This window comes from Lathamus discolor, chromosome 2 (assembly GCF_037157495.1).
Source record: "Lathamus discolor isolate bLatDis1 chromosome 2, bLatDis1.hap1, whole genome shotgun sequence".
In the NCBI taxonomy this organism is placed as follows: domain Eukaryota; kingdom Metazoa; phylum Chordata; class Aves; order Psittaciformes; family Psittacidae; genus Lathamus; species Lathamus discolor.
In genome coordinates, this window is record NC_088885.1 from 27,625,820 (window position 1) to 27,769,998 (window position 144,179).

The 144,179-nt window shown below is 40.1% G+C and overlaps 3 protein-coding genes and 1 long non-coding RNA gene across 4 annotated transcripts in view; 3 read left to right on the forward strand and 1 right to left on the reverse strand.

Annotated features, from left to right (window-relative positions):
* The window catches only part of TMEM106B (transmembrane protein 106B), a 14,254-nt gene extending 5,981 nt beyond the window's left edge, over window positions 1-8,273 (forward strand). Inside the window, exons 3-8 of the mRNA XM_065666224.1 lie at window positions 988-1,051; window positions 2,275-2,434; window positions 3,284-3,424; window positions 3,521-3,570; window positions 5,801-5,854; window positions 6,434-8,273. Coding sequence (XP_065522296.1) covers window positions 988-1,051; window positions 2,275-2,434; window positions 3,284-3,424; window positions 3,521-3,570; window positions 5,801-5,854; window positions 6,434-6,572 — 608 coding nt within the window. The 3' untranslated portion in view covers window positions 6,573-8,273. The remainder of the gene's footprint in view (window positions 1-987; window positions 1,052-2,274; window positions 2,435-3,283; window positions 3,425-3,520; window positions 3,571-5,800; window positions 5,855-6,433) is intronic.
* A 22,082-nt stretch (window positions 8,274-30,355) lies between these two features.
* LOC136009145 (uncharacterized) lies at window positions 30,356-34,249 on the forward strand. The gene is made up of 3 exons (XR_010610358.1): window positions 30,356-30,440; window positions 31,108-31,247; window positions 34,073-34,249. It is a non-coding gene; the product is annotated as an uncharacterized LOC136009145 (long non-coding RNA).
* A 13,027-nt stretch (window positions 34,250-47,276) lies between these two features.
* On the forward strand, window positions 47,277-54,511 carry LOC136007840 (von Willebrand factor D and EGF domain-containing protein-like). Its single transcript, XM_065666225.1, has 5 exons — window positions 47,277-47,602; window positions 50,587-50,682; window positions 51,833-51,937; window positions 52,357-52,452; window positions 54,084-54,511. The coding sequence occupies exons 1-5, from the start codon at window positions 47,359-47,361 to the stop codon at window positions 54,191-54,193; spliced, it is 651 nt and encodes a 216-aa protein (XP_065522297.1). The 5' UTR covers window positions 47,277-47,358; the 3' UTR covers window positions 54,194-54,511.
* A 6,893-nt stretch (window positions 54,512-61,404) lies between these two features.
* On the reverse strand, window positions 61,405-94,637 carry VWDE (von Willebrand factor D and EGF domains). Its single transcript, XM_065666226.1, has 29 exons — window positions 94,592-94,637; window positions 91,513-91,744; window positions 89,410-89,475; window positions 88,358-88,617; window positions 87,279-87,368; window positions 85,847-85,991; window positions 84,952-85,166; window positions 84,553-84,626; window positions 82,310-82,583; window positions 80,714-80,922; window positions 79,317-80,302; window positions 77,287-77,423; window positions 74,238-74,393; window positions 73,575-73,679; window positions 73,137-73,251; window positions 71,226-71,476; window positions 70,892-71,111; window positions 70,148-70,285; window positions 69,710-69,772; window positions 67,546-68,223; window positions 67,140-67,235; window positions 66,958-67,053; window positions 66,052-66,147; window positions 64,636-64,731; window positions 64,244-64,339; window positions 63,655-63,750; window positions 63,467-63,562; window positions 62,147-62,242; window positions 61,405-61,590 (listed from the first exon to the last, which is right to left on the reverse strand). The coding sequence occupies exons 1-29, from the start codon at window positions 94,634-94,636 to the stop codon at window positions 61,430-61,432; spliced, it is 5,388 nt and encodes a 1,795-aa protein (XP_065522298.1). The 5' UTR covers window position 94,637; the 3' UTR covers window positions 61,405-61,429.
* Between the last annotated feature and the right edge of the window lie 49,542 nt (window positions 94,638-144,179).

The window sequence follows — 144,179 nt, forward strand, 5'->3', positions numbered from 1 at the left end:
CTTGGTTTTCTTGAATTTTATAAGGTTGGCATCGTCCCACTTCACAAGCGTGTCAAGGTCCCTCTCTCTGTATGGCATTCCTTCCCTCCAGAGTATCGGCCGAACCACACAGCTTGGTGTCATCAGCAAACTTGCTGATGCACTCAATCCCACTGTCATGTCACTGACAAGGATGTTGAACAGGATCAGTCCCAACATCTTTGATTTGAGGCCTTTTTTCTTCAATGAATGAATCTCAGTTCCATGTTCTTGTACAACAAATAGAAAAAGCTATTCAGGCAGATGTAGTCCATGTATTTTCGACAACTCATCTGTGCTTCTGTTCTTAATTTCTGCTGTTGAGATAGCCCCCTCTTAAAAATGCTGTCTCATGAAGTACCTAGTTGCTTGGAGAAATTCCAGTAGATACTTTCAGATCCTTTTTGACTTCCAGGGTGCTGCAGCTCAGTCCCATGAAAAATGGCTGTGTATACCAGTGATTTCCAGAATGCAGTGTATGTATTGCTTATGTTACCAAAGACACCCAAATTGATACTTCTTTCTTTTAAACAAACTTGACCTCTGCTTTTCAGAAAAGTACATGCAGAATGCCTTCTACATCTGTTCCTGCTGCCTGAGCTTCTGAGTGTTTTGTCCTGTGACTTTATATGGTATGGCATAGAGAGCTGGAAGCTGTTATTCTTGAGGAAATGGTGCCAGAGACGTGCTGCCTCCTGTGCATGTATGCAGCACAGGGACAGAATTTGTTGCAGTTTTGGTTTTTGTGGACTTGGTGGTTTTTTTTCTTCCATCTTGCGTAAGCCATGCTCTATTTTGGAAAGTAACATAATACAGTAGTATTCTACTTGGGTCATTGTTTGGAATGTAAATATTTATCTTTAGTGTTTATTCTTTGGTGCCATTAAGTCCTAATGGACACTCTGAAGTAGCTGCAACAACACTTATTCTTTGCTTGTTTAAATTCTGAAAGAGTGTTTTTGTTTCCAGGACAGGAAAATCAGCTGGTAGCATTAATTCCATACAGTGATCAGAGACTGAGGCCAAGGAGAACGTAAGTCAATAGTTAGCTGTGATACATGAATCTAAAGTTAACTCTTCTGGTTCAAATTCAGCAAATTAAAAAAAGGAGTGATAAGAAGAATTAAGCAAAAAGTTGTTGGAATGTTTATTTGCCTGCAGTACTAAAAGAACCCTGCTCGTGAGTACTATCAGCCTTAACTTCTAACCCTTGGAGAGTTATTTATTAACGGGTATGCATACTCCTATGAGTATGTCTTACAAAGCTAAGTATGCTGTGTTATCTCTTCATGTAGATACTTCATCTGAATGTCTACAATAGTTAAGTATTCATCAGTCTTTGTAGCATCTTAATTATCTGAGCAGATACATCTTCAGTGTTTAAAGTCTTGAGTAAATTGATAATTTCCTTGATAACTACAAAATAAGTCATCTGGAAATTAATTTGTAAAGCTCTGAGCAGCTAGCAAAATAAAAAAAATTATCATTCCCACACAGCATATTTAATGTTTTTTTTACAGGCTCTACTTAAAGGTTTAATTGAAGTGCTCAGGGCTTCTTGTTCGAACACTTTCTATTTGTTTAGGGGTTTTTTACTTCTAATATTTGTGTGTTTCTGTTGTAAACAGGAATGATTGCCAGTAACTTGTAATATTGTCCTGGATAATATATCTGATGCTCTACTCGTACAAATTTGAGACCTGTTACTTGTAGTGCTCTAATTTTGTGAAAACCAGAGCTGCAGTGGAGCCTTTTCCTTAATTTTTTTTTTTTTAATTACACAAACACACCTTCAACACTAGGTTAATTATGAATTTCCTGTTCCTTAGCAGGAGTCTGACAGTTTCCTGGCAGTCTTATATGTCAAAGAATCACATATAAGATGTATAAGAGCTTTGTTTGTAAGAGTCCTGCAGAATGGCAACAGTTCTGCTATAAACAAATCCTAAGAGGAAGTGCTTATGTTTCAAAGTATGTAAATATTTGCCCTTCTGTTTTCCTCCAAGTTACAAATGTTGGGATAACCACATGTTTTGAAACTTGATTCCTGATGTATATGCAAAAGGAACATCTTGGAGACATAGATGTGAAGTGCAGCATAATGGGGTTTTTCCCCTCTTGAGCACTAGTGGAAGTTAGAGATAGGGAGCATGACTAGTCAATACAACTAATTCAATCTATCACTTAAAAGAAAATAAAATGAAATTATTGTTTAATATGCTTTTGACTCTAAAATGTCTTCTTTTTTCCCTCCAGAAAGCTCTATGTGACTGCTTCTGTAACTGTATGTTTACTACTTTCTGGGCTGGCTGTATTCTTCTTGTTTCCTCGCTCAATCGACGTTGAATACATTGGTGTGAAGTCAGTTTACGTCAGTTATGAACGGAGTAGTCGTATAATATATCTCAATATCACGGTAAGTCTAGCTGTCTGTTTGGATGTTTGTAATGGGTAAGTGCAACAAGAAATACTACTGCAACAGTTTAATATGCATAGAAATTGTGGTCTAGCTGGTAAGCCTAGTAAGTACCTTAAGAAATACAAGCAGATATAATGACCAGCTGAAAGAATGTAACTGGACCTGCTGTGGCTGGCTCCTGTAGCTATAGCTAATAGAGCTGAGTTGCAAGCTACCACTGGGTCTTCTATTTTCATGGGAACAGTGAATTTGAAGTTCTCTGAATTATTTTTGGAATATAAGTGAAATGTAATGTGTGTATGTGGGGATGTTACTAAGTGCTGTCCAGGTACTGTGCATCTGTCAAAACTGGTTTTGAGGGAAATTCGTTTTTTATTCACCTTAAGACTCTAAAGTTATTTTTTTCTATATGTTTCTTGACTTCTTGGTAATGCAGTCAATATAGAAAACCTAAAGACACTTGGTAAAGTTCCTCATTTTAAATAAAGCAAGGCAGCCATGGGAGAAGATGGTCCTGTGATAGCTAAATTTCCTGGAAGCAGTAGTTGAGGATAGGAAGAAATGTGTTCTTTGCAGTGGAGAGTAGTCACCAGGGAAGTTGTACAGAAGTTTGTGCAGCTCAAGATTTTAACAAAAAAACCCCAAAAAGAGGTTAAGTGGTTATGTCCTGTGTCCTGTGTGTTACCGTGTTCCCCTGTGCCTCCAACCCCCAGTCTAGAAGGTAAGAATATACTTGCACAATTTCAGGTATTACTGTCTCAAGCGCAAACTTCAAAATGTGGGCATATCAAGACACACAGAATGGATAGCTGTTAGGGTTTTATGTTTGGTTTGTTTGTTTTTCAGAGCACACTAAATATAACGAATAACAACTATTATTCTGTTGAAGTGGCAAATATCACAGCTCAAGTTCAGTTTTCAAAAACAGTTATTGGCAAAGCACGGCTAAACAACATCACCAACATTGGTCCTCTGGATATGAAACAGGTAAATGGGATAGGCTTTCAAAGTTGAATACATGTTAATCTTCATATATAAATACTCATTGGTTTTTTGTTGATTTTTTGTTCTTTTTTTTTTTAGATTGACTATATGGTGCCCACAGTTATACAAGATGAAATGAGCTATATGTTGTAAGTATACTCGTTTCTGAATATCACATGGGTCTCATTAAAAATTACAATGGTGTTAAACCAAATTTTTTTCAAAGTCAGCAGAAATATATTCATGGAGATGTGTCATTTTCTTTGTGTGAGTTTAATAGTAGTTGAAAAGTAGTTAAAACATGGTTATTTCAATAGTTGCACATAGTGCCTTGCAGTACCTGGCTCTCAGCACTCTGAATGGTATCTCTTATCTCAGTGTGTTAGGCCTTGGAAAAAACTAGGACATGCTGTTTTGGAGGGCAGAAATGCAAGTGTGTTCCTCTCACAAGTTTTCTAGTAACTTTCACACTAATATCTGTGATGGCAGGGGGAATTTGTATTTAATTCTTTTCAAATTAAAGGCAAGTTTGTATTTCTTTTTGTCAGACCATGTGTGCAGTGGTAATTAGTGTTTATGGCCTGTCTTTTATCTGGTTTTATTCAGAGCTTCTGAAGTTCATTTGACCGACAGACTGTTAGCTCAAGTATATCTTGCTAACAAAACCAAATGTTAGTTCTCTCACACTGAAGTGCAGACTAAACAGAAACAGTTAACTATTGAGACTTCAGGTCTGTGTGCAGTTCCAGTGGATCCCAGCCCCTCTGTAGGGGAGAACACCTTACAGCTTTTGAAGTAGAATAAATTGAAATAGGTATGAAATAGCAAACTGGGCACTAACTTTAAATAAGCAGGAAGTGTACTTCTGTCACTCTTAAAAACATGTAAGTTAGCTTTGTGTAAACGCTGACTCTTTCAAATTTGCTCATCCTTTGGATGCATGGGGAATAGATAAATGTGGCCTTTGTAGAACTCCTGCTAATACTTATCTAATCATGCTTTTGATGCAGCAGTGCGTTTAAATTTATCATGGTAGATACTGTGACCTTAATTTCAGTAATGCTGTTGAGAGTCTGTTCCCAAAACTAGCTGCAACTTTTACCTGAAAGGTGACTAACCTTAGGAAAACCTGAGTGAGTTGGATATGTAGAGAGGCATGAACAGGCAAGAGCCTATGGCCTGCATTGAATGGATCTCGGGCTCTTCTGTTATAGCTGCAGCCTTGATAGTAGTGTGGAACAAGGATGTGCTTGTTGGTTCAGCTCAGAGGTGGATGGTGAATTCTTGGAACAGAAGCAGAGAAACTGTCATGTGTCAGTGCCAGTAGTCTTCCCTGGAGACAGCAAATGAGCTTCCTTTGTTTGAGCACCCAACTGATGCAGCTTCACCTGGTCTTAGTGGGGTTTTGTATTTTTTCACTGTTTGGGTTTTTTCTCCACACAAAAATACTAACCTTTCCAGTGATTGCTGTGGTAGAATCTTTCTAACACAGTCAGTATTAGTATTAGTATTGTGGGTTATAGCATCAGGGGTTGTGCAGTATCACACTTCAGTGTTTCCCCAGCTAGTCAATTTAGGTCTTAGTTAGGCATTAACTAGTGAGTTGTTTGGATCCTGGAGCATACATGTCCCTTAAAATCAGCTTAGGGTGAATACAGGAAATCTTGGAGTCCTGAAGTATCTGCATAGAATCATCTGGATTCAGCAGACCTGTATGATGAAATCAGCACCATACAAGGCATTTCCACGCATTTATTTTGGAGAGCTGGCTCAATGTAGAGTTCAACTTCTGTGTAGTTTCCTAGCTACTGTTTTCTGGTTTGTGCTGTGGTGTGTTTTGGAGTTGGGATTTTTCATTTGGTTTTTTTGGTTTGTGGCTTTAGGTTGTGGGGTTTTGTTTTGTTTTGTTTTGTTTTTTTTTAATTTAGAGTATCAAGAAGTCAGCCTGCTTGGAAAAAAAGTGTGTTGGTGCTGTACCTCTGCTTATCAGCTGGTATGTGCTGTTGGGTATGAGCTGGCTTTGTATTATGTCACAAGTTGTCTGTATACTTCAAGTTGTCTGTAACTTCAGTTAGATTCTGAAAGATGGAGTGAACTGTGTTTCACAGGACACTTGTGCTGGCAAGCATTACATGTAAGCAAGCACATGGGAGAGCAGACCATGTGAAAGCAACACTATGCGTATAAAAGTAAACCTGGGTGAACATACAGTCACTGGTGGTGTTTTTCAACAAGTGTTTTTGTTGTCATTGCCAGCAACTCTGTAGTCTCTATATACATAGGTAGCAGAATTTCCAGTTGAAGACATGGTTCTTACTTTTCAGATAATTACCTGTAAAAGCTTGATGCAAATCTAACAATTGTTTTTCTTTTTTGCAGTGACTTCTGTACTTTAGCATATATCAAAGTGCATAACATAGTAGTGATGATGCAGTAAGTATGGGAATTTTGTTGGAAACAATTTTAAAAACCATGTAATTCTAATGGAAATATTACTCAAATACATAATTCTGGCACCTCTGCATCTTAGAAAATGAAATCATCTTGCTTTCTGTTGTAGTAGGTTCATAGTTCTTGAAACTGAACTGTGTCTTTGGACAGGTTCTGGTGGTGTAAAGACACTTGAATAGACAGAGTTGTTATTACTGTATCTGCTCTGCAGCTTGGCCGTAGCCATGGCTGTACTAAGGTCTCAGATACTTTGAAATTAGTTTGTGTATCAGCCACTCTTCAAAAGTTGTTGAGATCTTCATGAAGCATTACCATCTTCCAGGAGGGGAAAGGGTAGGAAGTCTGTGCTCAGAGAACTAAATGTCCTTCATTGAGAAAATCTATTGTGGTAAACTGGTAAGCTAGTATTGGTTTTAAGTTTATTTAAAACTTACTTTTTTCCGAAACGTTTTCCTTAAAAACCCTAATAATGTAAAAATGTTGACCATTAAAATAGGAAACTCAAGCCTTTTACAGAAAACTTTCTTCTGTTTTGTCTCTTTTTTTTTTTTTTTTTTTAAGAGTGACAGTGACATCCTCTTACTTTGGCCACTCTGAGCAGACATCCCAAGAGAGATACCAGTATGTGGACTGTGGAGGAAACACAACCTACCAGCTGGGCCAGTCAGAATATTTAAATGTACTTCAGCCTCCGCAGTAAAAGCACCTGTTGGTTAGTGTGGAATGACTGCTGATCCTTGCAGAGATCCTTTGAGTAGGACTGGTACTACCTGAAGGGGAGGATGTATGCATGTGAAGCATAGCGAACATGATGACCTGTTCACTTTAGATGCCAGGAGGGAAAAGGTGCAAAATGTACATAGATGCACTTGTTAAATGTTGTGTTTTCCCCTTCTGTTTGCTTTCTGTTACTGTAAGCACTTCTGTCATGTGGTGGGAGGGAGAAGGGGAATATCAAATTCTTGAATTGAATTGGGACCTTTCCTTACAGTGTGGTACATCAACTTAGAGTAATCATGTGTATGTCTGTGTTTAGGTGAAATGTGTCACTAATGAGCATTTTAGAAAAATTGATACTCATAAATTTTAAGTTCATACTTAAGTTCTTGATATTCGACTATTGAAACTGGCAGTATTACTACTTAAGTAACAAGATTACTTTGAGGTATCTGGCTGTTAGATTTCTGTTAGTAACCCAATGGTGATAGTTCTTTATTTTGGGGTTCTGCTTTTTCTTTGCTATACATGATTAGAGGTGACATGCAGTCTGTGAAAGCCAGGAAAGCTCTCTTGGATGACACTATACTTGAATGTGCAACTTCCAGAATCTGGCATCATTTCATTTGTATTCCCTCCTGCTACCTCTGGGATTGTTGGTGTTAAAGTTGAGTTTAAAAACAAAACAAAACCCAACCCCCCAGAGTCATTACCGACAAAGGAAAAATTCCAGACTGTAGTACATGAATGAGTGAAGACTTAGTGTCTTTCTACTTTGATTTTTAGTAAACTTCTGAGTTTCAGCTGTTGATTAAAAATCAAGAATGTACAGTTGGAACTAGGGGGCATACTGTTTGAGCACAGGTTTGGGCAGCTTGTAAATTTTCCTAAGTTTTATTGGTTTAATATACTATATATTTAAGCTACTTGTAAGTGTTAGTATTTTGGGGTGTGCATATTTAGTGCACAGGCTCAGCAGGCAATGCAGTAGCCACCTGAATCTCCAGAGCACTCAAAATTCACATCAAAGTTCTGTAAGGGAGAGTAAAGCAATTCTTTCTGTAAATGTAAATGCTGATGTAATCATGAGACTGACTTAAAACAAAGCTATGGAATAATTTCAGTAGGATAGTTTGCACAATGAGAAATTCTGGGGTTATTATCAAATGTGGTGGTTGTAAATATGGGGTCCAAAGTTGCTTGACTTCTTAAGACTGGCTCTTGTAAGAGTCAGGTACAAAACTTTTTAATTAACTAGATCAGAATTGTTTTATTTCTAAATCAGATCAGATGCAGCTGTAAGAAGGTACTATTGAGACTGTTGCATTGTAATGAATAATTTTTTTTAGTAGATGTTGTGGTTTTTATGCTGCCCATCTCCTGGAAATAAGCTATATAAGATGAATTATCAGTAAACACTATGGAAAAACGCTGCTGAATAACTTCTTGCTACTAAAAATCTGTTATGCTTCAGTACTTCAGTGAAGGCACATGTCTTTATTACTCTTTTTCTTTCTTCTTCATTGGCCTTTCTTTGGTGGACCTAATTGGGTGGGTGGGGAAAAGAATTTTGATGATGTAAGACTGATTTAAAAGAAATTAGGTAACATACAAAAAACCCCTCCTCTGTTTGAATTGCTTTGAGCACTTACTCTGAATGTCTATTAAAGATTTTGGAACCCAACCTGTCAGTTTCATATAATTATTAATAACATGAAGATGCCAGCTTTTGGTGTTGGAGAAGTGGAACTGGAATGTCAATTCTGATTACTTACTGTAGTTATGTTCTGAAAACTATTGTTGAATCTGTGTACTTAAAAGGAAACATTCCTTATTACAGCTTATAGCCATAAAGGAAAGTAGTTCACTACTGGCTCTACTCTTCCTAGAGTATAGATGAGGTTCAGTCTTGTGGCTGATAAAAATGCATGCAGAACCTTGTCTGCTAGTCTGAAAAGATACAGGTGATAACTAAAGACCAGGATAGTGGGGAACTGGCTAGAAACAGAGAGGTAAACACTTCTGTTATCTGCTGTAAAAAGATATGCTTATAATGAAGATTAGGGAAAGAATTCTGATTTAGATCATGTCAGATCTGAAGATAGCCAGTAAGTGATATGGTTTTGGGGGTTGTTTTTTGTCTCTTGGCCTAAGTATTTGCACCTAGAGTTTTTTTTGTTTGCGGGTGTTTTTTGGGGGGGTTTGGTGGGTTGTTTTTGTTTGTTCAGTTGGTTGTTTTTTTAATGGAAAAACAAGAAAACAGGTTTAGGCAGATACTTTAATTTTCAACAATTTTTTCTTCAAAGGATAAGAGGTAATCCAAAGTAACTGGAATGGCACAATGATAAAAGTCTTTGGTGACAGTAATGAATGCTGCTAGAACAAGCATGGTGGGGGGAGGTTACACTATTTATGCAGTGTTCATATTCAAACTGGTCTTTGAAAGTTTGGCAGACATGCTGAACAAAATACATAAATCTGTGGCTCTTATGTTGCATTAAATCATTGGTATTGGCTAATTTAAAATAAAGAATTATGAGTTACTCTTCCCATGTAGGGGAAGATACTGTCAATGTCTGTCATCTGGGATATCTAATGGATACAAACTTTAACACCATCAGTTTGTGGTAGACATCCTGAATGTGACTGAGCTCTTATGTTAAAGGGTAGGTAAAGATCTTATTGATGAATCCTCAAATTAAGTCAGTTACAGGAGAATCAAAGGCTGAAGGTTCTGCATATGCTTGTATGTCCTTGAAAATGCGTCAGCATGTTACTAACCAAACAAGACAAGTATTTGAATTTGACTGATTTTAATAATAACATCTCATCAGGTAAGCATCTTTTTGAGTAATTAACTTAGGCTTAATTTTTTCTGTAACTGAGCTTGGAAACATGCTAAGGAAGTAACAGAAGTCAGTATTAACTTGTGTAACTTTGTAAATCAGCTATGAGAATAGGTCCAAGTGACAGACCTGTAATTTTATCACATCTATTTATCTTGATTTTAAAATTAAAAAGGCAAGCCTTTCAGCTGCCTCTAAATCAGGAAGTACAGATTCTCTCCAGAAGGTCAGCTTGACGAATCATAATTTTGGTTTGTTTTCCTGTGTATAAGATGGTTTCTGAAGGACTTCTGAAGCCATTTGTATTTCACTTGTAACTTCCCTGTAACCTTATAAAATACATGCATACTGCCATTGTAGTGTTGTGTTCCAAGGGATTTATTTCTAGTATATTTCTTTCTGTTTGAATTTCCCTACTAAAACCTTGCACTTTAAAGTGGAAGCTCTGTTACTTGTATCTTAAAATAGTGGTCCAGAAGTTGCTGTGTAATGGTACCATTGAAAACCAAAATTTAATGTATTCTCTATAGAGTAACTGTAAAACTTCAAAATTATGACTTAAGGTAACTTAATATTGAACACGTAAATGTGTAAAAATGGCCATTCTCCATGCCCTGGAGAACAAAATCATTTTACATTTTAAATATGATGCTTTAAATATGAATGAATGAATAAAAGGCACCAAACAAAAGATCTAACCACCAAGTACCACTTGGAGAGATGTAAAGGCAGGTTCTGTTACTAAAAGATATAGTACCTGACACTTTTGAATTCCTGGTGTGGGAGAGAGCTCATTCGTGATTTGTTTCATCATCTTTGATAGAGGATAATTACTTAATCTTGTGTGAAGACAAGCACAAGTGTCTTGTGTGGTATAGCTCTGAAGTTTTTAATGCACTTCTGATGTCTGCATGACCTTGATATTAACATTGTGGTGTTTATATTTTGCAGCCTTATGTTGGCCGACTTAAGTACATGCCTTAGTTGTCTTTGCCCTGGATTGTCCTTGAAATTCTAAAAGTGAATAAATGTTTTCATGGCAGTATATTGCAGACATGGCTGGGCTTTTCAGCGTGTGGTATATAAAGCTAACTATTTCAGCTCAGAATATAAAGTCCTTGAATTGAACTGTTAGCGTCTTTTAACCATCTGACTGAAGTGCTGTGCCTCCTTTATGAGGGTACTTAGAGTACTGTGAGTATGAGAGGGATATCTAGATTCAGAAAATCTTAAAAGAAAAATAGTGTTGTTAGGCAGCATTTAAGGCCTTTTTCGTTTGTTTGGTTTTTGGTGGTGATTTAGTTGTGGTTTTGCTTTTCTTCCCACCCCTTGGACCTCTAGTGGGCTCTCTGTTCCCAAACAGCATCTTCTGAAACAGGTGACTTGTTTCAGAGTTGGGCAGCTACATGAAGCTTAACATCCATTGGAATGGACTTTAAGAGATAAGTAACATTAGCAGTCATACGTCTAAGAACTAATTTTTTTACTTGCCTAACAAGTGCCACAACCCTTGCAATGCTTCCAGGTTTACTGTTAACTCTGAAAGGGAAGAATAAGTAATGTAAGTGTGACCAATGAACTTCAATAATGGACTACTTGCAACCAGCAAAATATTTGTTAGTGCTTGCTGTGATCATGCCAAAAAAATCTAGACTTCTTTTTTTGGGGGGTGAAGTAATAAAACTCAAGTCAAAACCCACACAAAATGTGTTGAAAACGGTAATTTGGGTATGGCAAAAACATCCAGTGTTTTTCTACTTGAGAAGTCACCTTCATGCTTTTACCTTTAGCTGGAGAATTCTAATCGTTACCAGAAGGGTAGTTTGGGGTAGTTGGTTCTGCTGCCCTACAGCTTTTGCCATATTGCTTTTCTGCCCCTAGGCAGGCCTGTTGGACAGGAACAGTTGTCTGCCAAGGAATCTATACAAATTCAAGCTAGTGTTGGGTCCCCAGTGCAGTGTGAGACTGTTTGGTGGCAGTAACATACTAATCTTCATACTGTCTTCTTCCACCAACCATCGTATGGGTCTTATCACCTGGATGCATACCATTTTTTGGTACTGAAACTGCTTTTGCTTTGATGAGGAGGGGTACTTAGTGCCAGTCATGCAAGTAGATTATGGTGCCTGAATATTTTGGGTCTGACTGTCAGTGATTTAGTTTGGGTTTTTTGTTTAAGGAAGCAAACTTAACCACTGTTAACATCCACTGCACAGAGTGTCCATATAATTGCTTGAGATATGTATAGAAATACTAATGAGTTATAACTATTTTTGTAATTTAATTGTAAACTGTTGTGTAACACATCATCTCTCAACTTAAGCATGATAAACTCCAGAAGTCAAGGGGCATTTGGGAATGACTTGTAGGATACAAGCTATCTTAATATAAGCTAACTGGGACAAGGGATCTTGTTATTTAGAGGTTCAAAATCTGGAGTTGACTTCATAATGAATATATATTTCTAGACATGGTTGACTCAAAGAATGATATTAAATTTTCTATCAAAAAAAGCTTGGGTTGTGGTTTGTTTTTTCTTTTTTGTGTTGTGGGGTTTGGTGGTGGGTTTTTTTTTTTTTTTTTGGCATTCCATGATGTGAAAACTTTGCACTTTTTTTTTTTTTATACTATTCTTTTTGTGTTAAGTCTGTAATAAACTCCAGTATCTGAAAGCTAAGCACCACCTGTGAGTAAATGTCTGTTGTCTGACTGGACTACTACAGTAACTGAATTAAAAACCCAGGCTGGTTGACCCCAGCCAGCAGGTGAGACAGCCACCACCTTTCTAGTTGCTCATACACTCTTCCCTCTGGTGGGATGATGGGTCAGGATACAGACAATTTAACAGGGGAAGCAAAGCTGTGTGCTCAAGCACGGCAAAATATGAAGTTTATTTCCTGTCAGCTGGCAGTTGTTTACTACAGGAAGACAAATGCCATAATGCTGAACTCCATCCTCCTTTCCCTGAGCTTTTATTGCTGAGCATGATCCCATATGGAGTATCCCTTTGGTCAGCTAGGGGCCTAGCCCCTTGACCATCCCCAGCCTATTCACTGCAGAGTTGTGGGAGTAAAAGAGGAGGAAACAATAAGAAAGGAGACCTAGGTGCTGTGTGAGCACTGCTTAGCATTAGCCGAAACACCAGTGCATTATCAGTGCAACAGACCCAAGAGACCTGGTAATGTCAGAAACCTCTGCAGCATTTCAAAGCTCTCCCTGGCTGGCTGTGGGTTGCTTTCCTTTTCCTTCTCAGTTTCATACAGCTGTCTATGTAACAATGACTGAGCATGTCCTTGGGATGTGTTCTTATGCTAATGTGTTAACCTGAGAGGACTTCGTGTGCACTAGTGATGAATGGCACTAGTTGCCTTCCAGTGTGAAGATGATGTCTACCTGGCAACTTAAGGAATACTAAATTGCACAGTTAATTTCGCTACAAGTCTCTTGGTGTCACATGAGGTAAAGATCCATCTACATCCTTGTTTTGATTTTTGGGGTTGTTTTTTTTTCCTTTTCCAGGAATCCCTGCCTCTCATGCCTGAGTGTTGAGATTCCTCACTTGTGGTTCCTGTGTATGGGTAGCAGTTGCCACACAGTTTAATGAGCTGTCATGGGCGCTGTGGAGCTGTCCCTGCTCTGTAATGGAGCTGCTCTTTCATAAGCCAATGAATCACCTAATAAAGTAAAAATAGAACTTGATTAAGGAGCTTCAGCATCACTGTAATGTAACATCTCGCTGACTGCCGTTATGGGTGCCTGAAAGGCAATGATGTGTATCATTTCTGAGAGATTTTTAGGAAGTAATACTTCTAGCAGCCCTAGCCAATATAGTTGAGGTTGAGAAATAAATGTTGTTTGCCTTTGTCTGACTTTTCTTCTGACGACCACACCACAAGACCGGTACTGGTAAGAGGAGTGATGAAAGGGTTACCTCAACGGATGGCAGTGTTTAGAAAAAGAACAGGTAAAGACCTACTGGTGTGCCTTTAATGAGTTTAATGAGGCTTATGTTCTGCTGGAGTGTATCTGCTTTTTTAAATATGTCTTCAGTAGTTTAGGTTTGGGGAATGTTGGTGATTGTATTCAATTGTTGGTAGATTGAATTCACCCGTCATTAACTTGTGCACAAATTTGACGTTCAATGTATTTAAATTTGACATAGTTAGTGCAACTATTTCACTTTCTCTGCTGACACTGGCCTTGTGAAAATTTTCATCAGATAGATACACAAGGAAATGTTAAAATAAGCCTTAGAAGCCCAAACTATTGCAGATGATGGATTCTAAAACTCCTGCCATCCAGAACCACTTCTGTTTGATGGCAATCCAGAGATGGAGCAGAGTTGCTATTTCCACACCATTTTTAATGTGCTATGTGACCGGATGTCTCTGACTTCCCTCTGAAAGTTTCATGGTCAGGAGTGTATCCAGACTTTCTACCACCCTCTGTACCATGCCAGGATCCAGCTTCTTCAGTACTGATAAATATTCTTGGGGGTCTGGACTGAAGTGCTGACTTACAGACTTTAGGAGAGCCAGCAGATTTAAACCGCTGATTCCTGGAAGCAAATGGAGCTGTTCTGTGGTTATAACCCTGCGTCTTGCTCCTGCAGATGGTTACGATGCTTGCCTTTAGTTTGCTCTCACTAAAAATGCAAAAGGCCAGAAGGAAACTGTGACTTAGAAAAAATAAATGTGCTAATTTTTTGTTGCATGCAGACAACTACACTGCTTGACATGCTAATACTTGAAAAATCCTATTTAAACTGAAGGCTGGGTTCACAAGCAAGGGAGGAATTCAATTTCCTTCTCAAAAGAGCAGTGGAAATGCTGAATACAACTCAAGGTTACCTAGTAACCTTGAAGAGACCAGCTAAACCCAGGGCTCTTGGTTTAAAAAACAGAACTAACTCCCTGTCCCCCAAGAGACCCACCTCCCCCCAAAAACCCCTGTTCTTCCCTGTTACTGCCAGTTGATTCTTAGATTTAACTGATTGCTACTTACAGTCGGAGGCTACCCAGTTTTTATTCTGGTGCAGCTTAGTCTTTATTTTTGGATATGGAGCCCCACTCTGTGTTGCTGGTGTACAGTGCTGCTTTCCCTCAAGAGGTGGTGCCAGGAGTCTGCAGCATGTGCAGGTGGCAGCAGCCACCCCAGCAAGGTGGATGCACCTCAGGGGATGCTTGAGGAGCTGAAGAGTGTTCCTCGAGGAAGGGAACTGTGTGAAAAGGTTATTTCTGCCTCCCAGGCCTTCACCACCCTCCCTGTCCCAGTGTTTCAGTGCAGCGGGGAGCAAAAATAACCTTCCAGAAAAGAGCAGGGCTGTCCCAGTTAAGCTGTTTGGATGAAATGGAGGTTTAACCTAAGAAATCCAATGTATGACTTCCATTCTGAATGTATCAAATAGTCCTGTTTGGAGGTCTGTTTGGGATTTGAAGATGTGAGAGACCTGAATATGTATTAGCTGAGTAGCAGTGAGAACGCAGTGTTGATGCTGACATGTTTAATTCAGTGAAAGGTGTTCGAACAACCCTTGCTTGTCTCTGTGTAGCTGCTCTGGGCTTACCAAACTCAAAACCTGTTTTTTGAAATCTAAACTTTGCTTTCTTGCTGTGGACTCTGTCCCGGGAGCACGTAGGATATTGTTGAAGCAGCTCAAAGACCTCCGTCAGACAAAGATCACTGTGCCCTTAACATGGCAACGTGATGGCTTTAAATGCACATTGTGTTACACAGTACTAATGTGGGAAAAAACCCTTTACATTGTGCAAATGCACCAGTGAGTTGTGGATGTGAAACACTGCCTGGCAGTGTTCAGGGCCAGGTTGTATGGGGCTTGGAGCAACCTGGTCCACTGGTAGGTGTTCCTGCCCATGGCAGTGTATTCAAAGTATATTCAAAATCTTCAAAGTTCTCAAATGCTACTGCAAATAGCCTGGTGGGGGAGCAGAAGGTGCAGGAGAGAGGGTGTCTCCTCTACAGGTTGGGGGAAAAAAACGAGGCGGGGCGGGGGAAGAGGCATAATTGTTAATAATTCCCATTGCATGGCTCCCAAAGTATAGAGGTAATGACTGCCCTGAGAACACATACCAGGTCAGTTTCATGATCAATAATTCTATCCTATTACAAGCCCCGTTATCATAAAGTATAACAAAACGAGCACCTTAGCCCAGGCTCCAAAGCCAGTAAATACTACCACAGCAAATACCGGCTGTAAGTAAGGTACGACATGCTGAAACTGTGACATCAAGAGCAACAATTTTGAAAGCCAATAAATCAGCATTGTGACGAGTGACTGTTAATCTAAAACAATGAATGCTTATCACAAATACGATTAGATGCACTCTGGTCAGATCTGTCATTATCTCAACCCCATGTTGGGTACCACAGAGAACTGTTGTGGTTTAAGCCCAGCCGGCAACCCAGAACCACATAGCCACTTGCTCACTGCCCCCACCTTTCCTCCCCCCACTCCTGGAAGGATGGGGAGGAGAATCAAAAGAATGTAACTCCCATGGGATGAGAAACGAGCAGCCCAGTAACTAAGGTATAGCACAAACCACTGCTGCTACCACCAATGATAATAATGACAAGGGAAATAACAAGGGGAGAGAATATGAAAATCAAACGGGAAAGGGAAAAAGCAATAAACACAAGTGCTGCACAATACAATTGCTCACCACCCACCAACCAATACCCAGCCTGACCTGAGCAGCTATCTGGGCCTTGGTGTGCTGTGGTATGGAATACCCCTTTGGCCAGTTTGGGTCAGGTGTTTTGTCTCTGCTTCCTCCTGGCTTCTTGTGCCCCTCCTCACTGGCAAAGCATGAGAGACTGAAAAGTCCTTGATCAGAGCAAGTGCTACTGAGCAACAACTCAAAACATCCGTGTGTTATCAGCATTATTCTCAGACTAAGGCCAAAACACAGCACTGCACCAGCTACAAAGAAGGAGAAAAATAACTTACATCTGAGCCCAGGACACTGTGCGACAGCCTTATCTACCCAAATTACTGTATGCATGAATAATGTGAATTTGGAATTTCATGGAATTATAATGTATATGTTAAATTCTACACAATTATATGTATATAATTAAGGCATATAAGCTATAAACTGCCTCTTTTTGGTGTGCATGATAGGCAGAACGATCCCCCATGCTCCCAGTACGGATGATAATAAAGTAATGTCAGCTTTCTAACCTGTCATTCTGGTTAGGGAGTTTATTTCCTGGATTTTGTTGACAAAACCAAGGAATTCCTGAATTCATTCAGGGTCTCAAATTGTGACCTTTAAAAAGCAAACTGCCTTATTTCGAAAATATGGATATTCATACCCCTTTGCTACAGAGACATAACAATATAATATTTTCAAGGTATTATATCAGACCAGTCAGTCTCACTTCTGCGCCTGGCAAAATCTTGGAGCAGATTCTCCTGGAAGGCATGCTAAGGCACATGAAAAACAAGAAGGTGCTTGGTGACAGCCAGCATGGCTTCACTAAGGGGAAATCCTGCCTGACCAATTTGGTGGCCTTCTATGATGGGGCTACAGAATTGATGGATAAGGGTAAAGCAGTTGATGTCATCTACCTGGACTTGTGCAAAGCGTTTGACACTGTCCCACACAACATCTTTGTCTCTAAATTGGAGAGACATCAATTTGATGGATGGACCACTTGGTGGCTAAAGAACTGGCTGGGCGGCCGCACACAAAGAGTCGTGGTCAATGGCTCAATGTCCGGCTGGAGACCAGTAACGAGTGGTGTCCCTCAGGGGTCGGTGTTGGGACCGGTCTTGTTTAACATCTTCGTCGCTGACATGGACAGTGGGATTGAGTGCGCCCTCAGCAAGTTTGCCGATGACACCAAGCTGTGTGGTCCGGTTGATATGCTGGAGGGAAGGGATGCCATCCAGAGGGACCTTGACACGCTTGTGAGGTGGGCTGATGCCAACCTGATGAAGTTCAACCACGACAAGTGCAAGGTCCTACACCTGGGTCAGAGTAATCCCAGGCACAGCTACAGACTGGGCAGAGAAGAGATTCAGAGCAGCCCTGCAGAGAAGGACTTGGGGGTGCTGGTCGATGAGAAAATGAACATGAGCCGGCAGTGTGCGCTCGCAGCCCAGAAAGCCAACCATATCCTGGGCTGCATCAAAAGGAGCGTGACCAGCAGGTCGAAGGAGGTGATCCTGCCCCTCTACTCTGCTCTTGTGAGACCTCACCTGGAGTACTGTGTGCAGTTCTGGCATCCTAAAAATAAGAAGGAAATGGAGCTGTTGGAGCAAGTTCAGAGGAGGACCATGAGGACGATGAGAGGTGCTCCAGCCCCTTTATACAAAGACAGGCTGAGGATGTTGGGGCTGTTCAGTCTGGAGAAGAGAAGGCTGCGTGGAGACCTCATAGCAGCCTTCCAGTACCTGAAGGGGGCCTATAGGGATGCTGGGGAGGGACTCTTCGTCAGGGATTGTAGTGACAGGACAAGGGGTAACGGGTTAAAACTTAAACAGGGGAAGTTTAGATTGGATATAAGGAAGAAGTTCTTTCCTGTTAGGGTGGTGAGGCACTGGAATCGGTTGTCCAGGGAAGTTGTGAGTGCTCCATCCCTGGCGGTGTTCAAGGCCAGGTTGGACAGAGCCTTGTGTGGGATGGTTTAGTGTGAGGTGTCCCTGCCCATGGCAGGGGTGTTGGAACTAGATGATCTTGAGGTCCTTTCCAACCCTAACTATTCTATGATTCTATGATTCTATGTAAGTTAATCATCACTATTAATGCAAATCACATTTGGAAAAGCAATTTTCCTATGGTATGAACAGTGTATCCGGAGTGGCACCTATTTTTTATAGACACTTCTCTTGTAGTAAAATGTGTATCTGGTCAATAAAAATGTCCTGGGGTGACTGAGTTATTCCTTAATAGCTGGGGGAAAGGAAATTCACTGGAAGGGGGCAAATGTTTACAATACATGCAGTGAGCAGATTCATTGGTATTCCATGTCCATGCTCCTCCATAGTTTTTTAGTCTATAGGGCATTGAAGGACATCTGTGATGTTGAAGAACACATCTGCAGTGACCATGCAGCAGGCAAACTGGTCTAGGATGTTAGGTTTACATGGAAGGCATTTTACTTGATTGTTTTTTATTTTTCTGGTCTCCTGAGCTATTTGAGTGATAGATACTGTTAGCAGTATTACCTTACAGGGCAATCAGTATAGCCTTGATGTGACAATGTAATGTTCTCATAATGTGCTTCATTAAATACATTCTTCGATATAACATACCTATTTTATTTTGGGAAAGTCATTTAGGCAGCCTTTGCATGCTACTAATACTCTGATACGGAAACACGAGTGGGTGGAATCTCACGCAATGCTACTTCTGGATAATACCGGCAGTGCAAGCATATACAATTAACAATTAGCAATCCAGAGTTTCTATGCCTTTGTTTTCAGGAAAATTGGGATCTAGGTTCGCAGCTGGTATGCTGAAACTACAGCAGATGCAGTCATGTTGCCAGACATCGTGGCCATGACCTCTGGTGGATTGCTGTAGTGCAGCCGTGCAGGGGGTTTTCTGCTGGTTTTGTTTCCCAGGCCTGATCATTTGAACTAATTACCAAAGAGCCTCACAAATGAATGTACCCAGGTTCCTGAGGTTTGGGTTCCTGTGGGAGAGCATGTTGCAAATGATGCTGTTGCCTTGCAGCAGCAGTGGTCACTCCATTAGAATGGCTGATTGATAGTGGAAGGTGTGGAAAGCACAGAGGTATGCCAGGAGACAGGCTGCATCTGTACAGAATCTGACCCAAATCTCATTTGAAGTGTCAAGAAGATCAATTACTTTATTATGGAGGAATATGAGATGATTGGTGTTTTAGCCCGGCTATGTGTGTACGTGCCTGCACATGTGCACACGTTTTCCCATGTGGGCTACTGATCCATTGCATTTGCAGTCTCTCATTTAAGCCTCTGAATACTGCACTGAAAACTCATGGTAATAAAATTTAATGTTGGCATAGAGGCATAGAGTTGTTCATAAAGGATGGCTTGGGGTCTCCATTTGAAAGTAAAACAATACTTTTCATTTTTCTCTGCAACTATACTTTAGCTAAAGTAAACAAATCCTGCTCTGAAAAACATCCATTCAGACTGCACAATTGCTAAATAGCAATGTCATCAGGGAAGCTTAGAGCTGACTTTACAATTGATGGAGGTATAGAAGTCACGGAAGATCTTTATTTCTACTGTTTACCACTGGTCATATAGTGCTGCAACTTTAACTTGAGATCAGAGAGCACTTTCACTGGATAACATCAAGTATCCTGGGGAAAAAAAACCCATGAAAATGACAAATAATGAATCCTTGTCTAACTAACAAAACATTGTCATAATTCATGCAAGATCTGAACATGCAGGTACATACAATGTTATCAAAATGTTAAGATTTTATAAATAAAATCCCCTCTCAAACGGCAAACTAGCTCCCTTGGAGTTGATGTGATACATTGCTTAATAAGAGCTTTGTTGAATCTTTTAGGAAAACAAAATATCAGTTGTTTAAAAACAAATAACGTATACATGTATATCTAACATAAATTATGTATATATATATTTGTATATAATTTCTGATAATACATATAATATAGATTAATTTTATATATATATGTGTGTGTGTGTATATCTGTATACCCAATATCCCAATAGAAGCTACCAGGAAGGAAGAACACGTGTTACTTCTGCTAGTACTTTACACTGAAATGCTGACTCTATATTTGGTATAATGATAAAGTGGACCAGTTTTTAAATATCCCCTGGAAAACTAACGAGATTTGCATCTGCGCAGTACTTTCCAAAATGAAGACATTAATTTGGAAGATGAATGAATGCAAATCTGATCCAGCTTCTGGCTTCTGTTCTTTATTCTTGGACAGGAATATTACTTCTTATTTAAGAGACTTAAATTCTTTATTTCTCCATTTGGCAGGTGCTGATAGGAAACAGTGCAACCTAGAGAAATTAAACTGTGCACAATATCACTCCCAATGAACTGACTAAAAACAACCCCAAAACTAAAATGAGCTCCTGCGTAACAGCACTAGCATCAAGTAGGTGTCAGAGGGAGGAATTGAAAGGTAAGTGTAAAAATCCATCTCAAGCATTGTTTAGCAGAACAACTCATCTAATTCTCAGTTCATCTTTTCTTTTTTTTTCTTTTTTCATAGAAAGAGGAATCTTGTAGCAGCTTTTTTTTTTTTTAGCCCTGTTGGTGTTTTCCTTTTTCAACTTGATCATTAAATTAGAAGTATAAACCAAGTGATTTTACGTCCTGCTAATGAAATATTAAATGTGCCATGTGTAAGAAAAGCAGTCATTCAAATGCAGCAAGAAGTAAAGTGTAACTAATAGAATTTTAGTAGAATTTCAAGTAGTTGGATAGAGAGATACACAACTCTGCCACGGTGTGGGAAAGGATGATTCATCCCCTGCATCCCTAATTCTATTAAAAAGTAATATAAGATAATCAGAATACCAAGGAAGCAGTGTCACGTACCTTAAAAATGTATTTTGGAAGTTCAGAGATTAAATCACTCCCAAACTGTTATGATTTTATCTTAAAATTGTTTTATTTCTTTTTTTTAGCTGAGTCCTTCCAAATGCATTAAGTGCTGCTTTATGAGTATAGTACAAAACTTAAAGTCCAAAACAATTTTCCAGAGATATATCTGACTTTTGTCATTGTAATATCTTGATCTTTCTTTTATAGGCTTATTTATCTTCACATTTTCTCCTGCAGACATTTACAGATTACTGCTCAAATGCCTAAGTCTTAGCATTAAATTATCTGTGCTGGCTGAAATTTGGTATTAATGGAAAAAAAGAAGTATTTTTTTTTTAAATCAAGATTAAAAGTAGGAAATTTCCAGGAGCAATATTCTGATTAAAATCTAATTTGGAAACTTAAACTACAAAAATGCTATCAGTAATGTATTTTATTTGCCTGTAGGATCCCATAGGCAGCTTCAGTCCCTGTTGTGGTTCGTGAGAAGGGGATCTGGCTTACAAAAAGACACCAGAGTTTCTAGGGAATCTCTTAGGTATTGCTGACACCAGGTTTTGGGGGACCTAAAGTTGATTAAATCAGGATGAGAGGCATTTGAATTTGGCAAAGCCTTCAATATGAGACCAGTCACCACAGTTGGTTTGTCTGCTAGAAACAAAAACAGACCATGAGACTAGACATGAAATTTCTGCATGGGAAAAGTGATGGTATCAGCACTACTGGTGTTCTGACAGTCTTCATCCATAGTGTTCTGTTTCTCTTCAGTAAGAGTGCACTGTAATTTTGACCTCTAGCACATGAAGAGGTGTGTATATGTGTACATAGAGGCATATATAAACACACATTTGACCTATTAAACACTGAAAGCCCATGACAGAAGACATCAATGAGTTTAAGGATTATTATGGGTTTTGCTGATAAACAGGCTATTAGGCTTTAATATTGCCTTGTTTAATCTGTATTTTTGCAGATGAATTATTAGATAATGACTATCTCTGCCTTCTTTGTAATATACTGATGGTCTTAGCAGATTTTCATGAGACATGTGAGACTCATTTGTTAACAGTCCCAGGAGGGATGTCATGATGATAAATAATGACTGTATCATCCAGTGTTGTCTCTAGAGTGACATTCCCTCTGGAACAGGGTGATTGCAGAAAAAATGGCTAATGGCCCAAAGTGAATCGACACACAGACCAAAGTCCTCGTATGACAGTGTATCAAGCTAAAGGCAGCCTCTGTTTATTGAGATACATCACCTCTCCTCTGTGTGTTGTTATCCAAAAATTTCCTGACATCGTTTATTCAGTAACCTTTCCCACTTTCCTCTGACCTTATTCCTGGCTACAGATGGTGCAGCATCCATTCATAATGTGTGATGGAAGTGTCTGGCTTGTAGGCTGTGTATGAAAGCATACTAAACAAACCACACTCATGCCTACAGGCCATAATCCTGGGCATGTCAAGTGGCGATGCTGAAAATACAGTTTCTAGTTTAACCATCATTTGAGATGCATTGAAAGGGAATAGTAAAGTTAACATCTGCATACATAGGTAGCCCATGTATTTTCTTGGGATACCCAGAATGAAACTGACTGTGTGTCCACAAAAGAAATGCACCTTATGGCCTTGCAGGCCTTACACTGCCATAGGCAGGTAGATTGGTTTAGTGCCTAACTCATAAAGATGAAGGATTTGCTAGTTTCAGATGATCTGAAACGGCTGCCCAGGCAAGGCAGTTGGAGTGGGACGGTGAAGGAGGAAGGAACAAACTTTAGAAGCTTACAGGTTCTTGGAATTAATTACTTTATATCCGCAAAGCACATTGACAGACTTGAAGGAAAAAGGTTAAAATAGAGATGTTCCTCCCTACAGGTTTTAACCTTGCATTTCACCTCTGTGTGGAGGTGGTTTTCAAAAGAGCCAGCTTGTGATTAATTTTCTCACATTCACTTATTGTCATTTCCAGAAAAAGATAATTGCATGTTTTGCTGGCAGGAGATTGCTTAAAACATTGTTTTCCATCTTGTCTGTTTCCATTTATTCTCCTGAATACATGTGCCTATGTTCAGAATACACAATTCATACATAGGGTTGTAGAGGGATCTGCAGCAACAAACATGAATAATAATACAAGGTCAATAATATTAATGAAAAAATTGCGAGCAAAACATATTCCTGCACCTCTGGCAAATCTACAGTGTTCAGTCAGAAGCATCCTTTTTGTGTTGCTTTCTGCAAAAACCAAGTGAAACTGTGAATGGAGAATTAAATGTTGATTGCTCTGCTACAAATTAGCTATGGACTAGGTGCAAGCCTGGATATAGTCAGCAGAAGACTTTCACTGAGAGAGGATTTTGCAACAGACTTTACTGGAATCCAGGAAATTATTGCTTGTTAAAACTCTAGTTATTTACTTTGATAAAATTTTAATGATAACTTTTATTAAACTAAGAGTTTTGTGAGGTCTATGGGTTTGGTTTGTTTTTTTTTTTTTTTTTTTTTGAGATCTTCGGTCAAAAGTTATGTTAAAGTCTTATTGAAGGTTTTTAATATAATTTAAGTAAGAACAAAGTTGTTTTTTTTCCTTTTAAAGCTACAATGAATGTTGTAACTAGATAAATATGCTCATTTAAACTTTTGATTTGGGCAGTCATCATCCTGTTAATGATTTTGATGTGGTCTTGAAAGGCTGGCATCTCTAGAGGTATGGCAACATTTGCTTTCTGTTCAGGAGTGGCACAGAGCTGGAACTGGGGAGGAGTGAGACAGGAGATGCTGCTTTATGCAAACAATACCTAGGGGGTTTAATGTAATGTGAAATGCTGTCTGGACACTGACTGATTTCCTGTGGTCACATACGGGGGGTGACAGTCCTGTTGGATAACTGGAAAACAGCCCTTAGCTTTGCAGTTGTTTGAAGGACCTGCTCATCTGGTGAACTTGGTCAAGTTCACCACTGGAAATGTAGTGACTGAAGGCAGGACGGCAATACCAGTGTTTCAGAGTGTCCATTCAATTTCAGGTGCAGTCAGCACCATGAGGTGTGTGTTGAGATGCCTCTTGCACTGCTTTGTGCCTTCTCTCTGAATGCCCATGGCTTTTTGAATGCTTCTGCCTTTCCCAGCAGGTGCTCTGAACGTCGCTTCACAGAAGTGGGGTGCTAGGCGAGTGTGCTCACTTACACCCTGTGTGCATCCCGCAGCAAAGTCACTTCAGCCTTTCCTCAGGAGACTGCTGTCACTCAGTGTGACAAACCCCGCTTGGCAGGACCCCTCAGGTTGGGGATTTTGTGTCCATAGGCAGAAATTGTTTGTTTATTTAATCTTAATTCCATCCCTGCATTCAAGGCAGTGGCTTTGTGCCTGTGTTTACTTGCTCTTATATGCATGCTCACATCCTCGTACCTTTGGGTCATTGTACATTTAGGTGGAAAAATACGTCTGTGTAATACACTGTTAATATTTAATCCGACTCACTAGTAAGATTTCTACCAAATTCGTGTTCAGAAAACTGAATAGATTGAAAAAAAAAAAGGCAACCATCATAAATGCGGTTATTTTGTAAAGTCTCAAGTGAATTAGCTTTCTGCGCTGTTAGATATGATGAAGAAAATACTGTAGAGAGCATGTTCTTTGTCATGTATCTGCATTTTCACAAATTGCAAAGTTGTGGGGGCTCATACTGCAGATACAATTCCCACTCTGTTTTGTACTGTTAAACAACATACACTTGCATGAGTTAGTGTCCCGTCATAAATTCAAGCCCTTGAGCAAATTCTGACAAATTGTAAATGTAATTTAATTACATGAGGGGAAAGAAACAAAGACATTTCTTATGCTAAGAGTTTGCAGAGCAACGTAGGTTCCACCCCTCATTGGGCTAGTTTTACGCAGTGCACCAACTGCAGCCAGCTTTACTGAACCAGGTCCTAGAGTTCTTTGTGTATACAGATGTCAATGGGTTTTTTTCCCAGGTCTCTTGCTGGAAAAGTCACTTTTCCTGCTGTTACGCCTTCAACGCCATGATTAAACTGTGAATTAACATTGCAGAAGACTGTCTATAGTCTTTGGTTCCTGACTGTACAGGTGCTGTTTGCAGAAAGTCTCCTCTGAACTGTTAAACTGGGGGGAGCATGTTAAATCCACCCATTTCAACAATGTTTTGTGTGAACTTTAAGGCACTTTTGTACAGTTGACAGATGGCAAAAATCGAAGGTGAGGATTTTCCCGTTAAATAAGTTTGTATGTCATGAGAGCGACAACATTGACAGAACTGAGGATTTCCTCTTTCTCAGCTTCATCTTCTGTCTCTCAGGCCACAGACATCTTCAAACCCCAAAGTCTTGGCCACGAGTTCATCACACAGGCTAATGATCCACACTTGTCAGCGCTCTCTGGAGACTGTTTTGTCTGCAGCTTCACTGGCTGCCGTGGTTTCTGCTGGAGTCACATGGTGGATCCTGCTCACAGCCTGCTGCTTGGATGACGGGCTCTGCCCAACGTATCTTTTCTCTGCAAAAGGCCTAGCAGAGAGATCAGCCCATCCCTGGACTCCCCCCAGGGGACCTTGCTTCCCGCTGGAGTGTTAACAACTGCGGAGGGCTGTGTCCAGCTCCCGAGTTCCTCCTGATGGGAAACTGTCTAGACAACGGTGTTTATCCTTTCACAGGAAGGCATTTACCTTGCTGCTGGTCTGCACCCTAATGACTGTACTTCTTTCATCTTCTCCACTGCTGTAGCCCAGAATACTATAAACTCTAATGGCTAAAACAGATCATTGCAGTGCTGGTCTTAGTGTTCGTTCTTCAGATTAAAGGATGTGGTTTTGACAAGACATCTCCTGAACAAACCACTTTTCTTTTTCCTTAATCAGCAGTCTGTGCCCCTATCCTCTTCATCTGTTCTAACTCTCATGGCAGAAATGTTTGGACCCATAATTTCAGAAGCATAGGCTCTTACAGGATTATCTATGGCAGTGAATAATTTGGAACTTATTTCTTAGAAGGGTGCTGGTTTATGAAACTAGGTACCCATAATTTTCCTTCCCTTTAAACTTTTATAGCACAGTCAGAAGCTTCCTCTTAGTTGCTATTTTATTAAGCTGTAATTACTCTGTCAGATAAATCAGCAATAAATCACCAAATCCTTTTGATTAGATATTTAGCAGTAGGACCAGATCTATGTGGATTCCTCAGTGTCCCATAAAAGGTGCATCCTTCCTGCAATGGTTTTGGGGTTTTTTTGCAACACTTGCAAGGGCCTGATATCTCAACTGACTTAATTTCTATGTCTGGTTGGTGGTGTTTAATGTGCTCAAAGGCATTAGGCAGGTTGAGGTCAGACAGATAGACTGAGCATATTTTTGAACTTTGTTTCTCTAGAACCAAGCTAAAAGCCAATATCCCTGTTTCATTAAGACTGCTTCACCCACAGATGTGATTCACATGATTTTGATTTGGAGAAGCCTTGCAGAGCTCCTTTGTAAATGAGCTTCTGCATGATGCAGGAGTCAAATGAGTCCCATTTGAATGTGTGAAACCTGACAATCGCTCTGCACTGTGCCCTGCAGCTGCAGGACATAGTAAGGAAGGGCACATGAACAAACAAACTTATTCATGAGATATGTAGACAACTTTCATTAGAGCTTGTGCAACTTTAATGAGCTGGATTTGGATCTAGTTTCTGAAACTGGCTTCACTGCTGAGTCACTGTGTGTTGGTGGCAGGGGATGGTATGAATAAGCCTAGCACCGGGGTTCTGTGTCCTGCTCCACCAGTAACTCAAGACTAACCTCAGCAAAGTCATTTGCTCTCTCTATATTCCAGTCTCACACACCTGAGAAAGGGAGGAATGAAGATGAACCCCCCTTTTCTGGTGCTGGGGCACTTGGGAAGGGCCTTATATGAATGCAATGTATGGCTAATCTTTCTTCTCCAATGTCCTCATTAACTTGCCACTTATGGGAACTGCTGAATTTTGTTCTCTTGGTGACTTTTTTTGGAGCTACAGAGCCCAGGTGTCATTAACAACATCATGTAAGTGAGCAGTCATGAGCAAAGTTAAAGTTAACTGCATCTGTGTTTGTCACTGCAGTGTGCAAGTATCCACATCATAGAGATGTACCAATTTCAGTTCTTGGATGAGGAGGAGATGGCTCGTGTTTTGCCAGTCTGGGGGAAGAAGGTGGAAGGCAGAGGTTCAACAACTGGCAGGAACTGAAATCTTTGCCTTTGAGGCAGGTTACCAGTTGTGTGGAAGAGATAGAAACTGCGATGGTGCCAGGGGCAGAGGACCCAGCTCGCTGGCTCATGGCACTGGGCACCTCAGCAGAGCCACACCGAGATGTCCTCTGCTTTTCCTTTCTTTTTCCCAGCTCAGTTGCCATCAAACTTGTGTCACTGCTGGCCGGTGCTGCAGTGCTTGTAGCCTCCATTCCCATCTTGATCCTGTGGAGTCCTAATGTGCTCATCACCCCCGGCCTTTGTGACTGCTCAGTTTATGGTGTTGCTCTGTATAGGTGAATTGGAGCTGTAGGCACTTTGTCAGCTTTTGGCTTCACCTGGCTTCCTGGCTTCCTGAGAGTGGGAAGGAAAATTATGTACCTGGCCACTTTTACATATTCTGTAAGATAATTATAGCTTGTGAGAGGGAGGAAGCAAATGGTCCTCAACTTCTGAAGTGCTCTTGCCTCTCAGAAGCACTCTTATGAAACGTTTTTGTCTGTATTTTTTATCATTTAGCCAGATGTGCGACTGTTGTGGAGAGGCTTCATTCATTACTTCACTTTAGCAAGGAGTCTAATTTCTGGTTTCATCTGAAGACCATTTCAGACTCGGGCTTTTTGGGAAGAGGAAATGGAAGTGGGTTCAAGAGCCCTTTGTCTCGTGAACCCCTTCTTCCCACTCAGGAAAACGTGTTCGTGCCACAGACAGATAAAAACTACAAGGGTTCATTCAGGAATGTAGCATCCATTTAATTGATCTATTCACAATCACAAAATCAAAGACAGGATTTATTAGGCTTTGACATATGGATTGAGTATGCTCCTTTTGTTTCTAGATGACGTTTTCTTCCTCTCAAATTTAGCTAAAAATGTAATAGCCCCTCAGTTCAATGCAGATTCACAAGCCTCCTTTGTCACTTCTTGGACAACCATTGACTCTTTGTGAAGCCCAACAAGGAATCACAGTCTCAATGGATAGTCCCACTATGCTGTGGAGTAAGACAAAAAAAAGGAATATCATGAATTACTTATAAAGTTCACTGAGATACAGCCACTGAGAAGAAGAGTAATGACTAGCTTCTAGGCTGAACTCTTCCAGTTGTTTTTTTCTTTAATTCATGTATACTTTCATTACAGAGCCGCAAAGGTGTAAATGGGCTGAAAGTGTTTCCTGTATTCATAGAGTGATGGAAAAGCTATCAAGTAACGTGGGACAAGCAAATTTTTCATGTCGTCATGTCTGATTTTTAAGTTCAGAAATACCAGCTTCTTCAGAAGAACAAACCTACAGTTTCCCTTAAACATAAAAGATCTTGCCTGCTTCTTTCTCACTGTGCAAGCCACAGCTGCTGGACCTGTTTTGTATCATTGTAATGAAGGTGAATATCCACCAGAAGCAGGTTAATCAGGTCTCATATTAAAAAGGAAGCACTAAGCAGATTCTTTGAAATGTGGGGGTGAGATTCAAGGAAACGTGGGCTAAGGTGGCCTTAAGGCATAGCTGTGCTTTTCCAAATCTGTACTGCGCTAGCGGCTGAAGCAGTCCCAAAGGAAGCATAAGCAGGCTTCTAAAATGCTCACTTGCTGTCACCCACTGTCACTTGGACACTGCTGTAGGCTTACAAAGACTGCTTCTGCAGCGTCAGGAGCTGCTGGATGTGCTGGTAGCCATAAACAGTCAAACCACACAGCACAAACAGAAAGATTATTAACCTATTTATTTTAAATTCAACCAGACATACAAAATCCCCATTTCACCAGTTTACATGTGTATCATTTTCTTGCATATCTTTTAAGACAGCTGAGTTCTCTCAGGCTAAGACAGCTGCTTACGGGGGTTAGGTTAAGGTGCAGACCTGTGGGCTAATAAGCCCTTTGCAGAGCACCCTCCTGCTCTGCCAGAGAGCTATTGGAAAGGGCTCAAGGTGTTTCTCCCCAGTTTTGCTCCTACCCTGCAGCAGCCTCATTTCCCCCAGTGCATTTCCTTCATCTGGTGAGATCACCACATGTAACCATGTCAAAGCCTTATCAAAGCCACAGGGGCAGTAAATTGAAATGATAGCGGCAGGCAACATAAATCCTGTTCTTCTGCAAGTAACACTGGGAAATTCAGTTCCTAATCTCACTTTCATGTTTGCATGGCTCTTCCACTATATCATGCCCAAAGAGCATTAATAAGGACAAGGGGTGTGTTGCAGTCTGCACTGGCTTGCTGGTTGCGTCCTATTGTGCACTGGGATACACGAGCCCTCTCCTGCACAGGCGAGAAGCTGTACCCATTTCACACACACTGTCGATGTTCAGGGTTAATGTCTTAATTCCTTCTGGCCTACTAGATGGCAGAGAAGTGCTCCACTCACAAGGGGCAGTTCTCAACCTCCTTCCTATTAGCATACCCTGTTACCATCAGTACCATGCACAAAAATGGTACATTTTCCTATCAAAATATTGTGTTGAAGTGTTGAAGGCTGTTTGCAACAGAGCTGTGCCAGTGAGTTTTTAATTCTTGCATTCCTTCATGCCCAGCCCTGAACCTTTTGTTTAATTAACAGTATATCTTTTAGAAACAGGAACAATTGTTGCAGGCAGATACCTTGTCTTTAAAGGCTACATGTATACCACCTGTGTAACTAAAGAGTGGCTTTGCCTAAGACCGGTTTCAAGGCCCATGTCAGTGTAAAATCAGATTTGTCTTTGTTCTACCTGCAAAAAGGACTCCAGAAGAGTTTTCTCACAAGAAGGTATTCAAGACCTAAAAAAAAAAAAATCAAGGTAAACGTAAGGTGCAAATTTTTACTCATGATGTTAATCAACAGCTGGAATAATTTGCCAAGAGAAAACCAGATTTTTCCATCCCTTGCAGCATTATAGATAGGAACTCCTTCAGGAAATAGGAGAACTTACCATTGTAGCTTTAAAATGATTTAACCTTTCCATCTGATCCTCTTTGTTTAATATGACTTGTAATTAGCTTCTGTGGGCTTCAGTCAGAGGTGCCTGTTCAGAAGTACTTGCCAACAACTATTCCTTTGGTATGCATACATGGAAATGCTCAAAGCCCTGGGACTCACTCTGGGTATAAGTGAGGCCAAGCCACTCACTTACAGATCAGGAGGGCGAATTTTGTTCTATAGGACATACTCGTCATGCGTTAAAAGCAAAGGCAGGTTTTGCTGTGCTTGCTTCAGAGGAGTTGTATAGCTTTATCCTGGAAAGAGTGAGGTAAGTGCTGTTGATAGGTTTGTTGTTGATGATGGTTGTTCTACACTGTGTCAGAGGTGATACTATGTTTTCTTTCTTAACACTGAGCAGGACTGAACTCAAGTTGAGGTCTAGAACATTTTCTCTTGAGATTCTGTTGTAACAAGAAAAGATTTTAAAATGTATCAATTTTTTTCACTATCTGCATTAAGTCATAGGCTCCTAAGTGGAAGTATTAGCCTGACTTTGTTACCTGTGAGACTGAGGCTGATGTTCTCCGAGTTGCTGAGCCACAGAAAGTATAGTTAGAGCTCTACATTGCTTTACATTGCTTTCTATGTGAATTGGTTATACATGGGAGCCCCCAGGGGCACACAATTCGGAGGGACATTTGCTGCCTCCAGAATGTATTGAGATTGCTTGTTTTTTTCAGCTATCTTTGTTATAAAAAGTTGTCACAATGTTTAGGTTTATTTTCTCATTTCTGTACTTCTTAGTGCTATTGAACCTGCTGGAGAGACAGATTTGTTTAATTTTTTAATGATTATCATTTACACTGATGACTTTCCAAAAAAAAGAAAACCCCGATAAAAAACCAAAATGCATAAGACTATTGACTAATGTTGTGAGTAGTAATTTGTGTCCTTTTGTAAAGGTTACAGCTGTATCTGTGTTGCTTACATGTTAGGCTGCAGACTGGAAACCTGATTTTAGGAGCAAAGCAGAAGCGGAGTATGTGTTACTGCGAGGACAGACTGGAAATTAAAAAGCTGTGACAGACAGTCCAAGGGTGCTTTCCTCCTGCTTCTACTGTCAAGTTAATAGGCGGTAAATCACAGGTTCTTCATTCATCCACAAGCTTTCTTGTTGATGTCTTCTTTTTCCCAAATCATTTCAAACCATGGAAGTCCTCTCAAAGATGTCATCGTAATAAAAACCCTGTATTTTGAATGTTTTCCCTACTATCTAGTCAGAAATAGACCAGACACAAGTAGAATATTTCCAGCCAAAAGAGCATGACAGAAGAATATTGCCTGCAATGATATTAAAGCAAATATCTGTATGGATGCAACACTTCAAACAAATTATTCTAAACAGTTCGTTATTCATCTATTTGTAGCACTCTGCTCTCACACTTCCTCTCATCATTAACCTTTCAACTTTAATATTGTGTAAGACACTTTGCCATCTGATTGCTGGGCAGTTCTTCCTTGACATAATGTGGAGTTAGTACTTCACACATCTACCAAAATATTGTGCCTGTGTATTTAAGATGGAAATACAATATCATTTGACATATAATTAAACTTCTGGTTGCTATTCCATTGGAATAAAAGGCTCTTTTGTTCAGAGATGGATCACAATTGGGAATTTCCTCTGTTTCCAAATCCTAACATGGTGACATACTGAATAACAGTGAATCTGCTTGGTGTAGGTCGTAGGGCAGATATCCCTGTGGTGCATTAGGAGATGCTAGGGCTGTAAATCTACATCTAGATTAGGATATTAAAAGTATCCAGGTCTATTTGTTGGTAAAGAGACCAATAGGCATGAGGTACCCTGCCCATGTAAACTCTCTCACCTTACTAAACAACATGGCTGGGCACAAACTCCCTGCTGGGAACGGCCCTCAAGGCATTCAAACTCTGTAAGTGTACTTAGAGATGGCCCAGGAGAGTGCTGGCTGCTACAACCAAGAGCAGGGCAGATCATGTGAACACTTTGCCAACACAGAATTTGCCAGTTTCCTGGTAATAGCCCCTGGCACTGCAGAACTGCATGTTTAGTGTGATTTCCATGCTAGTTTCACACCAGTCCTTCCTATTTAGCTGTAGACTTAGTTCACCACATCCAAAATTAATCTCGTCTGACAAATCATAGAATCATAGAATAGTTAGGGTTGGAAAAGACCTCAAGATCATCTAGTTCCAACCCCCCTGCCATGGACAGGGACACCTCACACTAAACCATCCCACACAAGGCTTCATCCAACCTGGCCTTGAACACTGCCAGGGATGGAGCACTCACAGCCTCCCTGGGCAACCGATTCCTGTGTCTCACCACCCTAACAGGAAAGAATTTCTTCCTTATATCCAATTTAAACTTCATCTGTTTAAGTTTTAACCCGTTACCCCTTGTCCTGTCACTACAGTCCCTGATGAAGAGTCCCTCCCCAGCATCCCTATAGGCCCCCTTCAGATACTGGAAGGCTGCTATGAGGTCTCCACGCAGCCTTCTCTTCTCCAGGCTGAACAGCCCCAACTTCCTCAGCCTGTCTTCATACGGGAGGTGCTCCAGTCCCCTGATCATCCTCGTGGCCCTCCTCTGGACTTGTTCCAACAGTTCCATGTCCTTTTTATGTTGAGGACACCAGAACTGCACACAATACTCCAGGGGAGGTCTCACAAGAGCAGAGTAGAGGGGCAGGATCATCTCCTTTGACCTGTTGGTCATGCTCCTTTTGATGCAGCCCAGGATACGGTTGGCTTTCTGGGCTGCGAGCGCACACTGAAGCCAGCTCATGTTCATTTTCTCATCAACCAGCACCCCCAAGTCCTTCTCTGCAAGACTGCTCTGAATCTCTTCTTTGCCCAATCTGTAGCTGTGCCTGGGATTGCTCCGACCCAGGTGTAGGACCTTGCACGTGTCGTGGTTGAACTTCATAAGGTTGGCATCAGCTCACCTCACAAGCGTGTCAAGGTCCCTCTGGATGGCATCCCTTCCCTCCAGCATATCAACCGGACCACACAGCTTGGTGTCATCGGCAAACTTGCTGAGGGCGCACTCAATCCCACTGTCCATGTCAGCAACGAAGATGTTAAACACGACTGGTCCCAACACCTATCCCTGAGGGACACCACTCGTTACCCATCTCCAGCCGGACATCGAGCCATTGACCACAACTCTTTGTGTGCGGCCGTCCAGCCAGTTCTTTATCCACCGAGTGGTCCATCCATCAAATTGATATCTCTCCAACTTAGAGACAATCTGTGATTTGAATAATTAAAAGTGCCACCTTCACTAGCAGAGCACGGAGGGGAAGGCTGGATGGTCAGGAGGATTTGAGACTGAACACCAAGAGGTCTAGGCACATTTTGTTGTTTGTACAGACCAGGAAATACTGGGAAAGAGGGTAGTTTTTGATTAGATATTGGGAGGAAATTCTGCACTATGCGGTAGTGAGACACTGGCATAGGTTGCCCAAAGAAGTTGTGGCTGCCCCAGTCCTGACAGTGTTGAAAGCCAGGTTGGCTGGGGCTTAGAACAACCTGGTCTAGTAGAAAATGTCCCTGCCCATGGCAGGGGAGGAGGACGTAGATGATCTTGGGGTCCCTTCTCACCCAAACCATACTGAAGTCCACATACATTACCTACTGAGAGCAAGCAGTGCCAGAACATCCACTAATTGCACAGTTTGGGAGTACAGTATACACAAAACAGTAAAGGGAATAATGAAGTAGGCCAGAACATGGGATTTTGTAGGATAGATGCACTTCTGTTGCCCCTATGCCTTCTGTACTTACTTAAGGGTTTTGGTGTGGGGTGTTTTGATTTGGTTTGTTTGTTTTGGGGTTGGTGTTTTTGTGTTTGGTTTTTAATTGTTTGTTTGTGTGGTTTTTTTATTTTGTTTTTCCTGTTTGTTTTGCTTTTAGGGTTTTCAATTCCCCACCAACAGTTCATCAGCAAAATCCAGGTTGGCAATCTGTGATGCTCGGAAATGCACAAAAGAATATATCAATGACCAGTATTTAATGGAGGTTGAATAAACAAATACACAAAATAATTGTGATTGTCTCCTGACAAATGGAAATAACAGAGGAGTGAATTTCAGCAGGCTTTACTTTTGGCTGAGTCCAAGCAGATTAAATTAAATAGGTTCTGCAAAAAAACAAATTAAAAAGCAAACCAAAAACCAACCTCTGCCAAGGCTGTTTACATCATTACTGCGCATATGTTAATATGGATTTGTATTTTGGATTTGAAGACTACAATCTAAGATGATCACACACACAAAAAAAGTTATAATCCCAAGGCATTTTTCTAGGTTGTGCTTTTTGTCCATGTCAGATAGTGTACTATATGCTGTTTGGATTTGGTACTTTGAAAATACCTCTTAATTATACCTTAGAAGTTTAGTTATTACTAAGTAATTCTTGTACCTATATTGCTAGATGTGAACAGAACCTAAAGAAACTGAGGAATATGCTGACAATGAAGAATAACTATGCTTCTGGCCAGTACCTTTTGGAGAGTTAAAAAAACCTCTGTCGAGAGAAAGGCCGCTAGTCACCATTACCAAATAAATGCAGGAAGTCATACTTCACATGGAACTAGAATAACACAAATGACACAGTGAAACACCAGCTAATAACTGCAGCCATTCTGCTGGGGGCAAGTAATTGAGAGACACAGGAAGCAGTTTGAGGAATGCCAAAAAATACATCATTATTGGCTATTTGATGGGACGTGTCAAAAAGCCACTGTCAGATACAAATTGAGACAGATTTGAATAGATGTAACTGTAGCAGCTTGGACAATATTCTACAGATGGAGAGCTGATGCTCAGGAATGACATATGCAAGGAAGACATTAAGGTATTTACACTCCATTTTAGCTCTGTATACATTAACTGTGAACAGCTTAGATGTGAAGTCTCAAGTCCCAGTGAGACAATGTGATGTACTATATGGGCTTTGCAGATTGCTGGGTCATCTCCTTCTATTACAAGTCTATAATGGCCAATACTGAATGAGAGGATTGCAAAGGAGACACAAATTCTTACAGTCTCATAATAACTCCATTCACTGCACTAGACTGTATTGTGTATTGACTTCAATTTTAGCTTACAGACAACAGCGGTAGAGGAAAATTTGCTATGAATATGGTGTTATTCCACCTAGGTGTTCTTAGCACTGAAAATAGGAAATAAAACTTTTTTCCTGGACCACTATTAGATTATTTTTATTCTTATTATGAAACAGAAATACAACCCAAGCTTTTACAATTGTATTTTTTGCAGCTTCCCATGTTTGATACTACTTTAAAATCAGTCTTGCTTGGGTTTGACTGTATGCCATGTATTTTACTTCTGTGGTTAGCCTCATTGCACTTGCGGTGGTGTGAGTAATTCACAAAAATAATACCCCTAAGTATACCCAGGAGCAGTAGCATGGGCCTGTTACTGGCCAGTACCTAGGCAATAACACTGGGTTTGAATGGGGTTGACTCCAGTGGGATAATTTTTGGGTAGGCAAAAAGTGGTTGGCTTTGACTGTGCAGCTCAAGGGGAGCTGGTGTCCTCCTTTTGTAGACTAAGCTGGCAGAAAACCACTAATGGGGTATTTTATGATCAAAAACGTTTCCTTCTTAGGGTCGTTTAGCTTACCTAAGCTTTCACTAAGAAAATTCAGTGCAGGTTTAAACAAAGTCTTGGCTATGTCTTTATCTCTTGCCTTCTTTCACCGGAACACACGTTTCTTAGGAGGCTAATGTTACCCGCTGGGAATTTTAGTTTGTTCAGGGTGGTGGTGCTGGATGGCTCAGGGTGCTATGGAGGGCTGTGGGGACCAGGTGTCCTTACAGCCATTGGCATGGTGCAGATTCCCATCAGCCTCGTTGTCTTTCAGCAGTGTAACAAAAATAACACTTTCAATGGCGAGTCAAACATTACTGGTGTTTCATATTGATTACTGAGTGTAAAGGTCAGCATGAATCGTGCCTGGAATGCTTGAATGCTACCCCTGAGCTGGCTGAGGAGGGAAGCAATGGTCCTGCATTTGTGATCTGCAGCCCATCTGCTCCTCTGCCTGACATTAAAAGGGAAGTGAAATGGGGGATGTATGATTTATAGAAATGAACATGACTCTTTTGTCACCTTCTTTCTTGCAAATATGTATTGATTTGCACTTAGAGGGTAGGCTTATTTTAAGGTGGCAGGGCAATAGGATACCAAGCTTATCAAAGGGAGCAACCAACTATAAATTCTAGTAGACAGCAGAAAACAAAAGTTTCATCCTTTACTTCATAAGACATGCAGTTTATTTCAGCCCATAAGCTAATACAGTATGAAGCAGGAAAATACCTGCCCAGGAGAAGTTGTCAAGCACCTTCTAACAATGATTTGTCTAAACCCAGGGTCTTGCAATCTACATTGACTCTGCAATCCACATTAACAGGCACTTGTAATAACTTTGCAGAGCAACATTTAACATCCTCTAGTGAAATATTTTTTGCCAACCTCTATTGTCAACCAATATAGGGTGTTAAAACAGAACCACATGTTTCCAAAACCGAGCACCTAGTCATTTAAGGTGGTTTAAATCTAGTACTGACAAAGGGGGCAGTGACCAAAGTCCAATGTCCTGACCCCCACAACTGGTAATTCAATGTAAATGCAGATATGAACCTTTTGAAAGACTTTTCTGGTAAGTGTTATCGGTGGCAGTTACGTTACTAGTTGTCACTGTGACAAAATGAAATTATGGATTGGAAACCATTTTTAGAAATGGAAACTGCTGCAACTGGGCATAGCTGTAAAGAGGGAATGGACATATTATAATCTGCCAGTATTAATTAAGTCATACTTATGATCTTGCTTTCCATTTTGCCTTAGATATATTGCAAAGGCCCTTAATGAAAGTTTGAAAACTACCCCTATGCTAAGAAGGGGAAGGTCTGCTCTTGCATTGTCTGGTTGTCCTGTTTAAATCATAGGAGAGGCTAAATAGTGCAGAACTGGACTTTTTCATCACTCAAATCAGTAAAAAGTAAAGATTTCAACATTAATATTAATCACCACAGGGAAGAACAAGCTGTCTTATAATGTGTTCACATTATTGAGGCTGGTTTTCCAATTTCATTTTTTTACCTTTTGTTGTTATTTTCTCCTAAAATGAGATATAGCGCTTGTGTCCAGTCTTGCAAATCTCCAGCCAGTAACACTCAATTTGGAAGCAAAATCATCAAGCAGCGTGAGCTGAAAGTCTAAAGTGATGAGCAGCTGGGCTTTTATTATGCTTATCTTTGTCAAGTACACCCAGTTAAATTTATACAGTTTTGTTTTCAGTTGTTTGAAATGTTTTTGCTTGGCTTTTTTCTATCATGTTTCAACCCAGAGTGGTGTTTGCAACAGGTGTGTGCCCTTCTGTTCAGCATCTAAGTCCTATATATGCAGTACAACATCCATTATAGAGCCGTAGATAGGATATTATCTATATAATATATAGATTATATGCATACACAACGAGGTGTGATCATTTTGTACCTATGGGGCACATTTCACCCAAGGACCTCTAAAGTTTTATATCTCCCAGTGGTTGGCAATTAGGTGCAGAAAGATCTCTCTTTTTATTTATATCGAATTACCAGCTGTGGGGGTCAGGACACCGGATTTTGATAACTGCCATCTTTACCAGTACTGGCAAATGGAAATTCTTGTGTCATGGAAGTCTGATTTTCAGGATTTTTGGACTGGGACTGTGCTAGAATGTCAGGTAACCTCAGGCTCTACTCTCACAAATGTGTTCTTTGTTGTGCATGTGTGTACAAAGTTGCCATTTTGCATTTATAAAAAGTGAAATTATGGACAGTGTTGCCTATCCTAGGAGGTCAAAAGATAGGCACACAAAAAATTAGTAGAAAAAAACTGTTATTTTAAAGAAGTTGGCAGAAGATAAGAAATTCAATAACTTGAGTTTTCTAGGATCACATTCTTAGCTCTTTTTCACAACTTTTAAAATTAAGTATCAAAACTACTCATAGTATTCGAGAATCTGGAGATTTGAGGGAGGAAAAAAAGGCAAACCAACCAACCGACCAATACCAACAACAACCAAAAAAACCCCCAAACCCAAACAACCCCCCCAGCAAAGAAAAAAACAAACCCTAGACCACAATCTGTGTGAAAAACCTTCAAAATTGGCAATACTGTCAATGCACAAACATGAGTTACCACTAAATACAACATGAAAAGTCTTCACAGTGAGGCAAAAGCGTCCATCAGAGTTAGTGCCTATAAAGGGGCTGAGTTTCAGTGGCAGCACAGTGCATAAATGGCAGAGAGAGCCGAACTGGTCCACTGGAGAGCACCTGTTTAATGGGAAAAGTTTAAAGAAAGACAACAATGACAAAGATCCTGTTGGGTTTTTTTCTAGGAATGTTAAAATTTCCTGGATATATTAATTTCCTCTATCTGTTACCTACACACACAAGTAAGAGGTAGATTTGAGATATTTTCATTGACGCCAATGATAATTTTCACTATTTTGTTAGTTGGCTAGCATGAATTTTAATTCAGTGTTAACCTGTTTGCTCTGTTATTAAGCATTCAGATTAGACAACTCTCACTTTTAAAGTTTCTTGGACCCATATTCCAGTTCTTTTCAAATTAGAGGTGTGATCCCTCAATATGATCATACTTATGCAGTTAGGAAAGATGGTGTCTACCAGTGGTTTTCAGATGAATGACAGATATTTAGAAATAAGCTATTATCTGACTTCCTTCTTTTCACATCCTCATTTCCTGGGCAGACTACACAGATCACATGGAGACATATTTGCATTAGACATGCTGTCGTGATTTGAAATGTGGACCAAGCAAATAATACCATGCACACTCCAGCTTCTTTATTAGCTCTAAATGTGAGTTGACTAACAACTGTCTGTTGCCTCTCAATTTGTAGAGTGGCTCTGCCATTTCCCTCAGGAATGCTTTGAAAATTAATGCAAGCAGGCAATATTTATAATGATCTTTAAACTTGTAAAGTGCTGCTATACTTCTAAGCACTATGTACTTGAGCTACCACTTTGTTCAGAGATAGGTTTGAGGTAATATAACTCAACAAACACAGCAATGACATGAAAAACATAGAAATAGGTATTAAACTGATTTATTTTTTTTTACCATCAGATGCCAAGGGAAAATCTTCTCTGTTGGTGGGCAGTAAAGAATGGATTGTACGTTTTTTTTTTTTTTTTTTTTTTGCAATAAGGGAGCATTCAGAGTGCTGGTGCTCTGAACGAATTCCAGCATGAGTAATTACATCCTACCATATCTAAATATCAATTAGATGTGGTCTTTTTTTTATTCGTTTCCTGTTCCACATTGCTGGGTTGTGTTGCTGTGCCCTGCTGAACAGTAGCCACATTCACCCTTAAGTTGGCAACAATTTCCGGGCAGACAAAGTGATATCTTTATGTCTCGAGGATGATTCTCTGGATGCTTCCACAGACACTGGTTTTGCTCTGGAGCAGCTTGAGCAGTGTTGTTTTGTCTTACAGATAAGTCTGTGTAAGGATTACATACAGTAATAACTACAAATATGAAGTGATTAATAATATTTGATGCTGTGGACTGTTGATGGATATAAAGCTGTGTCTTGTGAACCAGAGATTTAATTACTAGAATAATATAAAATTCACTGCTAAAAAAACCCTATAGCAGAGTTAGGATTTACTCTCTTGGGTTTTTTCCTCCAGTTCATCAGGATGAATTGTGAATGTAGACTTCCCACTTCAACTAATTTACAGAACATTAGCCTACATTAGCCTACCAGTATTTATACTGTGTGCAGTGGCATAGTGTCTGAGTTGTAGTCAATAGTTTCACCAAGTGCTAACCAGTTATTCTTTTTGTTGGATATTATGCCAGATTTCTTTAAGGGCAGAATATAACAGTGACCAAAAAAAAAAAAAAATAAAAAAAATAATTTATTTATGAGGGACATGGTTTAGAGGCCATGAGTACTGAGGAAATCAAATTCTTTTCATTTACTAGCAAGCTCACTTCAGCAACTCAGCAGACTACAGTGCAGAAAGAACAGCGGATGGGAGCAGAACTATTTCAGTTTGACTTTGATGGCGTTGTGAAATAGCCCTCTAAACTTCAGGCCAAGTAAAAATTCAAGGTACCTCGTGCCTTGCAATATTATGACTTTTATTTGCTGGGATGTGGCCTGATACTACAGAGATGAAGAAAATAAGGAAGTTTCCAGATGTCTCTAAAGGAAGCTGGATGTAATACTTAAGTGTCTCACAGTTTTGCTTTACCAGGACTTTAGTCCTTAACAGTAGTTTCTGTATATGACTCATATTTGGTTTCTGCTGATAAGTATCTGCTCAGCATCTTTCAAATGGTACATCTATATAACCCAGGCCACAGGCCAATCCTAAAACCTACAGCATGAGCAGAGAATTCCTTAGGTATAGTGAGACTGGCTTCAGCTTTCAACATAAAGATGGGCAATGTTTGTGTAAACACTTGGTGTCCCCCCTTGTTGGAGGGAGTAACCAAGGTGATCTGCAGTTTGATTAGCGCCTTGTTTTATAAAATTGCAACTTTGAAGTAACACTTTATGTTTGTGAAATCAGATAAAGGGTCACTGGCCTGTACACTTTGGAAGTGTTTCTGAGCTTAGACAGCACCAAACTTTCCTGAAAGATAGAATCGGATCCAACAAGTAATTGAGGTTACAGCTGAAGGCTGAGCTGTTTCTCAGGGAGTAAGACAAGCCTTGATCTTTTTGCTCAGTGATCTTTTAATGGGAAAAGAAACATCATTTCTTTTCCTGTCAGCTAATTTACATCCAGGATTCAAAAGAGGGAGTAGTGACTGGGTGACCTTGGCTTGCATAAAACGGATCTTCAAACAGAGCTAAACTCTTTCTAGTGAGGCTGGCTTGTCTTTCAACAATATTCTTGTATTGCTTTGGGATACCCAGAGTCCCCAAGCACAGATTTATTCTGCACTCTAATTGCCAATGCTTAGGGAAGGTGACAGTGTAAGAGATTTATAACTCATTGTAATGATTAAAGTGTTAATTCTGAAATACAATGTATACTTTTCCACGTTACTATCTAGTAAGCAAGATGAATCTGTGAACAAGAACTTCAGTGCAAATCAGTCTTGTTGACTAAACACCGTATATTGAGAGTTTGCTGTTATGTGAAGAAAATTACTTATTAGAATAATGGGTTTGAAAGTTGCATACTGGCTGGCATCTTTCAGATTAATATATTTGTTTCAGATAAAATATTTCATGTTATGGAATTCGGGCTAGGTCGCTAATGGGGACAATCTACATAAAATCCATAGAGGCCCTTAATTTTGGATACCAACAAGAAATGCGTATGGCAGCTGTGGATGAATATTTGTACACAGTCTGTATATATCTAATATTTCTGCTTGCCTAATTTACACATTTGGAAAAAAACCCATATATCATTTTTCTCTTTTTAGCAGAATTATAGTGACTTCCATACATATTTCTCAAATGCCACATTAGCCCAATTGCGCTGGAAAGACAGATCAGTATTCAAACTGTCAACAAAGAAGACTGATGTTGGTTATAAGTCCCCATTATCTGAAAGATTTGATGTGGACTTGAGTTGGGATACAGCTCTGATTAATGCTACCTAACGGCATCATTACCTGATGGCTCATTTGCAAGTGGTATAATGGAGACCAAATTATGGTGAAAAGTACCGTTGATTGTGACACCACATTGAAAAACAAAGCCTCAACTCTGGATGCTGTATTATTAGATGTACTTTAGTACAGCACTGAGTCCAACTCTAACAGTGCAGCTATGACTGACTCAGGGCTTGGAACCACACAGGCTGCACAGTGCTAGGCAAGAGGTTCACAGAATCACAGAATCCCAAGGGTTGGAAGGGACCTCAAAAGATCATCTAGTCCAACCCCCCCACAAGAGCAGGGTAACCTACAGTACATCACACAGGAACTTGTCCAGGCGGGCCTTGAATATCTCCAGTGTAGGAGACTCCACAACCCCCCTGGGCAACCTGTTCCAGTGCTCTGTCACTCTTACAGTAAAGAAGTTCTTCCTGATGTTAACGTGGAACTTCCTATGCTCCAGTTTACACCCATTGCCCCTTGTCCTATCACTGGATATCACTGAAAAAAGCCTAGCTCCATCATCCTGACACCTACCCTTTACATATTTGTAAACATTGATGAGGTCACCCCTCAGTCTCCTCTTCTCCAAGCTAAAGAGACCCAGCTCCCTCAGCCTCTCCTCATAAGGGAGATGTTCCACTCCCTTAATCATCTTTGTGGCTCTGCGCTGGACTCCTTCAAGCAATTCCCTGTCCTTCTTGAACAGAGGGGCCCAGAACTGGACGCAATATTCCAGATGCGGCCTCACCAAGGCTGAGTAGAGGGGGAGGAGAACCTCTCTTGACCTACTAACCACACCCTTTCTAATGCACCCCAAGATGCCATTTGCCTTCTTGGCCGCAAGAGCACACTGCTGGCTCATGGTCATCCTCCTATCCACCAGGACCCCCAGGTCCCTTTCCCCTTCGCTACTTTCCAGCAGGTCAACCCCCAACCTGTACTGGTACATGGGGTTGTTCTTCCCCAGATGCAAGACTCTACACTTGCCCTTGTTAAATTTCATCAAGTTTCTCCCCGCCCAACTCTCCAGCCTGTCCAGGTCTCGCTGAATGGCAGCACAGTCCTCTGGTGTGTCAGCCACTCCTCCCAGTTTTGTGTCATCAGCAAACTTGCTGAGGGTGCACTCAGTTCCCTCATCCAGGTCACTGATGAAAATATTAAACAGCACCGGTCCCAGCACCGACCCCTGAGGAACTCCACTAGTCACAGACCTCCAGCTAGATTCTGCGCCATTGACCACAACTCTCTGCCTTCTTCCTTTCAACCAGTTCTCGATCCACCTCACTACTTGATCGTCAAGCCCACACTTCTTTAGCTTATCTATGAGGATGCTGTGGGAGACAGTATCAAATGCCTTACTGAAATCAAGAAAAACTACATCTACCGCTCTACCATCATCCCTCCACCTAGTCACTTCCTCATAGAAGGCTATAAGGTTCGTCATACATGACTTCCCCCTCATAAAACCATGTTGGCTGTTCTTAATGACCCCCTCATCCTTGATATGCCTAGTGATGGAGTCAAGAATAAGTTGTTCCATCATCTTTCCAGGGATGGAGGTAAGGCTGACCGGTCTATAATTACCCGGGTCCTCCTTCTTGCCCTTCTTATAGATTGGTGTGACCTTTGCCATCCGCCAATCCTCAGGCACCTCGTCCGTTTCCCACGACTTACCAAAGATGATGGAAAGTGGCCTAGCAATGACCTCCACCAGCTCCCTCAGCACCCGTGGGTGCATTCCATCCGGACCCATCGATTTACAGATGTCCAGATTGCATAGCTGATCCCTAACCCAATCCTCATCTACCAAAGCAAACTCCTCCTTTGTCCTGACTCCTTCTGGGGCTATAGAAATCCGGGGCCCTCGGGGAGAGTCTGCAGGAGTAAAGACAGAGGCAAAGAAGGCATTCAGCACCTCTGCCTTCTTTATATCCTCTGTCTCCAGGGCACCCACTTCATTCAGCAGTGGGCCTATACTGCCTCTTGTGTTAGTTTTATTTGCTATGTATTTGAAGAAGCCCTTTCTATTGTCTTTAACCCGACTAGCAAGATTGAGTTCCAAGGAGGCCTTAGCTGTCCTAATTGCCTCCCTACATCCTCTAACAACTGTCCTATATTCCTCCCAAGTGGCCAGCCCCTCCTTACATAATCCATAGATTCTCCTTTTCCACTTGAGTTTGCCCAGCAGCTCCTTGTTTAACCACGCCGGTCTCCTAGATCCCTTACTTGATTTCCTACTCATTGGGACGCTCCGATCCTGAGCTTGGAAGAAGCAGTCCTTGAATGCTAACCAACTATCTTGAGTCCCTTTACCGACTAGTACACTAATGACATACTAACATTTAATTAGATTATTGTGCATCACCACAGCACAAGCACCCTCCAAAATTTTGTGTCCCGATTTCTCTGCTTGCTGTTTTCCTACAAGTCACTACTTGTTGAGAACAGGTTGTGCTGTATTATGCCTGGCTGACTTGTAAAATCCCATGACATATGAAGATCTGAGCTTATTATGCTTGAATATTTTTGTTCAGGCTGTAATGGAATAAAAGTATTTTAAGTAGGCAGGAGACACAGCACACTCCGGGATGGCCAGAAGTGGGGTATTCCCACAGGGTTGTGGGAGAGCCCAGTCCTTGTACCTGCTATGCCTCACATGGAGCAGAATCCCAAACTCCAGATGAGTATCTTTTTTCCTACAGTATGCCACTGACTATCTTAGCTTCAACTCTAATGCAGCTTTCATTTCATCCCTGTCTTCCTCTGCGGGCTGGACAGCAGAGCCCCTCAAGAGGCTATCACATATTCCTGTCTATGACACAGCTAGCCAGTGCAACAGAACAATGCTGACACTCTTTGCTGTTTAAATACACAAAAAAATGAGCCTGTGAATGTCCTAGTTCTAAAACTGCTTTAAGCTGAAACTAAGTATCAAATACAACCCTTAAGTCATGAATGAATGTGAATTCTCTTTGTCTAACTCTGTACTTAGCATCTCCAGTAACTGCAGTCCTTATCAGATTGTGCTTCTATGGCTAAAGTATGTGGCTGGAACCATTTCTGTTTTCAGTGAGAACCTCTGTTAACATGACACAATCCCTTTAAAAATGCAGACACGCGCTCAGCAAATTTGATAAGCTATGAGATTAATTTAGATTCACAAAGATGGTGAAGCAGACTAATCCTTCCTATGGAAGATAATGTTTAAACAAATTTATTTCATTCAATGAAACACCTGGGCAAGCTTATTTAATATAATCTTTGCATTTAATTATCTCCACTGAAGGGGCATTTGCCATATTTCAAAATATGATTATTTTCTTTTGTATTAATTATTTTAAGATCCTCAAAGGAAACCTGGAGATAAATAAATAAGAAAAAAAAGGGCTTTAATTAACCTGAGCCACCAGAAGTCATCTTCTTGGAATAAGAAAGCTGGGATATGGGACTGCCAATAAATAGTACTTTAAAAATCAGATTCTTTACATGAATAATGAAGAATAGCTGTTAAAGCCTGAAAAGAATTGTGTGTGAATGAATTGTTGCTAGGCATTGATATCAGAGAGGCACACTTGTACATCAAACTGTCTTGTGGAGAAAAGACAAAAATGGAAACAATAATTCTGTGAAGAACTCAATATGATCAAAATTACTGGCAGAAGTCAAGGAAGTGCAGAATTATGATATACCCAGAGAACAACACAGCCCAGAGTCAGAGTTTCAGTTCCTTTTTTTGACTCTCCCTCTGCACTTGTGAGGTTGGTGTAAAGCAAGCTGTTCCTTCTGGGAAAAAATTATTCCCCAATATATTTCTGGCAAGCAGTTTTGCCCTGTGTATTCTCACTGCACATCACAAGTACCCTTGTGCTTGCCAGAGGGAATACTGTATCCAAAACCAGAAGACTCTGTTCTCCCCCCCTGCCCCAGACAACTGGAACTGCCATACAAACAAGACTTGGATGTGTTTTTTCTAGATGGCAATTTACTACACTACGGCAACTTATGCATGAGTAACTAGATCATGGTTTTTTTTGCAGCATCAGTACTACATGAAAGGATATTTGCAACATGGGTTTGCACAGGATGAATTAACTGTATGTATGTATGGACTAAAACTTGCTTTGGTTGCTTAGGCATAAGCAAGAGGGGAACAGGGCCCATTTTAGGCAATTATTTAGTGTTGCACTTCTCGAGTTCTCTTGTTTAATCATGTAACATGTTACTTTGCTCCTTTAAAGGCTAAATGCCGTCTTGCAAAAGCATGTTACATGTGCCCTAACCTTTGTCAGAAGCCAGACAGCACCTAATGCTATCAGTAACAGCTTTGCCTCGTGCTCTGCTCCCTCTGGGAACCATATGTCCCACACTGTAGGTGTGAAAAAGGATCAAAGAAAGTTTTCTGACAGAAGTACTTTCGCCATTTATTCTATGAGGCAGTTACACAAAGTCTAATTTCCAGTCAAAGTGAATGCAGTTACCAGATCACACTACCGCTTCATCTAGACAACAAATACAGCAGTTTTGTGGCATTCGCAAAACGAATTCAAAGTCAGCTCTCACTGTTGAAGACGGACTTGCTTTTCCCTTAATTTTTCAAAAGGCATGAGGTTTATGCCACTTCTTTGTAGATGCTTTCTATAGGTGCTTGTACCATCCTCTAATCACTACTGGCCAATCAAACTCATCTGAAAAGATTCTCTTGGGCTCAGTCTTGCCATCGAAGGTGTGTGCTTTCTCTGGGAAACATTCAAGATGACAGGAAAAGCTTCTGAAAGGTAGGAAATTTTTTATTTTTTTTTTTTTTTTGGGGGGGGGGGGGGGAGTGTTTTCTGATCATTTCCACTTGTATTTTTGCAACTGAGGATATTTTCACAATTGAACTGAAGTATATTGCTATTTTGCCACAGAACTGTATTCAAGCCGTTCCCGGAGATGGCACACTGGATGAGACAGCAGCAGGAAACCCACGTTCCTCCTGTTTTCCCACCTGCAAAGTGGCAGTGGGTTCGTCAGTCCTATCTTTCAAATCACCCTTCGAATGTTGTGACACGATATTCAGGTTTAAAGAGAGATCAGAGAACGTGTAAGGTGGCAAAGAGGGAGGTTGGCTGCTATGTGGCAAGAGCTGTGCCGTCTATAAACAGGCAGAAGGGCTGGCAGGCAGCGGGGCCCGCTTTGAGGCTTCGTGCGAAGGCAGACCCCTCGGCCTCCGTGCGGATCACCCCTGGTAAATGGCTGCCCACGGGCTGCTGCCCTGCCCGCGGCAGGCTCGGGGCCTGCAGACTCCCGGGGCCCGGGAGGGGCTTCCACCCTCCGTGACACGCCGCGGGGGGCGGCGAGGCGAGAGGGGGCCGGCGCTGAGGTGGGGGTGAGGAGGCGGAGGAGTGGGAAAGACTGTGAGGGGAAAAGCGAGGGGGGCGTGGGGGAGCGGGGCTGAAAGGGGAGCGAGCGCAGAGCAGGCGGCCGCGGGCAGCGGAGCGGAGCGGGTCGCAGCGAGCTGCCCGAGCCAGCGGCTGCCGGGCCATGGCGCGGCGGGACGGCGGCGGCGGGACGGGGCTGCCCCGCCTGCTGCTGTGGCTGGCGCTCTGGGGGCTGTGCCGCGGCGGCGACGCCGGCACCCGCGCCCTGCCTGCCCGCGGAGCGGCTCTGCCCTTCGGCGGCGGCCCGCCGGCGGCCTGCAGCCCGCGCTGCCAGCACGGCGGGCTCTGCCTCGGCAACGGCACCTGCCTCTGCTCCAAGGGCTACGAGGGCGAGCTCTGCCAGCACGGTAACGCACCGCGGGGCGGGCGTACGTGGCGTTGTATGGGGTCCCGGGGCCGGCGCGGGCGATGGTGGGAGAGGGGCTGTGGGGGCAGGATGAGAAGCCCCAGGCCGCTCCGGCAGCCTGCCCGCTGCTGTGCGGACTTGGTCCTTGGTAGTGGTCCCTGGGCATGCCTCTTGGCCTGAGCAGGCCTGGGCACGAGCACCTGTGCCGGGTGTCTGATCCATCAGCCTTCCCACAAGCCATCCCTCTGGGAAGGCCTGAAGAGCTTGGATTTGGATCTAGTGTGGGAGGCTGGTGGCTAGATGCTGCGGAGGGTGTAAATCAGGTGCAGTGGTGGAAGAAGAGGGGTAAAGATTCTCAGTTTCTGGTGAGGCGAGGCAACGATAGCGAACTGGTAGAGTGCACCCAGGAGCCAGCTCCTGTATGCAGGCACACATGTAGGTGAGTAGACCCAGCCATCAGAAATGGCTGTATTGTCTGTAGGTAGTGCTTTACCACATGGACATTGGGTAAATGTCCTCTTTCTGGACAGGCTTTGGCATTGGTTTAATTTTGTTATTTTTGCTGTGTATGCTTAAACATGTCCCCGAGAAAAGGCATGGTGCTTTTAGAGGCTGGCAGCTTTCTGAGCCTCAGCAACGTTGAAGTGGTAAACTGGGTGTGATTAGTGAGCACAGGACTAATTAAAAGATAAAAAAAGTGTGCAGGAAGTAGGTTCTTTTCTGGATCTCTTGTTTATTTAGAATATGTTGTGATTGTAAAAAATACTGGAATTTACTTCATACGTAATACCTGACCCACCTAGTCATCTGCACCTCCCATTTCCATGGCAGGAGATGTAAAGCTAGGTGAACTGAAGTCTGTTCCTGTTGGCTTCCAAAGGGAGACAGTATTTTCGAAAATTATAGAATGGCTTGGGTTAGAAAAACCTTAAAGCTCATCCAATTCCAACCCCCCTGCCATGGATGGGGACACCCACTAGACCAGGTTGCTCCAAGTCCCGTTCAACCTGGCCTTCAACACTGTCAGGAATGGGGCAGGCACAGCTCCTCTGGCCAGCCTGTTTCAGTGCCTCATCACCCTCACAGCAAAGAACTTCTTTCTTCCTTATATCTAATCTAAATCTTCCCTCTTTCAATAGTGCAGTATGCAAAAGTAAACACTGGGGAAAGAGTTTTTGTTTATACCCTGTTTAATATAATGTGCTGGATTTCTTATTCCTTTCTTCAGAAGTTTAACTGCAGAGCATTGTGGCTATTAACTGCTAAAAGTCACTCAATAGTAGGAGTTCTTTTGCTTCACACATCTTGTGTGAAGAGGTAATATAATTTGTACAACATTTGTTCTAGTTCTCAATGTCCTTCACTGAGTTTTTGTGTTTTGTTGTTTTTTGTTTTTTTTTTTTTTAACTCTGAAATAGGATGTTGGAAATTTCATTCAGCACTGTAACCATTCATGGAACGTTCTTTTATTTAGAAGCTAAGGCTAGCAGGTGGTGACAAATGATGTATCACTAATGCACTGCATAGTGGGGATGAATAGCTATGCTGTATGCACTGTTCCAAACAACTGTTGGATCCTAGACATTTTTGGATTTAGAGGAGATCGGAAAGGTTGTTGGAGATTTAGATCTGATTTTGAGCTAGGGAGGTGAACTGTCTGGAATTGTCAGGGGAACTAATGAATGCTTGCTCTGATAAGGTCATCAATGTAGAAATAAATTTGGATAAATGAAGCTTCATAGCTTGTTCTGTCAAGAGAACTGAACTGAAAACTATGTGAAATAACACAGAGTTTTAGTTAAGTTGCAAGCTCTAGTATGGCATTTCCAAAGAACTGAAACCAGTCATGAAGACCTGAGTGTTGAGTGGTTCTTTCTTACAAGTCTGTGTATTTGCATGCAAATACTCTTCCTGCGAGAAGATGAGAAAAATCCTCTGTTCTTCAATTGGGTTGATTCAGAGTGCTATAAGTGTACAAGGGCAAAGTCAGTGTGGTTATTCATGGCTTGTCTTTTCCCTTTTCTTGCCTCTGTTTCAGCATTCTCACCCATCTAGAAAATATAAAGCAATGCGGTGTAGAGAACTCATCTCACACCTGCAGTTAATCCAGATGAGACTCTCAAACACATGGGTTTCTAAAAGTTGTGTGTGAATAAACAAATGATTTCTCAAACACCAGGGCTGATTCAGAAGTGATTTATGAATAGCAAGGAGATCTCTGCTATAGGCAGTTTATTTGCAATCTGACTGGACATACCCAGAATTTAGTAAAATGAAGATTTTTATTTGTGCCTTATTCAACCTGTCCAAGATACCAGCAATGATCATCACAAATTGTGATGTTTTTCATAGATGTTTTTCTCCCAACATATAATTACAATTATGATAAAGCTTACATTTATCTCAGATGATTTCTAGACTTACACTGTATGTCTCCGAAAGGGAAGCTGAGGCAAAAAAGAAGAGGGTGGAGTAAAAGGAAATGCTGGCTTCTAGAGACATTTTAGAGAAGGGGTATGAGGAAATAAGCATGTAGTTTTTCTGGAGACACTTGCAGGAATCCAGTAAAGAGTGAAATGTAAGAATCAGAAGATGCTCTTTAAGTTGCAGCATTTTTAATTAAATGATTTTTTCTTATCACCTCTTTTGATAACTGAAGTCAAGAAATGACAGGTGAGGAAAGCTTCTTTGGTAGCCCAGCTGTGTTCCTGCTTAATATGGCTTTTTCTTCTGCCCGTCCTCTATGTCACCCGAAAGCTTCCTTAGTTTTGAGCGTTTAAAAGCTTAAAATGGTGGAATGCTGTCTGTAAGAGAAACCATTTCAACTCATGTAGAATATGCAGGGCAAATATATCTTAGGAAATGTGAAGACAAACTGATTACTTAGAGACTAAAATAATGTGAATTTCTTACGTACTGAAATAGTAACTTTGGTAAGCCTCATCAATATTTACCTAAGCTTTGCCTTTTTTCTCTCTCTTACAGCAACATGTTATCCAAAATGCAAAAATGGTGGGGAGTGCCTCAGACCTGGAAAATGCAGATGTCCACCTGGCTATGGGGGTAGATACTGTCATAAAGGTGAGTAAGAGCCAACAAGTGGTAGCTTGGAAGGACAAGGAGTTTGAATTCAGAGAAAATTAATTTGGGACTCCTCAGCCTGTGATTGTGTGGTCCAGTTTGTCCTAGAATATCGGACTGATGCCTGCTTTCCTGTAGTCTTCAGGCACTTCTCCCAGTCACCATGATCGATCATATACAGTCAGTATTAAGCGCATTAACTTATAATGTATGACAAAGAAATATGCGGACAAGCTCTGAAGAGCTTTGCTAGCTGTGCTGGAGTTGACTTGTGTGTCCTTGTATTTTCAGTATTTGTGCCAAATATCCTTTAGCTGAAATCATGCTCAAAACTTGGGAAAGATACTTTTTCCTACCAAGTATCAAGCAGACATACCAACTGTCTGTCATTATAATGAAGGATAGTTGTTTCTCTTCAATACAGTGAATGTGGTGTATACATTTACATTCAAGCTTATGAAAGGATGTATTTGCTTGTACAGAACAGTAATTATGCCATATTTCAAACATGCTGCACACCACAGTTGATACCAGTCATATGTCTGGCATAAATAACACTTCATTAATGAGGCCTTCAGGGCTTTGATGTGTAGAACAAATCTGGAATGACGAGGCTGACTTAGCTGACCTTTGGGAAGGCACCCCTCAACTTGACTATGTTTATAGGCTCATTTGTCAAAGTAATATCCCCTTCTTTTCTTCCTCTTGTTATGTATAGGTCCTGTCAGGTAAGGAAATATGTGAATCCTTGGTCACATGTTACTGGCTTACCAGCTGTGATTTGGCAAGATTAATAAGAACATGCATGCTAGTAGTTACTGTGGTGTAGGTGATGAACAGTTGGTTCACAGCTGGGGAGGGAGAAGTGTGCCATAGCAATAAGCATGTCTGTTTGTTGGTACTCTCAGGCTAAACGCTCAACAAGCTTTTAAGTGAATCCTTAATTTTAACTGCATTTTGAATTGGCATTTGCAGATGTGGCTCTGTCATCCTCACTCACTCCTTACAGAACTGTGCCTCGCTCATAATAGTTGAAAGTTTAGTCTTTGCATACATAGTAAAATAAGTAGTTGATGGCGGACCAGCTGTTTAAAGGTAATTATTTGAAGTCCTATGCTGCTTCTGAACTGCACTGTGCTATTCTTTGCAGTAAGCTGTGAAGGAGGCTGTCAGAATGGTGGGGAATGCATCTCTGTCAATGGAGTTGTGAAGTGCCTTTGTGCTTCTGGTTGGACGGGATCAAGATGCCAAGAAGGTGGGTATCTACATTCATGGAAATATTTATATTAATTGAAAATACAACTGCAGTAACAAAAACATTTTATAAGCATTAAGAGACTTGTAACTATGGAAATGTCATTGCATTACTACAGAAATGAAGGATATTCATTATTAGTACAGACTCACGTAAAATTGTATCAAATTACTTTATATTAAAGCGTACGTCTGTTAGTATTTAAACCAAAATTTTTAACACAGTACATAAGTTTGTGGTTTTTTTTTCTCCTTCTGTGGTCCTGAAAATGCCTTTAGAGTTATACCAGTTGAGTATCTGGCCTGGAAGAAAATGTGTTTTGCTATTTTAATTTGTATCATCCTGAATCTTTCATTCTGTCAGGATTCTTTTATACCAGTTTTATAAATCCTGCTGACTTGCCCATTCTTTTCTTCTAGCAATTTGTCCTCAAGGTTGTCGGAATAATGGAGCTTGTGTGGCTCCTGGGATTTGTAGCTGTCCAGCTGGATGGGTTGGTGGAGCATGTCACTTAGGTAAATGACTTCTGACATTTTTCATCTATCTTTTTCTGTACTTGTTTGATTTGCCAGTATAGGGTTCAGATCTTCAGTGCTTAACAAAGGTGCTAGGAAAGTGTCTTCAGAATAGTAAATGAGAGCTGCTTCTGCACACTAGGGAGCTTACAAGTACCCATAAAGAGTAGATGGCTTTACAGAAGATATCTTTGAAAGCCTTCTTTTTGCAGAAGAAGACATTTTGGTCAGAAAGACAGAAATTCACCACTTTAAATTCAGATTCAGATTTTAGGTGTGAACAAATTCATTTCTTGGTATGTCTTGTCATTTTTTCTTAAATATTTTCTGTAAGCCAAGACCCCAGTAAAAAGAACTGAAAATGGTCATTTTCACTGTCACTACTGATGTGGGTTAGAAACTTCATTAAGTTTTATGGACATGGACGACTGAAACTTGTTTCTCACTTTGAGGATTAGTTGGCAGAACCAACTGCAGATGCTCTTAAAAGAGGAAGCTGGCTATAATCAGGATTAGTACTGGCTGACACTCTTGCTGAAAAAACACTTGCATTTTCCCAAATTCTGATTCACAAAACCAGATGATGATTACAAAAACTTTAATCTACCCTTCCTGGGCAGGGCTTTCTATGCATATATCAGCACTACCCTGATGCTAAAGATACTAATCCCAAGACTGTAAAAATGGAAATTTTGCTCTCCATGAGACTGAGAGAAAGCTCAATGAAACACTGCTTTTAAACTGGTTATCATGGGTGCAGAGTCTCCAGATGAAGTCCTCTGCATTTCAATTTTTTGTGTTCCTGTGGGAATCCAAAGCAGCTATTCTTAGTTCTTCTCCAATATATATTATGTATATAGTCAAGTAAGCATTAACAAATAATATTTTAGGATTCCCATTTGATCAGCAAAATGCCTGTCCTTCATATTCATCAGTGTATTGAGATAGAGGGTGATATTAAAAGGTAAGTATGGATGATGCAAAGAACTTACAAAATGCTCAACTCTATTCCCTGCACCAACACTAATGGTAGAAGTATTCAGATTCTTCATGTCAGAACCATCACTATTCCTGAGCCGACTAGGTTTGCATCCAGTATGGCTTCTGTTTGTGCAGGTGCTCCTAAGAAAATTGCAGCCCCTGGCATATTAACTGGTGTTAGGGGATAACTGTTAACTGAACTAGTTGGGGAGAACTGAAGCTGTGCCTGCTTAGTCCTCCCCTGCCCTTCCTATGGGGGAACAGAAATCTAGGACATGGCAACTGTTTCCTCATGGATGTGGATCCAAGAACCACCTTGAGTAAGTTTCAGCAGGAATTTTTATCATTGCCTCACTTTCATGGAGGCATCCATCTAAAAAATAGCCTGTGCTGTAAAGAACAACAGAAATGATAGTATTTTAAAAGGGAAATGGAGCATGAATAAAGCTACACGTACTGTGGCTGTATTCCAGTGAGGGCCACGGTGCCATAACTCGGGAGGCATTGGTTTTCAGTTCTTCCATTATGCTTTTATTTACACTGTACCAGTGCGGTCACTAGGGAACAATTCTGCTAGCACAGTGACACAGAGAAGAAAAATGATCCTGTGTTGTGCTGAGACATACTGTGTATCTGGTGTCTCATTGCAGCTGTATGTAAAATACCTTGTCAACACGGAGGAAAATGCATAGCTCCTAACGTGTGCAGATGCCGACTGCCCTACTCTGGTCTACAGTGTACAAAGAAAAGGAAGGAATGAAGCAACTTCCGCAAAGATAAGCTGTGTTTTCTTCATGTAACTCTTCACACAGAGATGAAGTCTGCTGCAGTGGGAGACCTTAGAACAAACATGGTAATTAATTGATTTCAGATATTTGTCTTCAGTATATTAAGTAAATGCTTTTCTGTATGAAAGAAAAGTACTGCTGATTGTAACAAAGCTGTTATAAGTATCCAAGTGTGTGTAGTGTATGGCACATGTTTCTTTCTGTTCTCATTTTTCCAGAAGTATTATGTCTTGGTTGATAAAACTGACCTTGAAATAAAATTTACTCTTCAAATAAAGTACTTCAGAGTAGATCTATGTTCTTTCTTATTTTTTTCCCTTTGAACAGAATTATTGCGTTACATTAGTGATGTGTTTTTAAAAAGCCCATGAAACAAAACTGACTTGATTCAGATTATCAGAAGTGGATGTTAATTCAAGTATAATTTACCTTCAATAAGATTACAGAGTTGCAAAAATAAAGCTGCAGAGTTTGCATCTTTCTGGAACATCAGCAAAGTGCAAAGCATCGTATTAAAACTTCGGTTATCGCTTTATGTATGCTTCCTGCCCCTCCCCTCAATCTGATTTGGATCTTGATCAGTTAAGCAGTATTAGAAAAACAAAACACAGTACTTGTGCAGACAGTTCTACTGTTACTTTCTAAAAGCTTAATCCATATTGATACATGAAGAGAGTCTTTATCTTGACTGCTTCTACAATCATATTATCTGATCATTGCTCAACTTCCAATTATTTCTTTTCCTCATCCCAGTGAGATAAACACACTTCCCAATCTCCCTTCCGGAGCTGTAGATAGACACTGATGATTAATTCCTATTCAAGATTGTGTTGCTACATGAGCAATACAATGGGAGGCTACAGACTGGCCCTGAGGAAAAGCCATGTCTGCCACAGATCACCTGTATGGAGGATGCTGAGACTTGTTTTCCGGACGTGTTCCAGTTTGTCCTCATTTAGGTTTTGCAGCCTTTGGAATGGGCTGCAGATCAGAGCGAGAGCTGCAGATCAGAGCGAGACTCCTACATTCACTGCTTCATGTCTCATTTGTGCGCTTTCTTGGATGCTACACTTGAGGAAGGTTTTGCCAGAATGTGCAAGTTAAATCAGTCAACTTTCTGAATGCTGCCCAAATCAATTTTGAGGACTCGATTGATTTTTCATTGTCTTCTAGGTGAAACTGGAATTTTTGGTGGGAGAATTTTAACCATGCATTATTTTACTCCATTTGCCTATGTATTATTTTAATTCATTTGAAGGAACAACATTGTATCAGTGTACAAGCTCCCTTACCAGAACATGTAGCTTTCATAAGCAGAGTGATTTATGTGGAGATGTTTCTCTAGGGATTGCAAGCCACCCAGCATTGACAAGAAGCAAAGGAAATGGGGTCTTCTCAGTTACCAATCTTCTCTACAAGAACACAAGCATATGGAGGGCAAATCAAGGACAATGGTTTAGTTCCTGATCCTACCATTTTCTGTTACAAGAAATCGCTGTGCAGTGTAGCTGAGAAACCTTAATCTGCCCTTGCTTTGAAGGCTGCTGCGTTTGGTTCAGATGAAACCTGCCACAGACGTGTGTTGTGCAGGTTTTGTGGCCAGGGGCAGGAGACAGAGCAAGAGGATTGTGGTTTTTGTGCTGCTGCTGTTGTGATACACTGGGTATTTCAGACATGCTGGTGGAAAAATATGGTTTTCATGCATGGAACAAGAAGATCTCATCAATGCTTCTGGAGCAGGCTTTATGATGATGAAATTCTTTGTCTGTATCAATCACAGTTCACTACAATAATAATGCCATAATTTAGAAATTCAAAGTTAAACCGCATACCTTAGATGACATACTGGTTGCAGGGAAGTGACTAGAAAAAGATTAATTGCCTCAGACCCGAAATTTCAGAGTAAATGAGCAAAAGTATGTAAATGCTAAGCAGCATATCATCTCAGTATTGTTCCTGAAGAGACTGTCTTCTACTAATAAAGCCAAAAGTGACAATAATGATGATTAGAAGCCAAGAGGCATCAGCATCATTAGGAGCCTGAAACCAGAAGCCGTCAGTAAGAGAGGCCTGTAATTGGTGTTTCTGAGCAGGCCAGTACAAATGCTGATTTAAACAGTTCCCTGAAATGACTGAGGGAAATAATCAGCGTTTTGATGGCGTATTTTAGAAACACTGCTTGAATGTAGCACCATCTACTGGCTACAGGGAGTTCCGCTGGGTTTTTTTTGGTATTGTTTTAAAGCAATGTAACGTAAATTTCCGCAATAGAACCATAGAATTATGTTTTGAGTTTAAAAGTGCATTTTATAGCAGTTATTTTAAGGTAGAACAGTCTCAGAATGTATTATTAATGATAGTTCAGGTCCCCAGATTATTGTTTACACAGTTCTACAAATATTTACTGTAAGAGCTGTTGCTATTCCTTGTCTTTTGTTTGTTTCCCACTCATAATAGTTACAGCATGTAATTTTTGGAGCTGGATGAGTCTTGCTGTGAGAAGGTAGTTACGCATGCAACTCAAAGGTCAAAAAAAACCAATACAGATTATCTCCCTTATTTATTAGAGCTAACCATAACACTTTAGACAGATGCTCTGATTTTCACTAAAAACAACTGGGAAAATTGTAGGGGTAGAGCATAGGCTGAGTTGTTGATACCCTGTCTTTTTAGAGTGTGCGTAGAAAGCTGAGAAGTTTCTTCTTTTTAATTTATTTACGTGCACATTTTACCATTTATATTTTCTCTTCTACCATAAGTGGCTGTCATGAGAATCGAGTTACTTGGTTTATCTGTAGAATATCCTTCATTGGCTAAACTGAGCTGTGTAGTTGAATAAAATGACCCAACATTACCATGTGAAACCTTTATACAAGAGAAACAGCATAACTATCTTCATCATTAGTAACACTTCCTAGGCACCATGTTTGGTTTTGTGTATGTACCCAGGTGTTATGTTTTATTGAAAATTTAAACTTCAGATTGTCCTATTTGGTCAAGTAATGAGGTGGACATAGCAACCTTTTCAAGTAGGTTAAGCTGTTACACTGATTTACATTAGGGTTTGTGCTGATTATTCATGGGTTTGCTTTTGGTACATGGGAATGTTAACCAGCTTTCTGTTGTCAGCTCTGAGAATGCCTAATTAAATTGTGTAAAGAAAAAAGAGCCTTTCACATGGGGCCCACTTTTTTATGGTTTTAAGTGTAGGAAACTGAGGCCTTGCTAAGACCTCCTGTGTCTAAGATCTATCTTCCATGGTTAAGAGTCCTTCCTTCAGAAAACATCGATTACACCGCTCTTTTTTAAAACCTTAAAGGTCTTTTTAAGGGCAAAAGTTAATTTGCACTTGGAAGAATTTCTACTGGTGTGCAGAGCAACTTTAGCACAATCAGGTAAGAGATGGATGATGTACCTATGTACCTTCCAGCACTGTTTAGGATTTGCAGAAGTCATGCAAGAAAATTCAGTGAAGACACCTGCACCCTGTAAAAGGTGCGCAGAATCACTGTAAGATCTTCAGTATGGCACAAGTTACCCTTCATTCTATGAGAGTGGAACCATGGCAGCTCCTGCAGTATGCAGCCCTTCTCCCTCCCCCTTCCAAATCCCCGAACTCTTTCAGGACTCATTTCATTATGCAATTTTAGAACAACTTTGTTAGCCTGTGGACACAAGCCCTCCATATGCTTCTGCCTCTTCTTAAACTGAGCAATTCTGTTGCATTGTTGCAACGTGTTTTCTAATTACAATCAATTCAGTTTCATGTGTCAATGGACAATCTAGTAACAAAATAGTTTCAACTAACTACATAATTACTGGCCAGTTCTGAAGTGGCTGTTTGTCTTCAGGCATGTACTCATAATTTTTCTGCATCATGTGCTGGCTGGAAAATAGCACAGCTTAGCACTGACAATTTTTAACTACTGCAGCAAAACTCTGGATGTGCTTTTGTTCACACAGCTTGCATTTGGAAAAATATAAAAGAAGTAATTTCTCCCTTTAGAACCATTCAAAATAAATGGGAAATACTAAAAATTATGATTAAACACCCCCCCCCTTTATTCAGCCTGAAACCCTAGAAAGGCACATACACATTGATTCAGCTTTGTGACTAGAGAGCTGCACAAGCTCATTAACTGAAGTACTATTAACAGTGTTGCTGGCAGATGTTATCTCTCTCTTTAGCACAACACCTCTCTAACTGGCACATGGAACGGGGTTATTACAGTATGAGATTATGCCATAGTGGTGTGTTTGCATTTTAAAACATTTTCAGAACCTTGTGTATTCAAAGCATCTTCCTAAGGCATCATTTCCAAGAGCTAGTCAGGTTTTGTTCAGAGATCTTTGTGAGTTGTGTGAAAGGGAATGGTTCAGGTGGAGTAGGTTTTAAATAACAGCACAGTTCCCAGAAGATCAGGCTACCAGCCACTCGGATGCTAGATTGAAAGAAACTATGGAAACACTGAAACTTAGAATGCAAGTGGGAAATCGAAAACATTTTTAAGTACACCAGTCAGGCACTTGGAAATCCATCAGGTACTATCCTGGAATAATGCTGAGCTCTCAAAGTGCCAGCTTACTTTGCAGAATGACTTAAGAGGACAATCAAAAGGTGAGGAGAAATATAGGCAGAGAGCTGGTAACAGCTATGATCTGGCAGTCAGCATCCCACAGTGGCAATAAATGGCAAAATGAGCTCTCTATTCTTCCCATACAGAATTGGTGTATGTAAATTGAATATTGCTCAGGAGAACAGGAAGTTGTGATGTTTATATCTGGTTTAAAGAAAACAAAGTAAAACAGTAGAGTTCAATGGCTTAGCTAAATGCATATTTGCATCTATTACAAGAGCTGGTTGTGGCAGGAACTGAAAATGTCTTACGCAGCTGTAAGGGAAGATGATGGTGGTCCTCTGTAGGAAACTTTGACAAAATCAGAGTTTTATTTGTTCAAAACCCACCTGGCAGCTGGTATGTTCTAACAGTTCATTCTTCTATGATGTTTTTACAAAACCTTTCTGATTTGATGCATATGGATGGCAGGATGTACAGAAAATTTATCCTCCTAGTTCAGATTTTAAGATTTGGCATGGCCAAAAGCATTGTCCCAAGTTCTTTAAGAGATTCAGAGACAAAATTACTGGAAGCCATCTCAAAATGGTTTACAAAGGCTTGCTATAATAAATCAATCAGAATTATTCTGCATCTGGTTAACAAGACATGTGGCCTTGCCTCTGTTATTAGCAGCCTGTTAGTTCCCCCTTCTTCCTCACTAGCTGCTAGTCGTTACAGCAGACTGATGCAAATATAACACACACACACAAAAAAATAGTTCTGCTTTTTTCTTCTGCACACAGCCAAATAATACGTATGTAACCACTGCTTAAAAGCAGAAGGTACCATTCACAAGGGATGAAGTGCTGCCTCCCTTCCTACAGACATTTGGCAGCTGTTACAATCTTGTTCCCACAAGGAAAATCTCATAGGCCCATTGACTACATCAACAAACTGCAGAATTTTGGGTTTGCATCATTCATCAAATCTGTGAGCCCAGAGAATAACCAGAGGCTTTGGGGTTTCTGCATGAGGTAGCAAAAAATTGTAGAAATACACATATGTTTTAATGACTGTAACATTGTTTTGAAGCTAACCGAAATTCAAGACTGCCATACGAATCATTTAAAATAATGTTTCTGGATATTCATTTAAATAAACTCTGCAATTGCCTTCAACCCTTTTGCTATTTTCTAGTCTCATACATGCAGCATTGCAACTGATGTTATGCTTTTTTTTCTTCAACCATGATGTCTGTGTACCTTGGAGAGAAAAATAAATAAATATAAAAAGAAACTTTAATAATGCATCACTGTTTTATGATAAAGTTTAAGAAACAATTTCAATGAATCTCTGCTTTCCTGATGTGCAAAAATACCACATTAGGTTAAACTTGTGCATAGAGCTTGTTTATTCCTTTAAGAATTTGTGCCATTTTGGTGAGTGTATGACATAGCGTTGTCTGATCAGCAATGTATTTTCTAGATTAAAAATGTGCTAGTGCTTTGGAGGATAATAAAAATTATTTCTTTTTTTTTTAGGCCACATTTTGGAAATACATATTGCAAACGTTATAGTCTTCTCGTTATAGGATGTGTAGTTTTATATTTTCATGATGTGTATGAACAAGTGGTATTGGCTTCATATATTTGACTTGAAGTAGAAAAACAATCTGAACTCCCTGTAGATTTAACTGGGAGGAACTGAGGCTGGATGAAAGTTAAACCATTGCTCTCTTCCCTGTTTTCTACCCATTTCTCACTAAAAATGCCACAATTAGCAGCCACAGTATAGGTTTTACATTAAAAGACATAATGTGGCAAAGTACTTAAGAGGAGGAAAGATGGGAAGGATAGAATACGCTGGAGACCAAAGAACTGAATTGTTTTTAAAAGGAAACACAGTACAGGTATGAATAGCGGCATAGAATTAAGGATGAATATAAAAGAACAGTGCCAGCATACAGGGCTCAGATCAGCCAGGCTATGTCCCAGCTCCACCAAATGAATCCTGCTGGCACCAGAAAGTGTCTAAATATGTTGAAATTAAGAGAACAGAAACATTATAGCTGATTCAAGAAGAGCAGAAAGCTTTCTACTCCAGACATCCAAAAAATTTAGTTGTAATGAAATGTTTCATTAAATTACTTCTGTGAGTGGCTGTCAGCACTCAAGCAAAGGAATACAACAGATTACATGACAAAGCCCAGAAATGGTCATCATTCACTCTAATGCAAAAAAAGTAATGCTATTCTCAAGGTTACACTTGGGGATAAGGAAAGCTTGTGTAAAGCAGGGATGAACTGAGTGACACTGTAGTCAAGATCAGAGCTTGACTCAACACAAGCTAAGACAATCAGTGGTGAGACAGTCTTCCCTAAAATGGGGCCAGATGATAGAAAAGATTATTGGCTATACGAGGATAGTTATCAACTCCTTCTGCAGCCACTTAGGGAATGACAAGAGATAATTAGCTTAGTTTGAAACAAAAGGAATTTACATTAAGTGTTGAAAACAGTTCTGTATTACCGCCCGTAAGTTACTGGAATAGCTCTTAGGAATTTTATGAATTTACTCTGACTGGAGACTGAAATGAAATTGGACAAGCACATTTGGCATATTTCGTGCTGCTTCACTGGACAAGAGTTGACTAGATAATGACTCCCAAATTGCTGTATTTGTGATGGTGTTTTGACTTTACACATACCTGAATTTTCTTGCCACAGATGACTCCAGTATAACCAGGACGACACAAGCATACATTGGGCAATACACACTTGCCTCCAAACAGACACTTCTGGTTGCACACAGCTAAAACAAGAGAGGTACATATTTGGCTTTATTCTTGAAAACAACTTGGTGAAGGAAAAGTGGCTACTATCTCTGTATGCTTATTCTGCTTGCTTATAGGAGCTGAGAATGTGGTAGGTATTTTCATCAGGAAACATGCCTCAGTGTGAGATTTCAGAGTCATGTGGAGCCAACAATGTTCTTATACCTACCCCATCCCCATTATGCTTTGATGCAGTTTTAATATGGAAACATGCTCAGGGCATGCACACGACTGGGCAAGGGAGGTGAGTAAGGTGGGGTTTAACGCATCTTACTATTTCAAGCTATTGCAATGGCCTCTTAGGGCTGTCGCAGCAGCATATTGTGTTAGAGCAAGTCACCACATATTGCCATGGTCCCAGACTACCATCATAGTCTGGAGTCTTCAGAACTGGTAGAGGAATCTCTACTTTTTATCATGCCTTTGACACCAACTTGGGTTAAAATACAGGATATAGGACTTCTAGTTACTATGTATGGCTGAAGCATTCGTAACTGTGTTGAAGCAAAAGCTTTCAGGTCACATTGGTCTTACGTGTTTGACACTGGATTCCTTCCCACTGCGGAGGACAATGACACGTACTCGGTCCAATACACTCTCCACCGTTCTCACATTCCTGAAGACAGATCGCTGCACAAACATCATCAGCGCAAGTGATTACCTTTACTTATTATTTGCATTTCAGAATGCCTACAAGAGGTTAAGTGCCTTCCATACAAAAGAGTCACATCTAAGTTCAGGAGGATATTAAAGAAGAGAAGCAACTACAAGCAAAATGCCCTACATCCAGAGCATGCACTGAGATGTTCTGATGAATCATAGATTGCTACAAAAGCCTGAAATAGTAATTTAAGTCAGCACCACTAAATAGCTTCATTTTTTTCCCAAATTGCCTTATCTAAACCCCACACCTTAGTGGGAGATCTTTTCTCAGTCATGCAGCTTAACACATGGTGAATCAACTCATGAACATTTCATCCAAAATTATTTTCTAAGACTCATTTTTCTGGGCGTTCATTTCTGCTTATAAAGCCATAATCTAAACCACCATCATTTCTCATTGGTTAACTCCCTGATAATCAAATCTCTCTTACACAGCACCCAACAATATCTCACCCCTGTTAATATGGGTAGTTTGGGTTTTTTTGGTAAAACGTTCCATTAATTACAGAAAGTAATACAGGGAAAACTGTTTTCCCTCCATGCCATTAGAGCTTATTGGCCATATCAGTATCGGAGCCTCAAGTGGATGCTGTGACAGACACTAACACTTTAGTTATTGGATTTTTACTACTCATCCTCATGCTGACTTTCAGGCAGATTGCTTTTATCCATGCTGCCACATTTTATTTATGCACTGTCAATATCTTCATTAGTATACAATGTGACCCACAGCTGTGCTACCATCATAGTCCTATTTCTAAAGAGGGTCTAAAGATGCTTATTGCATCTTCTATTCCAATCATTACCCCCTGTTTTCACAGTTTCCCAATCTTTCACTGCAGTTCTTTTTCTATTATATCTGCTTTAATGTCCTACAGCACAAACTGAAATTCTTTCAATTCACTGACTCAGCTCTTTGCAGAAATACAGATGTTTCTTATTCGGACAAGAGTTAAAAAGAAGTGAATATTATCTTATACACAAGAATTTAAAAGATACTTCGGCCTCATGATTCAGCCTAAGAACTGCATGGTATTAGTTCTCCATCCTAAATTTTGCTGACATGTTATAGACTATAATCTTTCATTCTTGAGTTCTTTGGTGCTTTGTATTAACTGTGTGAACAGAGTTGTCCTTTAGTCATATATTACTTCTAAGGTATGGTTCTCCTGTTAACTGCAAGACACTTACGAGTGTTACATCTTTTTCCTCTCCATCCTGAAGGACAAGAGCAAACATTTGGTCCTACGCACCTTCCTCCATTCATGCACCTTGGCTCACAGACACCTTAAAATCAAAACCATCTGCTGGTTAATATATTTAAATGATTACAGAATAATATATTGGTTACTTTTGGAAGGATTTTAACACTGCCTTACTTTTTTCACATCTTCTGCCCGTGTACCTCTCAGGACAAGTACAGATGTTATTTCTCATGCAATGACCACCATTCTTACAAGGTGGGCTGCAGACAGCTAAAAGATACAAACAGGAGCGAAAGGCTGGAGTTTGCATTTTGTTTGATTTACCAATACACTTCTAGGAAATAACAGTGCAACACTAAAATTCTGACTGCTTGTAGAGACATTCAGCACTATCAGGCCCATCTCATAAAAATTATATTAATATGAATTGGTGCCTATGTCAACAGTAAACACAAAATCAGATAATGATGGGTCAAGTTTGGTAACTGTCTGTATGTACACGAGTAACCAGAGTACTTAATATGCAATGGAACTGGTTGAACATTGCTCAAAAATTGAGTAGAAGACAAGGTAAATTTTGAACCTCCGGTCTCTTTGGACATTCACTGAATCAGCCAGAAAATCTAAAAGAATAATCTAATCTCTGCTTTGCGCCACTTCTCAGGTACATGATGTGATTGTGAATTTTGCGTTAAGACAACTATGTTTTCTCACAGACTTCCTCATAATGGCAAGAGTGGAGGGGAAAGAAAAAAAAGATTACCATTCTGACACTGGGCACCAAAGAATCCATGTGGACAGAGGCAAACATCTGGCTTAGTACAGGAACCACCATTAAGACACACGGGGTCACACATTGCTGCAGAAACAGGGTCAGGAACAGTGGGAAGCATGACATCCTAGTAAAGTCTATAACATACATGCTTCTGTTGCAATGACAGGAATTAAACACTTAAGATAAGTGGAAGTACCACCGTTCAGATAAAACCTTTACCCAGAATTTTAGAATCAGTATTAGACATTCTAGAGGTGCTGCTGGCAGCAAACTAACACTCAGAGACATTGCTGCTCTCTGAGCCATGCGGTTCCAAATTTCAAACTATTGGAGGTCCTAGAGATGCTCTCTGAGGAATACAAAAGCTGTAGGAGTGTTACCTGTACTGCATGTAGGTCCGTACCATCCATGTTTACACTGGCAGGTGTCTGGAGTAAGACATTTACCACCATTTTCACAGTGCCTGTTGCAAACCACTTCCATCCAAGAAGTTAGGCAAGAACAAAGAAGGCAGCAGGTGGGGAAAAGAAAGAGAGATATACGTTACAAACTACACTTAATTTTTTAGTTCTTTCCCAGACATTAACACTGGAAATAGCATACAATTCCACTAATTGAAGATGGAATCCTGAATAGATTAATCCAGTCCCAAAGCCACAAAAAGCTAGCACCAGAATATAAAGATAAATAAACGTTTTTCCATAGAATTATCCATGGTCTGGTTATATTCAGTGTTAAAAATCTAGAAAATTTGAAATAAATTGCCAAAAAAAAAATAAAAAAAAATTCAATACTAAGAGACATAATGGATTTGACAGACTCCAAGAAAATTCACACGTCCTCCATCATTTCAGCAAGTACAGCTGCATGCTTAGAGTGACATGATACTAACAACCAAAGACATTAAAATATCATGGCTGTGGGAAAACATGACTCACTTCTTCAGGACAACATTTCATTTATCTCATTTTCTGTAGTAGTTTAGCAAAGAGAAGCTTTTTTTTTTTTTTCACAATTGAAACTAGAGCAAGAAAAACTGAAAAACTGAGAATAAAGAATCCTGGGATTTGAGAAGCAGCTGAACAAAGGACTTTCTCAATATGGGGTCAAAAATGCAGTGGCACATTCCGGGGAATGGTAAACAGCATGTCTAAATTTGGACTCTCTGAATAATAAAAATTACCGGTACAAAATCTATCCAAAATCTGGAGCTGCCAAATTGCAGCATGTAGAATTCAATGTGCAAAAGACAACATCTGTGAGACTAACTACAATTTTTCAGCAAATTTTCCAGTGTTCCTGACAGGTAAAAAAAAAAAAAAAAAAAAAAAAAGAAGAAGACTCCATAATGTCATTCTGAATTCAGTTTTCCTGCATCCCAACTTCTTTGAACTGCTGTTCCCTGATACCAACTTTTGAATGTGCACCAGCATCTAACCAATTTAAGATGGCAGAAGTTAAAAAGCTGTAAGGACATATTAAACATCTATGTTTGTTCTGAAGATAATATCATGATACGCAACATATTCAATGGTTCTACATTCATAAATCATAAATAATGAACTATTTGCAATTTTCACAGTATACAATGTTTTCAAAGTTACATGCAAATACTATCTAACTAATGTTGGAAAGGACCAAGCATGGGAGCCTTCCAAGTGCATTGGGTTTTATGTCAATTGCCAGCATTAGACAGAGGGCATAAAAAATTTAAACCATAATTTGTTTTTTTTTTTTTTTTCTCCTGAAGAACATAAGAAATGTTCTTTGTTCTTCCCTTATGCTCTTTTTCTTACTCGTATCACATCTCGGTCCCACAAAACCATATGGACAGGTGCAGAGGTTTCTGGCCAAGCACGTGCCTCCATTTTGACAGGGTGGTTTACAATGTGCTGTAAATAGAGAATTATCTTGTTCAATCTAAAAAGATGCATGGACTGGTTATGCTTTAGAAAAAGGGAAATGTTAATAACTGACTGTGAGCAAAGAACTAGAAATAAAATAAGAAGACATATACAATGCCTTGTGACAGGAAAATGTAACAAGAACTATTTCATGCCAACAGAGAGTCATAGAATCATAGAATAGTTAGGGTTGGAAAGGACCTCAAGATCATCTAGTTCCAACCCCCCTGCCATGGACAGGGACACCTCTCACTAAACCATCCAACACAAGGCTTCATGCAACCTGGCCTTGAACACCGCCAGTGATGGAGCACTCACAACCTCCCTGGGCAACCGATTCCAGTGTCTCACCACCCTAACAGGAAAGAATTTCTTCCTTATATCCAATTTAAACTTACCCTGTTTAAGTTTTAACCCGTTATCCCTTGTCCTGTCACTGCAGTCCTTGACAAAGAGTCCCTCCCCAGCATCCCTATAGTCCCAACAATGGTGGACACCCTGAAGAAATAGGAGACAACTTCCAGACAGGACTTCCCACTTTTTGAGAGTGTTTATATTAGAGGCATCTACATTCACTGGTTAACTCCTCTACTTACTGGGATAGCTAAATTTAGGACTATTCAATTACAAGCAACACTTACAGTGGATAGAAAAGAAGTATGATACATAGCTATACTCACAGAGTTACTCAGAGAATTCTATTAGAGTAAAATTAACACATCTTTTTGCTGTTATGGAAGTTATCTACAGCATTCTTTAGGCATTTATGGATTTAAAAATGAAAAATATTCCATTTACCTTCCTCACAAGCAGAGCCACTATATCCTGGACGACATTCACAGACATTGGGCTTAATGCACTTCCCGTGGTTTTTGCAATCAGGTCTGCAAAGAGCTGTGCAAAAAAATTAACTGTGAATATTCAAATCATTAATTTGTAGATGTGAGTTACCACAGGCCAAAACAAAATGCCATACTCACCAGCCTGACAGTTATAACCAGTATAACCAGGCTTGCACCTGCAAATATTAGGTGCCACACACTCCATGTTTTTGCCACATGTTTGTCTACATCTGGCTGAAAGGCAATGAAGAAAACAAAGAAAAGAGTAAGGAAAATGAAAGTGGCATTTCAGCACAACTGTCTTTTCTAACATAATGAACAGATCACATAACATCCATCAGGTCCCTTCCCATAAGAGGGGAGCTGAGACACATCAGAAAAGTATTTTTAAGTGCATACATACAACTAAAAGCCTTTAGGCTATGCCAATATTAATAATGAAAATGAGAAAATTCAATACTTTATGCGTTTCACTGATCACAAAGTTATAAAGATGTCAAAAGATTCTTTTCTGCAAAGCATTTAGTGCAGTTATCTGTAATACCTCTGCAAGTGAAGCCATCTCCATAATAACCATAAGGACAACGACCACACTTGACACCTCCATCCTGATGTGACTCACAAGGTACGCCAGGAAAACAGGGTAAATCAGTACAGGTTACTGCTTTAGAAATCACTGTTTCACTCAATTCTTCAGGAAGCATTTTTGGAGGGGCAGTGACTTCAACAAGGCCAAAAGGTAAAGGACTCGCCTTATGCTTGACTAATAGTTGTTGAACTCTGTAAGTATTTCCACCTTTGAGAACTTTGCTTTGCAAAGAAAGCCCTTTGCTTATATTTTTTGTGCTGCTAGAATTCTTCCTGCTGGTCTCAAAATAGCTGTAGGCCTCCACTTGTGCCCTTATTTTCTCCTCAGGTGATGCAACATGGCTCTGTGAAGATGCAGGCATCACAGCATATACTGAAGAACTCTCTTCCATGTTAGCAAGGTGATCACTGATGGTGCTGAGAGCATGAGCGATGTTTCCAATAACAGCAGGTTGTACAGAAGCACTTCTCTGAGAATGAAGTGACTTCCAAGCAGTGATGGCTTTTACTGTGGAAGATGGTGGAGTACTGCTACTGACTACTTCTGTAGAAATAAATCTCTCGGGGACATCTGTAGTACTGGAAATATAGCTCAAGATGCTTAAATCCTTTTCAAATGATGATTGCTGAAAACCTACAGCATGTTAGAAAGAAGTGGGGGAAGTACAGGAATATTATGAGACTTTTTTTTCCCTTCTGAGAATAGGGAATGACTTTTGAACAGAAAAAACATACAGCCCATTCAGATTGCTTCACAGTCTCTCCATGTGCTACATTAGAAAGCATGTATGCAGTAGAACTAACTGGCAGAACTGGAGAAGATCAAGGTATTCTGACTATGTTCTTTCCCACTCTCACCATGTCTTTTCTTGGCTGGAAGATAAGGAGAATGCACCATACATATGAGGCAGGCAGCAGAGATTTTTCCATACTGGGTCAATAACCAGCTTTACTGTCAGAGCAAACTACCAGCTCCATCTACTCCTTGCAAGTAGATAACTGAAACAGAATTTAAAGAAAAGATACTGCTTATGGTTCACCAGTGTGTCTGAGCACTAGTAATAAGCCCGGAGTCTGGAAGCAAATATTCAACCATGTACCTGCTTATACATACTGATGGACAATATTTTAGGTGAATAACCCACCACCTGGTAGCAAAAGAATTGTCATATTTTGCTCCCCAAATTTTTCTCAACTTCCTTGAAGCTTCTATATGGGTTTTATTAGTGGGATGTTTTATAAGTAACAGAGACTGACTCAGCCTCCTTTTGGAAAAGAATGCCAAATGAAGGATATATTCTTCCTATTCTGCCCAGGAAAAGCGGGTGGCCTGGTGTGCTGTGGCACTGTAATGGCAGAATGCTGTGTATGGGGCTTTTAGCATTATGGGACAGAGGAAGGAATGAAACTGAAGGAAGATTATTCAACCTAACGTAAGTTCAGCCCCTAATCCCATTTACTACAGTAATAGAGAATAGTTTACGAAAGGTTAAACTTCACTAAATTGCATCACCAAGTGCTGTCTCCCACTGTGGAAAAGCAAACCATTTTACAGCTGCTGAAGAATGATCCAGCACTGGCAGCAGAGTAAAAGAGTTCTCCTCCTCCCCCACTAGCAACTCAGAGATAAAGGCAAAAGACACATGAGAATTTCCTGCAAAGAAAGCCTCAGCAGGCACAGAAATGGAAATGCCAGCAATAGCATTTACTGAGTTCTGAAATTAAGACATTCGCTTGCTATATCTTTCACCTTTCCTTTGAATTAAAGTAGGAAAATGTCATTCAACATAATGCCACAAACTTTTGCTTATCTCATATAACAGATGTCCCTATCCCCATGTTGCCTATTTTATGTCAGTGGTTAGTCACAAAAACAAAAGGCAACTGTAAGAGTGTCATACATCACACTGTCAATAAAATTACTTGACTGACCTAAGGGATTTGTTGATATTGACATTTCAGACTAATTTTTCAGACTAGAATACACCACCAATAACGAATTGAGTCAAACTGAAAAATTAAAGTTGAGTAACATAAAACTGACTAGAACCTTTATTTGCCAGCTATATGCTTATCAGTATGTGAATCAGAAATTCCATTTTCTTCATGAAAAAAATCACCTTTATTCCCTCCAATTTCTGCTGTGGAATCCTTTCTTTCAACATTCGTGGTTTCAAAGGTTTCTAAAAAGAAAAGATGTGAAGGAACATTAGTTATTGCTTTTGCTTCAGCTGCAAATAAATTGCAAACAAAGTTAAAGCAGGAAAAAAAAATACATTTAATTGTATCCTAATTTGATGTAAAAAACCAGGGTATTTTGCATCCATTTTTCCTAGTCACCTGGAAAAGTGTTTTAGAACTAAGTGACTGAGTGCAGTCTGATGTTGTCATCAACTGAGATTTTGTCCCAGCCACCAACAGTCAGAGACACAGTCCTCTTTTGCTCACTATTGAAAAGAGATCTAAATTTCTGTTAGAAACATGAAGCACAACCAAAAGGTATTTTATCTGAAGGACAATAAGATAACAGCATTCTTCTGTAAAACAAGTAATTTTACCATAACATGACTTTCCATTTCCTTGAAGATTATCTGGGCATGGACCACAACAGTAAGAACCAAAAGTATTGAAGCAAAACACTCCAGGGAAGCAAGGACTGGATACACATTCGTCTACATCATCTTGACAATTTTTACCTGCATTGAAATACAGATTTTTTTTATAATATTGTGTCACTAGGCTTTGACAGTGTGTTTATAAAAGATAAAAGTAGAATATGATTCTAATATATGCAGGTGCTGAAATATAAAAAGGGCATCTATCAATTGCAACACAGTACTTCAGTGTAGTAAGTAGGGCTGACTAGGTTTGCTGTTCACATTTTTTCATCTTATATCAGTATCCTGCTTATTACAGAATATGGAGAAGATGGGCTGTGGGGCTACATGTTGGGCTGTGGGGCTACATGTTGGGCTGTGGGCGCAGGAGGAATCACACTGTAACAAAACTCATCACTCCTATGTTTCACCATGTTGCTGAGTTCACCTGTGTGGAGTTAAAAAATGGAAATTTGTTCTCATAAAATAAACAACCATTGTATTCATGCAAGAAAAATCTTGAAGTAGGTCCTGTAACTTTATCACAAGACCATAAAATTTCTTCATACTCTACCAGTAACCCTTTTACAGTAAAAAATTAAAAAAAACCCCAAACAAACAAAACCAACAAAATACCAAGCAACATAGACATAACATTTGAAACTTCTGTTTATCACTAAATGTGATAGTAAAGTATCAATTTACCTTGAAGTTCAGGTGGACATTCACAGTAATAGCTGTTTATTCCATCCACACAGCTGCCAGTACCACATGGGTTAAGTTTACAGTCGTCAGTATTCACTTGGCAGAGATGGCCTTCAAATCCAGACACACACACACAAAGATATCTTCCACTTCCAGGTGGGAAATTGATGTTTGTCACACATGAGCCATTATTTAGGCAATCACACGATTTTACACTGACCTACAAGACATGCCCAATATGACTTTTTTTTTTTAATGAACTAGCTATGAGTTTTGCAATTAGGTATCTTAAACATCTTACTGCTGGGTGTCATTTTACTGTAACATGCATTACCTCTATTTCTACCTTAGTCTTTGCATTGCAGTCATCTGTCAAAGAAAATGTTAATTTATGGAGATTCATTGACACAGCTTTCCACAAAAGGAGACCTGATGGGGAAAGACTGGCACCTTCTGGACCAGAATCCAATGTGAAATGAATAGCAGAGCCCTCTGGATCTGAAGCCAAAAACTGATATACAAAATCTTCTCCATAAAAAGTCTGTAGCATACCCCGAAAATTTTCAAGCACTGGAGGCTGGTTGTCTGTAACAAAGGAGATATATCCCTGTTTTAAGCAAAAGTGGCAATATATTTATAAAAAGTAAAAGGAGCGTATCTTTCTATTATAGAAGTCACACGTAATTATTTCTCTTACATTCTAATGTAATTTGAATAGCACAGGGAAAACACTAGGTATTTTCATTAAAACTGTAACAATATAACCAAGAAATTACTTATTCAATACAAGAGCTTGTAAAGACGCATTGCACCTAGGCATAAAAAGAATTCAGAATTTATCAAATTTAATGCTGTATTTTAACTATGCAGAGACAGTTTGCAGATGGAAGTACAGGAAGCCATAAAAAAAAAAAGTGATCGCTGTTTCCATTAATAAACGAACAGACATTGTTAAGCAATACTTGGGAATGGGCTGCAGTGATCACCTTGGCAAAACTGAGATGAGGTGATGGAATAGGTTATTCATTCATTGTTCCTAGGAATGATTTGAACCACACAACAAATTACTGGTAACCTTAGTCTATTTAAGATGCCTCCACTGTTGAGCTCTAACCTATTTGGCAGGAATAACTAGATTTCTAGAGACACCAGGTGAAAACAAATAAATAAAACCCCAGGACCAGGACAAGATCTGTGAAAGAGAGAAGCAGATGCCCTGGGGAGAGTTAAAGTTTTGAAGCTGAAACATAGGAAGGTGATTAAGATTGCTAAATTTTGGGTTACAGTGAAATGACTGCTCCATGAAGGAACCCACCCACTGTGGCAGAAACCATGAAGGGTGAAGAAGCTGTAATGTGTGTTTCAGCATTTGATTCTGACACCCTGTTCCAAATGTCATCCACTCTGGAGAAAAGGCTGATTCCTTGGCTTATGGAATTGCCCCTTCCATTTCTGACTCTGGCAATATTGAATTCCAGTCCACGGCTGTAAGATGGAAATCCTTTGGCTCCCTGACTGTTGGATGAGTTTGATTTCATTCATTTAATTCAGGTTTCATTATTTTGGAATAGTTAAAGCTACCTAGGCTTTCAGGACAAGTTTGGACTAGGAAAAGATTCAGCAAGACAGGCACCTGTCTTGCTGACAAGAAGTCCTACTCATGCAGGACCCTCTCCAACCCAGGAAGAGTCTTGCCAGCACATTCACCCATGAAAACACTGATGAAATGCTTGTATTTAGAATCACAGAATCAATATGGATTATGTCCAAATATTAAGTGGTTAATAAATAATGACACACCATTTCATTCAGTTTGTGTTCTCCTCTTGTTTGGTACCAGAATAATTTGTTGGAAAATAGCTTTTATTCCTAAATGTCAAGCACAAACATTTGTGGATGTAGCTGTGCCAAATATCAAACCACTTCAGTCAATTAGGCTGAGAGAGGTAAATTTTCATTAGTTATTTGTAAAGGCTACTTGGGGGAGGGGAAGAGGAAGCCGATTTCTACATGTATGGTCTGGAAAACAAAATTTATTATCAGAAATTAGGAGAAACATCAGATGAAAAAACAAGATCAAATTACAAGCTAAAGTTGTGGGTACTAAATTTTAAATTAAGAACTTAACTAGTTAAAACTTCACTATTTCTACATATATGAAAACTTAGTATATTTACAACTTCTTGCTATTAAAAAAAGCCAACAAAAAAACAGAAACAAATCCCCAAAACTATTTAGAACTTACTTTCAACAACTGACCAAGCTAACTTTGATATGTCAGGTCTGCAGAGCAAACAAGGGCTGGCTGGATTTGTGTCACCTTCACCATAACAGAGTCCATCTATGTTGCATGTTTTCTCCTTTTAGAGAAATGACAATGTGATTCATTAATTTTTGGTTATTAAACAGTAAATCTGAATACATTTGTAAAGTGTCAAATAAAATCTAATCTATCTGCACTTCCACTAAATAAGTTGCTTTTAAATCTAAACAACTGACATCATGTTAGGTTTTATTTGGTAATTATATGAAGTACTTCACGCCAGCTTCTCTTTCTGTGCTTATCATTTCTGTGCATGGGAACTCCCTGTTGGAATACATCTGCTCATTTTTTGTAGGGTTTTTTTCTGCCTGAAATTATGCCTACTTTCACAATAAACAGGGAGAATAACGAAATAAATACCTTTAATGTACATAACCCAGATTCTTGTGGCTCACATGTCTGACAGGCTCCATCATAGAGTATCATTGTTTTAGAGTTGCTATAAATGAATCCATCATTAGAAATCTGCAAGATGTACAGTAAAAATGAATTAATCCATACATGTATCAGCATATCACCAGCATGGAGTGCTAACATGAGCTTCAACTCATTGATAGATACCTACATTTAGCTGTTTAACAGTCATCAGAAATCTAATCAATGCTGCCAATAAGTCTAGACAGGTATTTGACCAACCATATGTAGGTGTCTACTTTAGAGTAAGTTGAATAGTGTGTAGGCTCTATTGACCTCACAGAAAGATTCATACAAGTAGACTGGCCTCAACTCAATTGTCTCATAAATATGTCTAATGCAATTTGAAATGCTCTAGGGTAAGTATGTGGCCTTTAACTTCTATCTTTGAAGAACATGTGCCTTTTTAGGTCCTAGGGCAAATCTTGGGGCCCTCTTGGAGAAGAACACTCTCAAATGGCACTCAACTCATAAGCTTGGGTGATGAAACTGAGCCAAGCAAGCCGAGTCCCACCTTTAGTACCATTTAAAAAAGGGTAATATCTATGCAGTATATTTTCATTTCAATAGGAACATCTGTAAATGAATACTTGAAATTTCTGCAAGTACCTTTATTTGCCACCTGGCAATGGGCTTATAATCAACCAGATCCATGACATCAGACTGTTGGCCATCATTTGGTAACTGACAGTCGACAGTCCTGGAATTTTGGAAGGCAGCTGGCATAGAGAGAGGTTGTCCAGGAATCCATTGTCCATCACTATACTAAATGTTAAGACAGAAAATCTGTTTTTTCAGTGAAATACAGCAAGCAAATATTTTTATCACAGTAAAAAACCCCATGTATTACATAGTTTGGACAAATCTATTGTCTCTGGATTACAATACAGTAGGCAATATTAAATGCCATTATTTGCACACATGGATGTCTGCATAAGCCTGCTCCCATGGAAGAAAAAGCAGAGAAGTCTTTCCTGCCACATGGCTCTTTGGCACTGCATTGCCAAGGACAAGCAATTCTTCCAGCTGGAGAGTAATGGGAGGGTTAAGCAGTGGGTGATCCCCTAACAGCACTGATCCGATGTATAAGTGCCTCTGTCCCTCTCCATCTCTGCTCCCATGAGAGGACAAGCTTTAGTTGAAGGAAGAGATGACGTTTTTGGCAGGGCTCAGGTATCATTCCGAGTGCTGGAGGAATACTGGCAGCTAGCCATTAAGCCCTTGCACAAACCAACAGATTATACCATTAACCCTGAAGAGGTTTCTTCTAAACTGCAGTGAGTACAAGTCATCCAAGGATCTATCCTGAGAGTTCAAGGCAACAGAATAGGTATGAGAATACTATTTGACTGAAGTATTGATGTGGAAGCCAGAATAAGGATACTGAAAATAAAGTTAGATGGAAGTAAGAATCCAGACAGAATCAAGAGAACAGTAAGATCAAAATAATTTTAAGCTTGAATAGGTTTTACTGAGCTAGCGCATTTTTTCAGTTGCTGAAGCCAGTCGTGATATTTATGCAATCCCAATCCTGACAAGAGGAGTCATCTGCTGATAAGGCTTTGCATTTTATTTTTGTTTTGTTTTGCTTTTTACAAACAGGAAAACAGAAGTAAAACAAAAGCTTTTTCTGGAAAGACCTATGACCTACCTTTGTTCCAACCAACCATTTTGTTTTAATTTCATCCTATACTCAGTTAAGTAATTCACAGCAACAGTGAGTAAAAGCGTAACAGCTAAATACTTCCAAATATGTAATTTTGAGTGCATTTAGTACTATAACCTTTGAAATGTGACGCAGTCTATTTCTCCAGAAACCTTTTGTTAGGAGCTGGAGGCAAGTTCAGATAATCTTTTCAGAAACAGATTAACCTTTCAAAACACAAGTAAAAACCTTTCAGATCTACTATTTCCTAGCTCGTTAGGTTCATAAAAAAACTTATTTCTGCAATTCAACTTAAGAAAGAAGGAACTAAAACTGTGTTTTTGCTTTTGGGAGGTTAAAACACACTCTCATCCTTCACAAAAATCTTAGTAAATTCTGGGTCTGTCTAATTATAGCTTCCTTGGTGACATCCTACACAAACCTCTATCAAGAGCTGTGCAGTAACCATCCATCTGTGAGGTACTTCAATATAGAATTTTCTAAAACATTTCTTCTAGCATCAAGTATGAGACCTACATCCTCCTTAACACGGTGGGACAGCCCATGGACAATGGATTTAACCTTTCAGAAATTAAAATATAAAAAATAAGAAATTTAGTGTGTATTAGCTCTAAATTCTGCTAAAATGCCTCTTCTATGAAATTTTGATCATTTAGGTTTAATCTTAAAATACGTGGAGTTCTCTACTGTTGCAAGTCTGTTGACATTTGCATAAAGTCACTATTACTCTACCTAAAAATTAAACAAACAAAACTAAATAAAACAAACCAAAAACCCGCAAATATCCTTCTTCGGTATTTTCAAGGAAAAAATTCCCAGCTTCCTCCTCAACTGCAGATAATAACAGTAGTGTTCATTTTCTAACCTGGCACTCGTCAGAGAGAAGACCATCAATATAATAGGAAGTATTTGTAGTTGGGAGCCAAATACATCACCACAAACACTCCTATATCAGAATAGCTTGCCATGAGTTAAAACTGAGACATTCCAAACTGTGATAAGTGAGCTCCAAATAATTGTTTCACTGTGAGCTTGGTCTAAAAGTCTCTTAACCTAATGAAGTGTAAACTTTCAATTTTATCATTTCAAGCCAACTTGCAGATGAGTGGATATATGTTGTGTTTAAGACAAATCTATAGGCAGTATTGCTTTATCTGTCAAAATCATTTCAGCATCTACTGGAACTAGCTGAGGAAAATTTTTGTCTCAAGAACAAAATTTTCCCATTGAATGGTTCCCCTTTCACCAGCTCCCCCCAGCATTATTACATCAATGAAACCCATTTTTACTGTGAAGGATTTTTTTATTCTCATATCTAACGTGACATAAAACCTTGTAATTGCCATCTGCTTATTCCAGGATAACACTTGTAAACTGCTTGTAAATTTGCCTTCAGCAAATTCTAGATCTGAGTAACAAGACTCTCTCCGTACAGTGCGACATTTTTAATCTGTTCAAACCTGGGGTATAGAGCTGACACGTATCATTAAATAGCTGTGGCTTCTACTGCAGGGAAATGGACAACACATCAGAAATGCCTTTCTCTTTTCATAACAGATTTATTATGTTTATAAAAGGGCTATTTCAAGCATTAGATTTGAGACAGAAATCTAATAATGTCTTTAACCTTGCCATCGTTTTTCAAAGAAGTGGTACTTCAGTTCCTCTCCATAAGCACTTAAAAACCTGAACAACTATGTACTGGTTGTTACTAATAGGGCTGCCCTTGCCCTTTTCTGATGGGTAGTTGCTATATGCAGTTATCTCCCTCTCGGCTGCTAAACATTGCTGTTGTTTTGTATTTCTCTTATCATGGAGGAAATGGCAATCTTGCAAAGACTTGAGTGTCTGCTGCAAAGTGCTGACTGCCTTTGCTTTTACCTTCTACTAAAGCTTTGGGTTGTACCCACATCAACGAATAATACGTTAGACTTTTTTCCCTCATTCTCCAATAAGTTTAAAATGTGATTGTTAATACTCAGGGAGACCTACCTGTAGTTTGACAACTTCACATTTCAGACTGAGTGACTCCCTGAAGCCATGTCCAAAAGCTCTCACTGATGTGCAGTCATACTGTTGAATATCGCACAGCCCAGCATTCTCCAACTCTGTAATTTCTGGAGCCTGGGCTTCAACAAGAAGAGATTAGACAATGAATGTTAGTATATTCACTCATTCTTATGCATTTACGTTAAGCAATATGTGTATTTCTCTACCCAGCTAAGAAAAGTATAAACAATGAAATCTGGACCTATCTGAAGAAAGTCATAAACATTTTTTTATTGTTAAAATGAATCTTAATTTTAAAGCTAAGCTTCTGTCTTCTCTTGGAACTTGGGTATTACGAAGAAGAGAGAATATTCCTGTGATAACAAACACTTTTGAATATGTGTTTTGCTTGGTCATCTTGCATAATAAAATCTAAATGAAACTCAGGCTGTATTAATAGAAACTGGAGAGGCTACAATCCTGCAATAATTTGCAATGGGATTTTTTTTGTTTAACAACTAAACAAAAACATCTCAGGTGGAAATTATTTCAGCAAATAAACTGGCTAAGATTAGAACATTCAAAAATAGTTTTTATGAGCAAAACCAGTTTATTTGACTTCAAAAGGAAAAAAATATTTCATCATTCTCTTATATCTTTCTCTATTTGCTTTTAAATAGGTCACTAAAAGAAAAACACTACTGTGAAACAAAATATTAACAGGTTTTGTTTCACAGAATCACAGAATCCCAAGGGTTGGAAGGGACCTCAAAAGATCATCTAGTCCAACCCCCCTGCAAGAGCAGGGTAACCTACAGTACATCACACAGGAACTTGTCCAGGTGGGCCTTGAATATCTCCAGTGTAGGAGACTCCACAACCCTCCTGGGCAACCTGTTCCAGTGCTCTGTCACTCTTACAGTAAAGAAGTTCTTCCTGATGTTAACGTGGAACCTCCTATCCTCCAGTTTATACCCATTGCCCCTTGTCCTATCACTGGATATCACTGAAAAAAGCCTAGCTCCATCATCCTGACACCTACCCTTTACATATTTGTAAACATTGATGAGGTCACCCCTCAGTCTCCTCTTCTCCAAGCTAAAGAGACCCAGCTCCCTCAGCCTCTCCTCATAAGGGAGGTGTTCCACTCCCTTAATCATCTCTGTGGCTCTGCGCTGGACTCTTTCAAGCAATTCCCTGTCCTTCTTGAACAGAGGGGCCCAGAACTGGACGCAATATTCCAGATGCGGCCTCACCAAGGCTGAGTAGAGGGGGAGGAGAACCTCTCTTGACCTACTAACCACACCCTTTCTAATGCACCCTAAGATGCCATTTGCCTTCTTGGCCACAAGAGCACATTGCTGGCTCATGGTCATCCTCCTATCCACCAGGACTCCCAGGTCCCTTTCCCCTTCGCTACTTTCCAGCAGGTGAATATATAGTTTTGACTTTTGTAGTACTTTTCCTGTTTTTCCAGGATACCTGGTTACTGAATTTTTACTGTTTTTATTTACTGGAAAAAAAAAAACAAACCCCAAAACAAAACCATCCTGCCCAGCTCTCTTTGTTGTACTTTTTTCTTCACCATCACTTCTGCTCCCACCATACCTAACAGCTTACAGAGATGTAACATCACCAGAGAGAAAAACATCCCACTTACAGTAAATAATCACATAGACTATAAAAAATTAGGGAATGGCTGGACATGGCAGATCTTCCCTGAAGAAGACAGCATGTGGAAACATTGCTAATTTCTTGGGGCAATACTCTGGATTGCAAACCCACTGCGTGGTAAATTTTTAAAATCTGACATACTAGAAACTAAGTCCATGTTTTGCCCTTAGGAAACAAGAACGCTGAATAGAAAACAATTATGGCTGTATTAAAATGGAACTTGCTGGATAATGAACTGGGCCACTGTAGGGAACCCTTGTTGGCATACAAAAGCAGGAGAGAAAGGCAGTAAAATAAATGCATGTTGCAGAAACACTGAGAGCATTATTAAGTAAATCTCATTTTTCTAACCCACTTACCAGACAGTATGCTGCAGTCATATGAGCTGTAGCCTTGAAAACATGCACAGCCCCATTCTGTACATTCCCCATTACCACTGCAGAGACTGGGACATTTTAATGCTGTAAGTAGGCTCTCAACTGACCCTTCAAGTTCCTGTTGGTTGTAATTTATTTCTTCTAAAACTCTTTTCTCACATTCATTCTCTAGAAGAGGTAAGGAAGCTTCTGCCCACGTGAGGTCATCTTTCAACAGCAAATCTTTAACACACATATTGATTGCATCCTCTATTCGCTGGCCAAGAAGGCCACTGCAAGATCTTCCTATACTGGAATTAGCTATTGACTGCTGGCATAGTAGCAAAGCGCTAGGCTCTGTGAGGCCAGAGGGTGTGGGCCAAGAAGGGAGAAACTTCTGGTCTGTGTCAGTGGCATAGTCCTCTGGAAAAAAATAACTATATTCCTCTAAGTCTGTTTGGCTAAGACTTTGGAATAGAAATACTGGATGGTATTCATAATAGTTTTGGCGCTTTCCCCTACTTGTAACAGGTTGACTTTTTTCAAGATGACTACTGTAATGGTGAGAATTTCTTCTAATGCCTGAGCTTGAAGTTCTTTCTCTTTCTACAGCAGTATTTCCCACTGAGGTTGCAGAGACATGTGTGTTTACTTGTGATGTTTTATGACGATTGGTTTGATTATCCTCCCTCTGCAGAAGTGTAGATGAATCCATTTCATGTGCAGACGAACGTTTCTTTAAGCCTCTGACAAGACTGAAGGGCCCAAGATACTCAGCAGTGACATCCAGTCCTGGTATCAAAGAAAGAAATCTACCATTTTCACTTTCTTTACAAGACAGAGGAAGTTCTGACTGTGAAACTGTCTCTAGTTTATTCACTGATCTATACAGTCCAGCGTCTTCAAGTGCACAGTCACAAAAGACCATTTTTCTAGAAGATGTTAAAGAAGCAGGTGTCTTGTCAAACAAGCTGTCTCCTGGCGAAATTCTAGAGAAAAAAGAAAAACATGAAACTATATCTGAACTATTTTGTTTTGCTTTTTGTTATTTCATATTTCATAGATCACAGAATCTGCACCGTACAGCTATATTTAAAGACCAGTTAAATCACAAAACTATGACAGTAACTTATAACCAAAGAACTAAGAATGGATATCTTCTTTATACCTTGATATTTTGTTCAAAATCTTCTCAAACTGACCTTACCTCTGCTATTTAAATACCATTTTGGCACTTCAGTTTCAATTTTCAATTCATTATGGAATATAATGACAGCATTCTAGCATTAACTTAAAAACTTAGATTATTTATTTTATTTTTTTTTAGGTTCTTAAGAACATGAAGGAAAGTTTGAATAGAAAAATGATGACATTTGATTGAAACAGAAGTATTTTGTTACCTCCATTCCCTAATAAAAGAGGAAGGAACATCAGCATGGTTTGGGATTTCCACCCCACTTGTGGTGTGATAGTCATTCTCTGCACTTCCATCAAAGGTGCCACAGAGTCCCACTGTATGTCTGTAATCTGAACTGGGTGCCCTCAGTGTTATGCTCATTCCCCATTCACTAACATCAGCACGAACAAAAGCTCCGGAAGAAAATAAAACCTAAAATGAGATTGATGACATCATCACTAGAAACATTTTTATTTTACCTAATAGAACCAGGTATGTTTGCTGGCAAAAAGCAATTGGAAAAGAACAGGCATACGAAGACATCCCATCAAATTCTTGATCTAGCTATTCTAGATCTGACAAATTTCATTGTTTCTTCTCATGAAGCCCTGGAAATAAAACCCCTATAACCTCTCAACCTTAGCAAGCAGCTAGGTGGTGCATTATAGGTCCAAAAACTTCTTCCACCATTAGCAGGTATGCTGTGGAAGGTCAGTGACTACAAAACCACAGAGAATCAAAGATCAGCTGGGCTGCTCACACTTCACATGTTAAACATATGGAAAAGGATGATTTTAATAATATGGATAGACTTTGTCAGCACCTTTATCAACTTTCTTTTCAGCTACATGATTCCCTGTGTTAGTAGCTTAATATAGAATAACTTTCTACCTGCAAAGCTGATTCCAAATGTTTGACAAAGCTCAGAATAGTCTCAAATATTTACTATTTAATTTTAGGCAACTCTACAGTATCTTGAAAGAAATACTAGAACCCTCAATAACAAAACCCATTGCAAGCTTAAATACTGTTTATAGGATTAATTTGCTGTAGAAATCCAAGTAAGTAATTAAATTTTTCTTCTTCCTAATATCCTTTTAATTTCTCAGTTGCTTAATGTCATCTTAATATTTCATATCTGAAGTCTTCAGATTAAGTGCTTCAGATAAAAGTTAAATATTTAAAATAGTTTTACAGCAATAGCCAAAGCCAAGTTTTTATGGCTTGCCTTCCAGACCAACAGTGACTAAAGAGCAGCTGAGGGTTTCATTTTAACATTCTGCTTCATTTGATGTTCAGTGGAGTCCTACAGCAATTCTATCTACAAAAGAAAAGCTACAGGAAATTATAAAAGTAAATGTGAACGTTTTAACTGAGGACCACATTATCTAGAAAGACCATTTACACTTCTAATTTTGTGGATGACATTTGGCATAATTCATTATCTGCATGCACAGCCTTCCTAGGTGACACTGGCATGAGTGAAACAGAGCAAACAGATATCATTTTGGAACATCAAGGTTTCTAAATACGTGCATATTGCATCTGAACACTGCACTTTCATCACAAGGGTTGTATTCTGTGGTTGACAACATGGTTCCAGAAATGCATGCATGTCAACACATCCTAACTTTTGAGGACATCACCTTTCACTTACGAGCAAAAAACACTAGCCAAAGGACTATGATTGTAAATTAAACATTATGCTATTGCTTAGTTGCAGAAATTGAAAAATGTTTTAGTTCTGAAGTTGGTGTGAATTGGTAAAAAAAACTGTAGAGATAACCACTACATCCACAAGCAATTATTTACTACTTACTGTTACTTTTCTTCCTAGGTAGGATTCAGTGATTCTAACATTGCTTCCTGTTGTGTCTCTAGTTATTACAGATAAGTGAGGCTGTGTCTCGTGTAGCTGACCACTGCACATGTCAAATGCAATTATATCACTTCCTTCTTTGGCAACAAAGCCACAGTTGCAGGATGCTGGGTAGTGAAGACTTCCACAGTCCCACTGGCGAACATGAACTTCAAAATCTCGAGACGTGCTCTTGTAGAGAACAAATGTTCCCTTTTTAAAATTGTCATAGGGCCTGGAATTAAAAGAATAGCAAGTGATATCAGTTTGATTATTAAATAATGGTATAACATGTCAGCAACTTCATCTTATAACACACTTCTAATATTTGGTGAACTTTGATAGCGCAACTTATTTTGCTGCATCAGAAAACCCAAACAATTCAGCTAACAAACTAACATGTAACTTTGTTCTGAACAAACAGCATCATAACTTCCTCTGTGCAGCTCTAAATCAAAAAAATTAAACCTGTTTACAACAGAAAAATAAAGAATAAAAGAATGAGTATACATAGATAATGGTAGCAAATGGAAACACAACCATGAAGCCACTGCCATTTTGTTTAGGGTTTTTTTTAACAGTGCTTATGACAGGGAACTGGAGGGTACTTCTCAACCTTTGCGTTTCTACAGCTGCACACCTATGCAGCAAGAGCAGTAAGATACATAGCGGGGCGGGGGGGGGGGGGGCAGGGGGGCAGCTGCTGAAAACCATGTAAATACCCTTTACAAACTGATTTAGAAAGTCACATACTTTTAAAAAGGTCTGTTTTAATAAGATGGAGATGGGGAGCGCTTCTTCACAAAGATCTGAAAATTATTTAAGATGAAAAACACAGATAGAAACCCATAAATAAGGACTTTTTTTTTCCTTAGGGTTAGGCACCTGTTCCCTGAAGCAAGGTTAAAACAGCCAATTTAATGACTCAATGGTGAGAAGGAGGGGGAGGAAATAAAGAAAAAAATCCCAGTTTTTGCTACAAGTTAACAGCCTCTTAGCTATAAATGGCATTTGACAGTTAACTGCAGAATGGCGATTTGCATTGTGTATAATGGGCCAGCAGAGAAGCTGCAGATGGCTACCCCACTGGGACTGCATAGGATTACTTGTGACTCAACAAGGACAGTTCCTTTAATATATGTTTCCTCAATTTGTAAAATTAAGTAGCAACAGACTTCATCCTTTAAAATGAAGTTCTTTCCCCTCAGCATTATGCTTCCAGCTGGAGCACATCACAGTAAATCATTTCTTTATAAGAAAGCTTGAACATAATGCACTGATGGTTAAAATGCTCAGTCAGGCCATCCCTAGAATTTCCACTGAAGAGGAACCACAAGATCACGATAGTAATAACAAAGTTACTGGGGTTATTACAGTCTTAGCACTATCAGAGAAGCAATTACAACTTGGTTTTTTCCCTTCTGTTATGAATTTCACAGAAGAATGGAGTTGTGGGCTGAACATTCTTATTTTGAGGCCACATATCCTCCTCTTCACCCTGCCACTTGAAGAATTACATTCTCTGCTCAGCAGAAGTACGTAAGTCCCAAGTGTGTATGTTTGTTTTGACATCTTCCATGAATTAGAAACACTCTGAAAGACAGAAGAATACTAAAAACATGCCATCTTTGGCCGAGGAAGCTGTCTTCACTTTGTGAATGTCAGTGATGTGCAAGTAATGGCAGTGAATAGATCACTTTCAGTGCCACAAATGAACTCAGCACAATGTTAAACGCACAGCAGATAACTTCTAGCAACTTGATCCTTGCAAGGATTCAGATACTGACACCCAGAAATGGAAACTATGCTGTAGATTGGAAGCACTTCTGCACTAAAACAGTTTTGTCTAATCAATCATCTCATCATTGTTCATATTTAAAAACATTTCTTTCATAGTCAACAGACTGTACAGCAACCATTCCTCTCTTAGCATACTCCTCTAAATAATCCGTTTGCTTCACCCTGTTGTTACAAACCCAAAACTTGCATTTAGAAATACAAATACTTCAAACATCATCATAACTGGCATAACTATTCTTATTGCCCAAGAAAGAATGTAAAATACAGAGTGCAATTAACTTGAATCACCAATACAGATTGTAAAGAAATAAATAAGCAGATAGAAAATACATCAAACCCCCCAAAAACCACCTACAAAAAAATGCCAACACACTTAAAATTAACAGCAGCAATCTAGTGATTACCTTCCATCAAATGTAATTATATGAGGGTCAGTAAATGAGTAGCAGTAGGCAGTGGGTAGATCCTTTACTCTAATCTTCAAAACAAAGAAGCACATAGTAAGCAATGTGAGATTAGGAAATAGACAGACTCAGGCATTTATATTATGATACTAGTTTACACTCTAATAAATATTGTATTATACTTTTAATCAATCTGAGCTGTTGTGTCAACATTAAAATGTAAATAATAATAATAATAGTTCAAATGAAAATGCAGCAATTCAATGAAAACAAAACAGTGGAAAATTGACCACTTAGAAATCTTGATGTGAGTCAGCAAGTTGTAACTGGAATAGAAGCTCCATTAACATCAGCCACATTTCTGGGCAGTTTACAGAGCTTAGCATGAAGATTTTCAACCTGTGTGCTTTCTGGAACATAGCCATTCCACAGGAAATTCTCACTGGATATAGGTTCGACTGCAATTCTGGTAATTCTGTCTCCATCCTGCATAAAGTCTGTCACAGCAGTGAAATAAATTACAGCTTGACTACAAATTCCGTTATTGCAGGGCTTCTGGAGAAGATCCACATGACAAGTAGAAAGAGCCAAGTTTAAACCTAACTGCTCTTTACCTGTTTTAATAAAAACACATCATTAGTGAGTTTTCTGCTAAGTAAGTCACATTTCATATACTACTGTTAAAACAGTTACTAACTTATTTACAAATATTTTAATAAATTAATTATGCCTTTTTCTTGTGTCTGGTCATGCAACCCCCCCTCTCTACATCTTCATACATACACCCAAGAAAATGGTTTTGAATTTTACATTTTGCTAGACAAATGGAAATCATGATAGGCTTGCTAATGTGACATAAAAAAGGTTGTCTGCATAGGCAAGGCTCCTCCTGGGGTTCACAGGACTTGGGCTTGAGAAAGTACTACAGAAAATGGTAGTAACTGTAAAAAATGAGGACTTAATGACTGCAGCAAATACAACATTTGCATCACAACAGGTTAACAAAATGAACCAAATTATAAACTTTGCAAGCATCTGGGCATTCTGTCTACTCAAGTTAAAGAATATAGGTCCAACATTCATAGCTGCCAAAACCACCTGCTCACAAGTAATGGATTATGGACACTTTCTTCCATACTTGCAGCAGCAGTACATATAGCCTATGAATATTTTGTTTTAACATTTTCGGAAGTATTTACAATGTAACAGCTTCTCCAAAGAACAAAACTGGTGGGAATATTCAGAAAAACACATTAAATATACAACATGCAAGAAAAATCAGGATAATACTTACCTTCATCAATAGTATGTAATGTTAACGAGATTTTGCAGTCACCTTCAAGCTGGCTAAACTCAGGACAAGGAATAGGAATGCTACTTTCTATTGCCAGTCTGTATTCCTTCCCATTTTCTGATATATCATATGTTTCTGGATGTATCTAGCACAGAAGAAATTGTACTTAAAACACAAGCTTTGATAGTAAACTACAGCACTGCTTATTAACCAGCAAGGAATACAGTATAAAAACCTAAAGAGATGGAATGGCACGGTGAATGGTCTGCTCCTTTTTGTCAGGCTTATTTAGATGGTCTGAAGCACAGCGGTATACTGGGGAAAAGATGAGGACACATTATACAAAATACAAGAATATTGAAGAGGTGGGAATAAGGGGCATGGATAAGGAAAAGGCAAGAGTAAAGGCTAGCTAGGAAGGTAAGGAGTACCACAGAAATGTATTCTCTGTGTAACTTCTGAAAGCTAAAATACAACACAATAAGTTGTACTGTCCAGGGGGAAGGGAAGGGGAAGCTACCTCCAGGCAGCAGTGTCCCAAAAGAATTTGGAAGTACCATATTTCTTTTGGTGTTCCTCTCCGCAAACTTACAACACAGCTCACTATAGATGGATAATCAAAAATGCAGCTAGAGATTAGCAACAGAGGCCTACAACTGAGTGCTGTACACTGGGTGAAATCCTGAACACAGCCTCACAGGACAACAAAAGTAATGCATTCACACATTTCACTGTACACTACATATTCACACTTAACATGAGATAAATCTGGGCCATGATCCTGCAGAAACATAAGCTCAGGCTTAATTTTATGAAGGGCAAATCCTTAAGTCAACAGGTTTATTCCAAACTGTAATGACATGGAGTATATCTTTCTGTGATTTGGGTCCCATTCCCAGCCAGCAAGTAGGTCCCTATAGCTATATCCGCAGCAGGAATTAAAATGAGTTTGGAGCTTGGCCTCTGACTAAGTGGCATGGCACAGCTCATGTCCCAGTTTCTGTCTCCAAGCCCAGACCAGGTCAGTCTCACCCTTCCCTTACTCCCATGGCCAGCTGGAAGGGGCCCTGGCCTGGGCTATCCTGTGAACCACGTGCTGGGAGAGCCTGCTGGCATAATCCAAAATCATGCCAGAAAAAGCAGGAACAGTTAAACGTAATGGATAACAGTGTGCCACGGCTCAGATCTGACTTCTGCTGGAAATCAAGTCTTTCACTATGTGTGTGAGCTGCCAATTCAGCTTTCCTGGACCTTGATGAGGACAGAGACAACTCTGGCTCTTCTGCTTTTTAACAAATTTAGGTTCACTATAACCAACAACATATGCTATTAATTTACAATTAAAACATACTGAGTGCCTTCTACTCAGAGGACTGACTGCTGTACCAATACTCAGATTCCCACTAAGTAAAACATTTTCTTTCAAAATTACCTCAATGCCAGCAAAAAATTCCTTGCTCTCCACAGAAGAACTTTGAATATCTGGCTTCTCCACGAAAAAAGCAGAACTGCTACAGTACACCTGTAGGGCGAAACCAGCATAACAGAATACATTTTTGGTATGAAGTGGTCATGTGAAGACAAAACCCAGCCATTACGGGTCAGGTTGATAGATTCGTGAGGCCCAGTCCTCTGTTTCTACCAAAAGTTACCAATTGCCAACAGTGCTGCTTAAGGAAAACACAGAAATAGGTCAAGAGCTTTTCCTCGCATGTTTATGACTGTGCCTTTACTTTTGAATGTCACTGAACTAACACTGTCAGACAGCTATTCAAGTAGTCTCCAAAGGATTTTTGAGGATTGGCAATTGCTATTGTTGTCCATAGGCCATGCAAGCAGTCTGGCTTTGGCTTGAACATACATGCACGCCACCATGTGCTTTTCTGTGTTTTTATTAGGCCAAGAAAAATGAACCTGTATTTTGGTATATACAGGTAGACAGCTTATAGATTTTCCAATGCTTAAGCTTCTCAAGTCCAGGTCTTGATTCTGCTATCACACAAGGTAATGCAGGTACTCCCACAGCTTTTGGTGGCAGAGATAAAACCATTTAAATCCAATCCTAGAGACAAAACCATCAAGCAGCAGTGCATTATTGATTCAGAGTAAAGAAATCTATGTAATGAATCAACAACACAGCTTCTCACAACCTCTGGCTCTTACAGCCTCTCAGATGCAGTTGCATGCAAAGATCCTCTTAATCTATAAAGAAAATCACAGTACAGAATGAAGAAGATGCAACTCGAATAAACATTTATCTCCTAGAGGCACACTATGCTGTCCTGAGACAAACAGTCTCAAAACATTAATGGCAGTAACAATTACTGATATATGCCATGGTATTTCCACATTCATATGGGCATTGTTGGTGTAAGCAACAACTAGAGGCAGTATGCGCCTGTCAAGAAACATTATACAGCAAGGTGCTGGAACTCTGTCTCTAGCAACTGTTACCGTCTACTGAGACATATTCACAAGATACAAAGAGATAATAATTTCATTTTAACATACTCTGTCTCCCAGTCTGACGCTTATCCCATCTAGCTCTAGAAGTGAGAAGCCATGAAATGCTGTTTCATGTTTCAGTTCTTCTTTGATACCTTCAGGAGAGAGTCTTGACCAAGTTATAGTGAATCCAACTGAGCTGTTTGCAGAAGGAATGCCAAAGGTACACCTTAGATAAATGCTGCCTTTGATCAGCTCTGCTGCAACTTCAGGAATAGCTGGTAGTGGTGGTGACACAGCTGGAGATAATGAAGGAGCCATGTTACCTAGTAAAACAGAAGTGTGGTTTGTGCTTTTTATTCTTTGCAAAACCAGTATTGGATGAAATGACACTGACATATATTTTGTCATATTTACCAAATAATATTTAAATATGTATTTGCCAAATGATATTTACCTTTTTTCATATGGGGAAATATTGCATAGTTTCTTAGAGAATCAGAAAATGGGTTTATTCCTTGTATTAATTATTAAAAGCAGAAAAAACTATCAGTCTTTGATTACATTCTAGCCAACAGGGAGGTGCTGAAAAGCAGGGAAAAAAAAAAACAACCAAACCAAACCAACCAAGAACAACCATGCAAATAAAAAGCCCCGCCAAGAGAGTAAAATACAATTCATTATTTTACCTAACAGGAGTAGCCTGCAAAAGAATTTGTCTGACAGAAGACTATCTTCTCTACTTACGAAGAAAGGAGGGGAGGAAGAAGTAGGAAATGGGAAAACCAAAAAGGGCTACGTAAAAAGGAACAGATTAAGCAACAGTATGATCTGTGGATTCATCTTATACCTGACTCCCAAAGAATCAAGGTAATCTGTAATCAGCATTTTTAAAATTACTTTTTAACACTCTGGTATTTATTCTGCACATTATGCTGAGAAAGTATTTTTGTAAACCAAGGCCAGAAATTACCTCGAAACTGCTCATTTTGCAACAGACTGAGCAATACTGTTGAGAACACGAACATGCTTTTATTCAAGACAAAATATGACAAAGTGTTGACATTATTGTGTCACAGATGCATAGAAAATCTTGAAAATCAAAACAAAATACTCACTGCTACAGGCGCCTTGAACTCCCCTTCCCTCAGGATCACAGGTCTGTGGCTTTGCACCTGAAACAACTATAAATTGCTCTTAAATTGTATATTCACATGCATACAGGGTATGCACACCAATCCTCTTAAATTACTGCTGTGTTAAAAACACACCAAATATCACAAGGCACTAATTGAAGTTTAAACTAGCAGAACAGAAGCAATCTTGTAATTGGATCCATAGTCAGTTATCACAGCAGTCACTACAAAGCCTTTTTTTTGTCACCACAAGTAGATTAGCTACACCTTGGAGGAAGGGTACAGAATATTCCACCACCTCCACATCTTTTACTGCAGATGTACCCAGCCAATATTTATAGATGTTATTAGTGAATAAAAAGGAATTAAATTATTCTGTTGAATATGTATTTTGTCTCCCCAAATCAACAATCTGAATGCTCATTCATTTACTGTAGCTCCTGACAGCCAAATACAGTATAAACCTTCCTTGAAAAAAATTATCTTTCTCACATGGGCCTAAAAAAAAAGTGCTCGTGCATTGCTATTGTTTGGTACTTTGAATGTTATAAAACAAACAAAGAAGTCAAGTGGAACTTTTATTCAACATTAAAATACCAATGCATTTGTACCAGGAGTAGAAAGAGGTTAGCCACACCACTCAAATTAAGTCCGAAGGGCATCAGGAACACTGAAAACCCCATTTACCAGAAAGAATGAAGAGCAGATTTTGATGTTCCACTCAAGTGTTACAATGCTTGAATTCCTTAGCGTATAGAGACTGAAAATTTGCATCAGGTGTTTACAGCTACCGAGTAGTAAAGAGAAAACACAGTACACATGGTAACCTATATGTAAAAAGCAGAACAAGAGTACAATGCACTTCTTATGAAAACATCATTCTAAAAGAGGGCTTTTAAACTCAAAATGTGTTTCAGATTTACAGTATTCAGCAGAGCCAAACCAGTTATGTTTCTTACCTCCTTTGTTTTGAAGCAGTAAAAATTTGCTAGCTCACTGCCTATGTTTTTTATATCCTTTCTCTTCATGAGCTATCACCCAAAGTAAATGCAAAGTCCTACAGCACAGAATTTCTTCACTGCTTCAGTCACTTGCATTCTGAAATGTCCCATTTCTGGCATTTTTTTTTTTTTTACTGTTAATAAAACCTTGCAGAATGCCTTAGCAACAGGATCTAAAGGTATACTGATGGACCGATAAAGCACCAGAAAACCCACTGAGAGTTTTGTTATTAAGCTTTTGAAAGCAGTTGGTAATACAGAATATGACTTAGAGCAATACTGTATATGATGCATAGAAATATTGCTAGTATTTTCACAAGGGTATGTTATACAAGCTGATAAGAATTTCCTAATCCACTTATTTGTCACTGCTTCACATTATTTATAACTGTGAGGATTTAACCATGCCATCCTTTAGTTATCTAAAACATGTGGCATGGATAATGAAATACGGAAGTTTTGAGCTGTGAACACCAACACACTTTTGCAGCACAAGGGTCCAAGACAAAGCAAGAAACTGCAAAGGGACTCAAGTTCTTTCTCATAGTACTAATAAAGTGTGTATCAGTAGAGCATTTCTGTGTTGAATTTTCTTCTAGCAACAATCTATATGCTCTCCAGAAAGATAAAAGAGCTACAGTAAAAAAAAATTACTTCTAATGGTGCTAAACAATAATTGATATAAATAGAGTTTGGCCAAGTTACTAAACAAAATTTACTCTGACAAGCAACTGTACACCTATTCAGTAACAGGTATTTGCAAAGTAGGAGTGCCATTGCAGGTACTCTGAATTTCAACTTCTAGATGCATCTTATATCCCCACCTCATATGGAAAATTTCAAGGGTTAAGTCTGTGGGCTTTGAACAATACTGGAATACTAAATGTAAGTTAGAAAGGGATGGTGTAAACCCACCTAACCATACCAAATCGTTTTTCTTTTGTATCAGTATCAAAAATTAGGATTGCAAGAAATTTTAACATATCTAAGTATTTCCAGATGTTTCTGTTCAGCCAAATACCAGAGAAACACGCCTACACATAAACACACACACTTTGCTGAGTTAGAGCATGCATTTTCTCACCTTCTGCACAATACCCCATGCATCCTTGGGTGGGCTGCAATAAGTAAACAAAGAAATCTCCGCAGTTCCTCACACTGACAGGGATTCGGAAAAGACAGCAGTCTTTTGAAGTGCTGAAGAAAAACTGCCATGTAGCACAAGCTGTTAAGTGTTTGATCTCACCAGGTCGAGGCATGGATTCTGACTCCCTCAGAGACAACCACACAGGGGCTTGAGTGCCGCAGTGATTCATCTTCAGCACCAGAGAAAAACATCAGAAAATGGTTAATGCTTTATCAAACTGTAACTGTGCTTTAATGAGAGGTGCATATATATCCATTTAATTTCCTGCATGAGCTTTTAGCAAAGTTTAGACAGTATAACTGAGGGCTTGATTACTTTCCTTCTCAAGGTTAAATACAAATACACACAAAAGAGACTTAAGTCCTTCTCTGAGTCCAATGAATTTGCGTTTTTAAAGACAGGCTATAATTCACTATCTGAAGAACTTAACCAGGAGCCACACCTAAGTATCTTGCCCCAAAAACCTAACAGTTGTTTTATGGCTTAGTGAGTTACTCCACAACCACTAACCTACAGAAACTGTGTGAATGCCACCAGAGCACAGCAAATATAGGATATATCAACTAAAGGTGCTGAAGCTGACATATTTCATTTGCCCTTTGCCATGGACAGAAGGCTCTGCTGGATTTCTAAGAGATGTGGCCAGCTGATGCAAGGTTACTGACTTTCAGCCCTCACCAAAAAATGCAAGACACCTGATAAGCCCTGTCTGTCTTTCAATTCCCCACCTTTAGAAATAGATATGCTTGTAGCACCCCCCTGTAACAACCACAGTGGCTTTGTAGCAATCCTAAATCCTTTGGTGTTTACAAAGCAACAGGCTCCACAGGGTCTGTGGTTCAGATGCTGATTGAACAGGTGATTTAAAAGGACTGCTGTTCCCCCTCACACGAATAAAAGCCTTGTTCTGTGTTTTTCCTCATGGAATGAAAAGTGTACTGTGGAATAGTCTCCTTCACTCCTCTTCACTACAGGTGGCTATGTGAGGTCTTCAGGTCAAGTAAGCTGCCATGCTGGTCACAACTTAACAGTAGTACCACTTGGGGTAGCTGTAGTGTAAATCTGATTTAGCAGATACAAGAGTTTACCAGTGAAATCGAGAAAAATGAATCCTGAGAAAAGGAGACAAAGGAGGAATTTGGTTCATGGATTATCAGAATGAGTTAAAGATCACCTCCTGTCTTTCAGGTGCTGCAGAAACCAAACTCAAGAGAAACACCTAGAAGGACACAGTGTCTTAAAGCCAGCATCTGGCAAATATTTACATAAAAACTGTAAATCTGAAATTGTGAGATTTGGAGAACCTTCATACATTACCTCAAGTATTCCTTTCTTTAACCTGATAGTAAAACAAAGTCTCGGATCATCTTGTGTTTAGATCTCATGGTCTAAAGAGTAACTGCAGACTCATTAAGCAATTACTCATCTTGAATACTTTTCTTTCTTAATCTAGAATATCTGAGCCCACCATCAATCCAGCAGATAGAATTAATGAGAAATAGACAGAAATAGGATGGATTGTTTAACAGAGTCTAAGTCTCTGACAAGGGTTAAATATAGCTACAATAAAAGTTCTCCTAAAGGGAAAGAAAGGAGGAAACTTCCGAAACAAGACATCCATTTTAGTTTGGTTTTAATGTTTTGACTTTGAGATTTCAAAATAGATGTCTTGTTTCTGTCAACAGATGCAAAGAAGCAGATGTCAATGCATAAATTTCATTTGCTAAGTAAGTTTTGAATTCATCTCTTTCCAATTGTAATTACATGGGCATCTCTATGTTAGCATGGTAGCCTATTTTTAGTAAATATTTACTAAGGACTGACCGAAAACTTTGGTCAGATTTCTATAACTTTTCTGGATGATCTGAGCAGGTATTTTGCTAGTCTAACCTCTGTTCTGCAAAACACACTGGTTCTTCCCCTGGTTTATTCATGCTCATTCTTTGCATAAAGGAATCCTTTTTTGAGAAAATACAATGATTTAATTAATCTGTTTGTATTAAATCTAAGTGAAAGAAATTCCTTCAGGAATCATACTTTTTGCTGTGTTTTTGCAGTATAAAAGCCTGGATAACAGTAGCCTTTGTAACACATCCCTCTGAGTCCTTTGGTCAGCTACACATCAAAGGTACTTCATGGCTTTATACTAATGTAAAGATTTAATAAAATACATAATTTAAAAAAAGAGGGGCTGCTAGAAACTCAATTTAATTTTATTAATATGTTTTAACTGGTTAGTATTCCTTTTAAAGCCTTTTATTGTTGAGCTTTTCTTTTCTTTTTTTTTTTTTTTAAAGAAATTGTGACCAGACAATTTCAATTAATGGGAAAAATCATGGGTAAAATATTCTAATGATATTTTAATTTTTTTTTTTTAAGAAGGAAATGTTTTAAAATAAGAAACTACAAAGATGTATCTTCTTATAACCATATAGAGATGTTGGCATGCTCCAAAATAAAGCACTACAAGACTACAAGTCTAAAGTATTAAATATTCCAAGTAATTTTGAATCTTAGGGGACTTGCAGAAGACAAGGCAACTAATCTTCAGTTAGCTCTGATAGTCCAAGTCATTTTGGAAATAATCTCTTCTAATATGATCACTTTAAAAGCTCCACAATTACTGGATTCATGTGGCTGCAGGTGTTTACACAGCTTTCGCATGGCCTTCCTAACAGACTGACCATCACACAGTTACAGCTTTAGAATGTGGTATCTCTGCTACGCTACCACTGAGAACATCTTTAGCAAGGACTACAAATGACAGGTTTTGAGTGCCTGAAAGGGATGTAATTTATCATCGTCTGCTGTTGCCCTTTCAATATAAAATTTTCAGTGCTAAGACTTAATTGTCCAGTTAATACATTTTATTATACGCAAGTATTTAGAGAGAACAGGTACTCTGTATTCCTCTACAGAAGTCTCCACAACCATCTTCTTTTTTTGTATGTATCCTACTGGAAAATTCTCACAAATAAATATATATTTTTCATAATCAAATGAGTTGTAACAATACCTCCACGCACTTGGTCGGCATCTCAGCAGGCTTATCAAATATCATAAAGCGGTACCATCCTGGTGTTAGGGAATGGTCACATATTAAATCCTGAATAGCTGATTGCTGGAGGTGGGATGAATCAAAATCAGTGCTTCGGTAAGGGCTCTGCAGAATCTGATGCCCACCAGGAGAGCATTCAAGAACTGTGGAACAAGAGTAATTGGAGTATCAAGGTGGAATGGCTAACAAGTGTGTTAGAAAAGATAAGTATTTGTAATGGGAAAATGAGGACATATTGCAATATGATGTGAAGCTACTTTTACCGAAAAACACATTGAAGCCTTAGTAACAACAACAAATAGGTATGTTGGCACTTAAAAAAATTAACAGAATTCATCATGTGATAACTTTCCCTTTTTTAACTTGACAATAAATGCAAACTAATAATCACATTAGCCATTTACCCTAGATGTAAAAACAGTGGAAGGGAATATGTTTACACTTTCCGGATTTTGACTTTCTAGTTCCACTGATGTTATGAAATCTAACAACCTGAATAAAAATGGGGTGTCAGATATATGAGAGAATCAGAATCTTACCTCAAGAGGAGTAAGGATTATCAAAAGATCTTTTGGAAACAGGCTACTATTTTACAGGGTTTCTATGCATGAAATGAAGAATTCCTTCAGACGGATGACAGGTAGTTCATACAGTTTGCATGTGTACATGCGCATCACAGCAGAAGTGTGTATTGAAATGGGCAGTTACTTAGGTACATATTTTAAGTCAATTTGCATAACTGGCATGCTAAATGTTAATGATGCAAATACAACTGACGAACATATTTTTGGACATCTAAGAGACCTTGTGGGCTCAAAAAAAAAATCTTAAAAGTTACTGATAGATACAATGAAGGATGAGAGTCTGAACAGCTTTTTACAACAGTTTGTTTTAAATGCAAACTCATTCAAAAATAAAGCAGAATGCCAGAATTTCTGAGTCTGATCTGGCAGCTGAGTTGATTCCTGTCAAAGCCAGTGACAATAAAGGTTCTGGCTAATGGCATATTTGCATGCAACATACTGAATAGCCATTCTTGCTGAGGAATGTGTTTGGAAAATTAAAGTAGGGGAAAATACAGTAAGAGAATGTTTATAAGTAAATGATGTTTAAAAACACACCTATCTATTAACCTTGGTTTTAAAAATGGATACCAACTGATGCTGAGTGTGAGAGGAATTTCAGGTTATGTTGAATGACACAGTTAATCTTAATTCTTGCCTCTACTGTGCTAGTAATGATTTTTTTAAAAATGCAGCTATAAGAAAAGCTCTATAATTTTACATTTTTAATACTAACACTCAGATCTTCAATTTTCACTCCCAAGTTTTTCTGTTTTTTTCTGTATTTGTCCCATATTTTGCATGGTGTAATTGTATTACTGATTACAAACATATTTTGGTTCTAATCATGCAATAATGCTCTGTCTTCCACATTTTTCATGTAATTGTCCATGACTATATCACTTTATAACCAGAATTATACAACAGTTTCAAAATCAGGTAATTCCCTTCCTTTAAATGGAGAAGATGCTCCAGCAAAAGAATGAACTTAATCTCTTTCAAGCACAGTATGAGAATCCTATAGTCTTTCAAAAAGTGAAGAGTTAATCTGATATGGCTTTAGGCTACCCAGGCAGGTAACAATAGCTCTATCTTCTATCCTCTAAGGGCCCAGGGAAGTCAATGTGATTGACTGTGCCACCACTGTGCTTCTAAGATGCTGGCAGTAGCCTGTAGGCTATTTGTGTCCACACAATTTGACCTTATCAAGAGTTTATCCTTCATCGGAATTTGAAGAAAAGCCCTTGAAGAATCACAGGTCAGTCATGTGTGTTATTGTAATGTTTTCCAAGCAAGCTACAGCACAAGCAGTTTACGAACCATGGTTAAAGTTTCTTCCTGTCTTCTGTGTTTTATTGGAATTCTCCCTTTCATGCAGCACTCTCATTAGTTTTCTTTCCTGTAACTGAATCACTCCTGATACAATTAATATCTGTTACCCTTTCCATTAATAAATCAAGCTAAACATGAGACAAGTCTTTATTTTCTTTTCCTCCACAGTTTAATTAGATCATTGTTTGATAGATCTTTAAAACAGCTGACTGTACTCACTTGTAATAGGGTCATAAATCCTACTAAAGATCAAATTATATGTTTCTTATTATTATGCACATCACTTTAAAATGTCACCCAGCTCTTTGTGTATTCTTTCTTCCTTTTTTGCTGTATGCTAATATTTCCATAGTTAATGCTTGGAAATCTCATGTTGCTTAACATTGGTTGATTTTTTTTCTTTCTTTTCTTTTTCTTTCCCATTCTGCAAAACAACTGAAAACAACTGTCATCATCAATAATAAAAATTATATTATTTTATTACACATCTGAGTGTTACTGATGTGCTGTCTAGCAACAGCAGAAATAAAACTATCATAAGTATCATTAAGGACATATAGACAAGAAATCAGTGCTTTGTTCTGTGTGGAAAAAGTTGCCCCTGCAGATCCCTACTCAAATCAAAGGCATTTAAGAGGAATGTTGGCTAAATTTTCCACTGACATCATGATTTCCTTATTCAGGATGTATAAAAAAGTAATTTTTGACATAAGCATTCTTTCAAACTTCATTCTCAGAATTACAAATACCAACTTTGCTGCAGTGCTCCAGCAAAGCTTCACCTGTGTCTAACAACCAGCAATGTTCAGCCCGATGAGTCAAGGCTGACAAAATAAAAAGGAACTGAAAACACAGTTTGATGACTTGAAAGCACTAAGGAAGCTTACCCACAGGGCAAGCTTACCTACCAGCTCTGCATAGTGTGGAAGGAACATTAAAGTATAGCAAGATGTATGTGCTACTGTTGACTCAACTTCACCCATAATCACAAAATGTTCTAACATTTTCTGACACAAAATGGAAAAGTCATGTTAGTTGTAACTGACTTTACCATTTAAGCATGATTATTCTTGATGGAAATCTTTCCATATATACGGGAATATTCTTTTTAATGATTTCTTTTCAGACCTTTAAATGTATTAGTGATTTAATAGTTTTAATTTTAAATATTTCCTTTAGAATAATGGAGTTCTAATCATAAAATATACAAATGAGTACTTAAGAATTAAGGCCATGACATTCAGACTCCATTGTAGATTGTGCACCACTGGTTTAACTTATCCTAGAGACAACACGTGCAATAGGGTCTGAGGAGACTTATTTCTAGAAAGTCAAACTCTCCGATTTTGTTTGGAGGTCCAGATGCTGCATACTGTCTGCTGAACAAGCAATCTGTCTTGGGAAAATCGCAGCTGTTTCCCTAGAATTTGAGTTTACTTATCACATTCTGCGCTTTCCACAAACACCCTGTGTACTGCATATGGCTCTCTACTGTTCTTTAACTGAGGCCTCTGCATGCCAAGAAGAATTTCATTCCATATTTGCTTTTTCCTGACTGTCTTCAGGATTAACACAGTGAGCTTTGCCTGGATCCATCCCAGACCTACTTGGTTGTGCCAGATACTGAGAAACGTGACCCTAAGCTGGAAAAGAATTCAACTTTTGCAACATCTTAAACACAAGGATAGCATTGTGCTGGTGGATGAGCCTTTTGGGAGAGATAACACTGAAAACTCTTCCAACACATTGGGGTTTGTACCATTATTGCCACAAGCTGAGTCAGGTAATAGGTACCCTGAACATCACCCATTAACCAAAAGAGGTTCTTGAAATCAACACAGGAGCTCACTTTCCACAAAGAGATAATTAAGTGGCTCCTGATGTTTGCCTCTGAGGCACTCGGGTGGAAAATTAGTTCCGCAAAGGAAGGACTTTTCAATTCCCTGGTCACGTGTCTATTCCAATCCATATGTAGAGAGGGGCTGATGATTTTCCACCTGTCCATAATGTTTCCAGCATTATGGAGCAGTCAGGGACTAAGGACTGCTGAGTGCCAGCCAGAGCAGAGACAGGAAAAGGAGCCACTCACCGAGTGCAGGCATGGCACAGGCAGAGTGGCAGGACTGGCAACTGAGTTCCTCAGGCACAAATAGCATATTGGTTTCTATCTCCTGCTGCCCAAAGGTGAGGATCTGGCAAATGGCTACAGACAAACAAATAGTGCCACTAGTAAGTGCCCACTCAGACCCTGAACATGCTTTCTCCTGCATCTATTGATTGCAAAGGATGCATGGTATCAATATCCCAAGACAGAAATCAGAACAAGGATTGCATTTAACAAAAAGGCTTAGATGTATTTGTGGATTTAAATGCTTCCAAAATACTAGAATAGAGAGTTCACTTTTTGGAAGAAGTTATCCTGCAGTAACTACTCCGGGTAACACTTTTAAAGCAAAATGTAAAAATGACTGCAACTAGCTACCCAAAAGATAGCGTTTGCTTGGACAAGACATATACAAGAGCATATACAACAAATGTTGTAGCAATGACAGCACTGAAATGCAATGAAACAGGTATATGAATACTCCTGCACACAGAACAAAGAAAGTAGAATCAAAATAACCTTACTTGAACGGGTGTTAAAACACTTCTGAACCACCCACGCCCACAGCCTAAGGGGTGTTTTGTAAAGGTAGTAAATAGCTGTGCAGCTTTTGAAAAAACGCAAAATCTATGCTCGTAGCTGTCAGTGTAATACACTACAGTACCTACCCTTTGGGAGGGTTTTCTCTCAGAAACCTGAAACAATACAGGCAGGGATTTTGCACAGGTCGTGCAAAGCACGTCGCTGAGCTCCGGCTGTGTGCGCTCCAGCACACGGGGAACGGACAGCAAGCACGGGAGAGTGGGAGCATTCACAGTCCTGCCCGTTTTTCTCTGACAGGTTTCCCCGCAGGTGCACTGTGACAGTGACAGTTCCTACTCTGGCAGTTCGTAAAGTTAAGCAAGCCCCCGCCAGTGACACTCCTTACACGTTACTACAGGGCCGGGACACAAGCGATGTGCGGGAGCGGGGTAGGGCCTGACCCGCCCGCTGCCCGGGGCTGCCTCAGGACCGGCGGGGCGACGGGCAGGCGCTGTCCTTCTCGAGCCCGCCGCCCACCCCTCCCGAGCCCTCCCGCGCCCGCTGCCGCCGCTGCCCCCTCGATGCCTGGTGCCGCTTACCTCTGCGGCGGGGCCGCGCCGCCGCCAGGCACCCCAGCACGGCCGCGCACAGCCACAGCCGGCGGGCTGCGGCGGACACCCCCGGCATGGCCCGGCCGTGCCGGGCGGACCCACGGCCGTCCCGCTGTCTGTGCCGCGGCGCCTCCGCGCTCCTCTGCAGGCTCCGTGCTCCCACCCCGCGCCACAGTGCAGCCCCTCCCGCGGGGGTCGCGGCGGGCCCGGCCCTACGCCCGCCTCCCCGCCGGCCCGGCCCCGCCGGGGGTCGTGATGGGGTGTCTACGGCCGCGCACGGCGTGGGGAGCCTGTGTCCTGTGTGCCGGGGCAGCCACTGTCCGCACGCACACTGGAGAAGGTTTTCAGCAATAAAAGAGACGAAACACTCGGTGGTTCTTGTCGGAGGGGTTATAAAGGTGCTTTTCTGTATTCCTGATGACAGACCCGGAGCTGGTCGGCATCACGAAGCAGCAATCTCTTTCTGCCCTCCGACCCCTAGCTGTGTTTATTTTCTAATGTGCAGTAAAATGCTGGAAAAGAGCCTGTTTAAAATTTTTGGTGAGGCACAGGTTGCATAGGGAGGCTGTGGGTGCCCCATCCCTGGCAGCGTTCAAGGCCAGGTTGGATGGGGTTTGGAGCAACCTAGTCCAGTGGAAGGTGTTGCTGCCCACAGCAGGGGGTTGGAACTGGATGAGCTTTAAGGCCCCTTCCCACCCAAACCACTCTATGATTCTATACACCTTTGGTCATTTACATACATCACCAAGAGTGTTTTATACTTTCGCTTTGGTAACAATAACAGTTTGCTGTGTTTTGACACTGTTAATGCAGAATGAGTTTAGCAAACGGTGACCAGTTTCAAGCACAGAAGTTTCAAGGCTTGCTGGGAGATACGCCTCTTTTGAAATGTCTAGGAGTGGACAAAGAAACCAGTCTCAGCATTTAAGACTTGGTAATGCTAGCATTTTTCTTTGTAGACCTGAGACTGTGCAGGCACTGACCTACTTTGCACACACCAAGGTGAAAAGCAGTCCACAGAAATGTTTCAGAGTCTCTGTAGGGTATGTGGACCTAAATCCAGCAAATGTTGATGACACTAAAGCACAGCTTACTGCCATCCACTGAACACCTGCGAGGGTAAAACATTCCGTGAGGACTGCTTCCAGGAGGTACTGCCCTGTGTGGCTCGCTTTCCCTGCAGAAGGAGGTACCAGGACATGGAGTGGAGGCAGAGGCACAGCAGTGCCATGGGAGCAACTTGTGTCCTCTTTTGCTCACATCCCCTGAGCCTCTACATTGCAAGAAGCAGTTCAGCTCCATGATGGCAGTGAGTCTCTGAAAGTCACTGGCACAGCCTGAGAGTTGAATTCAGAGTCTTGAATTTCTGTTAGTTCCACAAGGCAGGACTTTTCTCCTAAGAATTCAGGGAAATTTTAAGGATGAGTTTTCTTAGTTGTTTATTCAACTATCAGGATAATTTGTTACCAGATATGACCAATTTTTATCCGGAAAAGATGCATGCATCTGAAATTAATTTAGAGCTTGTTTTATTTTTTCCCAAACTGCATGTTTATAAAGAGGACAAAAGGACAGAAAGAAGCATTTTACAAAACAAATTACAAAATAAGGACCTAGAGAGAGAGGTGAGAAGCTGTGACAAAATTTAAACACTGAGCTAGTTCTTTGACCCCTGCTAGTCATGATGGAGTGGTATTTACAGGAGGATTAACACCTTTCAGCATGGATCATGCAGGAACCCCAAAGAGGTGGCAATAACGGCTGCTGGAGCAAAGATACCTTTCATCTTTTCTGCACTGCTTTTGCTCTACCAGCTCCCTCTGCTACTATCAGCCTTGTAGCCTCTTACAGCGACAGCCGAGCAGGAACATATTGTGGTTAAAAGAGCTGACAGCTTGCCAAAAGCAGTACTCGGTGCTCACAGCCAGCGAATTGTGTCAGTGACAGTGAATTTGTGAAAAATGAAAGTAATTCTAGGGCAGCCTCATGCTTATAATAGGAACATAGGCCAATCCAGAAGGTTGTGATTTCAGAAAGTTTTAGACAGTTTTACATAGAATCATAGAATCAACTAGGTTGGAGAAGACCTTTAAAATCAAAATAGTTTTGATTAAGTAAATCGTAGATTATGATGATTGGTTTTCACTACTGAAAACACCTCCACAGTGGAATATGAAGTCAAACTACAATTGTGTATGTGCATATTATTAAGTAGCAGGATATTTGGGAGGAAAACCCATGAAGGAAGAGTTTAAGATTCGATAAATGATTCTGTAGTCCAAGTCATTACTGTTGTAAACAGTTTAAATTTTGACTAAAAACACGACACAGGGAGCAACGGTATCAATGCTAGGGAGCATTTAGACATTGACGCACAGTGCAGCATTTCCCAGAGCGGATTTTATGAATAATGGTGAATAAAGACAGCTCTAAGGTTGGTTTTAAACTTTTTTCTGAGGCTAATTTCCGTTTTAGTTCAGTAAAGCTTTCACATACATGTTCAATTTAAGATGCATTCTTACGTTTTGTCTATGAATGAACTGAATTATTTTTTAAATGAACTGAAGTGCAGAGTTGAAGTGCTTTTGCTGACTCAGGACTGACTTATTAGGGAGGGAATACCATAGTGATAAATTGGAGAAAACAGATGTGTTGGATGACAAGAAGCAGGGACTTGGGCAATGCTGAAAACACTGCAGAAGTTTAACAATTCAGATAAAAAAAGAAGGTGGCTGTGCTGATGCTAAGTCCTTGCTTGGTGCTGCAGCTAGATTGTTGTGGTTTAATGGTTATCTACATAAGTTCATGACTGTGGAGCTCAGGCGTGTGTGCATGCATAACAGGAATCCTAGAAAAAATGTGACAGAGAAAAAAGGGAATCTTCTCATAAATGCAGCCAACATAGCAACTTCTTGCTTCATCTGTTACTTCTATCGCCAGCATGCTAGTGTGATCTCTGTAACAGTGCAGCATACATAATGAACTTAATATATATTAATACTTGACTTATACAATATTTAACAAGGTGATGTTATCTCAAATTGCATTTGGGGGAACAGTCCAGAGTGGGCAGCAGGCAAGTGGATAGAAGGCTCTTTACAGATAAAGGACAAATAGCCTGAAGTATTTTTGGTAGTTAAGTCAGGAACAGCAACCAGCAGTTTGCCAAAATATGTACACTCCAAATATGTATGCATAGCTGCTCAGGTGTGAACTGGGAATGAGAAATCACCTGGGACTTTTAAAAGTATTTGGCTACAGACAAAGCCTCAAATGTTTTTTTGTAGTTGTATCCAAGCCTTAAACTCAACGGTAAATAAGGGGATCACCTAGAACAAAGGCAGTGCTTGTGGGAGGCTACTTAGAATAACAAGTAATTAGTGTGAATGCTGGTGCACCGGACAGGGGAAGCAGAGGTTGAGGGCTGAGGGCAGCGGCTGGGTGGATGCTGTCCTGAACAGTGAATCCCCAACTCTGACACATAGAGGTTCTTAGCAATATTTTGTAAACTAAGGCAAACAATTTGAGAAGAATCTGATTAAGTTTAAGCTAAAATTGCCCACTCTGATTTATTTATAAGCATTTTCTTTCAAACTGTGTAGCTGAGTACAAATGGAAGTCTTTATTAAAGGAATCCTGTGCTGTATCATTAAGCCTGTCTGTATTGTAGGCAGGGTAAATCTGAATAAGCTCATTAAACCTATATTGCTGTATTTGTTATCTGTACAAAGATAGAACATGGATGATAACTCCAAATAAAGCTGTAAGCAGAACTTGGAAGCTGGGAGAAATTTCCCTGCAAAGCTTCAAAGGATTATTGTAGTAATGCCAAGTGCTGAATGTTTGGAAAGAGTTGCCCTCAGCAGATAACACCCCTCCTGTAAGGAGCAGATGGTTGAAAGATAGCCCACAGCTCTGGGCAGATCCGAAAACATCAGAGAGGGATGAGTTGTCTTGCACTTGCCTTTTAATGTTTTTAGTTCTTTCTGTTTGTAAAAAGAATCTATTTTCAATTGTGCCGATTGGTGTCTATGAATGGGAAATGAACTCTGAAACAATAAATAATTAACATTCTTTGTCTAATCTAATCAATTCTGTCCTTAAAGTAAAATTCCAGTCTTCCCTTAAATTGCAGGTTGTGTGAGTTTTAACTTAGCTAAGGTTCATTTGATTTAAAAACATGGTTTAACAGCTCTGAAACTAATCTCCCAAAACATCACTAAGACACAGGAAGACACATTGCCAATTCCAGTTCAGAATGAGATATTTGATTCTATCCACTATCCCTAACTTTGACATCAAATAAGTAGAAAAAGAGAATCAGTAATGGTATATGCATTTGTTTATTTCGGTCATTCTGTGGCTAATATTACAGCATTACAAGAGGTTAAGTTTGCTCATGTTTATTCTGATGGCGTCTTTTTCTGAAAACTGCATGGCTTTTGAGTGATGTTTGTTTTCCAAAATGCTTTTGAAATTTGCAGAGGGTATTTTTTAAATTGCCATGTAAATGTATTCAGCATTGACAGTCTGTTTGGCTTTTAGAAGTAATGACATCTTTAGTATGTTTTAGCTCCTAATTCTCTTTCATCTTTGACCTCTTGTATATACTATATTTGACTTATGTAATAAAGGACTTCAGTATAAAAATCTAATGTCATTTGGCTTGGAAAAGCAGTAGGAGGTTTAATATAAATTGTAGGAAATCTATCTCTAGGGGTTATTAGGAGCCAAATAAAACCAGTCCTAGGCTTTCCATTAACTTCAATTGTCTTTGGATTAGCCCCTTACTCTTTTATGGTTCTCAAGTATTTTTATACAATTTCATAATGGCTTGAAACTCAACTCAAAGGTCTTTTAGCTGTATTTTTGCAGAATGTGCCAGAATATTTTGAAGTCTGTGAAGTCCCTTGGGTATGGGAATACTAATGGAATAATCTTTGTTTTACCCATGCTGAACCGTGGCACTGACCTGTAATTACACAGATCAGTTGCATGTGATACAACACTCAACTGTTACTTCTTCACTTTCTGTCTCCTCTGTTGGTTGTCTTACTTAGTTACAATATGAAAAAAATGGAAAACCAGAATTAAGTCTTTAACCTATATAGAATAAATGCTGGTTGGTAAGGTCCAAAATATTTAACTATGTACTTCATACTCAGTCTTACTGACTTTAGCCTATTTATATTTGCACTACTATTTTTGATATTTGTGAAATAAAAGTTAACATTACTAGCTAAAAGTCCTGACTAAATCATGTTATTTTCTAAAATGCAGATTAAAAAAAAAAAAAAAACTCTTAAAGCATATAACCTCTTCAGCTGATGAACAAATAATGAAATCTTTTTCTCAGATTCTTGGATTACCTTTATTAGTATCAAAGGCTTTTGTCATGTAAAGACTAAAACATGGTTTAGCAAAATCCTTTAAGAAGAAGGGGGTTTTAAAATCCTCCCACATCATAGTGCTAAAAACTATGTTCTTTTTTCGCCTCCTAGCTTTTGCCTTAAATGTGGGACCAGTTTACTAGATTGTGAATCAGTAAGACCCCTGAGCAGCCAACTCTGGCTGTGTCCAAATGTAGACATGGCACCCCTGAGAAGAGAACATCTATCCACATTCAGTGGCTGGCTGGTGACACTGAATATACAATAAATAAACTGTGGCTAGCTCTGCAAGGAGAAGATAAATTCAGCAAAGAAGAGAAAGCACATTTTTTGGCTTTGTTTTATGAAAAGTTCTGGTCTCTGACTCAAGGAGAGAGTTGACAGCTGAGGATCATAAAAGAAAGGAAGCACATGAGTGGAATTCCCTCAGTAGTAAACTGTGCAGTTAGTCTGTGCCGTTCCTTTAGCTTTCTGCATTGTAAGGAAGGCAATATTTATTTATTTAGTAGAGGGTGGGATGGTAAGAACAGATGCACTCTAAAGAAGCAGAAGCACAGAGCACCCGTTAGCTTCAGTGGGGTGGAGTTGCACTGATTTTTGCTGAGGGTTTCACCCAGAATTCCTGTTTTCATGTGTATCTTTATACAGTAAGAGGAAACTGAGAATTTTCCCCACAGAGAGGAACAGATGAGATTATTTTTCCCCCCTTCCCAGTTTTACATTGGGTTTTGTTGAAGCTTTAAACAACTATTTAGAGGAATTAGATTCCCCCTGCCTCACACTAATGGAAAATATGCTTCCTGTCTGTTCCCCAGATAAAATTATGTATTTTTCTTGGACAGGAGTAAGATATCTCACTGCAGATAGCATTTTCTTGGCACAGCAAATTCTGAAAATGCTTTTTATCATCTGTAGTTTGAAAAACTGGAAGGACAATCTCTGTCGGGTGCTCTGTTAAATTCTCTCTCTGATGGTTTGGCCATCTGAATTTTTCAGTTGCCACCATTGGTTTTTGAAATGCTGAAAAGGCGAATAACTTGACTTGACAGAAATCTGTTGACACAGGAAAAAAGCACAGACCTCGTTTTAAAGTACTGATAAATAAAATGGTCAGAAACTGCAAGGTAGGGTTGCTAGTTTGATTTCTAAAAAATCAAATGTGAAAATCCTCTGTGATATTATTTCAGCGTACAGCAGATTCAAAAGCCTGATTCTCAGTTAATTACTCTGAACCATTCTGAAGGCTGCTAATTTTGAGGAATGTTAAACGTGATGCAGCTACAATGTCTGGCTCAGGAAGCTCTAAGCATCAGACTGGAGAAATTGAGAACAGGACACGGAATTATTTGTGTTCTGATTTCTCTAAGCAATATGGTTTTAGTCACTCCCAGGCAGTGGTACTGAGCTGTACAGTTTGACTTTTCTTATGTTCTTAATCTTTAGCACAAAAGTGCAAAATTATATGAATTGTATGAGATAATGAGATGGTTTATGGAGTAAGGATAAAGAGAATGCAAATTGTGTATTCTGATGTTTAATAGTGTTAATCATCTGTTTTGTCATCTTTTGTCATCAGTAGATCTGAGAATAAAAGCCAGATACTCAGCGGGGAAAAAATAAATCCTTGTGGCATCTTTCTTTATAATAGAAGTTTTGTTTCAATGACTATGTAGGTCAAGTATGAATGAAATGATAACTTCAGCAGTAAAATTAAGGCAGAGATGATAGTACTACTTAAAATACACAACAACAATTTTGTTTCTCCAGCTTACACAAGGCTTTAGTGTATTGTTTTCTCCCATGTTGCCTGTGCTACATAGACTGTCTGTATACATTTTTCTCTGCCTTAATCCTTCTCCAAACCCCATTATAACATAATTTCTTAATTTTTCTATGTAAAAGTGCACCTCTTGTGTGTCATAGCTGTCTGGCTTCAGAGTTGCTGTGTTTATATCCTTGGTCCTGACAAAATGAAATCATTATTAACTTGTTACATTTGGTAGACTATTGTTTCTGTTTGAGAAAACATGTAAGTGGGTGAGTTAATAGTGAACTCCTTCTTTTCATTCCTTAAGCAAAGGCTCATTGTTCCAAACTGTGGGGGCAACTTACCCCCTTTGCAGTAAACATTATCTTTAATATGACTTCATAGGTGTTACTTTTATAGTGTACCAATTATTTTATGAGGATATACAAAACCTCTGATTTCTATCTAGAAATAGTGAAGTATTACTTAAATAAAACTAAATTATAAATAAATGGGTGTATTAAACAATGTATGTGTATGAATATATAACTGATAAAGATATTGAGTGCCTCTTCTAGAATTGTAATACTTTATTTTACAGTATGGATGTCCTTGACATAATTGCTAACATCAAGTCGTCATCTACTTAGTATCATACATCACTCCTTCAAACTTGGAAATACTCAGAAGACATGTCAGCAGCTCATCCTCTTTCTGTTGAAGAAATGTGGTTTTGACAAATACCTAAAGGTTTTGAGAGGTGAACAGAACAAAGGATGAAACTCTTGTGTCTTCTCTGTCAGCAGTAGAAAGGCTAATGCTGGTAAAACACAGTTCTATTTCCTGCTGTATCTCAATTTTCAGTTAAGTGAAATTCGTCAGCTGGAAGAGCTTTGAGCTTCTGTGCTTTTAGGAGCTACAGAAATACTGTGTTACTGTCAGTAGCAAAGCATCCTATTATTATTGGCATTCTAAGTATTCTTCTTTATGAGCCTGAGGTATGAAAATAGAAAATTAAATAAATGTGCCTTATTAATAATCTCCTGTTAGGCCTATTGGTCTGTAATAGTGTTCAGTTTTCAGCTCCTTTGCTGTATGTTTCAGAGACCACCCATGGGCCTGGAGAATGCTTTCAGCAGGTCATTGCTGAAACTGTCAAATGAAATCAACATAAAAGATACCAAAAAAATACCTGTAAAAAGCAGAGACAAATTATACTGTTATACTACAGCAATGTCTGAACGCAAGTTGGGGGAGAAAGGTTGAAAAGAGTGGGAAATGTTGAGTGTTGTAATAGTTTCTGTGGGGCTCCACTGAAATAAATAACTTTGTGCTGGTAAAGGTTGGTCATAGAATTTATGTTATTTCAGTACAGTTCCAATAATTAGGGAAAGAAGGCTTTGCATTTCAGTGGGTTTTCTTTCACTCCTGCCTGTGTGGTCTTAGTTTTCCATTGTGTATAGTACTTTTTCAGGGTCTACTATCATGAATTCAAAATACAGTCCATAAATATAAAACCAAAATGAGCTAATGAAAAACACTGGATAATGAAACTTTTCATATTGTCAACAGAACTCAAACACCTGTTAAAAAATTGTTTTGTAACCTGCCCTGAAATTGATGGAGGCTAATGCTTACGAGTCCCTTGTGAAAATGTAAGATATCACAGTTTAAGCTTCACCTACAGATTGACAGATAACATGTATCTCAAACACATCTACTGTGTCCCACCAGGACTATTCTAAGCCGATGCCCTCTGCATTCAAATGAAAATAATGATTATCCTGGTCAATGCTGTTCTTTAACTGTCAGAAAGTAAACGTGATCTGTTTAGTTACTAACTTACAGTGATTATTGTTCAGAAGTGAAGATGTTTAGAAGTAGAAGCAATCAATAGAATGAAACATTTCCTTTATTTCATTGTACTGTATTTAGACTAGTCTGATCTTACACATATTACAAGGGAAGAGGCTATTTAAAATCTATTAATTTTTATTTACAGAATGTATAGACTCTTTCATAGGAAAAGAGACTGTCAGTCAAGTAGAAAGATAATTTAGGGGAGGCAAAAAGATTATTATCTGCCTTGTGCATAATGACAGTCTTAGAACTAAAAATAAACTTTTAAGCAGGAGATGTCCTCTGTAGCATTTCTTTCCCACCCAGTCTTTGATAACCTCCTTGGCTTCTCTTTTCAGAGTCCACCTGCTTATGTAGAAGCCAGCTCATCTGTATTTTGTGGATGAAAGGTCATTTTAAACTCCACAACCTATTAACAGCAGGTTTACTGAAGTCAAAACATTCAGTCTCTAAACCCTCTGCAAAGGCAATATAATCAAAATAATATAGTCAGACCTTATTTCATGTCTTTCCTCTTTGATGATACAGATTTAAGCTAGAGATGCTGAACTTGCTGATTTGTAAAACTAGGAATTCCTCTTCTATAGATCTGTGACTCTCAGTGGTGCTCTTACCTCTGTTTCCAGACTTGCTGCTATGCTAAGAACAGATGTCCTGCTGTTTGACTGGAGCCTTAGCACTGTGTATTTGAAGATAATCCCTAGACCACCAGCATCTTTTCGGCATCTGTGAACATAAAGGTTATGACAGTTGCCCCTTCTGAGTGTAATCTTTGGTTTTACAAGAATTCTGCTGAAAGATTTTCAAGCTGTGATTATGTTTTCCTGCTTTGTATGGTATTGCTAAGGGGGGAAAAAAAAGCAACATGGAAGTTTTAAAAGCAATACATTCTGCAGTGTTTTAAGACCTTCAATTTGCAACTAAATTATGTACTTAGCTTTACACACTTGACTTCTTTGGACTATTTAACAGCTTACATTGCAGCACATATTTAAGTGTTTGCAGGATCAAGATCCACATCTTCTCTGCACCATTAAATGTTTTGCAGTTGAAGAGTGGTTAGATGCCCCAAGGGGTTGTCTTTTATGTATAAATGGAGAACATCCATGGCTTGCATCTGGGATTTATCATCTTGTTTGAGTGATCTAATCTCCTTACTGTGTATGTGTGTACTCATGCAGTTAAATATGTAGACATGGTAATGACCAGAACAAGCTTGCTGGGAATAGAAAAGCAAACAGGGAAAGGAATTGCCAAATATTCCTTAAAACATTAACCCCCATTTTATGGAAGTTTAAAAACATTTTTGTTTCTGGCAAGCTGTGTAAATTATCCACTGCTTCCTTGTATTCTGTCTGCCCAGCGAAGTTCAGGGCAATTTTCAATATTCCAGACCATTGACTAGCATTTAGTGTATAAACTAGAAAACAGTTAAACCCACCAAATGTTATTTTTCCTTTTTTTTCCTTATATTAAATTTCATCTGTACTTTCTATGGCCTCCTTCTGATGCTGATCTGAAGCAGTTCGTCATAACTTATATCTCTGTGTGTCTCTATAGACGCATTGTATATATATGCTTATAGATGCATATGAAAAATATACATGTGTGTGTGTAAATAAATACACATATAAAGGATACATAATGAAATTGGTGTATAGAAAAGGGTTATTGTTTTGTCCTATGGTTTAAACTGTAAATCTGCCTAAAGCGTCTACGTACAATTTTTACTGCATGATGCCTTGCAATTTTGTGTTCAGTGCAAGTCACATTACAGACAACACATTTTAATATATAGGGGCTTTTTTGTGTTTATGACTTATATCACCTGATACTATTAATTCACTGAAAAGATCTTTTAAGCCCTCCATAAGAAAGTTGTAGTTTTTCCTTTGTGTAGCCTTTGTGAATCACAAAAAGGTTACGGTGATAGCTCTGGAAATATTGTCCAGCATTTCAGTTCTCACCCTTATCACAGAACAGAGACAATACTGTGGAACCAGTTCAGGCTTTCTCTCCTTCTTACCTGTAGTCCTGCAGGTTGCCCACTCCAGAAAGTTTCCCAGATCCTTGGGTTTGAAGGGCATAATGCTCAGTTTGCAGAAACCCAAGACTGAAAGACTCCTGAAGTAGCCACACTGAGCAAAGGAGAGAAATAGGCCCTTCAATAATGCTACATTGTATTGGTTTTGGTCCTTTAAATAAGCACCATTGCAAAGAATGTGGTTCTGTCTTCTTTATTCCCTCTCAGTCTGGTATCTCTCTACAGATGGAAATCCACCCTGACTTTGCCTTCTCCAGACTGAACTGACCCAGCTCTCTCAGTGTCTCTTACCTTGGCCCTGCATTAACCTTGCAAGCTGTAGCATGATCATTTAGCACTGTGGACATGATCGAAGATGTCCCACCCTATATAACAGACGCATGCATACGTGAATGCAGGTTTGTGGTTATTTCAGTGTTAGTTCTAGAGGTAGTTTTCAGTAAAAACAGTTCCATAAAAGCTTATTGAATAAACATTAAAGCCATTGAAGAAACCCTGGATGAGATACCTGTAAGCCACATTTGCACTAGAAAATAGAAACAACTCTTTTATTTTTTTAAAAGCTCTATTACCGTGGGTTTTTCAAAAATACACTCCATAAACCCAAATATCAAACTGCTCATAGCAGTATGATAATAAAATGAAAGTACATATTTGTTATTGGTTGGATAGGGTTTTTCTCCTACTAAAATGTTTATCTCTTGTGTATACTCCTCTGTAAAAATGTAGATGAGAACCTTTTGGACAGAAAGGTTAGTTGTCTCTAGAGGTGGTTGCAAACAAAATATCTCAAATTCTGTCATGTTTTCTCAAGTAGACAGAAAGCTTTAGGCCCAAATTCTGCAAAAATGTAAGAACAAGCATTTTGATTACAAACTTTCCACTTCATGGTAATCATGTACAGAGCTGCGGCAGGATCCTGCCATGATATAATTCTTCCTCCCTTCTTACCACCATCTCCTGGAGGATCCTCAGGCTCTTTATAGAGCTGCCACAAATTTGGAGCAGTATCAACATGTTTCCCCACACACCTTGGTATTTAGATTATTTCACAATAAGCAATTATGGAGTAAAGTATTACCATCATTTAGAGAATGGGATATTTGAAAGAATCATGAAAACTACAAATCCCATTAAATAAGAATCCCACATGAAATATGAGACAACACATGAATTTTTTGAACTTTGTGACTCAGTTTAAGGACAGGTTATTTAATGTCACCCAGACAAGACCTCTTTTACTATATGTAAAGGAATAACTCTTAATTTTGTGTGACTTTCTAAACTAGATCTGGATGAAAGCAATGACTGGTCATGGAGGTCACCCCATATAGTGATTTCATTTTCCTAGAATGCAAAAATGTCATATGCTGAATTGCTATAACTGGAATTGACTTTAATAATTGACTTTAATAAAAGCCTAAATACTTGGTAGAGGTGAAAAATATTCCTTACATATGATAACATTCTTTTGCTTAGATGTCGGTATTTAACCAGTTGATGACCTTATACTTATAAAAGATCAAAATTCTATGACAACTTTTCACATCTGTCAAAAGCTCTTTCTAAATAGGACTAAGTAGAAATGCAGAAAGCATGAAGAATGCTGTAAGCTTTGGAACACAAGTAGCTTTTTGTGAAGGATTCAGTCTTAAAAACAGCTTTAATTATGATCTTTAGACAATAATAAAGGCTTTGAAACTGGCTTGTTTTCTTAACCAAGTCAAATGCAGAATGTTGCTCCAGGGTAACTGTTTTGCTGATCATCTTTTCTTTCCGCCATGACAAAGCACAAACAGACTGAGTGCTTCCACCACTGTTGAAAAACAGTGTGTTGAAGGATTCTAACACAGAGCTCAGCAAATGGGCAAACCTGTTTACTGAATGAAGCAATGTGATACTTCAGAGCTTATCTTGCAATTCAGCTCTTCCTAGTCAAAAGGAAGTGCATATCCTAGTCACCACTTGTCCTTATGACAACACTAGCAGCAACTGAATTTACTGGGGACAGAACTTGTTCAGCTTCTGGTATCTCTGTAAAAGGATTTTATATACTATAGTGATCTTTGCCTCTATGTGTTTGAAGTCCCTTATGAAAGAAAACTGTTTTCCTATTGTGTCATTTACAGTCATGATAGATTTAATTTGAACATTGTAACAAATATAACCTTAGAAATATCAATGGGCAAGTTAAGTCCTTCATCTGCTGTATGAGTCTAAGGATATTTTTTATCTCTCTCTCTATATATGAGAAGAGGCACAAGGACACAAATATGTGTAAGAAGTGGCAAAGTTGCATAAAATACATCTTCACCTTTCTTATATATGCAAAAAAAGAAAAAGCTTTGTAGTGAAACTGGAAATAGCTGAAGGGCTTGCTGTACCCTTGGGATAAAATGCAGAGCTAATTAACATAGATGATATCTTTCAGGAAGGATTGACCTGATATGTAATCTTTAACTTGTTAATATGCTACACTGAAGTTTCATTATTGAAGTTTTGGGTTAGATGTTTGAAGTTAGATGTTATAGAAAATACTTGCAATTCACCAGTTCTTGGATGAAAGTCTGAGAAAAATATTTCAAAGGGCTCTTTTAGGTGAAGAAAAGTATATCCTAACTTACAGGCTTATACACTTTTGTGTCTAGTTTGACATGTTAGACATGAAGGAATTATTTTAAATTGAACAACAAAGGTTTAAGAGGATTTTGTAAACTATTACTTCTTTTTGTAATTTATTATTCCTTTAGTGTCTTGGTTGAGCCATTCTTTGAATGCACCACTGACTTCTCCATTACTTGATGCACACTTCTCTTATGCTAGAATGAATGGCAATTTTGCTACTACCTTTGATGACAGCAGTTGGATTTTTGCTTTTTTTTGGAAAATATTAGTACTAAACCACACTGTTATGAGTTTTCATAAACATCAGAAGCATTTATATCCCCAGAAAACCCTGAAGTCATAGTTCCCAGCTTGTTGTCTCTAAGTATTGTACCTGTGGAATTGCACATCTAGCAGATCCAAGAACAAAGCTCAACTCTTCAAATGAGTGCTACTCATTGTGCTTTGGAGCTAGAAGCAACTGTCAAGTTTCCTTTTGTCTCTACTCTGTCAAAACTTCCTGATTTTGAGTTGTGTGGTAAGATAAAATACCTTTATTGAAACCGGATTTGTACCTTATAGTACCTATAGCTATGAAATATTTTGTTGTATCTCCGATATAACCCCAATTGCTGAGGTGAGCAGCTCGAGAGAGGACGCCCTCAACACCGGAGCGGGGGGGACATCAGCGTCCAGGAGCCTCAACTCAGAGCGCCCGGAGCCACCGAGGGAGCCTCAAGGCCTCGACAGGACCTGCCCAGGAGCCGGCAGCTCCGCGGACGCGAGCAGGGACTCACAGGGGGCGGAGCCAGGAGCAGCGGCACCAGCCCTGAGGGGGTAAAAACCTGCCCCAGCGAGCGCGGGGAGGCATTTTGCGCGGAGTGGTGAGCACCCGGCGTATGACAGGGCCCGGTCTGGGAGCTCTGCTCTGGTGCCAGCGTAGGCACCCAGACAGAGCCGATGGCAGGGGAGGCTGCACTGCAGAGCTCGGGGTGTAGGGAGTGCCTGCGCTGGGCTTGTGAGGGGAGGGTGCACAATGGGCAGGGCTGCACTCGGTGCGCCCTGGTGGAGGCCCTCCTGCAGCAGGTGGCTGAGCTGTGGGATGCTATTAGCGGGCTGCAAGGTGTCAGGGAAGCTGAGAGGAAGCGGGGCTGCTTGCTTCAGGCCCAAACTGTGCAGGGGCCTCAAGCGTCCACTGTATCCCATGGAGGAAAGAAGGAGGTAACTCAGGAAGCTGGGAATTTGTTAAAAAAAAAAAAAAAAAAAAAAAAGGAGGAAGAGGACTATTAAAAGCAAGGGGCTTCCTCCTAAACCTGTTGTCCCCACCCAGAACCGCTCTGCTATTCTGCAGGAGGCTGATGAGGAAACACACTCACACCATGAACAGCCGGCTGGTGCACTGCTAAAGAAGATCTCTACTGGTGCTGCCAGGAAAAAGCGGCGAGGCATAGTAGTAGGGGACTCTACTTTCAAAGGAACAGAGGCACTCGTCTGTCAGCCTGACCCAGTCTCAAGGGAGGTGTGTTGCCTACCAGGGGCACGGATCAGGGATGTTACAGAGAGGCTGCCTGCTCTAGTAAGTCCCATGGACTATTACCCACTTCTAGTGATCCATGCGGGTGCTAGGGATATAGGCAGCAGTAGCCTGGAGAACATAAAGAAGGATTGCGGAGCCCTGGGAGAGGTGGTTAGGGGCTCTGGAGCTCAGATTGTCTTTTCGTCGATTCTCCAGGACAAAGGGGAGGACCCTAAAAAGGCTAGGAGGATTGGCCAGGTTCATAAATGGTGAGAACAGTGGTGCCATAGTCAGGGGTTTGAGTGTCTTGAACACGGGACCCAAGTTAGTAGGGCAGGTCTAGTGGGGACTGGTGGAGCTGGTCTGATAAAGAAGGGGAAGAGTAGTTTTGGTAGGAGGCTTGCCAGACTGGTCAAGGAGGCTTTAAATTAGATGTGCTGGGGGAGGGGGGCATCATTCCATCCCAACACACCCAGTCAGCTGCCAGCACCTATAATAAATGCTTGGAGCAATGCAGAGATATTTCAGCTGCTCCAGCCAATGAGCTGGCTTCATTTGGAGCTCAGCTCAGATGCCTTTATACAAACACCTGTACCATGGGGAACAAACAGGAGGAATTAGAGATGTTTGCATGTCTACAAGGGTATGATATAATAGGCATCACAGAAACGTGGTGGGATGGCTCCTATGACTGGAGTGTTGGAATGGAAGGTTACTGTGAGGAAAAATAAGACCCAAGAATGAATGTTCTTACCCACCACAGACTAAGAAAGAGACATATTTCAAATGTGCCTTTAAATCCATAATGTGGAAGGACAACCAAACACACAACTACCAAGCAGTAACCATACAAAACAGAAATACAGCCCTCTGAACATCTGAAAGGCTTTGTGTGTGACATAAAGCAGTATTAGCATTGCATACAGACAGTAAGCCAACTCTCTGAAACAAAATACTTAAAATCATAACATTTCATAACACATGAAAAAATTTTACCCGAGTCAAATCTTCACCTTCACTAGTAATTCATGGAGGAAAGAAGAAGGCTGTTAACGCAGGAAGCTGGGAAACAGTAACCAAAAAATCCAACAAAAAAAAAGGAGGAAGAGGACTACTAAAAGCAAGGGGCTTCCTCCTAAATCTGTTGTCCCCACCCAGAACCGCTCTGCTGTCCTGCAGGGGGCTGATAAGGAAACACAACTGCACCATGAACAGCCGGCTGGTGCACTGCTAAAGGAGATCTCTACTGGTGCTGCCAGGAAAAAGCAGCGGGTCGTAGTAGTAGGGGACTCTACTATGAAAGGCAAAGAGGCACCCATCTGTCAGCCTGACTCAGTCTCAAGGGAGGTGTGTTGCCTACCAGGGGAACAGATTAAGGACGTTGCAGAGAGGCTGCCTGCTCTAGTAAATCCCAGTGACTACTACCCTCTTCTACTGACACATGCGGGTGCTAGGGATATACATAACAGTAGCCTGGAGAACATAAAGAAGGATTGCGGAGCCCTGGGAGAGGTGGTTAGGGGCTCTGGAGCTCAGATTGTCTTTTTGTCAGTTCTCCAGGATAAATGGGAGGACCCTAAAAAGGCTAGGAGGATTGGCCAGGTTAATAAATGGTGAGAACAGTGGTGCCATAGTCAGGGGTTTGAGTGTCTTGAACACGGGACCCAAGTTAGTAGGGCAGGTCTAGTGGGGACTGGTGGAGCTGGTCTGATAAAGAAGGGGAAGAGTAGTTTTGGTAGGAGGCTTGCCAGACTGGTCAAGGAGGCTTTAAATTAGATGTGCTGGGGGAGGGGGGCATCATTCCATCCCAACACACCCAGTCAGCTGCCAGCACCTATAATAAATGCTTGGAGCAATGCAGAGATATTTCAGCTGCTCCAGCCAATGAGCTGGCTTCATTTGGAGCTCAGCTCAGATGCCTTTATACAAACACCTGTACCATGGGGAACAAACAGGAGGAATTAGAGATGTTTGCATGTCTACAAGGGTATGATATAATAGGCATCACAGAAACGTGGTGGGATGGCTCCTATGACTGGAGTGTTGGAATGGAAGGTTACAGGCTCTTTAGAAAAGACAGGATTGGCAGGCGGAGAGGGGGAGTTGCTGTTTATGTTAGGGATAGGCTGGAGCGTATGGAACTCTGTCTGGGGACAGGTGAGCAGTGAACAGAGAGTTTGTGGGTCAGGGTTAAAGGGAGAACAGCTACGGGAGACATGACTGTGGGGATGTGTTACAGACCGCCTGACCAAGAGGAATCTGTGAATGAAGCACTCTACAGATAGATAGGAAAAGCCTCACGCTCACAGGCCCTTGTCCTCATGGGGGATTTCAACCACCCTGATATCTGTTGGAGGGGTGGGACAGCCCATCACAGGCAATCCAGGCGGTTCCTTGATTGTGTGGAAGACAACTTCCTTCTGCAAGTAATAGAGGAGCCGACAAGGAGAGGTGCCATGCTTGACCACGTGGTCTCCAACAGGGAAGGGCTGGTTGGGAATGTGATGCTCCAGGACAGCCTTGGATGCAGCGATCATGTGGTGGTCAAATTCAAGATCTTCAGGACAGTGAGAAGAGCGTGCAGCAAGCTCACTGCCCTGGACTTCAAGAGAGCAGACTTTTGGCTCTTCAGGAACCTGCTTAGTAAGGTCCCATGGGATATAGCCCTAGAGGGCAGGGGGGGCCAAGACTGTTGGTTGATATTCAAGGCTCACCTGCTACAAGCTCAGGAGTGCTGTATCCCAACTATAAGGAAGTGCAACAGAAGGGCCAGGAGACCTCCTTGGGTGGATAAGGAGCTGCTGAGAAAAATTCAAAGGAAAAAGGAGGCTTATAAAAAGGTGGAAGCAAGGACAGGTGGCCTGGGTAGAGTACAGGGATGTTGCCCAGGAAGCTAGGGACCAGTTTAGGAAAGCTAAGGCCCAGTTAGAATTAAACTTGGCTAGGGATGTTAAGCATAACAGGAAACAATTCTATAGTTACGTAGCGAACAAAAGACAGACTAGGGACAACATAGGCCCCCTCTGGAAGCTATCGGGAGAGCTGGCTACACAGGATTTGGAGAAGGCTGAGGTTCTGAATGACTTCTTTGCCTCGGTCTTCACTGGCAAAGGCTCTGGCCACATCACCCAAGTTTTGGAAGGCAGACGTAGGGACTGTGAGAATGAAGACCTTGGGCCCACTGTAGGAGAGGATCTGGTTCGAGAGCATCTTAAAAACCTGAACGGGCACAAGTCCATGGGACCTGATAAAATCCATCCGCGGGTCCTGAAGGAGCTGGCGAATGAAGTTGCTAAGCCACTGGCCATCATATTTGAAAAATCGTGGTAGTCAGGTGAAGTTCCTGATGACTGGAAAAAGGGAAATATAACCCCCATTTTCAAGAAGGGGAAAATGGAAGACCCGGAGAATTACAGACCAGTCAGTCTCACCTCCGTGGCTGGCAAAATCTTGGACCAGATTCACCTGGACAGCATGCTAAGGCACATGAAAAACAACAAGGTGCTTGGTGACAGCCAGCATGGCTTCACTAAGGGGAAATCCTGCCTGACCAATTTGGTGGCCTTCTATGATGGGACTACGGAACTGATGGACAGGGGTAGAGCAGTTGATGTCATCTACCTGGACTTGTGCAAAGCGTTTGACACTGTCCCACACAACATCCTTGTCTCTAAATTGGAGAGACATCAATTTGATGGATGGACCACTTGGTGGATAGAGAACTGGCTGGACGGCTGCACGCAAAGTGTTGTGGTCAATGGCTCAATGTCTGGCTGGAGACCGGTAATGAGTGGTGTCCCTCAGGGATTGGTGTTGGGACCAGTCTTATTCAACATCTTTGTCAGTGACATGGACAGTGGGAGTGAGTGCGCCCTCAGCAGGTTTGCCGATGGCACCAAGCTGTGTGGTCCGGTTGACACACTGGAGGGAAGGAATGCCATCCAGAGGGACCTTGACATGCTTGTATGAAGTTTAACCATGACAAGTGCAAGGTCCTGCACATGGGTCAGAGCAATCCCAGGCACAGCTACAGGCTGGGCAGAGAAGAGATTCAGAGCAGCCCTGTGGAGAAGGACTTGGGGGTGCTGGTCGATGAGAAAATGAACATGAGCCGGCTTCAGTGTGTGCTCGCAGCCCAGAAAGCCAACCGTATCCGGGGCTGCATCAAAAGGAGTGTGACCAGCAGGTCGAAGGAGGTGATCCTGCCCCTCTACTCTGCTCTCGTGAGACCTCACCTGGAGCATTGTGTACAGTTCTGGTGTCCTCAACATGAAAAAGACATGGAACTGCTGGAACAAGTCCAGAGGAGGGCCACAAGGATGATCAGGGGACTGGAGCACCTCCTGTATGAAGATAGGCTGCAAAAGTTGGGTCTGTTCAGCCTGGAGAAGAGAAGGCTGCATGGAGACCTCATAGCAGCCTTCCAGTATCTGAAGGGGGCCTATAGGGATGCTGGGGAGGGACTCTTCATTAGGGACTGTAGTGACAGGACAAGGGGTATCGGGTTAAAATTTACACAGGGGAAGTTTAGATTGGATATAAGGAAGAAGTTGTTTACTGTTAGGGTGGTGAGGCACTGGAATGGGTTGTCCAGGGAGGTTGTGAATGCTCCATCCCTGGCGGTGTTCAAGGCAAAGGTTGACAAAACTTTGGGTGAGATGGTTTAGTGTGAGGTGTCCCTGCCCATGGCAGGGGGGTTGGAACTAGATGATCTTATGGTCCTTTCCAGCCCTAACTATTCTATGTTTCTATGATTTCAACTTTGGATATAGGTATTTTAATTCCACTCAATCATCATAAATGTTCATCTGTTGACATGTTCATTACTAATGCATGCATATTCTCATGGGCATTTCCTTTTGAAAAGGAACTTCATTAATTGTTGCTGTGTGTGATTCATGGGAAGATGCATAATATGTGGTGACTCCTTTTTTAGAATTGTTACTGCCTTTCATATTGAGAAATGTATAGAAGGGGAAATATCAGGCCCCAGGACATCACTGTGTGCTCCTTCATAGCTAGTGTGGTCAGGATGGCAGTGGGCTCAGAATTAGCCAAAGAGCCAGATGAAGTATTCTGAGGGAATGATGGAAAATTCCAGTGAGGTATAGATAACGATGCTGTACTCATTCTATGGCTCCTCGAAATGTCAACATGGAGAGGTCTGCAGTTATTCTGTAATTAGGTCCCCAACTGTGCTATTTTCTGCTCCTTCCTTTTTCTACCAGGAGGTCTGTGAATGCATGGCACAAGAAAAATGTAGTCCAAATTACAGCAGGTTGGCAAAACTTCCAGTAACCAGTTTGTCCTGGTGAAAAATACCTGTGAAATTCCAGTGAAGCAAGAATCTGGTTCTTTGCGTGGCAGGCTGTTTAGGCGAGCAGGTTTCCTTTGTCTTTGTTCCCTGACAGCTTCATCATGACTTCTTATGAGGCTGAGAATCTCGAACAATAAAAGCGAGAAGCTAGGGTACAGAGGACTTTTAGCTAAGTGTATTAGCTAGTAAGTGTAGCAGCCCCAGGTGGCAGCTAAGACCCCACCCACTTACTCAGTCCTCCCACAGTGGAAAAGGGGAAAGCAAGAAAACTCGTGGGTCAAGATAAAGTCAGTTTAGTAAGTGAAGCAGAAAAAGAGGAAAATAAAGCAAGTGTTGCAAAAGAAATCACTCACCACTAGCTGAGTGATGCACACACTGTCTCTGAGCAAAGGCTGCTTTGGAAAAACTCCTTGCAAGTTGTATTGCTGAACATGACATCTATGGCCCCTCTGACCACTTGGGGTCAGCTGTCCCAGCTGTGTCCCCTCCCAACCTCTTGCCCACCCGCAGCCTACTGGCCTTTGGTGGGGTAGCTGGAGAAAAAGCCTTGATGCTATGCAAGCACTATTCCACCACAGCCAAAACACAGATGTGCTAACACCACTGTTTTCATCACAAGTATAAACCACAGGACCATATGGGCTGCTATGAAGAAAATTAGACAAACAAGGCCCTGTACAGTAAGCTTTTAGATAAGTGTTGGGCCCTGCATACCACAAAAGAAAGTGTCAGTTGTAACTGTTTTCTAGGGGAGACAGAGTACTTTTGCCCTATACTAACATCCTAACTCTCTAGGAAGATCAAAACAATTTGCCCAGTTTTCACTAGGAAGTGGTGATTGCTTGCAAACAGTAAAGGCTTCGTATCTGCAAGTAACTTGTTTTGCCAGTCATAACTTCTTCTCATGCATGTCTCCCAAAGAAGTGAGAAGTTAGGAAAAGGATGCTGTATTTACAGCTTTTAGATTTAGATGTTGTAAGCTATTTGTTATTTTTCCCCTGCCTGGGTTTCCAAAAACCTTTATTTCATATTTGATGTGTACCTGCATAACTTGGTAGTGTAGAAAGAGCTAGAATGCAGCGTTTGCCTCCATACCTGTTGCAAGCGAGGGTGAAGGGATATATAAGAAGACTCTGCAGGTTAATGTATGGCTACGTGACTGGTGCCAAAGGCAGGGGTTTGGGTTTTTCAGTCACGGGTTGCTGTATGGGACACCTGGTTTGCTGGTGACAGGCGGGATACACCAGTCCCAGAGAAGAAAAAGGGTTTTGGGGCAGGAGTTAGCAGGGCTTATTGACAGGGCTTTAAACTAGTTAGGAAGGGGGGAGGGGATTTAACTGGGCCTGTTGGGGACAAGCCCAAGAGGAACATGCTAGGGATTGAAGGGTGGCGGGCTAAGGAGGACTATCAATCTCTTGTTTCACTTGTGGGAAAGGATAGCTTTTTAAACCCTGTCCAGCAGGGGAAAAAGGGTACTAGGACTGGCTCCCTGAAATGCCTGTACACCAATGCACGCAGCATGGGGAATAAACAGGAGGAGTTAGAAGTCTGTGTGCGGGCTAAAGGTTATGATCTAGTGGCGATTACAGAGACATGGTGGGACAGTTCACATGACTGGAATGTGGTCATGGATGGCTATGTCCTTTTTAGGAAAGATAGGTCAGCGAAGCGAGGTGGTGGAGTTGCTCTTTACGTGAGAGAGCAACTAGAATGTATTGAGTTCTGTCCGGGGTCGGATGAGGAGCAAGTGGAATGTCTGTGGGTACGAATCAAGGGGCTGACTGGCACGGGTGATACAGTTGTGGGGGTCTATTACAGACCTCCTGATCAGCACGAAGGAGTTGATGAGGCTTTCTACAGGCAACTGGAAGTAGCCTCGCGACTACATGCCTTAGTCGTCGTGGGGGACTTTAATTACCCCGATATTTGCTGGAAGACTCACACAGCCAGTCATTCACAGTCTAGGAGGTTCCTCGAGTGCATTGATGATAATTTCTTAATGCAAATGGTGGACGTACCAACTAGGGGAGCAGCGCTGCTAGATTTAGTACTCGCCAACAAGGAGGGTTTGGTCGAAGTGGTGACGGTCAATGGCAGCCTTGGCTGCAGTGACCATGAGATGGTGGAGTTTAGGATCCTGTGTGGGAGGAATAGAATACCTAGCAAAGCCACAGTTCTGGATTTCCGAAGGGCCAACTTTGGCCTCTTCAGTCAACTGCTAAGGGAAGTCTCATGGGAAAGTGTACTAGGCGGTAAAGGGGCTCAAGATAGTTGGTTAGCATTCAAGGACCGCTTCTTCCAAGCTCAGGATCGGAGCGTCCCAATGAGTAGGAAGTCAAGTAAGGGATCTAGGAGACCGGCGTGGTTAAACAAGGAGCTGCTGGGCAAACTCAAGTGGAAAAGGAGAATCTATGGATTATGGAAGGAGGGGCTGGCCGCTTGGGAGGAATATAGGACAGTTGTTAGAGGATGTAGGGAGGCAATTAGGACAGCTAAGGCCTCCTTGGAACTCAATCTTGCTAGTCGGGTTAAAGACAATAGAAAGGGCTTCTTCAAATACATAGCAAATAAAACTAAAACAAGAGGCAATATAGGCCCACTGCTGAACGAAGTGGGTACCCTGGAGACAGAGGATATAAAGAAGGCAGAGGTGCTGAATGCCTTCTTTGCCTCTGTCTTTACTCCTGCAGACTCTCCCCGAGGGCCCCGGATTTCTATAGCCCCAGAAGGAGTCAGGACAAAGGAGGAGTTTGCTTTGGTAGATGAGGATTGGGTTAGGGATCAGCTATGCAAACTGGACATCTGTAAATCGATGGGTCCGGATGGAATGCACCCACGGGTGCTGAGGGAGCTGGCGGAGGTCATTGCTAGGCCACTTTCCATCATCTTTGGTAAGTCGTGGGAAATGGGCGAGGTGCCTGAGGATTGGCGGATGGCAAAGGTCACACCAATCTATAAGAAGGGCAAGAAGGAGGACCCGGGTAATTATAGACCGGTCAGCCTTACCTCCATCCCTGGAAAGATGATGGAACAACTTATTCTTGACTCCATCACTAGGCATATCAAGGATGAGGGGGTCATTAAGAACAGCCAACATGGTTTTATGAGGGGGAAGTCATGTATGACCAACCTTATAGCCTTCTATGAGGAAGTGACTAGGTGGAGGGATGATGGTAGAGCGGTAGATGTAGTTTTTCTTGATTTCAGTAAGGCATTTGATACTGTCTCCCACAGCATCCTCATAGATAAGCTAAGGAAGTGTGGGCTTGACGATCAAGTAGTGAGGTGGATCGAGAACTGGTTGAAAGGAAGAAGGCAGAGAGTTGTGGTCAATGGCGCAGAATCTAGCTGGAGGTCTGTGACTAGTGGAGTTCCTCAGGGGTCGGTGCTGGGACCGGTGCTGTTTAATATTTTCATCAATGACCTGGATGAGGGAACTGAGTGCACCCTCAGCAAGTTTGCTGATGACACAAAACTGGGAGGAGTGGCTGACACACCAGAGGACTGTGCTGCCATTCAGCGAGACCTGGACAGGCTGGAGAGTTGGGCGGGGAGAAACTGGATGAAATTTAACAAGGGCAAGTGTAGAGTCTTGCATCTGGGGAAGAACAACCCCATGTACCAGTACAGGTTGGGGGGTGACCTGCTGGAAAGTAGTGAAGGGGAAAGGGACCTGGGGGTCCTGGTGGATAGGAGGATGACCATGAGCCAGCAATGTGCTCTTGTGGCCAAGAAGGCAAATGGCATCTTAGGGTGCATTAGAAAGGGAGTGGTTAGTAGGTCAAGAGAGGTTCTCCTCCCCCTCTACTCAGCCTTGGTGAGGCCGCATCTGGAATATTGCGTCCAGTTCTGGGCCCCTCTGTTCAAGAAGGACAGGGAATTGCTTGAAGGAGTCCAGCGCAGAGCCACAAAGATGATTAAGGGAGTGGAACATCTCCCTTATGAGGAGAGGCTGAGGGAGCTGGGTCTCTTTAGCTTGCAAAAGAGGAGACTGAGGGGTGACCTCATCAATGTTTACAAATATGTGAAGGGTAGGTGTCAGGATGATGGAGCTAGGCTTTTTTCAGTGATATCCAGTGATAGGACAAGGGGCAATGGGTGTAAACTGGAGCATAGGAAGTTCCATGTTAACATCAGGAAGAACTTCTTTACTGTAAGAGTGACAGAGCACTGGAACAGGCTGCCCAGGGGGGTTGTGGAGTCTCCTACACTGGAGATATTCAAGGCCCGCCTGGACAAGTTCCTGTGTGATGTACTGTAGGTTACCCTGCTCTTGCAGGGGGGTTGGACTAGATGATCTTTTTAGGTCCCTTCCAACCCTTGGGATTCTGTGATTCTGTGATTCTGTGATGAATGTCATTCCTTCAGGAGAAATCACCATGAGGCTTGTTACAGATGGATGATTTAATAGGACTTAAATGACTTAAAGTCAGCTTTGTACTGACTTTCACTCAGTGTGGGCTGTGGGCCAGACTCTTGAAATTTTGAATCTCTAGCTAAATATAAATACCTAGCTGCACACTGGAAGTTAAACAGCTTTTGGGGATGCCAGCATTTTATTTATTTTTGTAAGTCTTAAGCATCTGGTATTATGTGGCTTTCACAATTGGGATGTTAAGATTATTGTATTCTTAAAGAAAAATCAACCCCACTTGAAATCTGCTGAAGGCAGTGGTGGTTATCTACCATGTAGTTAATTTTCCCGTAGGGCCAGTCCTTAAAGATTCTTTTAGTTTTGTTATAGAAGTGAAATCCATAAATCTGTCACAAATACAGTCTGCAGATGAAAAACTCTGTATTAGCTACAGACACATTGCCAGTTGCCCAAGTGAGCAGCCAACAACATGGGAAGAACTGGTGGGTGGTGAAGTTAGTTTGCTTCCTCACACACCAGCTTGGCTTTTAATTCTCTAAAATTATATATGAGAACACATTATACAAGCAATCAGGCTCAGGGGAACTCCTCTTATTTATTATCTCAATAAAGTACGCTGACATTAAATAACTATCATGGAGAAGTAAGTCATTGTCTCCCACAGGGAAGCTGTTCTTTTATCTTCTCTTGGAGATTGATAATTTCAGATTCCACAGACAGGTCTCATCTTCTTTTCCATGTTTTTCCATTTACATATGCTAATGGATACTCTGTCTGTAGATGGTACCAGTTTCCTAAAGCCATTGTTACAGAAAATTTAATTTCTCAGAATTGATTGATGACACTGTTAAAAATTTAACTTAATTAAAAAGTATAATTAGTAGCATGTGAGCTAACCTTGACAGAAAAAATGCAGCATGAGTAGTAGACTTAAACAAGTACTATCACAAAAGTGAGGTAATACAATACATAGAATGACATTTATTATGATCCTTCAGATCCCAGACTGGATGAACAGAATAGCTATTCTATTACTACAGACATTATCAGAGTTATTCTCCTCAAGGAAGATAAAATTACTTCTTGATTCTCATAAGTGGAAACATAACTGTCTACCTCAAGTTTTATGAGTATTTTAAGCCTCCTAACGTACTAGTCAGAGGTGCCAATACAGTTTGTGCTGTTGAATGCTGAGGAAAGAAACATGCCACACAGAAATACCTCCTTCACTACTGTGTCATTTAACATCATGTCTATTTTCTGTGGAAAGTGCTGTGCATCGGGGTTTAACCTTCTCATACGCATCAAAGTGGGAAAGAGGAAACCAGGGTCTCACTTTTACAAGGAATTGGCTGTGTGTACAGCTAAATCTTCGACTGCAACTTCCATTGCATATATTTGAATTTCCAGAGTCCAAAGAAGGTATTGGCATGGAGAGGACAACTCTTTAATCTGTGATGATTTGCTGTCTATAGTTCTTATATTCAAAGCTCTCAAGTTGCCTAGTGATATATTTGAGCAGAACAAGGGGTGAATAAAAGATTCAGCAGTTTCCATGTTGACTTTGCTGAGTGCCAGCTCAGTGGCAAACCACAATCTTATTTTATTTATGTAGAAAAGCTGAGATTGCATTTAGATGAAAGCTACCAAATCACAAAACACAAAGAAGACAGGGTTCTTGGGACCAACTAGATAGCACTGTGTATGACTTCTGCAGTGTGACTACGAGGAAAGGGGGACTGGTTTTAACATATGGCTAAGGCTTCTACCCATGTAACATTATGCCTACGTGTAAATGGAATAACCACATTTGAATTGGTCAGTCCTGAAATGGAGTATCCCAGACAAGGTTCCTAACAGGAACCTACATTTGAGGTCCTTTTGATTATGACTTACTGGCTTGCAGTGTTTAGAAACAACAGAGTGGGCTCTTCTCTTTAAAATCGAGTTCCCTTACAGATTTAATTGCTGCAGGGAATGTGTGGCTTACATACTTCATTAGGTTGCCAAACAGGAGATAAAGGAAATTCAGGAGTCTCCCCAGAAATTACGGTTTTGGACATTTTCTTCATTGCTGATTTATCCTAGCTCTTCAGGAGGAAAGTGAATTTGCAGATATTAAGGTCACCTTCCACATCTTTATTAAAGACAACATTTCTACCATTTCTTCTCTGTGCCTAGGTCTGCAATTATATTGTGTATCTTGGTAAAAAAGTCTGTACTCTCATTTCCTGCAGGAAGAAACTAGAGATAAAAAAGTTCGCCTTCAGGAGCTAACTTTAGAGCCCTATCTCACAATTATGTAGAAAATCTGTTTAACGGGACCTTTGGAGGGGCCAAATTCCAGCAGTACTTCTGTAGAACTTGATTTTTCTCTGCAGCCTTGCTCAGGCTACCTGAGGCAATTAAAGCTCCTACACTTCAATGCATGACAGATTCCCTTTTGTCTGTAGTGAAGTACAAACATATCTAAGAGCATTTTCTGGTTGCTGTGGTTTTTGCCTTGATGCAGCTGTTTGGGATTTCAGTAATAAAGTGTTCACTCAAGCTTTAATTGCTGATGTGATTTCCTTTCGAGTGAACCTATCAAAGCAGTTAATATAAAATTGGCCCTATCTAGTCTGGATCTTATTTGAGAGTAAATATCATGCTACACTGTCAGTTAAAGGAGGAAGAACACTTGGGACAGGGCCCACAAGTTACTGATATTGCCAGAATCTGCATGTCCACAAGTAAAATTTGTCTCAGCAGCTTAAGGCACCTTCTTTCTTGGTTATTTCTTACTGACATGTCATCAGTAGCAGGAGGGACACTAAGACGCTTTTAAGCTAGCTTTTCACAGAGGTTTTTTTGTATTGTTTTCCTCAGAAATGAGAGTCAAAAGTGCTATGGTTTGACAAAACAAGAATACAATTGACGTTGTTTAAAGAAATTGAGCCAAAGTACTTGACAAAATGAGTTAAAGTTGTTCATCTGCACCCTGCTTTACACTGTCCTAGGAGAAAAAACACATTTAAGGTAAAAGTATGCAAGACATAATTTTATGTCACCATGCTAGTGTGTGTATTCAAAAGTTTATATTCATTTACAGTCTGAATTCTGCCATACTCATACCAATCAGATAACCATCTTGATGGGCAACAAATAATTTCCCAGGTATAAAATCTCAAAATGGCCAAGAACTTGGTTATGCCAAGCGGGGCCACATATTTGGTAGCTATGTTGAAAACTGAAAACTATGTCCTTTTTCGCTGTTCTGCACACTTTCACCCTTCTGGTGGTGCTGGTACAATTAAAGTTCAGTGCTGTCACTAAAAGAAGTTTAATCCTTTTGCTGCATTGTAGTCATATGGTAAATTTTTATAGCTATAACTACTCCTGCTTTATTTGCTATCCCAGCAGGGCATGGCTGAGACAGATATAACAATATTGCACAGCAGGGCTGTCTCTTTTCCCAAAACATTTCATTGAGGCTTTTGAGCTATCTGCTACTAATCAATCAGATTTCTCACTGAGGTGCCCACCCACCCAAAACAAGCGTGTTCAGTGGACCTGGCAGGTTACTGCGTTCCAAACAGTTTAATGAATATCCACCCGTTTAATTTTGCTTAAGAAGAACCAGCAGGATGGCTTCATAGGGTGGGATTATTGCCTCTGCATCCTGATGTTCTTGACTGTGGATTTAATTTCTGCTCCTGCAATATGAGTTGGTAATTGTAATCTGAGATAGTATATTTGATCTTACTGCTCCAGGCAATGAAATCCCATAGAGCCACCTATTCCAAAACAATGTGTGGAGGTTTCTTATAAACCTAAATATTGCCTGACATAAAATAGCATATCTAACTGTAAAGCAACAGCTGGCATGCTATGGGCATATTCATTTGCACCATTCTGCACTGCCTCAAGCAGATATTGCTAGACATAAGAGAATTGGAAGATGACATTAAAAATATTATTTGTAGAGATAGTATTTGTTTCCACAGCTGTTTTAAGCCTTTTTTTCTTGTCACTAATGTTTTGCAGTTTCCTTGTTTCTCCAGTGATACCTGTGATGCAATTGTGAAACTTTAATAAACAATGTTCTTTGCAGAATCTTCCATAATAGAATTGTAATTTGTTTTATAACTGTTACACTACAGATCATTACTTACTTCTTAGACATATTACCAGGCAGCTTTCTGGTCCAGATAATTAAGAAATTAAATCAAAAGCAGATGAATACCTAATAGCAGATAACTTGGATAGGTTATGAAATATACATTATTCTGCTCTGTTTTATGCCTTAGACAGTACAAGGCAGCCCAGAATTCAGTCTCAGCTCTGTATAGAACTGTAATTTTTTTGATAGCTGTGTTCCAACTTCACACTGGGAACTTAATTTTGCAATTGGTTATGAATAGAATTGCTGTTAAAGTCCCTGAATATGCATTCAGATTTCAAAAGGGGAAAAAAAATCTGTAGAAATAGGACTCAAAGACAGCTCTAAGCAAGCGGACTATTTAAAGTGTCATAAAAGAGAAGACAATATACAGGTTTTCATCTGATCACTTATTTCCTTTAATACAGTAAGGAAGATAGAGCTATCTGGAAGACAGTTCTGTTTTCTATAAAATGAAGTTGGAATACAGAAAATGGAAGCTTGAGCAGTTGTTCCTCCCTCCCTCCCTTCCTTCCTTCCTTCCTTCCTTCCTTCCTTCCTTCCTTCCTTCCTTCCTTCCTTCCTTCCTTCCTTCCTTCCTTCCTTCCTTCCTTCCTTCCTTCCTTCCTTCCTTCCTTCCTTCCTTCCTTCCTTCCTTCCTTCCTTCTTCCCTCCTTCCCTCCTTCCCTCCTTCCCCCCTCCCTTCCTCCTTCCCTCCTTCCCTCCTTCCTCCCTCCCTCCCTCCCTCCCTCCCTCCCCCCCCCTTCCCTCCTTCCCCCCTTCCCACTCTCTCTCCCTTCCTTCCTTCCCTTTCTTTCCTTTCTTTCCTTTCTTTCTTTCCACCCCAGTCCATATGGTTCAATTATCTTTGTTTCCAATCTACCTCTTATTTTGCAGGATGTTACTTTGCAAGCACAGCTCACAGGCATTCCTTAACACATTGTCTCATGGAGGCAGTTTGCTTTGTTTGTGGCTAAATGATTGTAGTTTTTTCAATATGACTATTCTGACATAGGCTCTTGGAACTCCTCAGAGTGGAAGAGTGTCTTAAACACAGAGCATCAAAAACCAGAAGGTGTTGATGGAATGCTATTTTAGAAACACCAGAGCTGCACTAAACATCTACTTTTTGACCACAAGCAGCCCTGAATCCCTGATGAACATAGCCCTGAATACCATGAACACAGTAGCTGCATGGTGAACAGATTTATCATGTACACACTGATAAGAGCTGCCTGAGCTCCTTCTCCAGGCTAAACAGTCCCAGCTCGCAGCCTCCTCTCATATCAAGGATGCTCCAGGGAAGAAGACAATGGCTAATGTACTGTACTCCAGTAAGCAAAACCTGAGAGAGGAGTTATTGAACTACTTAATGAGTTTGCTGAAAGCATCTGTCTTTTCATGCTGTTTATAATTTTTCAAAAGAATGCTAATGTATTTTGACATGACAGAATGAATGAATAGGAAAAACAACACCACTAGTGCACTGGAAAGGAAACTAAAATCTCAAGAGGAATGGGAAATGAGAAATTTTCTTGTTCTTTCATAAAGAGAATCATTCTTTATCTAAATTCCTAAAGCCCATGTTGAAAAGCATGAAGTAATGCATTCAATTTCCTGGCTGTACGTAGTGGCTTATAAGAGACCATGGTAGAGTATATTTCCTGTTCATGTAAATGCCAAGCTTTTGGAATAGATCAGTAACATTTTGTGTCTCGCCACCCCCACCCCACCCCCCCCGGACCATTTTCAAAGGATATCATTGAGAGATGCTGTCAAATTTGGATGTTTGTTTTCTCAGAATTTAAAAATGAAACTCTCTATAACTGCCTATGTCATCAGGGGGGTTAAAAATAATGAATGCCAACTTTTTTTTCCTTCTGTTGCTGAAGAAGTAGGATTGAATCTTTCCCAAGTCTGGAGGCTTCGTAGCTATATGCTGAATGTTCTGTTCAGCATCAAGGCAAATCCCAAGTTAAGCTATCAAAGATGAAAAACAACAATACCATTGCCTTATCTAAAGCTTTCCTTCAGAGGATTCAAAACCATTCAGTAAACATTAGCAAATTTAAGTAATTCTCTGTGAAGCAGATAGTCAGAATTTTCAAAAGCCTGCAAGTGCCAGGAAATCCATTAACTCTCTGTTATCAAAGGGCATCCCAGAGTAAGCCAATGAAAAATAGAGTATGTTAGAAGAAAGTCAGTCACAGATTACACAGACTCTTACTGTCAGAAGAGTATAAGTTGAGAAAGAGATGATGTATGCAGTTAGTTTCCTTTCCTTTTAAGTTCTGATTAAGCGCTTGTTGGTGTTGATAGGGAATTCTCTCGTTCCTTTTCATGGGACTTGAATACCACATTCAGAAAGAGTTCTGAAATTGAGTCCAACCATTACGATAAGAGCAATTGAAATGGTGGCATTCTTTCAATCTAGAACTGAAATCTCACCAGTGGTAATGTATAGTGGAATAGTGACTGTGAGGTAGAAGCCTTTCAAAAGTCTGTGATCTCTGGGTCATGTGCCAAGCCTCTGCTGAACTCTGGTCTTTACACCATGATCAGATACTGGTTAAGAGAGAAACTCAAAGTTCAAACACCCATCAAATCTCACTGTTCATATAAAATCAGTAAACACTTTTTAGCCTGGAAACTAAACTGGGTCTCAAGTCTTATAACTTATTGTTCTTATTCCACACTTCCTTGGTGGGTGGCTGTTTAAATTCAACATCTGAAATCTTTTGGCACAGCATAAATAACCTCTCTAGTGAGCTGTCATTAGATGTATTGGTTTTACTCCCCCACTATACCTGGTTGGTATAAAATAACATCATCAATCTTGTAAAAGGAACCCCTTGTTTTCCTCCTCCAGCCCAGTTACCACCGCTGTCTCTTCATAAGTCATGAATACTCCTAGCACGGCAGGAACACATTAATGATTTATTTTTTCTAGGGAATACCCGTATTACAAATGATTTTGTTACCTTGCTGGGTATTCTCACTGCAGGACATTGTTGCTAATAGATTCCCTAGAGCATTTGCAGCCTACATTCCTCATTTAACTGGATCCCAGGTGCTATGCATGTTAAATACCTCATCTATAATCTCTTTAAGCATGAGATTTCTGTCACAATCTCTTTCGTTGGCTAGGCAATTTCTTGCAGCAACAGTAAAAACAGCTCTAGGCTTTTCTAAAATTCATGGGAGAAGTTGCTAGTTGTAGTTACTTACAGTTGCATACAACCGTGATGTGCTTATATTTAGAGACAACATCAGTTCCTGTACTGCTTATTTCTGCCACTTTGTATGACTTCTCAGTTTTCTGAAATCCTTGATAAGAACTTCCTGTTATTTTCTTACACATCTCTCAGATTGTGGCAAAAGAAATTTGTATGCATTAAAATCCAAGTAAGTTTTACCATAGACTGCAGCAAGGACAGGACCGAGTACCAGGACTGAATGCTTTTTAAAAATCCTAATTTTCATGCCTTCTGCAAGATTTTGTTAATAGATCCCTACTAACAGATGGAGGAAGTCTGTAGTTAGCTGAGGGAAAGGTTTCAGAGGTAAAAGAACATAGGAAAGGTCTGAATGATAGTAGGTGTTGCATTGACACAATCCTAAGTGTGTGGCACTTGCTGAACTATGCGAGATAGACACTGTGGTGTGAAAAGGAAAGGCTGAAAAACAGTGAGATGTCTATGGGTTGGGAACAAAGAATGGATCTGCTGGGAGGAGTGGCTCTGTGTCGTAGGAAGGGAGGCTTGAGGTTGTCATCTTTTGATAAATACCTATAGAGAAAATTTTTTTGTTGTATTGGGGCTGTTTTTTTGGTGGGTGTTTTTTTTTTTTTTACATGCTTGGGGACTTACTTTAGATTTTTTTCTGGAGTATTTCTTTATTTTCCATTTTATTTCATGCTTCTGCACATACTCCTCTGTAACTGTAATGAATATGATGCTTGTGTGTTATTAATCCACCATGGAGAACCAATTTCTGCTTTTCTTTAATGTACATTCTTCCAAAATAAGACCTAACTGTATCTAAGTAGAAGTGTTGGAACATTGTCTGTGTTGTTGGATATGTGCGATGCTTTGCATCATTTATTCATCCTTACAAAGGACCAGATAGTATAATCATTAGATTGATTAAAAACAGTTATAGGAGTGGGGTGTGTGGAAAGAGAGAAATACAGATTAACACTATAGTGGCACTTTTTATAAACAGAAGCTGAATGATAGGCCTTCTGTTTTTCCAAGTAAATGTTAATTCATCTATGTGACCTATTGTAATGTTTAAACTACAGTAACACATCTGCTCATATGTGGAGAATAAAGCAAAAGGTAGCATATTTTATTTACAGCAAAAACACGAAATATTGTAAAGAAGTCTCTTCAGCTTTGTAGGTCCCACTGAGAAATTGCTTCCAAAGTTGTCTGGACATTTTAGTTTATTTCTGAAGTCCTTATATTCTTAGAATATGTTGTCTTGCAAAGAGATGGGAAAAATAACCACCCAAAATTGAAGAGATTGTGGAACTATGGAAGGCTGCCTAGGAGGAAGTCTTTTTGTTCGTATGTATAATTTATAGTTTTTTTACACATTCCTTTAGAACATATCTGTATATGGCAGATGGGCCTCATACATCCTGCTGAGCACTTCCTCTCTTACAACTCTAAGCAGACAACGTAGGCAGGAATGTCCAGTAAGGCAATGACCTGCTGCTCAGCGAGGCAACTTGCAACTGGGCAGCCACAGCTGATGGCAGAACAGCTGAGAGTCACCAACAGCTCTGTCTGTGCATACTGCAGGACATGCAGGCTTCAGAGCTAGGTGGCCTCTGCAGACAAAACCAGGTTGCTGCTGCAGGAAAGAGAGGTAGAGGCTGCTGTATTTTATTGAAAAGAAAGGTGGGTGACAAGGTGGCAAGCAAGTACCACAGTAACAGTGGTGGCTAGAGACATGGGAAAGAAACCCCACCAAATTACTGCATCAGGTCTCTGCTGATCTATGGAATTTTCTGACTCTAGAGTAGCAGCTTATTAGGACCTGCTACTCAGTAATTGCTTGTCTGAATCAGGAACACCTAAGCTAGAATAATTTCCTATATGTTTGGATTTCTGTTGCATTAATTGTCCTGCTTTCTTTTCCAATATTTTCCTATAGTTAATTAATGTACAATATATTTACTTACATGTTAATATGCAGTTTCTAAAATGCAGCATAATCACGTGACATCACAAGCTGTAATGACATTACAGAGAAGCTGTAATGTTGTTTATGCACCATCTTTACAAACAATGAGCTATGTTATGGAGCAAGATGTGTCACCGCTTGTATCAGTGGTGAGAATCACACTGCTTCATTCAGAAGCAGTAGTAAGTTATGAGAGACGTATGAAGCCTTCCCCCTTCACATGCAATTGTTATACCACTGGCCTCTTCTGAAGTGTACTTGTCAGCAAGAATGGAGCAGCACTTGCCACTGCACCTACTCTGTTACCACTGAGGAAAGAAAATACACACTTTTCCCTCTCACTGGGACCCAGTATCATGGTAGGTTGAACATAAATACTGGTTTCCTCCTAGACTCACATCACCTAATTTTTAAGTCTTTGTTGTTTTGGCACTGATCTGCAAATTCTCTAAAACTTCTTCAATATTTGTCAGTTGTCCCATATTTAAGAAAAGCTTATCTATAGATTGCATATATCATCGGCAAATTGAAGAGTTTTGATAGTGCCTCAGGTATATAGCACAGCTTGGCTCCCCAGCTCCCACAGTTTAATTGGAAGAATTGTACTGAAATAAGATGCAGAATAAGTTCCTTTTCTGAGGTGTCAAATACATTGGCTTTATTGAAAACATTTCTGCAATTCTGCATTTACCCTGTGTAAGTAATATCTAATAATATCTTTATTTTGTGAAAACAGCCATTGACACCAATGTCAGGAAGGAACTTGATAGAGTAAGAATGTTTGGTTTGGATTAAAATGGTTTTTTTCCTTTTGTAAAACCTCTCTCTCAAAGAAAAGGCTCATTGAATGAATAGTGCTTGCTGGAACATAAAATCATTCTCCTTGGTTGAAGACAAAAAAAAATGAGGGATTAACAAAGTAAATGGACCCCATGGTTTTCAGATAATGGGTCTGTTTTACCAGAACACTTTACAAGAGGAGTCTACATCCTGTTAGACAGACAGTGTTCCACTGAATCAGGTTCATCCAATGCAAGGCAAACTTTTGAAATGGAAATGCAAATTTTTTGCATTTTTTTTAACATTTAATGAGAAACAGCCCCTTGGAACTCCGGCAATCTCTGTCCCTCATCACTTCAGTGTTGGTTTCATGTTTCATTTAGTGTGATGCCAGCAGGAAAGCAAACTTGGGGCTGGGAATATTTCTACTTTCATGGAACCCATTTCTCTTAATGCAATCCAGGTAGAAAGTATAGGTTAAACTGCTGGAAATCAGTGGAGTAACACAGAGGAAAACCTGGAATGCCACTGAATAGTGTTACAGTGTGGACTGTGGAGCTGTGCCTGAAATATCTAAAAGCAAAAAAGACATGTTGATTCTTCTGCATGGGGGAAATGCATAGAGATCAGAGATACTGAGAAACACTGAAAGCAGGACTTTGTCTGGGGATAACCTTATGATTTTAAGGATTAGGGACAAGCCTGGGTTTACTTACTTGAAAGCACCTAGTCTTTGCCCTGAACCTTGCCCTAATTTTTGCCCAGTGACATGCATATAGTCCACATCTTCATGAAATAAAAGGAAGTGGAAGCTGCTACTGAAATTTAAAGTGAACCCTGTCATGGAAGATTATTATGCACACATGAGATAATCCAGTAGATAAAGCCTTCTAGTATCTTAGGTGTAATGGTTCTGTGGTTTTGGACTCTGATGATGTGATTTGGATATCCAACTGTTCATTTCCATAAGGACTGAGAAAATGCTGACATAAGTTTGCAGGCTTATTGCTGTTTGAAGTTTCTCAGGCACCTAAAATTATGCAGCAGCTGAAACAGAGCACAGATTTTTTATGATTGATCTTCTGGTCTTAACTCTAGTTGTTCCTGCAGGAATGGAGCTTTTACGGGATAACAACTATTTAAAATATCTGAAAAAACACTGGGCAGAAATTAGTAGTCATTATAAGAGAAAGAGGTTATCAGTAAAGAAACACAGAAATCTGCACCTGTAGCACAGATTTCAATATAGGCATAAAGGAGCTGGAAATAAAAGTGAATAGGAAGATGACAATTTGCTGATGATTCAAATAATTCAGGGTAGTCAAAATGAAATAGACCATGAAGAAGTACATGGAATGGCTGGTTGGTAAATGGCAGATGAAACTTTGCTTTGAAAAATGAAAATTATGATCATGGAACAAGGTAATAATCTTAACTGTACATGAAAGGCTCTTACTAGTTATTGCCACTCAGAAAAGAGAACGTTATTGTAGATGGTTTGCTGAAAACACCCTTTTAATGCTCAGCTGCAGTCACAAAGCAGCAAGCAGAATTGTTTGCTTTTTGGGGAAAGGAACAGAAAACACGGCAATGAGCCTGCACAAGTCTGCGGGGCCCCCACATATTTCATAGTCTGTGGGCCTTCATGTACAGTGAAGGGTGGTGAAGACACTCATGGTAAGGCATGCCTTCCAGGTCAGGGGAGAGTACCTGAGCTACTTGCCTGAGGACTCCAGCTTATTCCCCACAAGAAGCCTGAGCCACCTTCTGACTCAGCTGAGGACTCACCTTCTGACTCAGCTGAAGCTCACTTTCTGACTCAGGCGAGGAATATGAAGTTTATCAAATATGTTTCTCATATATATGTTTATCAAACTTGAGTGGGATGAAGAAAAGAAATAGGAATAATAAATACTTCACATAAAACAATGACTAGAGAGCATTTGGTCAAATAATCAAATCTCCAGTTTTAAAAAAGTCTTTTTTCAAACTGCATAATTAAAATGAATGCTTGGCATATCAACTGTTTAAAATAGTTCAAAAAGACAAAAGAGCTTAGAAATTAATCAAAGAAGGAGCTATCTGAGTATCATCAAAGAAAGATATCCGCAGCACCCAGTGTTAAGGCTGCCAAAACTAGGAGAATATACCAAAGAAAGTGCTAGCTTAGACTCATTCCATTCTTTCACTTTTTTTATTTAATACAACCTGTTATTCCTGCTATGAACAAGACTTTTCTGCATATATGCCTAATTTTGCTGAAAACTCACTTTAGACTTAAATGCGTGCTTCTAATTACATTATCTGACCAAGACATTCTATGTATCAAATGCTTTTATGGAAAATGTAAGCAGTTATGACAGTAAGGTGTAAGACAGTCAGACGCTCCAGACGGAAACACCAAAGAGTGACTGAGCCAACCCATATGGCTGGTGGTGTGGGTTTATGCTAATAGGGATCCAGGTTTTGCTTGAGATGAGCTTTGGTGGGAAAGTGAGGATTTTAATCTCTGTGACATTTGACAGCAAATGTCTTACTGAGGCATTAGAAATGTCCATATGTTGAACCATTAAAAACTGAAAATGAGTGAGCCTAGTTCTGGAAACCCTGTGGTGGCATCGGTGCAATGTTCTGCTCAGCCTAGTTATTTGTCAGGCACCTGTGCTCCTTCTAAAATATGCCATTTACTCGTTAAAGCAAACAGCTGCTTTCATCGTGTAAAATATGAAATTTAAAATTCTCAGTTCTTTCTCGGACTTGCTACATGAATTTGTGTTAGTCTGATGTGTATTTTATTTACTTTATTTCCACCATTTATAAAGGAGGATACCATGTTTTTTTTTTAGGCAGCTCACCTTCCAGCGAACACCAGAATTCTGTAACAGAGAATTACAAGCAATGTAAAATAATTTATTAAACGTTAGCTTTAATAGGTGGTAAGAAAAGTAGGAAGTTCTTGAGACGTACTTCTGTAACACGTCAAATCAGAGTGGCTTCTCCTTGCGTTAAAATAGATGCACGGATAAATTTTGTAAGCAAAAAAATATTTTGGAAAAATAGCCATGAGAAAAAGTAAATTATATTGTTACACTACATAATTAGGAGAAATAGAATTAGGGAAATATAAAAGCCGTTTTTTCAGTAAATTACTAATTCTTTTATACAAAACTAAATATGACGATTTTATATCTTAAACCATATTTTTATTGGCATGCTATCTGTCAGCAACTTTGTTAACAAATCAAAAAGTGGCCTCAGGAAGTTGAAAAACCAAATCACAGATACATCATTATTGTCATAAACTAAGTTCTTTTTCACAGGTGTTGCAGGTCAGAACAGGCTGGAATGTGGGTTACTGGGAACTAATTTTTGAAGTGCCCTTTGCCATGGGGCTGTAAAAAGCTTTCTGATGCTCGCAAGACTTAGTTTTGTAATTTCAGCTTTGTACACAGATATGCAAGAACAGGAACTATTCAGCTATGAATTCAGTGGTGAACCAGTGACCTGTCATAAATCTTCTAACAAAATCAATTGATTTTGTAGTCTTTGACATAGGAGAGCTTTGACTCTTCCAGTGATCATGATACACTTAGAGAACTTTCTAACTTTGAAAAGGGGATGGATAGTTGATCTATTTCAAAGTTTTCAGTTAAATTCCCATAGTGTAAAGTCTGTGGTAAATTTAAATTGTATGTAAAGATTGTATTGTGATTTCCAGCTTGATTAATACATCTTTCAGGGCTTGGGTTTTGTCACAGAACTAAAGAGCACAATCCTACCCAGCTTTATGCATGCAACTTGTTAATGTGAGTATTCAACTGAAATACCATACTGTGTGAAATTCTGGATTTACTACTCAATAGAATGGAAGCTGCAAGACCTGTGTGATGGGAAACAAGTTGTGCTCTTTTTTAGAGTAATCCTATTAGTTCCTGACTTGGTAAACAGTAATTTCATCATGACGTGTTGACTTAAGAAGTACCCGTCTATTCAGTTGTGTCAAGACAGCTGTCTGTGGGATCTGATAGACTATCTTTTGCTATCTGTCACTGAGTAATCATGTGGGAAACATATTTGACTTAGATGTAACACAAAGTATTAAGCCTTGGACCAGGGATAAATTGTTTTTGCTTAAGCACAACTCTGTAAAGAGCTTCACTTATCTGTCCCATATTCTTTTTACTGCACTTGCCTTGCATGCCTGGCTCAGACAGACAGAAAGGGAAGAGCACAGGGAAAATTGTGCCCTCTGGAGAGGCTGTTATAGGCATAAGAAAAAGATTGCTCCAATGACTTATACAGAGAAGCAGTCTACGTAAGAGGACCCACAACTCCATCTCCCAGCATAGTGACCGAGTGATGGAGTCGGCCTGCTTTTTCATTCTCTAATTCCTGGTTCTTCCATTTCTGACTTCTCAGTGGTCCAGCTTCACTAGGAGAAGTAACAAAGAGCTCTCCTGCTGTCTTCCCATGGAAAACTTGTCTAAGAATTAGGAACTATGGCTTCAGCTCTGCCCTTCTTCCCTTCTGCTGTACTGCCCTGTTTTTTACCAGATCTCTCTTAGCATTGAGCATGTATCCCAAGTTAATTTGCAGTGAAAGATTTTACTTTTTGGACAATGAATATGAACTACCGTGAGTGCCAAAGATGACATCCCGTTTTATTTTTATTTAAATAGCTTTCATAAAATTGTAGAAATAAAGATGCTCACTGGATATCTCTTCCTTCTGAATTTTTCACTGCTTTTTGGCCAAGACAACTAAAAGTCAAGCTCTGATGTATGTCATTGCACTTGTATTATAAGAGTTACATTTTGAACCAAAGAATGTACAAAGGTAGCATGTACTGAATGCTATCAGATTTGGCACACCAAATACTGGGCACTATTAGGTTTTAATCATGTGCCATGCAGGTTCATGTTTTGTGGCAAGCATCTCGATTCAGTAAGGCTCTTACTTGTGTCATTGAACTCATTTGATTAATTGAACTCAAGGCCAGTTTGGACACAGCCTCGGGTGACGTGGTTTAGTGGGAGGTGTCCCTGCCCATGGCAGGGGGGTTGAAAACTAAATGATCTTAAGGTCCTTTCCAACCCCAACTATTCTGATTCTATGATTCTATGATTTATTCAGACAATACAAAGATCTAGTTTATAAGCGTGAGGGTGCTTTCACCAAACACTCTTTTCACAAGAAATAAGATTCTGAATATAAGGCAGAGAGATATTTAAGAGAACAAAAAGAACGTCTGAGTGTTGTTACATAAGCATTTTCTTTTAAAATTTGTTTTATTGTTAAACAAATAAAAGCCATGCTTATTCGTGCACTGATCTACCTATATCAATCTCATTATTGTTTTCCATTTAGTTTTTTGGGGGATAAGCATATTGAATAATGAAAGCAAACTCCATCTACCTTCATGTGAATACATTGTAAGTCCTACAATGTGACACATTGCTGTAATATAGTGGTTGAATTAATGGTTTCAATTTATGTATTAATCAGTGATTTAGAGCTGTGCATAGGCACAATCTATTTGAGTTGATATTAAGACTTTAGAAGCAGCATATATTTATTAGCCCCATTGTAGTAATGCAAATTGTACTTGCTTTGCCTTCTGAAACACTGAGCAAAGAATCCCGGGACTTCAAAACTTTTAACTCTTTATTGTACAGTTTACAATTGAGTGGATTAGAAAACAATTAGTCAATTTACCTGAAAGAGTCCTGGCTGATTGAAATAATATCCAGCCTCTAATGGTAGAATTCTGTATTTAGACTGTAAAGCATTCAGGACTGCAGATCTTCATTACAAAGCCAATGTTCATTTGGCTGTTTCATAAAACTATGCTTAGCTAAAGGAATCTAATGGCTTAAGGTTATTCAGCTGAGCCAATATAATTATTCTCATCTGTTAGAGACATATGGGGATTACTGCAAAATTAATTTGAGAGAGGAAAGGACTTCTTATATAATTAAAAAATTGTCTTTATTAAGCAGTTACTGAATTCTAGTAAATTTTGTCTGCTGTGTAAGAAATGAGTTTCCTATTAGGAAAAACATCCTGCAGAAAATTACTTTCAACTGTATTTAGCAAATAAAGACAAGGTAATTATTTGAAACTGTCCTTCAGAGACATCTTGCAGAGGACATGTATTAGGTCCCTACATATTCACACTGGACAGAACCAGTAGGTTTTCTTTTGTTCACCATCTGCAAGAAGTCTGAATGCAGTGCTAATCAACACTGGTCTCAATTCCTACTTCCGTACCATATGTCTATGCTTATGATGCCCTCTGGAACTAGTCCATTCCCCCTCCCTTCTTTTGCAACTCATGCTTTCCTCTTTTCAGTTTACAGTCTGTTAAAGGTACTGGTAAGGACACCATATTGTGTCCTTGTCATAAGAATTGGTATTCAGACACTGTTCCGTCAAAACTACATACCTTTGTGGATGTAGGAAAATGCTGTAATGTATGTTTTATGAATACTGAAGAGTCAGTAGGATGTATCCAAAATAATGTTGTATGAACTTTATTGCATACTGCTCTAATGCCTCCAGGTTAGGTACCTGGCTATAAAAGTAGTTCACAAGACTGAGAGAGAGCATATTGAAGGAGGAGAGTTAGATACTCAGGATTCCGTTTGCATCAATCCAGTGGGCTGTATGAATGCCTAATTCAAGAAACAGGATTATCCATTTATTGTGCTGTGTCGTTTCTTCTTTTTAAAGGCAACACTATTCTTTCCATTGCTTTTGATGTGTAGAAGTTGTCTTGAATCATAAAGCTCTGATACAGATACATGCTTCTGTAAAGTTTAAAGAAATCAAAGTCTATAAGGAGAAGTTCGACTCTTGTATTCCTGTGTACTTGAGGATATTATTTCTCACCCTACTTAACTTGGGGAGGTGGGAATGACACTATAATTTTTATTAATACACAAAGGAATATAATATACAAAATCTCATCGGTGTTCAGAACATTCATTATGTTTTATACACAGTTCATATGTTGTGCTTGAACTTGTTAAATTTGTTGTGCTCAAATGCTGTGATGAAGCTTGAATCCAGATCTCACATCCATCAGGCAGTCTTTTGTGAAGAGAAATGTGGAAGCTGCAGGACCCTGGATTTCTGGTACTGGTTCATTTATGGCAGGTATTTTCCAGTGTATGAAAGAGACTGAAGGAGAGCATACACTTTCTGTGGCTCTCCTAATGAAAAAAATTACCTCCCTGAGTTCAGTTTGTGGCTTTCTAGCATGAGGCTGTAAGGAATTCTTTTGGTGTGTTTTATTGTACTGGATGATGCTGTTAGACCTGAGATGGGTTTGTATATGAGAAGCTGTACTTTGCGTCAGTGCCCAGGCACTAGCAGCAGTGGCAGTGGGCCACCTCTGCGAGACGAGGCTGCCCCATACTCGACACGGCTGGTTCTGGACAGTTCCAGCGGGTTCCACAGCGACCGTCCTGAGCCCCTCAGACAAGATGATGGCCCTGCTGGGAAAATGTGTTTAAGAAAGGGCAGAAAAGCCAGACAGGCAAAGGAGTGAGGGGAGACAAGTGACACACAGCAATACGAGTTTCCCTAGGACACACTATTAAGAGCAAATTGCAGTGTTCTGCCTCTAGTCCTCTTCTTTTCCCAAAGGAAACCATTTCCAGGGTTCTCCCTCTTATACCTCTGTGAAGCCTTCTTCCTCAACCGAGACATTTTCCTCAGTGAACTCTTTCAGTACTTCTTTAATTTGAAACATACCTTTTCTCCAGATGATTTCCACTGACTGAATAATCTGACTTGGTAGCTTCAGATAGATAACTTCAAATGTTTCCGTTTTCCTACTTCTCTGCTAGTGTGAGGTAGGAATGTGCCCACAATGTAGGAGAGCATAAAACCTGCAGTCCTAACAAGGGGTTTATGCACCTCAGCTGGAAGGCTGAAATACTTTAAACAAGGCAGCAATAATCATCTAATGGTAAATGTTTCTTTTTAGGTTTTGATTGTATGACTTTTTGACCCCAAACTACATTATCTGTGTGATAAAATGGAATTATAGCCACTCAAAATTGTCATTCATGACAGAAACAGTCTTGTACAAGTTAAGTAGAAAATAAGTTGTTCCCCCTTTTTTCCCCTAGCAGACATTGGATGTGTCAGTGCCTTCAACTCAGATACTTTATTCCTCATATATCATCTACATGGATGTAAAGACCTCTTGTGGTTTAACCCCAGCCAGCAGCTAAGCCCCACACAGCTGCTCACTCAGTCCCTGCACAGTGGGATGGAGGAGGGAATCAGAAGAGTGAAAGTGAAAATCTCATGGGTTCAGATATTGTCAGTTTAACAGGTAAAATAAAAGCCATATGTACAAGCAAATCAGAACAAGGAATTCATTCACCATTTCCCATCAGCAGGCAGGTATACAGCCAATCAGGGCTCTGTCACGTGTAATGGTGACTTGGGAGGACAAATGCCATCACTCCAAAAATCACACCCCCAACACCTCCTTCTTCTTCCCCCGGCTTTATATGCTGAGCATGACTCCATATGGTATGGGACATCGCTTGGACCAGCTGGGGTCAGCTGTCCTGGCTGTGTTCCCTCCCAGCTTCTCCTGCACCTCCAGCCTCCTCGCTGGTGAGGTGGGGTGAGAAGCAAGAGGCCTTGGCTCTGAGTAAGCAGAGTAACAGTAACTAAATAACACATAACATATAACACCCCTGTATTATCAACACTGTTTTCAGCACAAATCCAAAACATGGCCTTATGCTACCTATTGTGAAGAAAATTAACTCTATCCCAGCCAAATCCAGCACAACCCTCTTTCTGGTGGTTATTTTCCAGCTTCTTAGATGGTGTCGTGGTTTAAACCCAACCACAAACCTCGTCCACTCACTCCCCCCCTTCTTGCCCTCCCCCTGCTCCTGGAGGGACGGAGAGGAGAATCGAAAAGAATGTAACTCCCACGGGTTGAGATAAGAACAGTTTAGTAACTAAGGTATAACACAGATCACTGCTGCTACCACCAATAATAATAATGATATAGGAAATAACAAGAGGAAAGAATACAACACCTCAACACCAGCCGACCAATAACTCGCCCCACTCCCCCCAGCCGAGCACCGACCGATACCTCCTCCAACCCTGCAGTCCCAACCCTTCCGGGTAACTCCCCGTTACCTCCTGGGCATGACGTGCAGTGGTATGGAATACCTCTTTGGCTAGCTTGGGTCAGGTGTCCTGTCTCTGCTTCCTCCTGGCCTCCCCTCCTCCCTGGCAGAGCATGAGGCTCAGAAAGTCCTTGGCCACACCAAACATTCGAGCAGCAACTGAAAACATCGGCGTTATCACCACTGCTCCAAGGCCAAAAGATCAAAACACAGCACTGTACTAGCTCCTAAGAAGGAGAAAAATGACTGCTGCTGCTCAAAACCAGGACAGATGGAT

Bases quoted from the DNA above. Each gene is read 5' to 3' on its own strand.
- VWDE (XM_065666226.1), bottom strand. From the start codon at position 94,636: ATGATATTTGATAAGCCTGCTGAGATGCCGACCAAGTGCGTGGAG. The intron at 66,148-66,957 runs GTAAATGGAATA...CTCTATTTACAG, and splicing joins TGGCTCTGCTTGTGAGGAAG to CACATTGTAAACCACCCTGT. The intron at 62,243-63,466 runs GTAAGTGTCTTG...ATGTTTGTGCAG, and splicing joins AGGAAAAAGATGTAACACTC to CGATCTGTCTTCAGGAATGT.
- LOC136007840 (XM_065666225.1), top strand. From the start codon at position 47,359: ATGGCGCGGCGGGACGGCGGCGGCGGGACGGGGCTGCCCCGCCTGCTG. The intron at 47,603-50,586 runs GTAACGCACCGC...TCTCTCTTACAG, and splicing joins GGGCGAGCTCTGCCAGCACG to CAACATGTTATCCAAAATGC. The intron at 52,453-54,083 runs GTAAATGACTTC...GTCTCATTGCAG, and splicing joins TGGTGGAGCATGTCACTTAG to CTGTATGTAAAATACCTTGT.